Source organism: Nilaparvata lugens, chromosome 8 (assembly GCF_014356525.2).
Source record: "Nilaparvata lugens isolate BPH chromosome 8, ASM1435652v1, whole genome shotgun sequence".
In the NCBI taxonomy this organism is placed as follows: Eukaryota; Metazoa; Arthropoda; class Insecta; order Hemiptera; family Delphacidae; genus Nilaparvata; species Nilaparvata lugens.
Genome location: NC_052511.1, coordinates 17,344,510 through 17,463,148, shown reverse-complemented (window position 1 = coordinate 17,463,148; position 118,639 = coordinate 17,344,510). Strand labels below are relative to the sequence as shown.

Below are 118,639 nucleotides of genomic sequence, written 5' to 3'. Positions count from 1 at the left end.
AAAATATAAAAGTGTTATAAATTACATGAATAAATTCTCCCTGCCTGGATGATTTGTCCGTGTGCAGGGAGGAGTCGCAAATTATCAGACAGAGGGCAAATACTAGCAATAATAAAATAAATTACAAACTATGAATAATAAATAAATTTGAAAGAATAATAAGAGAGTTTATTTTAATAATAAATTTTTAAACTAAAGATACAAAAAAACAATAAATAAATAAAATAAAAGTGTCAGCTCGACGGCGGTTAAAGGGCTGAGTTGGGAGTAATATAGCTTTATTAGCGTGGTACTGTGTGTAATATTTGAATGTTATTCTGTGTTCAGAACTAGAAATATTCATCTATATGGAGAATGTAGAAGAGCCTCCGCAGCATCTGAACCGATGCAGAGCAGCCACCCGGTCACTCTCCGCTTGTAGACGGCAACGCTAAACCCCTCATCAGTAGTTGAAATCTCGGCCGGTACATTACGGTAAAGCCAATGGGCTAAATGAAAACAGTTTCCAAGTCAAATTGAATTACTTAAACGTGGAAATTGAATATTTATATGCAATCTGTTTCTAGTGGGATAATAATGTTGAATTTCATTGAAGACAAAGTTACTTTTTTTTAAGACAAGTAAATTTTTCATAAATAATTGTTTTATATTTAAAACAGGGAATTCTTGGAAAATTAAATGTGTTGTATATCTATGATTTTTGGCCAATAGTGTTTTAATAAGTGCTCTCTGTGAGACCGCAACAGGACGCAGGACACCCAAGGAGGCACCGCCCCACGCCAAGATGCCATACTCAAGCAATGTCTGCACATATGCATAGTAGACAGAACGACAGTGTCCAGGACTCAGGAACCTTCCCAGCTGTGCAAAAGCATAATTCATTTTACGCAACCTCTGCCTGAGGTAGTGCACATGGGCCACCCAACTCAACTTGTGGTCGAATATTATGCCAAGATATTTGTGAGTTAAGACTTGTTCTATCTCAGGACAGTTACAGTCATTGGAGAATGGGTCACCACATGAATGCATCCTGAGCACCCTGGGCCCGGGGCTATTACGAAGGAATATAGGTAGACACTAGGATTTCGAAATATTAATTGACAACACATTGTTGTCAAACCAATTTTTCAGTTTAACGAGATCAGAGGAAGCATTATTGAATGTTTCAGTCCATGTGCAGCCTGTAGACACAAGTGCCGTGTCATCGGCAAAGAGGAATGTTTAATAAAAATAAATTTTCAAGTCCTATATGACTTGAGTGTTGTTATTGGTCCTAATACCGTAAATATTGGACCGTTATTAATTTGATTCTAATATTTGTAAAATTTTATGTTCTAATAATGATTACGGTACCTATTTGATATAATCCAACAAACATGAAACATCCGGATGATTTTGGACTTTGGGATGAAGTGTTTGGAATCAATTAAATTACAGTACAACAGCAAACTTTACCAACAGCAATTTTTAGTTTAATTCACAATGCAACAATACAAACAGTACCGGTACAATACATTGGCGGCTCTTTATTCAATGGTCCCAGCTTTTAAATACATTTATCACAATAACAAATATTCCACAGTTACAATAATACATTATTCTTATGACTCAATTTATTGAATCGTGAGTTTCAGTAGCATCTATGAATGATTCTAGATAAAAATGTATAAAATTCCAATTTGTATAAAAATAATATTATATGCACTCAATATTATTTTATAAAACAGCAAGTACATTATTATAGATTGGAAATTCACAGTTATCCATTTACAGCATTTTACAATAAATACAATAGTTGTTGATTTTATTGGAAAACATGCTTTGGAAGGCTAAAAATATTTTAGGAAGCAAAAAATAGTTGACTGAAGCAGACATCTTTGTATGGAGAACTAATCAACGTTTTCAAAGTCTATGGGATACCTAATTCAACACTACTTTGAAAAAATATGAAAATTAAGATTTCTACAAAAAATTATCTTCATCAAGCTAAAGAAGAATACTCGTATCTTTTCTGCTTATATTTTAAGAGAGGGTTTTGTCGTACATTACAATAATTATTATTGATCTAAAAAGGCACTGGAAGGCCATGGAATATCGTCTATAACAATTGGGGTAGGTACTGAATCAATTTTATGGCAAAAAAATTCATTAGAAAAGAGCTAAAAAATGTAAACTACATTATTTCAATTCGATATGAAGATATTTGTTCAATTAATTAATGATACTGTGATCATCTGAAGCGAATAATCTAGTGTTATTTCGAATTAATTCATTGTTATTTGTGTGATGTTTATGGCATTGAACCGTCCTCAGACTTTATTGACTTGGATGCTAGATTATAAACAAATCAAACAATAGATTATAATCAAGTAGGTATAATAATAAAATCATTACAAATTTGTGATGTGTACACCATTGTTTGTAATTTTTCATGCAATAAAAATAATTTGAATTTGAATTTGAATCTTCATAAATAAAAAAGTAACTCCTATAGATGAATATGAGAATTGTTTCTCAAAATACTGAGATAGTGAAAGCAATGGATGGAGAATGAATAAGCCCAGTTACCATGATGGTAATTTTGTTAGTTTTTTTATACCTAATAGAACTCTCGTCCCATTTATTGGTTTAAGTGAGTTGAGGTAATGTAGCCTATACCTATGTATCAACTAAGGCGGTTTATCTCTCAGGAGATTAAATTAATTATATAATATTGGAAATACTGAATTAAGCTATGGTATCTCCGTGTATTGTATTACGGTTGGTACTACAAAAATAATTTCTATTATGTATAGGGCCTTATGAATGATACAAGAAACAAAATTCTCAATTTCATTAAAAGTGATCAATGGGAATGGAGACTTTTCATTTGAATTTCCCTGTTTCTTTCTTGATCTAGAGCAAAAGCAACTACTGACTAGTTATGAATGAATCCACATTCACTTGAATGAAACCAACTTAATTCTGGGGAATGAATCGGTTATAGAAAAGAGTAAACCCAACCCCTTTACAATAAAGTAAATGATAAGAAAATTATAATTATTCATCTTTCAATTTGCATAAGCAAAACGGGTATCCATCTACTATATGTAATTTAAGACACCATTTAGACAATTAAGGTAGTAGACGTTGAAAGATTATATTAATGACTAGACTCAACCAAATATATTTTGAGTTTCTTCTGAGACCATAGATAGGATCTGGACTTCTTAAATTGTCTTAAACCTCCACCTCTATTTTTTATCTTAATACAATAATATTAATATGAAGGTTGTGTATGAGGGATGTATGCAGAATAAATTTGTCATGTATTTTGTGGTAAAAATGAAAGGAAATAGTTGATAGTCGACAATGAAAACTCATCGGGAAAAAAGGTATAAATGCATTATACATCACCATTCTATCATGAGGTAAGATACCTAATATCTGAACTCTGATAATATTTTTACATATTTTGTTATTTAGCCTTCAATTCAATATGATAGTACTCCAGAAGATATTTAGGCTATTGTTGAAACAGTATCTTTGAATAAAGGAAAGTACTTCACAATACGTGTAAACATTTCTTTAAAATGTCGCCTACATTACACAATTATTATTATCATTATACTCTATCAACCTTACTATTGATTATGAAAAACCATATACAGAATGAAAAACTTATAGCCTACTAAGTTACATTGAAAATAGAGCTCACAGAAAAGAAATAGGCTAATATGGTACTTTCACATATCTAATTTAAAAATCATATCATGTACTCCCTTCTCTAGAGCCCTTTCACAGAGGTAAATTTGATAGCAAACTATAACATTCAATAAATCACAATTAAGTATTTCTACTAAACATTTAGTAATTATACCATACTACTGTAAATAATAAATATTAAACTTAACAATATTAACAAACAATAGATGGATTTGTTTTAGAACAACTTCCGTGTGAAATAGTTTGAAAAAATTATAATCAACTTATAACTTCAAATAATAATATTAGCTAGTAAATAATGTGGGTTCTATAAATCGATACGGTTTGCTACTTAGAAGAAAATAAGATAATGAGACCTACAGTGACTAATTTGACTCTTGTTAATTTACCACTATTTTCTCTGGAATTATTTTCCACAAAATGAACTATGGTTTATTGATAAATATTATAATATGAGAATATCAATTTTATGAATTTGGTACTTAAATTGAGTTATTTCTGTATCATCAAAATATATTTTGTTGCTTTTCTTGCTATACAGACATCTTAATTTTTCAGGCATAGACTGAAGAATATACATTTTTTGACAGACCAGCACACATTATAAACAAAAACATATTCCACGTATAATCGTAGAGTTAGCTCTAAACTCCTTTAGACAGAATTTTTTTGACAGACCAGCGCATATTATGAACAGAAACATATTCCACGTATAATCGTAGAATTAGCTCTAAACTCTTTTAAGTTGGACAGAATTTTTTTGACAGACCAGCACACATTATAAACAAAAACATATTCCACGTATAATCATAGAATTAGCTCTAAACTCTTTTAGACAGATTTTTGACTGACCAGCGCACATTATAAACAGAAACATATTCCACGTATAATCGTAGAATTAGCTCTAAACTCTTTGGCTAAGCAGTTGGCTTGATCACCGTAACGGTTTATCCTGAACACCTCACCATTGGTTCTATACACCATTTCACCCAACTTATTATACCCATCAACAGTGGCTTCGAACACACCATTACCCGGTTCTGTCCTGAACCTTACCCGAACTTTGAAGTTTTGCTCATTCTTCTTGATGATAACAGCTCGCTCCACTGACTGCAGCTTTTGCTCCGCGCACTGGGATTTATGTTTGGCGAGTAGAACATTGTTGAAATGATCGACCATGGTCTGAGCCGCCGCAATACCTCGGGGGTCCTCGTTGCTGACTTTCTGTTCATTTTTCTCGCAGACACAGAAGTACTCGGGCACACCTACGTCATCACAGTCACGTGTTTTCGGAACGGGTTCGAACAGCGAGACACCTCTCCTGCTGCCGTTGAAGTGTCGCCTGTTATACTCACTCATCTTCTCAAATCCCAGATTCCTTGGCACCGTTTTGGAGCTCTCCAGTGTGGACAGGACATGTTCGAATGTGGCGTGTAGATCGAAGGTGCTAGTGAAGCGGCGCATGTTTTCTCTGAGGGCTGGTCGCCATTTTGGATAGACGGTGTCCACCCAGGGTGGGAGAATTATGCTGACCATTGGCATCATATCTTCTATGCGTCCCACATCTGTGCGCCGGATGCCGTCTATTCTGTTGCCGTGGTCTCCCAGGACCAGGGTCACTGTTCGGTTGAACAGGTTCTCTCTGTAGCAACGTTCTAGAAATGTGTAGAAGTCGTCGTCGATTGCCTGAAATAGTATAAATTTCATGAAAATGAATAGGTACTAGAAATATCATGATAAGTATTTTTATACTTGAGATATTCAACTTGCCTATATATTTTTTACTGTATTGTGTTGAATGAATAAAAATATTATTATTATGTATTCATCTGGAATTTCAATAATTACTGTATAATGGTTATTTGAACTCTTCTCTATTTAGGGCCACTTGTGATATAAATAGAAATACAAAAATCTCAGTTTACCCTTTTTTGAATCATTTTATCACAACATTTTTCAAAATTCATGCCATTTTCAAGTCATTAGTTATTTGAAATAATTATTATTTCAGTCAATAATTATAATCACAGTTGCTTAACTGCAATTTCTAATGAAATATTCCATCATACAAAATAATAATTAAAAGAAAATCAAAATCATAATAATATTATATTATATTCAAATCAAAACATATATTCATTAGAATTTTAACAAAACAATCTCTCACTTCTTTTATCTGTTGTACGGAATTATTAAATTGAATTTGTCGTTTGCTTTCTTATAGTGCTGACTGTAAAGCAGAGAGGAACATTTACATTATAAGAAAGCAATATGAAATTTTAAATGTGAATTATTTGATCAATCAAGAGTTGAGATGTACGGCTTTGAAATCTCAGTAGACTACAATCTGTAAAACTACAATAGTTTATTCATTGTATTTTCAATAGTTTATTTTGATCATTGTAGCTCAATCTTGAAAGCTATTATAAAAGTTTTATATTCTGCAAATTTTCATTTACAGCTATAAGAATGAGAACTGATTCAATTTAAATCAAAAATCAGTTTTATTGTTTCATTTCCATAGAATATACAACATGATATTAATTAATAATATATATGAACATTTACTATATTGGAAATGTAAATTTAATTTTGATAAACTTTTGATTAATACTTAGACTGTGATGAGGAAAGTATTCAATAGGAAATAGTATGCACAGTAGCAAAAGTTTTGATAACGTTATTGGTCAGAAATCATTCATACTGTACTGTTTTTTGTGAACAAGGTTTGTAGAAGGGAAGGATACAAATAAGAGACAGGAAAGGACTGGCAGAGAAGACATTCGCGCTGATATCACATTCTTTATTAAATGTTTTATTTTAGTTTTGGAAAGGAGAGGAACCAAAAAGAAGTTATGAGTGGAGATGGAGGAAAAATCAATATAAAATGAATAGTTCCATTCGAGAATAAACTCTTTACTCACACCAACAGTGTTGACGTAATCATGACTAACTTCGTTGAACAGAGAGAATAGGAACACTGGTGAGTCCTTGTAGACTTCAAGGAACGACTTGAGGTATTCGAAGAAAATGAGGTGCTTCGGCTGAGGTCCAAGACAGAAGGAAGAGCTAGTTTTGTAAAGTATGGAGTTCTCGACTGCCAGCCAGTAAGTACGCATGTAGTGGAGAGTTGGCTGGCTCAGGATACCCGTGTAGAGGTAGTCGAACATGTTGAACTCTGGAAGATCCTCGGAGTACATCGTGGCCGCCCCTGCTTCCTTGAAGAGGTCCCAGATGAAGGGCCAACCCTGTGTGTCAAATAACGTATATCCCTCAATTTTTTGACAGGATTGGGAAAGTTTACTTCCAAATAACGTTTCTCTTTACTTTTTTACAGGATTGAAAGTTTAATTCAGGCTAGGAGAAATGAAGGATAAACACCTGGATTTTATCAACAGTTCGGATTATTTCACAACAGGTTTAGGTGCAGTGCAGGTTTCAGGAGTGATGAGTGGAGGAACAACATATTATGGAAGTTGAGAATGAAGAAGGAGAGAGAAACAAGGAGGGTGAAACACAACAGATGAAGTCAAAAGTAAATGGAAGACCAATGAGCAAATCTATTAGAAAAAATAATTTGGAAGGAGGTATTTAATATAATGTCGGAAAATTGAGCAGAAGAATTGGAATAGTCAATATTGGAGTCATGCATATTTGTTGACATTTCACTGAAGTTTGTTAGCTATCTATGTAAGTTCTTCAGTTCATATCTCGATATTTTCGTATCTATATTAAATAACTGAGGGCAGATTTGATTAGGCATATAATAGAATAAAAATGATGAAAAAATATAATATCATATTTATTATAATTCATAAAGTTATCCAGTTCATCTTGCTATTTTTTCATCCTTATTGAATAACTAAGAACAGATTCGGTTGTAATAGAGTTGATGATGCAAAAAAATAAATACCGTATTTTATCTAAAATATTCTATTTTAATTCTCATATCCATACTAGGATTTTCCCTTTCTAATACTCCCAAAAGTAGGTATTGCTGAAGATTTTGAATCTTCATTATTCTAAAATCAAAATATTCTCATAATATTGTATTAATTTTCTCAATTTTAAAACTCTTTGAACATCACGCTAATGTCACTTCCAACCACTCCCAACGACTTGCTTGAGAAAATTAAAAAATGTTCGAGAAAAATTAATTTATCTTTGTAAATAAACTATTATTGTGTAATTATTTTTGAAAGTTTGTTTTACACTCTGTCATTTGTGATTTTCCTCTCAACCTTGATTAAAGATTCTTGAATTCACTCTGAATCTTATTTCTCTATATCTGATATTATTATCAATAGAATAAAATTGTATTCTATACTATAAATCTGAATATTGTAGAATATAGAGTAGTGCAATAATTGTTATCAGTAATATTCTCTACCCTATACTATTAAACGAGAAATTTCTGTTTATATGTTTTTATATCTGTATGTGACCGGATCTCGAAAACGGCTCTAACGATTCTAACGAAATTTGGAACAAAGTAGGTTTATTATATGAAAATTTGATTGCACTAGGTCTCACCCTGGGATAACTCGCTGAAGGACATTAAAAGGATGAATACGTCCTTGGAAAAACAGCTGGAAATTTTGTCGTTTGTCGATACCATAATGGAATTAAGTGAACAAGTGCAAGTGTGGGATCATTCACGAAAAGAAAAATATTCAGCAAGGAAAACTTATTTTTGTTTATTCATCTTTTTTAGAAAACATGTTTACTTCAGAAAGTCCAAAATATTATATCATTCTAAATCGAATTCACAGTATTTCTATTTGTATTGAATCAGTATTTCACTGTATTGATGATGTGTTTGTTTTTTGAAGTGTGAATAAATTGTTATTTTGATGAGTGATAATAGCTTAACCTGGATTTTGATTTGGACTGTAGTATAAATTTCAAAAGGGACAGTTTTGGGCATAAGCCTGTTGTGCTTCCTCATATAACTGTAGAAATAATTGTACGACTGAGAAAATGAATAAATAAATATAAACTATAAATTGAATCCCTCGTTACATATTATTTTCTATGCTTTTACACTCCAGAGTGAAGCTCGGTCCCCCGATATTATTATATTAGATAAGCTGAATTAATATTGAATTGAGCTGATAGTCATAATATTCACTGTATTGAAATGTAAAAATTTTCAATATCTGGATAATGGAGTGTGCTTTTCAAATCGATAGTGTGGAGTGTGCACAGTAAATTATTTTAAAATTAGGTAAAAAATTATGATATTTCGGCAGTAGTTCTACCTTGAAATTATCGAAATGCGATGGTGGCGCCGGGTAGCCGGTGAGCATAGGAATTACATTCGGAAATGTATTTTCTCCAACCTTGTTGAACCCGAGCAGTACATTTCCTCCGACAGTCTCAGTGATGAACTTATAGGAAATTGAAAGTTGTCGCATAAAATTCAGTCTTGACATGGAATCTAATCCAATCACAGCGACTCCCAGTTCTTTGTCATTCTGAAATTAGAAACATCACATGAACTGTTGAAAGCATGTGTCATCAACATCTTTATTTATTTATTCGTGGACAGAATCACAAATTATATAAATATGATTAGGAAGGAACAGCAGGCTTGGCCCAAATCTATTCCATTCCCAAATTTTGATAAATTAATAAAATGTCCAAAAAATAGGTTATGTTTCTACTGTAAAACGTTCAAGTTCAATTTTCGTCCAAAAATATATATAAGCTAAACATTTTGAATTTAGAGAAATTAAAACACCAAATATTTAAATATAACACTTAATTATTACTTCATATTGAATCAATCAAATTATTTTATAAAATTTTGAGCTCAAAATTTAGGGTATAGTCTTTGAATAAGTAAATAAAGTAAATGCATTTATCCACTGATATGACATTTTAACGTTGGAGATAGAGTTATAGAAGGTTGATAGCGAGCTGAAATCTTATACCTAACCGTTCTGTTCATACCCCAAGTGCCGGTCGCACAAAAGCCTGTTGAAATTTAACCGGGGTTAAATGCCACTAGAACCAATCAGGAAGGTCTTCTTTTCAAAAAAGCTCTCTGATTGGTACTCATGGCATTCAATCTTGATTCAAATTCAACGGGCTTTTGTGCAACCGGGCAACAGACTTTCAAGTAGAATTACATAATGATGTAGGCCTACTATAGTATTATTACATCAAATTTAAATGTCCATATGTATTTGATACTCTATCTCGGTTATAACCCGGAATAAAACACGTTACCTATTAATGCGATCATGTCTACATGTGATTGTAGATTAGGGTTAAACGTAAATTGTGCATATGACATTGAGGACGGACCATAATTCACCATCTATGTTCAACGCTAAACCACGTTTACTTGTAGAAATGGTTGCATTCATAATAATGGGTTTCATTCCAGATTTAAATTAACAGCTGAGAGATTACTCCGTTTGAAATGAGATGGTACATATGAGTCTAAGTAGAATAGTCTCTCAACCAACATTCCAAGACATAGGCAAGACAATTCGGACCAAGCCATCCAGGCTTTTCTGCACTAGTGGTGGACGAGCCGGCAGGGCAGAAAGCTCTCCGATTGGTTGATTATCAGCTGATTGTGTTGGAATTCGGGAGTCAGCTGATCGTCACCTGTCATCTGCGCTTCCTCTCCATATACCACGTTAAAGTCGTCGTCTGGGGCGCGAGTGATCGCCTGGTAGACGCATTGCAAACTGGATGCATTGACATCGTATCCGGCCTCCACGAGGGCTGTCCTGTTGTACAACAGGTGACCTCGCTTGTCAACCAGTGTCAGCACAAGGGTGCGAGAGAAACATCTGCAAAAACATCAGTTATAACACTAAATTATTTGGGTACGCGACTAGTTGCCACCCTGACTACTTGACACCCCAACTACTTGTCCCCTTATAAAACCGGTTTTTAGGGTACAAGTAGACGTGAGCCATACCAGTCTACTTGTCTCCTTTCTGAGGAGGTGACAACTAGTCGGGGGGACACCCTGTCGCGAGGGTGTGAGGTGTCAAGTTGTCGTTTACGGTCATGACTAGTTGGCACCTCCGGTCCAGTAGGTGTCAAGTAGTCGGGGTGACAATTTGACGGCAATGGTATATTTTCACGAGGGTACAAGTAGTCGCCTATGGCCAAAATGACCAGGTGTCAAGTAGTCGGGGTGACAACTAGACGGCTACCCAATTATTTGTATTGTCCAAAAGCAGAAAAAATAATTAATTTATAACACACTATAAACCAAGGTACATAGAATACCAATGTATTCTAGGTAGGCCTACATTGCTATAAACTGCAAGGCTGTGCAAAGGCTCAAAAATAAACTTTCTACTTGTGAAATTTTTCAAAGTTTCTCGATTTGTATATCATCAAGCTATAAAAATGAAAAAGTTTTCTCAGGAAAACATTTTTTCCGATCATTACTTTTTGAGATATGAGTGCCTAAAGTTTAAATATAGTTGGGACAGAACATTTCAATTTCGGTAAGAGATAAATCCATAAGAATTAGAGGATAAACTTTTCATGGTATTGTTAATTGAATAAAACAAACATTATTTTTTGAAACTATCAATTTTTGAGAAAGTTATTTAATTTTCCAAAAATAACTTTTAGTTGAGTTACTTTTGGTAATTTAAATAACTTTCTCAAAAATTGATATTTTCAAAAAAAATGTTTTATTCAATCAACAATACCATGAAGTATAAATACCATTCATCCTCTGAATCTCATAGATTTATCTCTTACCGAATTTGAAAAGTTCTGTCCCAAAGATATAAACTTTAGGCGCTCATATCTCAAAAAGTAATATCGGAAAAAAATGTTTTCCTGAGAAAACTTTTTCATTTTGATAGCTTGATGATATACAAATCGAAAAACTTTGAAAAATATCACCAGTACAAAAGCCTGTTAAATTTTAATCACGTTTAAATGTCACTAGAACCAATCAACAATACCACCACATCTATAATCAATTTGATATTATGATATTCCACTGTTTTACTTCTGAGTGTGATCAAGTTTGTGACGTCCATAGAAAAAAAATTCATCATGATGTGTAAAATGGATTGAAATTGCAATAAAACATCAACACCATTCTCAGCACCGAAGTTGCCTATATTTTCAAAGAACAGTAAAACAATAATAATATTATCATATTTACAATTCTTAGGCATGAGTTAATGCAAGTGTAGTATTTTTATCGGTTTGATTGACAACTCTTTTACTGCAGTTTCTTATCGGAATTGCGATAAAGCAGGCACCGGTTATTACAGCCTACTGCACTTAGAAGTTGATTGCAGTACTGTTAGCTAAAAATCCACATATTACGAACAATATCGGAAGACTGAGCTATTATTCTCCACTATTGAGAAGCCAGTTTCAAATGCCAAGACTAATATTCTGAAGCTTATAAGTTATTGATCTAAGATTCAATTCAATTTTTTATTTTACTGCCATTTTATAAAATTAATACCGTACTAGATTACTAGACCCATATGAATTTTGTTTAGTATATCTCAGAATAAGAATATGTACATTTTCACTGTTTTCTCTACTTTTGAGAAATACACCTCATATAAACAAGAATATTAAGAAATAAATAAAATGAAATACACAATTTTTCAAATTACTTGTGCTAATTTTTAGTCTAAAATAATGCTTTTCTTGCCTTGGATTGAAATTTTTCAAGAGTACCTATAATATACCATTTTTCAAGTCATTGTGTCTATCAAATGTTAAAGTGTTCTATATTATTATTGAAGGAAAATCCAAATTAAATGCTATGATTCACCCCGAAGCCTTCTGCTACTGCAAATATTGACACAGTTTAAGGCGTTTAAGCTTAGCTGTTTACCCTGTTGTCATTATTTGCAGTAGCAGAAGTATTCGGAGTGATTTACAGCATTCAATTTGGATTTTTGTTTAATAGTAATAATTAAACCATTGACATTTTAATAATTGCAATATCTCAGTAATTTCAATCTTTTCTATATTCACTTCATAGTCTACTTTTATCTTCTAAGAGAAATCGTGTTAAACCAGCTACGTACATAATATAATCTGGCGTATGCAGTAGTAATGTATTGCAAAGAATAGAATCAACGCAACAATTGAAGCCTCGGATTTGCGTCATTCATATTCAATTGTTTCAACCAAAGTTATCTAGGTGAATCAGAGGCTGTACGCTGTACCCCACACAATGGATATAGAGAAGAACTTTTGTCTCGTTCTTATTGAAATTGTAAATTCACCGTTCAGTTCAAACACCTGCATTTGCATAATATGCAGACGTTGTGACGTTTTTCTGAATCTGTGTGTATGTCAGGACTATGTACATATAAGATGTCTAGAACGAGCTGTATGGAACTTCATTCTGTACTAGGAAAATTATTATCTCTTTTCTGTATAGGGCTACTTGTAATATAAATAGAAAGGGTATACAAAGGGTACTGAGATTTTTACTTTCTTTATATTTAGGAAAATTATATATGAATATGTTCGAAACATTGAGCTGAACCTTCAATTCATTCATAGAACTCAAAGTAAAACTAAGAATATAAGAATCACTCTTAAAATGTATGTATTCAGGGCTACTTATTTTATTTAATTCATAAAATAACATCATAGTACTCATAGGCTTTGAACATGAAGATGGTGTGAAACATCGAAGCTAGTTATTTCAATTTGTGTTATTAATCTGTTATTTTATATTAAAAACTTCAAAAAGGGTACTAGTTATGATGCTATTTTAAAAATATGTTTATGATGCTTATTGTATAAATAAATAATAATAATAATAAATAAATAAATAGATTTTATTGTCGTAGACCAATATAGGTAATTGACAAAGTCATAGTAATACAATATTACAAAATAATAGAGTCAAGCAATAGTTTAAAGTCACAAAGTATAATAAATTACATCAAGTAGAATCGAAGAACTCTGTCAAACAATAGAAAGGTCTTAAAACCAGCCACTCAAAAAGTAATTTTTTAAAAATAACAATATTTTCACAACATTTCATATCCAATGGCAACTTATTGTACATTCTCAAGCCTATGCTGTCATAGTGTTTCATGCTTATGACAAGAAGTTGATATGGAATATCAATGAGGTCTTTTTTCCTGGTGTTATAAGCATGAATATTGGATCTTTTATTCAAGCTATGGAGATTCTTTCTAGTGTGCATGATTACTTGAAATATATAGAGGTTTATGACAGTCAATATTTTTGTTTTTTTGAAAAGAGGTCGACAGTGATCTAGATACCCTGCACCGGTCAATATTCTAATAGCCTTTTTCTGCAAAAGCAAGACCTTATTGATGTGACAGCTGTTTCCATATACTAAAATTCCGTATGAAATTATGCTTTGGAAAAAAACAAAATATGAGTTTCTGAGGTATTTTTCCGGTACAAGATTCTTCAACTGCCTTAACAGATAGATAACCCTAGATAACCTAGCAGAAACGAAATTCATGTGGGGTTCCCAGGTCAACCTGTAATCAAACATTAAGCCCAAAAACTTAAAACTATTGTTATTGTTGTGTGTATAGTCCCTGAGACCAAATGTCATAAGCTGAGTTTTATCCTCGTTTAGTTTAAAGCCATTCGCTGTGAACCACTTGGAAGCCTCCGCCAAGGTATCGGCTGTCATGTTATGTAAAGTGTGTACATCTGAATGAGAATTAAGAAAAGTGGTGTCATCAGCATACAACACAGTCTTGCTGTTGATTGTGAGAGGAAGATCATTTATCATCAATACAAAGAGGAGTGGTCCCAATATTGATCCTTGGGGGACACCGTACTTTACTTTAGCAAGATCGGATCTCTCATTACCTACACAAACAACTTGCTGGCGATCGCCAAGGTACGATCTAAAAAGACTAAGGCTCCTTCCACTGACTCCATAATAAGCTAATTTTTCAAGCAAAATATCATGATTCACGCAGTCAAATGCCTTGCTCAGGTCACAGAAGGCAGCCTGAGCAAAGCACCTGTTTTCAAAAGACTCAATTACAAATTTTATTAGTGCATCAAAGGCGTCAGAAGTCGATCTTCCTTCACAAAACCAAATTGATGCTCAGACAGTACCCCAAGATTTAATTTACTAAGTATTCATACACCTGTATATACATGACAATCTCTAGAACCTTGGAGAAGACAGGTACTATTGGATGGGTCTATAACTGGAAGGTTCCTCTTTTGAGCCCTTCTTATGAACGGGAACAACTTTGGAGACTTTTAATACATCGGGGAAAACACCCTGTGTAATACACCTGTTTATACAAATGGTCAGTACTGGCACTACAGAGTGAGCAATAGTTTTGAGAAGACAGCTTGATAGACCATAAAAATCTTCACTCTTCGAAACTTTAAGATTATGAACCACTTTAAAAATCATCTCTTGACTCACCTCATGAAAAAAGAATAAGCTATTTTGCACTTTATTTACATTATCATTGAGCAATGCACTGGCTGTAATTGATGGCTTGTCTATCTTCTCGTGCACATCATCTACTAACTGAATGAAATAATTATTAAGTTTGTTTGGTTCAGGAGTAGATAAGTTTACAACATTCTTGTTGAAGGATAAAGTTTTGATAATTTGCCATGCTTTCTTACATTTGTTATTAGAAGATTCAATGATTGATGCAACAGAATCCCTCTTGGCTTCATCCAATGAATTTCTGTACAGTGCTCTGCATCTAAGATAAAGTGTTTTCGAATGTTCGGTTTTTTGTTTTTTGAAGTTTTCATGTAAGAGAGTGAGCAGAATCTTAATCTTACTAAGTTCAGGTGTGTACCAGTCAGCCTTACATTTGAAATTCTTTCTATTATTAACTTGGGAAACTTTTTTTCTACAGGTCTTTCTAGGGATAGTTAGATTGAAATAATATAAAACTGTATTGAGGAAGGATTCGAATATATCACTTGCATCTGACTTTTCCATGACAGCACTCCAATTCACCAATTTATTTATTTATTTATTTATTTATTTATTTATTTATTTATTTATTTATTTATTTATTTATTTATTTATTTATTTTTATTTATTTATTTATTTATTTATTATTTATTTATTTATTTATTTATTTATTATTTATTATTATTTATTTATTTATTTATTTATTTATTTATTTATTTATTTATTTATTTATTTATTTATTTATTTATTTATTTATTTATTTATTTATTTATTTATTTATTTATTATTATGTTCACGCGCATCTCGTCTACTATTCAAAGATCTGAGCTAGCTGGTGACAGGACAATAACGCTGGAGACACACGAGGTTTGTTATCTCTTCAGAGTGAATGATTTGATAGAATCGACAGTTGCCAATAGTTTGCAATTGAAAAATCAGATTTTCTCCAATTTCGAACTTATTTTCAATTTTAGGTGAAAATGTTACTGACATTAATTGTGTGATACACACAAATGAATTAAGTCAGTAAAAATATGAATAAAGAATCACTCTATAGGCCTGAATATGACTCATATAGCAAATCATCAAATAGTTTTTTTTTCATTGAAATTTAACAGATACGGTACTTTCATGTGCTCACTTCTACACCTAGTTCTGAAGAGGTGATGCCATTGAAATATATGAAACTATTCAGTTCAAAGTCCTTATACAGTGATGTACATGGTATCGATAAATGTTGAAATTATGTACGGTAGTTGATTTTATTTAAAATAATAAACTATATAGAGTGTACAATGTATTTTATCAATCTGTATTATTTTATGACAAATAAATTAATTTGAATTAAATGAATTTGAATTTGAAATGATGTTACCTGATCGGGTCTGCAACTTTGACATGTGGTAATATGGAAGGCTCGAAGGGTTGGAGAATTGGGTAGTGACAAGCAACCTCAGGATCTCTTGAATCAGCATAAATGTCCTTCTGGAAATTGAAAGAAAAATCATAAATATGGAGGCCAAGAGAGTTTTAAATTCAATTTGGATTAAATATTTGACAGTATATTCTTATGAGAGATTCCTTCACAGTAAATTCTTTAATAAGACTATATGTGACTGGAGAAATCAAGAAAGTTATAAACCATTATTCACAAGACGTGAATAGGAACAATCTATATTATTTACAATATTATAATAGCTGATGTAATACTTTCCAGGAGCCATGGAATTATTAGTACTTCTAGTCATGTACTATAATAGTAGTATTGTGCTTAGAGTATAATGTATACTCTATACACTATAGAGTATACCCTATAGAGTGTATATAGAGTGTATAGTGTATAGAGTATAGAGTGTATAGCATATACTCTATAGAGTATAGTGTAATAAAGTATTAATGCTTAATTAGCTTTTCAACAGGCATCAATTATTATCATTTTCTCAATAAATTTGTGGACTTACATGGTAATGAACCATAGACTCAAGTCTTGGCCGTAGTAAGTATTTCTGCCCATGGTGGATCGTCACAATTACTGTAAAAGAAAATTCAAATTATTATCCATTTCTGAAAAAAATTAAAGTTACTCAATAAGATATAAGTTAGGTAATATTATAGGTACCTACTAAAGTTTCAGAAATCCTCCAACTCTTCAAATGTAATTAATACTTGATTTCTATATAAAAATATTAATAAATCAACCTATCATTTGAAAGTACAATGTAAACATCGCAGGGTTCTGCTCAACCAATAGAGGTTTTGGACAGGTACACAGTACAGTAACGGTATAGTAAAAGAACGTAATCTCAGTATTATAAAAATAGTCTACATTTGCTTGAAAATAGTTCATTATAGAGTAGGGAATAAGAGAGAAAACTAATATACTACGAAATACGAGATGTGACGCTCCTATGTGTAATTTATTTAAATGGATACTACATTTTTTTCAATACCATGTTGTAGGCTACATTTTTTAATAATACAGAAATTTGGGGTCAACAGCATTAAGTGCTCTCCACATCCTTTGAAGACGTTAAAGACGCTTTTTAATTTCATTTATTCCACTGAACCTTATACTAACTTATTCTTTTTTATTATTTATTTTAAATCTCCAAAATTGTTACTATAATGCAGTTCACGGAACTCATTCCCCACACCCCGACTTGTTGTCTTTGTGGGAAATATTCACTAAGTATATATTGTCTCCGATGCTGTATTTACTTTTTTTGTGAATAAAAATTATTAGAATGAGCTAGTAGTTCTTTTAACAGTAGACCTCGCGCAGTTATAAAACGCAGCCTCCTCTTATACTATCAATCAGAGTAAATCCTGTCTGTATGTCGTGTCGGCGACATATATCGGTGTGGAAACGGCTAATGGCTGTTCGTGTTGGTGTTTCAAAAATGCTAACATCAAAAGCTAATCTTCTTCAAGACATACTGGCAACAGGACAGCCCGAGTTCAAAGCAGAGAAAGTTCGAGAGACAATACTATGTTATTTCAGTTATTAATTGCATGCGTTATTGCACGCAATCAATAGTTCATATTAATTTAATAGTGCATAAAAATTTCATTCAATGAGGCATGCAATAAATTAATAGTCTACACAGCTGCTGATTTTTCACCAAGTTACATTGAGATATTGAATTGCATGCTTCATGACATGCAATTTACAATCCACTCGACAGCTGATCTATGATGAATAATAATTCTATATTCTGATTTTTACTCTAATATTGGCGTATGAAGGAGCCTCCTTTTTCATTTTATATTATCCTTGAAATGCAAAATTTCAAAAGACCTTTTATATAAGTCGACGCACAATTAAAAAAGGAACATACCTGTCAAATTTCATGAAAATCTATTACCACGTTTCGCCGTAAATGCACAATATATACCGTAAACATTTAAACATATAAACATAAAGAGAAATGCCAAACAATCGACTTGAATCTTAGACCTCGCTTCGCTCGGTCAATATTATGTGTATTCTCTATTGAAACCGTAACGTGTACTTGAAACAAAATAGAAAGGAAAGATTCGTTTCTTGAGCTGAAAATCCTCATATATGGTGGTTTTTTTACCCAGTACACGCACGGTATGATTTAATTTATTCCTACTCCTTTCTTATCTGAAACGGTAACACCTCTTATGCTAAGTTTATATGGAAATGACTGATTGAAGAGAGGTAACTGAGAATTTATTACGGTACCTACCGTACTGTATTTTGAACCAAGTTTACAACTTGAAATAAGTCTGTGTAGTTATTTCCACGCAGTACTAACAAGCTGGAATGTTTAGAGCAATTCTAACAAGTAGAGCAGCGCACTGTTATGAAGCTTCGAGTTTAACCGAAGCAATAAAAGTGTTATTTGAAGGCGATCTGACGTAAGTAGAGCATAGATTTGCGGCTATTCCACAAATGAGCTCTCCACTAGTTTAGTGTCGTTATGAGAATTATTGTTCAGCTTTGAGTACGTGAAGTCAAGCCATAGAGCAGCAGATCAGAGCTCATCTTCCACTTTTGGGAAAAGTGGGGACTTTGAACAGATTCTAGCAAGTGCTATTTTGGATATAAATGAAAATAAAAATATGAGAACCCTTTAAAATTATTTCGTCATGACATGTTTCCCAGAGTTCTGTGAATTTCAATAGAGGTTATCAAAACACAGTACATATTAAACTTGAATTTTAAAAGATTCAAGATTAACACTTTTGAAGTGAAAATACACTTACTTTTGTAGTGACGATCGTTTCGACCTGTTGTTGGTCATCATCAGAGTCTGATGCAATCAGAGTCATCAGAGTCTGATGATGACCAACAACAGGTCGAAACGATCGTCACTACAAAAGTAAGTGTATTTTCACTTCAGAAAGGGTTTTTTAAAATTCAAGTTTAATTTTAATAGTGGAAAAGTATGGATATACAACAGAGTATAGTACATATGTTTACTTTAGTTTGTTGAATTTTTATTTTTACTTGAAAATGGCATTTGTAGTCGAAACAGAGAAATAATTTAAAAGGGTACTCAGATTTATAGTTTAATTTATATTAAAAGTAGCCCTAAAGAAAAAAGACAATAAAATGGCTATTTTGGATATAAGAAGAATGTAGAATGGTACAAATTTTCTTGAATATGGAAGAGATAATAAATAGAAGAAACATATTTCACATCTTAGATATTTCGACATGATCTTGAATTGTTTAGGTCCAATCTTGAATAGATACTGTACTATAATAGGCCTAATCATAATTTTCTATGATAACTATCTATTAGAGTTTTTCTTGACCCATTCATTGTCTCAATATTTCTACCATAATGAAATGAAAATCATATGGTGTATAGGCAACACCATACACTTATCATGTAAATTATTATTTCATCAGCAATAACTGGATATTCTCAACTTCCTCCAACGTTTTTTATCTGTAGATAATATATCTACAGGCTATAATAGCCTACCTAGTTTATTAGTTTATTTCTCTGAATGTTTGCTGAATTTCTAGTGAGCTATGTTACAATCTTATTATCACATGTATTCCAGAATATTTAGGGGGTTGCATAATTGGGCTTAATAGAGCCGGGTTAAGCAATTCGGCACCCCTAGGTCTAACATTTTTTCCGCCCAGACTCTAGTTAGAGCCACTTTCCTTAAAATTTAGAGTGCACTATTTTAAAATCTATAGCAGGCCTCTCCTGCCAACTCATTGAACACCATGTCACGATGCAACTCCATAATTATTATTTTTTCAATGTAAAGAATAACTGGTTTCCTCACTTTGAGAATTTTAGGGAAAATCAACTATTCCAGTGGAGAAATGCAGAACTCAAAACACCAAAAATATGGGAGTGGCTATGCTATTGTAAGCAACGCCCCGAATTCAACAAGCAATCTCATTGGACAATGCCTTGCATATTATGACTTTCTTAAGCTGCTTGCTTCCCATTGGTAGTGAGCTGATAAGGAAAATGGCGACTATTCAACCCATTGACCAATCAGACAGCCGAAACAGAGGCTGAATAATCCAAATGAGAGCTTATAGTGATAATAGTTTCAGGCCCAGTTGCACAGAAGCCTGTTAAATTTCAATCATGATTAAATTCTACGAAAACCAATCAGGGAAGGATTTCAAGATGAGAAGGCTTCTATGATTGTTCTTGTGCCATGATGCAAGTCATTGTCCAATGAGACTGCTTGTTGAATTTGGGGCGTGGCTTACAATAGCCTCTCCCATATTTTTCGGTGTCTTGATTTCTTATAATCATGATTAATATTTAACAGGCTGTGCAAATGAGCCTCAATAAATTAATAGTAATCGGAATTTTGACAAGGATTGAAGTTACCGAACAAGCTGAACAAGTAACTCCTGTATTTTTGAATTTCATTACATTTTATTGTATGGTTCACTCATGTGGTGAATCTATTCCATTGCCGTGTTGCCTTCTTACCGACAGCAGTGAGGAATATCAGCAAATAGCGGAGCTTGGTCCTGGGCATGTTCGCTGACGTGGGGATTGCATTTCCGTGCAATTTGATGTAGCCGATCTCAACACCATTGGCCTTCTGGGTCATATGACGAAACACCAGCTCGTCTGCAACACAACATTGGGCAAAAATGAATGAAAAACTATTGCTATGATAATTGAAATAATTTAATTTAACAAATCTACATAAAATTGTAAATTCTAATTGGTTATTTAATAGTTATAATAGCATTGTTGAGAGATAGAAAAGAAGTGTTGTCGATTTTCTGCCTTCTGTAGAGGATAGTGTCAGAGACAAACAAATAATTACGCTTATCCTTCCTCTATGATAGTGTTGATACCGGTATATTCGACATGATATTATTAGATCAATTAAAGCTAACAATTCCTTTTTCTAAGGCCCGGTTGCAAGAAAGCCGGTTGAATTTCAATCGTGATTAATTTCTCGAGAGCAAATCAGAGAAACCTTTTTTGAAAAGAATTGTAGGCCTAAAATTGCACTATACAACACAAATTTTCCCCAGTGCACAGCACAGATTACTCCTGCTATTCAACTATATTTTATACAACATTGGGAAGCAAGAAAAGGATAGCGCTATCTACTTTGTTGAATGATAGACAAGCATAGCAACACCAATGTTAATAAAAATTATAACTATAATTATAAGTATATTTCAGTTATAATTATAAGTATATAATTATATAAATATAATTATAAGTAAAATGCCATTATAGCTTGGATCCCACTACAATGGGTCATATGAAACTTTTCCTAAAAGTTTCCTACATGGAATTGGCTTGATATCGGATGTAGATATCCTGATGTAGTAGTCTATATGAAATATGAAAATATTTTCAATTTTATTCATCCATTAAAAAGAACACAGATCAGGTGAAAAAAACTATGGATCACGGTACCTTGTACTATTTCTCTCCCAAACTTAGGTAACATTAAAAAGTCAGGAATAGAATTATGTCTTCTAGGTTGTAACTACCTATATGGTGATACAGGAAATATTCTAATATATTGAGAAAGCGGTTGGAAACTCTAACCACTTCCTCCTTACATGCACGAGTTTATCACAAAAGTTTTGTAAGGAAATTCAGCAGATTTTTGTTGCAAACTTTGTCCACGTTTCGAGAAGCACATGGCATGTTTCAAAAGACACTCCTGCTCTCTCTCGCACCCTCACAACACACAAAGTGAGTACTTGACGTCCTGGATACAGTGAGCTTTACGTCGCCAAGTTGCTCTTCAAACAATAAGCGTGATGCTCAAGCTCACAATGAATAGACTCAAGCACCTTGCATCATCTCCCGCTTCTCCGGCAGTGGTAGGGTGGGGGGGGGTTAGTAAGCTAGCTGGAGTCCTGGATTAAAAAAACATCTGCCTTATGAGAATTCGGTGAGAGCCTTCATTTCTCAGTCAGAAATGGGAGGAAAAGTATAAAAATAGCGAAATTGTGTGAGAGTACATAAAACTTGAAAAAAGTGAGAACCCAATTTCTCGATTAGTCTTGGGGGAAGCTCTAAATTGAATCTTGTGGGGGGTCTCAATAAAATGTCAGCAATAAAATAATAACTGACATATTGTTTTTTTATAGAGGGGGGGGTGAATGTTCTCCAAATTTAGGGGTGGGGTGCGTCCTTGAGCTTGGGATGGGGGGAGGGTAGTGCCACCCCGTGATATATATACGACATTTTGTAAGAGTCTTATCCTTCATTCAAAAAAGTAACCTATATCAAAAATAAAAATCCTTCAGTGTGATATTCGAATGAGTTGCAAAGTGTTTAGTATCATTAGATAACAGTAATAGAGAAAAATATGAGGAATATCTAATATTTCAAATTTTAGTGTATGATCTCCACTTCAACTTGATTTTGTTAATTGATGACGCTGTAAGTGCTGTCATCTAATTTATACAATACTAACTACTACCGGTACATCAGACTTGTTTTGACCAATCACACGCGAGTACTCTCCAATACACTCCGACCCTACGCTGCTATTGGAACGTCAGAAATAGAAAAGGCGTCGTGAAAGTCGGTAAATCATCACAAGAAAGCATCTGATTCCAAACCAATTGTAGGACATTCTGGGTGGTGTGATGGCTTGGAACGATGGTCAGTAGCCAGCTTTATAGAACTCTAGATCAATGGAGTCATTTCGAGCTTTCCCATTGTTCAAAATCTCTCTTACATTGAAACAAGATTTTAAACCATTTGAGAACATCGTGTAATTTTGAGATCTTTCATTGGTCCAATCCAAATAAAATCTTTCATATCAAAAGGTTAATAGAATATTTTATATTCGGATCATTTGTACGACTTCACTTTAAAAACAAATTTGAATCTATTTGAAGAATAACATTTTCTGCTCAATATGTCATTTGTTTTCCTCTATGTGTTGTTGTGAAAGTGATATAAGTATACAAGAATAGCATTTTGTGTTACTATGAACACTCTTGTATTGACTGAGGAGGTGTGAGAAGATAAGCAATTACAATTGAAAAAAATCATGCTGTTTTCCAAATGAGAGGAGAGAGAAATTGGAAATTTTTCAAATAACGGTATTCACCTACGATTTTCGAGCACCTTCCTATAAAATATTGAGTGACCTGGCTGGCTATAAAAAATACAATAATATTCCGACTACTTACTTTTTTCAATAAAGTAATATTAAATTTGTGATTTGTTACTATGCAGCTCAGTATATTATATAAACTTGTTTATTTTTTTTGTTCTTGTTTTTGAAATGCATGTATTTTACATTTCCTTGTTTTGAGCTTGTTATATTGAGAATAAAACTTAATTCATTCATTCATTCACTACTACAAACTTTCCAGTACTACGAGAGTAGCATTTTGTGTTTTGAACACTCTTTTATTGTCTGAGAAGGCTTGAGAAGGAGAGTGATTGTAATAGAAAAATTCAAAAAATGTCATACTGTTTTTCAGATGAGAGAAACACAAACTAAAAGGGAATTCACCTACGGTTTCCTGTTACCTTCCCAAAAATGATATGAGTAGTACAAGAGAGATTGGGTTTTGAACACCCTTCTATTGTCTAAGAAATTCTATTGTTGCACTCTTTTTAAAAGAGCATTTTAATAGATGAGTAAAAAATTGCACTTTAGTTACAGGAGTAGTAGCCGATAGGTGAGCAGTGCTCATCAGTCTTCCATTCTTCGTCTCTTTCTTTGAGGTCATCAACTGCATTCTGTCTTCTTTCATCTTCTCATTTTTCACCTTCATTTTCTTCTTCTTCCCCCTTTGTATCTTCGTTTGTTCGTCCTCAATCAATGCAATCCTTCACATTGTACCTTCTCGCCTTTTGTAATGGTTCACTCAGGTTCATTGCCTCTTTTTAATTACCTTCGTGCAATTCTCTTTCTTCTTCTACTTGACTAGAATCAAGCTCATATAATAAGGTATGAGGTAGCAAGCTTCTTATAAATAGTGGAGCAAGCTTCATATAAATAGTGGAGCAAGTTTCATATAAACCTATGTACGTTGTATCAAGCTTCATATAATTTTTTAAACGATCATAATTATTAAGATTCAGTTCCAACGATCATAGCATAGTCATTGTTGTTCTGCAGAGATGATTCCGTAGAAAATTGAATCTTGTAATTTTCATCTTGTTCGTGTAAAAATATTGCAATCATCAAGAACAATATATTTTATAGAAACTTTAAATTAAACCATCACGGGTTGTATACCCGTTGCTTTTAGAATGATGATTTTATAAGCTTTTCAATACTCATTCATGGAATTTGCGAAGAGAGAAGCCCTTTATTACTCCTAGACTCAAAAATTAATATTCATTTTGATGAAGCACCATTCAATATTCAAAAGTACGTTATTCACTTCCAATTTGGTGAAAAAGAATATCACTTTTAAACAAGTAAATTGAAATTGACTTCTATTAAAGATCGTATTGAGCTTCTTCTCTGAATAAAAGCCAATTCAATGTATAAAATCATAAAAAATATTTATTTATTTATTTATTCATTTCATTGACAATTACAAATCATAATTATAATAGATATAATATGATTGGGAGAAGACAACAGGCATAGCCCAAAACTGTCTTCTCCCAAATTTTTACAAATAAATGTTTCAAAAAAGAATAACTTAAGGTTAAGATTTCACTTTCACTTCAAAAAGTCCAATTTCCACTTCAAAACTAATGACTAAACTAAAAATTTTGAATTTTGATATTTCAAAACAGATTAAAAAAAAAAATATTTTACTCAAATCTCTATAAATTGGAAATTTTTGAGTAATTTTGCAAAATTTTGAGCCAGAAAAGAAACACAACTTCACTATTAGCACAGCTGATTTTGTAACATTTAATGCTCGAACTTTTCATTCAATTTCACGTACTTTGCAAAATTAATTCGGCATTCGGCAGTCGTCAAGAAAACTATAGTTGATGTAGATCCTGTTCTTGAATAATCATTTGACTTGTGAATGTTATGATATGAGAAAATAGATGAAATAATACGGCTTGAGAAAGATTCTAATCACTACTATTAATCAATTATCATAGAATGCTTTCTCCATTAACTCGAAATAGTTCTAATATTGAAATTCTTTTGTTGGTTCTGGCAACGCCAACAATGTTTATCAGCCACGTTCTCCAAAGAGCATCACCATTTATTCTTATAGAGTTCTATTTTTGTGGTAGAAGCCACATGCGAAGATTTATTCAAGCTTATATCTCAACATTCCAGTGACGTTTCTGTATCGGTATGGTAGCCCGGAAGAATTCTTGTTGAAAATATTACGTTTGAATTATTTTTGAAAAGTTTGAAACTCAAATTTATACTTACATTAACTGAAATGACAAAGACTATGAACCTTTAATCTAAACTTGGACTTTGAAATTGCTTTGTATCATAGAAAAAATGAATTTGAAATTGAAATCATTTCGATTTTTATTTGAATATTTTTATAATAATATTCAAAATGGTAGATTTTTCAATGCTAGAGAATTAAATGAAGTCACAAAAATTCATTTTTTGCCTACTATTGATATTATTCTAATGAAAACAGCTTGATTCTGTCAAAATCACTGATCTATTAGAACAATTTCAGATACCTATTAGTTTCGGTTGCTACACTATTATGAATGAATATAGTGAACGGAAAACATTGAGCAGCAGAAAATATTATGGATGAAGCCTTACGATTGGCTATTAGCTGTTGAAATGTTGGCCAATGAGTGTTGAGCTCGATTGTGGTTGGTCGAGACTAGACACGCCCAAGTATCGGCCAATGAAAATCAAGCTCGACCTTCATAGCACAAACGAAACTAGTATCTCAAATTGTTTTTATAAATTAGTGATTTTGACAATGTGAAGTCGTTTTCGTTCAATATGAATATCTATCACAACATTACCTCCACAATAACACAGAAGGTTTAAACTATTTCATTGAAATAAGTAACTTTTGTGTCTGAATTCATGTTCCACGGTTCAATAGCGCTGCTAAAAACAGCAGCTGAGTTTATTCAGTGTGACTACAGAGAAAATAAAAATCTGGAATGTTCTGTAAGCTCTCCCTTTTCGTCTCTCATTCTCTCACCACACTTACTCGGTCCCTTTCTCTCTATCCCTTTGTCTTTCTCTCTGCTGTTGAAAAACTTCTCACAAAACAGCTTCGTTTATGCTGAACTGTTCACTATCATATTATTGAGGATGTGGATGAATTATCCATGATTACAATATTCTCTTATCATACTTGGGAAGTGGTTGACCAACTCCAAGATTGTATCACATTGGACATATCGTTCAAAAATTCTACTGCTAATAACCATAAATAATATGAACTAATTTCCTTGATCAATAAGAGAAAAAACTGATTTCAACATGTGATAGAACATTAATTCCTTTCAAATATCTCAGTAAATATTGTGGTTGAAGTTATATTTATAATGAATTCTCAAAATTGATTTCTTAGCTCATCTCAGAACAAACCTCACCAGGTTTGAGCATAAACAATGCCACTTGTAGATCCTGTGTGAGTATATTATAATGGAATATGAGAAAAAATGCTTTGTTTAATGTCTATATATATAATTTTTTAACGTTTATAAAATTTGCTAAATTTTTAAGTACATACACTCTATATATTGTATATTATATACGTTGATTGTTTAATGCATATTGTGAAACAATATCCTATTATAATAAGCGAGCAATTTCTGTATTTATATTTCTGGTTATTTTTATATCTGGTTATTTATGTTTAACGGATCTCGAAAACGATTTTCTCGAAATTTGGAACATAGTAGGTTTATGAAATAAAGATTCGATTGCACTAGGTCTCATCCTTGGGAAAACTCGCTGAACGACTTCGAAAGGATAATTCATCCTTTGCTGAAACAGCTGTGGATAGTAAAAAAGTGAGTGAGCGAGTGAGTATGTGAAAAATCAAAATAGCGCATCCCCTAAATTCATAAGATGACGTATAGCTAGCTGTGAAACACGATCATTTTAGAGAATTGTGTTCTGTTTATCAATAAATAAAAATAACGAGCGGGGCTCGGTTCCCCGAAATTAAAACCTTAATCCATACTTCAGAGATAAGTATTAATATAAGATAAGATTAGCTTACTTGTCATACTGCCATCTCCTACAAGTTTTACTGTATCTTGAAGATTTGCTACTGAGAAAGTGATTTTCAAATTGTTGTTAACAGAGTTAACAACAGTTAACAGTTGATATTGTTAACAGAGAGACTATTTGCGTCATATCATTGACTGAGTAAACATAGATCTGTTATCATACTCAAGGGTGATTCATCTGTCATCTCCCACATTGTAACTGTACCCTATCTTTGTGAGATACTACTGAGAAAGACCTTCTCAGATTGCTGTAGTCTATTTGTCTATTAAAATTTGCTGTAGTCTATTTGTTAATGAAATTGTTTAATGAGCTAATTGTATTGAAATAATATCACAAACATATGTAATTCAATCGATTAAATCTGCCTACTTATTGACATATTAGGCTTAATTCACACTTACGCGACTTAGGTCGAGAAGATACTACGACTTTAGTCTTTCTACGCAGCATGTGTTTTCAATAATGGTGACGTCGCGGAGACTAGAATCATAGAGAAGCAATAGCATAAACATAACTTACGCTATTGTTTCTCTAAGCTAGAATCGACTGGTTTGAGTGTCACTATTATTTGGAAACACATGCTGCGTCGAGAAGAGACTGCCACTCTAGTCGACTTGAGTCGCGTAAGTGTTAGTTGAGCCTTAACAGAGAGTCTATTTGTCAATAAAGGTTAATAAAATTGTTTGCTAATGGTATTTATTTATTTATTCAATCATTTAGAATTACACAGCTTACAGAAAAGTACCACAGGATTATAAGCCCAAAACGGTTCCAATTCTAATTCATACAACAGTCCAAATGTAGCTAGGTTAGTAATGTATTGAAATATTATTACAAACATTTGTACTTCGATCTGTCTACTGATCAGGCTTTAGATAAACCCTCTACATTAGTGTGAAATTAGACTCTGATGGAGGAAGGGAATGAATGACAAAGAGATGAATGGAAGACGGAGGCAGGGATAGAGTGTGGTAATACAAGAATTGGATAGCAGTCGAGAATGAATGGGAAAGCAGACGATTTCAAAATAAAGTTTGTTATTAAATTTCTCGCTAGACATGAGAGTACATGGAACGGAAAAGCTGTGGGAGGACTATTTTCATGTAACATGTCTGTCATATCCAATTATATGAGGGGCGAACGCTCTGTTTGTGGGGGGGGGGATTCGCGGAGGGGGGTGGATGAGAGTCTTATTTACCAAAACACCTCTCAAACGAAGGCAAGTGTCGGTTTGACAACAATGTTTTGTGATAGGGAAGATAGGGAACAGGGAGGAGAGAAAGAGGGTGGTGAGAGAGGGGAGGGGTAAATGTTTAAAGGGTTTTGGCGCCAGGAAAACTAGCAACTCTACAGGCTAGCTGTGTGAGAGAGAGAAAAAACAAACTCAGTCAACAGGCTGTGTGTGTGTGTGTGTGAGAGTGATTGAGAAAGTCAAACTCAGTCTACAGACTAGCTGTGTGTGTGTGTGTGTGTGAGAGAGGGAGAGAAACAAACTCAGTCTACAGGCTAGTTGCGAGAGAGAGAAAAACTAGGAGACTCTGACTAGTCTTTCCTTCATTTCACTCGTAAGTTTTCCTTCATGAAAAAGCTCCTATCTGATATTCCAGTCCTTTGTAAGCATTCTGGAAATACCAGTGTCATTGTATGTGTATATACCACTGAATATCCCACAAATGAAAAGTTATTCACTTCTTTATCATTTTATTGACCAAGGCTGTAATTTATTACAATAGACTACACACAACAACAGACTACCTAATATTATTCACATTTAATCAGCTTTTGATATCATTTATGTACCATATCGTCTGATTATCTAAGTATTTCACAAGGTCACCACAATAATGGTATTTCATCATAGCTTGAAAGTATTAGCTTATTGAATGTAGTGTGCGTTAGTGATGATACGGACAAGGTAATAAGTGTAATTTTATGACATTTCATGATTTACCTTACTCCTATTCACATTTGTTATGATAAGGGTTATCATTGTTTTTGGATTGATAAGACATCCAATGACGTGAAACTTCTATTCATGCTCACTCAGCCCAAAGTCAATGTTTTCCTTGTAGAGAGAACAGGACATGTTTTCCTTGTTCAGAGCTGTGTATAAAATGAACTGGAAGGAATGAATAAAGAGCAAAATCTTAGTTATCATCCAATAAAACTTCAAACATTATCAAACCTTCAAGATTCATAATTAATTTTCTATTTCTTCCGGATTATTCTTGGAGTGAAAAAACCTTTGGCACAAACAGAAATTTGGACATGACCAGAAAATTTGGACAAAGCCTGTTTTCTCTTTCACAACGTATTTTTGTCATTTTATGAAATGGATGAAGAAAGGTTTATGGAGGTAATTCATTTAAATGATATATTATTCTTATATTATGTATGAGAATATCAATAATTTATCAGATAATTGTCATTATTCATGATCGAATAACGTTTTAATATCGTTATAGATATGATTTGGTATTAATTGAATATGAAGATTTTTACGATTATCTATCGAATAATAAAGTGAGTGTAGCTCATTCTTCCGATGTCAGAGACACATAAACTGGAATTTTATCGCATTTTTATGGATTCCAGGCTCCAGACTCCCTCTACAAATGAATGAGATTTTGAAGCCGTCTTCCTGCTGAAAGCATTTCCTCGATCCGATAATTATCTTGAGACCCAACAAGAGAGAATAAATAATATGAAATTATATTAGTTTTTTAGGTATATAATATTTAGTTCTATATTCTCTGGAACCAACAGGCTCGCTCCACTCGCCTTGGCCGTTTATACAGAGAGCTCCATACTTTGGCCATTTACAGTATAAGAAGCCCGTAGAGTAGGCATGTTTTTTTATAATTTCTACTTTTCTACAGCAACATGACTCCAGTAACGCAAATAGAAGCTTCGAACTCAGCCTATTACTTAGCCTATGTCGTGATTCTGGAAGTCTAGGAGATAGTAGAACCTTTCCCACAAACCAAATTCCTAAATACCTGTGATTTAGTGCAAAATCGAAATTATGTGAGTTCAAAGATATTTGGCAAACGAGTCTACCAAACAAGAATTTACATAATAAGTAGAATTGAAATTGTATGAATTGGCAACCAGTAGTTCCTGCCCTCTATCGGTGGATTTCAGAAATACATTGCTGGCCAATCAGGAGAGAGTGGTAGGCGGAGCTGGTTTGTCTAGAGGCGTGGCCTCGTTGTCTCTTGTTCGTGATTGGTTCGTTGTTCTCATTCTTTCCCGAGTTAAAATATTGTATCTTCCATTCAACTATTGGTTATTTCATTAAGGTGCGTACAGATAAGCGTCGCGAACATGAGCAATTCACTTTTAATAAGCTGATTATATCTGTATTTTTACAGAAACGGTAAGATACAGATATAAAAAGCTTGGCATCAGCTGATTAAAAGTGAATTGCTCATGTTCGCAGCGCGTATGTCTGTACGCACCTTTAGGCAATCACTCTTCTTTCGCTCCTTTTTTACTCAATCGAATTTCTTTCACTAATCTGCACATCTATTTTTCTGTTTGACTTATAATTGGGATCTATTGTTTGAATTATTGACTTTTTTTGCCAAGTTCTCTCTATCTACACTTTGCGCTATGATTATTTCTACTTGATTGATTTTCTTTACAATTCCTCTCCATTGAATATAATGTATTGACGACTGTCATAATATGTCAATATTGTAAAATACTATACTGTATAATATGATGTCTCATCACAGTGTTAAGTTCAAATTGTGTTGATCTATTCAAGTACATTATAAAAGAGAGAAGTTCAAGTATAAAAATGAGGCTAATGAAGTCTTTTCATGAGGACTTCAATGCAGGAGATTCCTAAAACCCCCTTTCATTCCATAACAGTGAAAAATTGCAGCATATTTCCACAATCAGTAGAGATGAGCTCAAATCAGATTCATCCATTCACGTCAATTACAAAGAAAGAATTTCAAGTATAAAAAATGAGGCCATTGTAGTTTTCCAATGAAGTCTTTTCATAAGGACTTCAATGCAGGAGCTTCCACAAAAAACCTCTATCATTCCATATCAGTGAAAAATTTCAGCATATTTTCACAATCAGTAGAGATAAGCTCGAATCTGGTTCATCTATTCACGTCCATTACACAAGAAGTTCAAGTGTAATAAATGAGTCCATTGTAGTTTTCCAATGAAGTCTTTCTATGAGGATTTCAATACAGGAGCTTCCACAAAAAACACCCCCTATCATTCCATAACAGTAGAAAATCATAGCATATTTCCACAATAGATTAAATAATACAGATAGATAGGCTGTCAACCTAACATCCATCTTTGGATGAGCGATTTGTGAGGTTTTTCTATTTGCATCGCGTATTGTTTGACAACTCAATAGAGTCGAACTACCCGTGAAAGCCTTCCACATTCGTGCTCACTGCATATATATTATCGTAGCATGCTCTATTGACAACACTGTTGTCGCCGAAAATGGTACAACATTGATGGCTAGCTTCAGGAAGAAGTCGTGCATGTATTATGAACGACTGCTTCTATTTTCGATTGGGACATGTTTTTTATTTGTGCCGGCAAAACAAATAATCACCAAGGTGATGGGCCCGGAATCACACATCGTTCAGGTAAGCACACATTCGATAACCTGCTTATGGCCTGACGAAATTATGGCTCAGGGGGTGGTGGATTGAGTGATTTACTTACACAAAATAAGGTTTCTTTTTTGCACTGATTGGTTTTCAGCGTTCACCAGTGCTTAAAACTTTCATTCAAACTACCTCAGACGTGAATCAGTCATTTCTGATCCGTAAATGTTCAAATCCTGCCATCAGTAGGTGCATAGAAACTTATACGCCACGAACAAGCGCATTTCACTTTTCATAAACTAATGCTATGTTTCTATGTTTATTATATCCATAGTTTTACAGAAACAGAAAGATACAGATGATATGATAAGCCTAGTATCAGCTGATGAAAAGTGAAATTCTTGTGTTCGTGGCACACAAGTATGTACGCCCCTTATGGCAAACTCTTCACTCCAATGTGAATGAAGTGTTCATGAACAAAGCTTGTTCATGAAATCATCGTATGGATTTGGTGACCGAGCTCCACCAGAATATATTGTACTATACTGTAGTCTGATTGGTGTTTCTTTCAACTCTCCACCTCCACGAATTCCACTGATGAGGATATTCAGCCAAGGGAGATGGTGGAAAAATTAGTGTTAGAATAGTTTGAATATTATTCCATTAGAAAGCTGGGAACATGTTTTCCCTGTACCTCCTACATTATTATCATAATCCGGTAGCATTATCACTATCAAACTACTAGTAGCTCTGTGAACAGTAGACCTCACGCAGTATTCTCATCCACAAGTACCTGATGTCACTTGTTTTAAATGTTAACAAACTCAGTTCACGTTTGAATTTGTATTCCATATATTACTAGCCGTCAGGCTCGCTTCGCTCGCCATATCCGTCTAGCCAGGGGGCTCCGCCCCCTGGACCCCCGGCTGGATCGTCCAAGAATGAGATCAGCAGGCTCGCTTCGCTCGCCTGCATTTTTCATTTGGGCATTTTTATCATATGTTAGGACAATCCAGTCGGGGGTCCAGACTAAACGGCTGGCTAAAAACGGATATGGCGAGCGAAGCGAGCCTGACTGCTAGTAATATAATATTCCCAGGATTGAAGTAGCAGTGCCCAATCAATTTCTCCGCGATAAATGCATTTGAATCTTCAACTTGGTGCCAACCTAACAAAGTCAACTCAACTTAATGCCAACTTGACAAAATTATTAATTTAGTTGCCAGTTAACAACTGTTACAACTGTTACTCTATCTAGATTATAGTTCTATAGTAACATATGATATGGAAATTTCAATTATAATTAAGAGATTGGGAGAAGAAGAATATACATGCTAAATGACGAACTTTAAACCCTTAAAAACAACCCTTAGAGTTAAAATATTGCCAAAAGATTTCTTAGTGCGCCTCTGAAGGGCCAACTGAACATACCTACCAAATTTGAGCGTTTTTGGTCTGGTAGATTTTTAGTTATGCGAGTGAGTGAGTGAGTGAATGAGTCAGTCAGTCAGTCAGTCAGTCAGTCAGTGAGTGAGTGCCATTTCGCTTTTATATAGATGATAAAATTCATCCAGTTCCGTGATAATCTTTCTATCTGATGAAAATTAATTTTTTACAATCTAAAATATTATAATTTCTCCAGCATCATTTAGTTCATTTGTTTATTTTTAACCACCTATAAAAAATTAGTTTTTTCGAATTTGAGAATATTGATACTAATGGGCACGCGACCTTGAAGCTGCGATTAGATCAGAGTTATTAACAAAATGTTAATAACTCAATCCTTATAGATTATATTAGATTGAACATAACTTATCATACACATGATGAAGATGTGTGTTTGTCAACTTCCGTTCAATCTAATGGAATCTATAAGGATTAAGTTATTAACATTTTGTTATAAAATATAACACTTTGGTGTAAACCCCAGCTTAAAGATGCATACCTCTTTAAGATCTTCGATTGAAACTATAGACCTTATACGAATACAGTAATAGACTTGCTTCTTCACACATCTGTGTAATCACTTGTCAGCTGATTTATGATGAATAATTCTATAGTCTGATTTTTACTCTACTATTGGCGTATGAAGGAGGCTACATTCTCCTTTTATATTGTCCTTGAGATGCAAAATTTCCAAAAACCTTGTATGTACGTCGACGCGCAATTAAAAAAGGAACATACCTGTCAAATTTTATGAAAATCTATTACTGCGTTTCACCGTAAATGCGCAACATATAAACATTTAAACATTAAGAGAAATTCCAAACCGTCGACTTGAATCTTAGACCTCACTTCGCTCGGTCAATTATTATTATTCAGGTATATTTTTTGTTCTCTGCATTTTCGTAACCAGGGCTCATAGAGGTTGTAAGAGGAGTATTTTTTTATCTTTCATATAATAATTCATCCTGCTAACATACGAGGTTTCCCTTATGTTGTATGTTGACAATGCAAAAGGAAAATTAATTTGATAGTTTCTATTATTCCTATTTTGTTTCTACAGTATTTTGTACATTTATGATTTTGTATCTCTTGATTCCTTAAATTCTTGTTATTTATAATGATTCAATTATACTAACTGTGAATTGTTTTCTTTTGCAATATATTCATTTCATCTCATCTATTGGCACGTCAGAGAGTCTGATGCTAAATCCAAACATTAGTTCAAACCACGACAAATATTCAATTGAAATTCAATCTGATGTGTCTCTAGCAGGCAATATTCAACAATGTGATCGCATTTGCATGAGCAAATAATAATTAATTGTAGCTGATTCAATCTCACTGGATTTGAGTTTCACTCAACTATCGAAACTCAAATTTTCGAGTAAAGCAGTATCAGGTATCACAATCCGAAACTAGTAGCCTATCTCAAATTGTTCTGATAGATTTGTGGTTTTGAAAATATCAAAACGTTTTCATTCCATAAATGAATATCAACCTCACATCAACACAGAGAGTTGATTAATGATCATTACATAATTATTATGCTAGCAAAGACCAAATACCAGTCTGGAATCTGTAGTGCTTGACTCTGGGGAAACTCCTTCCTTTCTTCTCAAACCATGATGATTTCTCAACATGTTTTAAATAAGATTGGCCACTTTCTTCATTTCTATTTCATGTGTATTTATTGATATTGTTATGGAATTCACCATACCAGATAAATATTAGAGACTGTGTTATAAGTGATTAACCTTTATATCGGCCATCTAAGGACTTATTAGTTGATAGAATTATTTCCTGAATTAGAGTTTATTATCTGTTATTCTAGTGAGTCAATTGTTTCATTTATTCAGCTAAGAGTACAATAAAGTGAAATTTTAAATCCAAGTGTTGTCAGCTCATTCTATAGCTTAGAAACCCACAAGAACTAGTTTTGTAGAGTTAAAATCCGCAACAATATTGTATCAGGGAAATATTTATTGTTATAATACTATTATATTAAGGGAGCAATTTCTACATATCTGTTTATATTTTTATATCTGGTTATCTGGTTATTTATGTTCAACGGATCTCGAAAACGGCTCTAACGATTTTCATGAAATTTGGAACATAGAAGGTTTATGATATAAAAATTCGATTGCACTAGGTCTTATCCTTGGGAAAACTCGCTGAACGACATTAAAAGGATAATAATTCATCCATGGCTGAAACAGCTGAGACTTTTGTCGTCTGTGGATAGTAAAAAGTGAGCGAGTGATTCTGTGAGGAAAATCAAAATATCGCATCCCCGAAATTCATAAGCTGACGTATAGCCAGCTGTAAAATATAAACACGATCATTTGAGAGAATTGTGTTCTGTCATGGCTTACTCTATCTATAGTAGGCTATGGTTCTGTCTATCAATAGATAGAAATAACGAGCGGAGCTCGGTGCCCCGATATTAATCACTTATCTGATGACACTAGGAATAGATTCTATCGTTGATGAAATAAACTCTTTATGTTCTCGAAGATGATATAATAGAAAATGTGAATAGTTCTCTAAATCGGTCTACACCTGCGTTGTCCTGTAAATACCCACAAAAAGCATGTCAATCAAGTATTCATTCACCTGTCTCTACCTGCATCGAATTCAGTGAAGACGTTCATAGTATTAACTGGTATCATTTTGAGACTGAAAGCGAAAACTTTTTAATTTTTGGCAACGGTTTGCAAATGAGAGGACGCAGCTGTTGTGAGACCCTAGACAGCCTCAATGGCGGTAAATGGACGTTGAAATTTTTCTGAATGCGTATTAGTGTTGTGGATTTGTTTGAGTGCCACTCCAACATCTATTTTGACTTCATTCACTGCTTGAATGTATAGTGGAGTTGAATTGGTCTAACATTTGGCACTAGACTTCATTTCTGGCTTATCTTGAACACAATTTTACTATTCATTCATATTTCATGATTTACTACTAGTATAATAATACAGTAGAGATAAATTTGTTAAATATTTGGCACTGGACTTCATCTCTGGCTTATCCTCTATTTTAATAGGAAAATATAATTCATTCATGTTACATTACTTAGATATTCTATCTATCTATTCTCGATGTTTACGATATCACACTTAAATTCATTTATACATTCAAATACAAATCATAAATAACTATTCTTCTTCTTCTTCTTCTTCTTCTTCTTCTTCTTCTTCTGCTTATTCTTCTTCACCTTTTTTTCTTCTTCTTCTTCTGCTTCTTGTCTTAGACTAACAACAGAGTAGTTATCATTGTCAGCTGTTATTGCATATTATGATCTACCTAACACCATAAACACCTCGTTTATCGTTCTATTTTCATCATTTTTTCGTCTCATTCTTTCTTAACGATCTTCATTCCTTCAAGGATTATTTTTTCTTCAATTATCTGTTCCGGTACTCATCTCTTACTCGGCTTTTCTCCATCTCTTTTTCCTGTCGGTTTGAAAATTGAGCTTCTAGAGGAATTCTTTGCTTGTACTCAACAATTATCTGTAAAATTTACCACTTTCTTCGTCACATCATTCATGATTCAATATTGAACTCTTTCAAATTGATCTCGTTGAAAGAGTGCTTCAGATTCGGTTTAGAGAGAGAGTGAGAGAGATTGATTGATTGATTGATTATATGCCTCTATTAGGGCGGATTTAGGACTCCTGGTCCTCTCTGCCACACAACCCTTTACAAAAGAAGAGAGAAAAAATAGATTACATATTATGTAATAAGATTACATAAGATTAATATAAGTAAATAACACTTTTAATCAAACTACAATAACATATAATAAAAGAGAGTTTTAAACTATATTTATTTATACAATTGGAAACAATATTTCAAATTCCACTAGATAAATCTTATAGTAAAACCTATCAGAAATGAAGAAATGAAGATCTAATCAAGTTGCCATTCACTCACACATGCCAAAACAACCCTAACTAAACACAAAGATTTTACAAAGTATAATAATTATCATAAAACAATATAAGATGAAATATTTTTGTATTTGTAGTTGCATAAAAGGTAGAAATGAGTTGAATTCATGTAGATTGATACAATGTAAATAGACAATGAATATAAAGCTGAACCCGACCCAAGCCTAATCTGCGCCACCAGATCCCAGCCAATTCAATACTAGAGAGAAAGAGAGACAGAAAAAAAGAGGGAGAGAAAGAGAGAGAGAGAGTGTGTGAGAGATAGAGAGAGAGAGAGGTAGAGAGAGGAGAGAGTGTGGGAGAGAGAGAGAGTGAGAGACTTAACGACAATTGCATGACACCAACCTTGACGCAATTATTGTTTTCCAACGAACCGAATTGAAATGGGTTCAGTCAATAGACCCGAAACTAAACAACAGAACAATCGATTGTCGGCGGTGCAGCAACAGGTTGTTTTGCCGTCAGGTGATGTTGGAAAATGAAACACGGTGAAAGCCGAAAACCTCCGTTCGCCCCACGGAAACGTTTGTTGTTTTCCTCGCCGTGACGAATCGCGGAACGATAGTGAGGTCCATATTATAATGGCAATGAAGAAAGATAGGGGAACAGGGTTGCCGGCTCTTTGCCTTCACACTGCCTTCTATAATAATGATAGCTGATACAGGTATATCTGATGTAATATTCATTTATATCTGATGTTCATTCATTCTTGTTGAAAATGATCAATTAATATTATTCGATATAATTATATTCTCCAACTAGTAGGTAACCCGTCCTTAGCAAGGATTTAATTGAAAACCTGACGTAATGAAATCTTGAGAATTGAAAATAGGACTATAACCATCCTCGGTGAATTTGGAATCGTTATGCAAAATTTCAAAGTTGCTAGTCATGGATATATATCAGTTTGAGACTGATGTAGATATAACAATTTTTGTTGGTGGGGAGTCCCTTGCGGGAAGGTTCAACCTCACATGGATATACAATTTAAGTAATCTCTCTTCCCGTGCTCCGCAAGGGTTCAATTAAAAACCTGTCGTTATGAAATTTTGAAGAATTAAAAATAGGCCTATAACCATCCTCGGTGAATTTGGAATCTATAAGCAAAATTTCAAGTTAATCAGTCCTGTAGTTCAAACGTGATGCTGTGTCATTCGTGAATTTCCTATCCCCTACATTGCTGTATAAACAGATTCTTTGTTTATCATTATTATAGATTGATTAATAACACATTTAATGATTAAGATTATAACTTGTTCAATTAATTATATTTCCACATTGCTAAAAACATATCTATAGTAAGGTCCACGTTATAATGACAGTATCTGATCAACTTCGGTTTTGCTATCCTTGTCTATCATTCGACAAAGCAGGTGGTACTATCCTTTTCTAGGTCCACAACGATGACAATTATGTTTTCGACAGTGTAGAAATATAATTAATTAATGCAAAAAACCGCATATACCCTCTTTTGAGCATTCATTGCCTGGACTCCCGCGCACTCCTGAAAGCTTGAAAAGGATAGCGCGATCTGCTTTGTCGAATAATAGACTAGGATAGCACAACACCAATGTTGATAAAATACTGCCATTATAACGTGGACCTCTCTAAAGAAACTTTTATCGCGCGCGTTGAGAGAGAAAGAGGAACAGAGAGAGAGTGAGTGTGTGAAGAGAGCTTGAGAGGGAGAGTCAGTAGATAGTGTGAGAAAGAGCAAGAGAAGTAATTGAGAAAGAGGAAGAGAAATTGAGGAAGAGAAAGGAAGGAGGGGGAAAGAGTGACGGAGGACTGAAGATAAATGACGGAGAAAATAGAATAGAGACCGTTTTCCTTTCCAGTAGCAGTGCACGAACGAGCCGGGAGTCGGAGTACAGAAAGCATTCGTGGCGGCGTCTGGGAAAGAATGTGCCGATCTATAAATTTTTAGAGCACGCCTGAAAATATTGAAACGCGCCACTTCGCACGACCGAACTTGTGGCCTAGTTGGCGGTGATTAAATCAGAATCAGAGAAAATCAGAGATTGTTTATTTTATGATCAGAATCTGTGTTGCGCGTCAACTTGATTGAACAGACTCTGATTGTTCCTACATATTATTAACTGTTAGTTATTATTTATTAGTTACTCACGAATAGAACAGAAGTGGTAATTTGGTGGAGTTCTATATTGAGTTGCTGTTTGTTTGCTGATGAGCACTGAAACGCTAGTTTAGAGAAGTTTTTCCAGTTATACAGAGTGATTTTATCAATTATACTGTATGTATGGGAACCCTTCAATAAGTTGGAGACTGATGTAGATATAACAATTTTTGTTGGTGGGGAGTCTCTTGCGAGATGGTTCAACCTCACATGGATATGTACAATTTGAGCCATCAATGGGCCTCACGACTTCCATACTTCAGCCGGGACCGACTTTATAACGTGTCCATCCGTTAACACGGGAGCGACCTGGTTAATAACATTTGGTGATATGTAGGCTTAAACCCGGGGATTTCTAGGCTGCTAAACGAGCACTCTATCCACTAGGATAGGAAATACAGTATTATCTACCGCAGTAGTAAGGTAGTAGTGAATCAAAAATTGAATTGCTTTAATTATTAAACTGTAATCAATTGATTAATTTAAATTAAAATAGGCTTATAACCATCCTTGGTAACTTCAGAATCATTTGGAAAATTTCATGTTAATTAAATCAGTAGTTCAGGTCTGATGAGTCAAACTCAAATATTATTAATATATTATGTATTTCCTATCCCGTAGGCTACATGTTCATTTGAATACTTCGTTTTATGAATAGTATAGAAGAAGCCCAGTTGCACAAAAGCTTGTTGAATTTTAATCATGATTAAATGGTACAATAACCAATCAGAGAAGATTTTTTTGGAAAGAAGGCTTCTCTGATTGGTTCTCGTGGCATTCAATAACGATTGAAATTTAACAGGTTTTTGTGCAACTGAGCTATAAAAATAAGTGATAAAATCAGTAATAGTGATGAGTAAATCAATAGTAGATGATGAATAATAGTGAAGAAGACAGAATAGTATAGGTGATGGTAAAATCAAGGTTACAGTGGGAATCATTCCCTTGATCTAGTATACCGCAACACATCACTTAAACTACATCATATTTTTTATTTATTACAACATGGCTAATTGATAGTTTTCTGCGTAGGAATATAGAGATTCTTAAAAATCTACACAATATATTGTATTTCCTACATGCCTCAAGACTAAATGTAAATCATTGCGTATTGAATTCTGCAGGGCCACAAAGTGGCCGGGCCACTTCATAGTCTCTTTTATTAAAATAGAGAGTACCACAGATTTAAAAAAACAACACAATTTATTGTCTTTTTTGTGTAGTTGAGAAGTTGATATTGTGGTAATTATTCATATTGAATGAAAAAGACTAAGAAATTGTCAAAAAACCACTGATTTATTGATAAATAGAAAGACCGGTTTCGGTTATTACACCATTGTCAATCTCTCAGTTTATCAGAGATTGACAATGGTGTAATAACCGAAACCGGTCTTTCTATTTATCAATAAATCAGTGGTTTTTTGACAATTTCTTAGTCTTTTTCATTCAACAATTTATTGTATTCCCTTGATACATGCCTCAAGACCAAACCCAAATCATTGCTTATTAATCTCTGCAGGGCTAGTTTTCTTCATAGAAATTGAGGGTACCAGTGATCCTTTAAAAAACTATACATAATTTTATTTCATAAAAACACTTCACTTGAATGGGCTACTTTTTTACAAATTAATAAAAGCAATATGAAAACGTACCCTTTATTATTAAAATAATAATTCATATTGTTTTTATTTATCGTTGTATTTCTACATGCCTTGCACTCAAGAACAATCCGACTGTCAAAAGCAATCTATGATGAGCTACAAGATGGCAATAAACAAGTCTATCACTATTAGCCGCAGTTTGATTAAATTCTCATCTCCTTCAAACGATGAGGAGCCAACAACTACCCATCGACATGATTCAATTGACTCGTAAACCGCTGGACATTTCTCGAGGGGACATTTTACAACTATGTCTCCAGCGGTGATTGGATTGATAGAGTGTCCCTCGGCTAAAGATAGGCTTTCTCTTAGAAGCCTTTCTGGTGCTTTGTGAGTGAGTGTGCGTGTGAATGAGAGTGCGTGAGTGCACTGATGTATCATCCATCACCAGCTGACACAGAATGTCTTCTCCGCACACAATCCGGGTGGTTCTGGGTTGTCGGCCACCTTGGACTGATTCTCAGGACAACAGTTGACGCCTCTCTTATTGATTGTTCTGTACAGCACTTTTAGCAACAATTATCATTTATACAGTGTCCCACGAAAGGTGTTACAGTCGAATACCATAGATTCTACATGGAAATTGCAACAAGAAATGATCAGTAAAATTTTCTTTTATCGACATTAGTTTACGAGATATATAGTTTTTTTTATATTTTAAAGAAAACTCCCATAACTGGATAACTATTAGTCAAAATCTAATTTTAAGAATATGGTAATAATAATAATATCGAGTGACCTGGCTGGCTCAGGTCTGGTGTCAGAGTTTTCAGGTCGCAACTGATCAATTTCAGGGCCTCTGACATGACCTAACGACTGCTTTTTAGGCAGCCGGGACCGACGGCTTAACGTGTCCATCCGAAACACGGGAGTGGCCCGAGATAAATATCTTGCCCGGGCCGGGATTTGAACCCGGGCCTCTGAATCATGAAGCCAGCATCTGATTCACTCGACTACGGCCACTCCTTAGAATATGGTTAGGAATTGGAAGAAAAATCCAATAATATCCTATCTTTTATTATACAATAATCAACTTCATATTATAAATTATATTTTCGAACACTTCATACGCTAAATTCAAGTTTATATATTACATCCCAGATTAAGCTGATTTACGACTCACACTGGCGCACAAGGAATCTTCCTTTTGCCGGTGTTTTTGCCTCACCTACTGTACTTATGCATGTGAACATAAATTAAATCTTCATTTTATAACTATTATTTATAATATAAAGGATATCATTTCGTTATTATAACTAATTAAATAAATTTATGTAACTTATCTTGGTTTAAGTGCAGTAGCATATACTATATTTATTTTTTGTAAAGCTTTTTTGTATTTTTTTTGCAAATAAAATTCATTCATTCATTTATTCAATAAGATTCATATAATTTGTTCCTTTCTTTGACGTTTTTGAAAATTCATGAGAACATTGATTTTTGAGATTCATGAAATTTGGCTTTGAACTCGAAAAATTTACTTTTTTTTATTTTGAGCGGTCATAAAAAGTAAAAAAAATGAACAAATTATATGAATTCCATTGAAAATTTTCTTCCTCTTTTCAACTATATCCTTAAAATTAGATTTTGACTGAGGAATGTCCCATATTTGTATCTCATATATGAAGAACCATCGTCAAGAGAAGATAGCTTTTCATAGAAATACTTGAACACTATGAAATGAAAATTCCTTTTTGGAAACATCTATCAATTTATTACTACAGATTCAATCAGTGTGTGGATGTTTTGAATATTTATATTCAATTCAATGCATCATATTCGTCATAAACAACTATCATATTCACGTGTCATCTGAAGAGCATCTAAAGTGATTAAGGATGACATTTAAGTTATAATTGTTGCTGAATTGTGGTGTTCACATTCCTGAATGATAGTGTTAATAATTATCATCTTGAATGATTACAATAACTGTCATCATTCTCATGACACAAACATTGATGATAAATTATGTAGGTGTGGAAATTACTGCTGGGTATACTTACTTTTTTCGTTCTTCCATTGAATATTGATCTTGATAATAGAACCGATAGTAATAGTATCAACAGTGGTTTCCTCAATATATAGTTGATTAACAGTGTAATTTATTCTCAAATGTTCAAATTATCACCTCTTCACTTGGAGAAGCACACTATAAATTTTTGAAATTTCATCTGTTATGAGACTGATTTGAATAATGATTATCACTCACTACTCACTACCAATCAACCATAGTAGTTGTTACATCTATGTGATTTCAGTACTGTGTAATTGTAATCAAGGTACTTGTAGACTTATCAAAGTCCATAAAAAGTAACGTGATAGTAATTTTCTCAGTCAAATGTATTATTTCAAACTTTGAAATATAATGAATAGAATATTCCAACGATCTCTAACAAAGTTCATGGATAAATTCGTCTTTGTCAGTCAAAATGACTGTAATTTATACATCCAGATTCTCCTGCTGCATTGCGCCTGAAATCCAGAAAGCCAATCTGGCTTTACCCTTATAAAGCAGGATTTGCAAACTCCAAAGCACAGAAGTGGTCTGGTATGTGGGAGTTTCAGGAGGTGAAAAATGAAGAGCTTGTGTCTGATCCAGGCAACAGAGTCCCTGGCTTTGAGTTGACCCGACAGCAGTGGGTTCGCCTAAACAGGTTCACAACTGGCCAGGGAACATGCTATAACAGCATGCATATTTGGGGACTTGCAGAGTCCCCCAATTGCGAGTGTGGAGAGACTCAAACCATGGACCACATTGTCTCATCATGTCCATTGTATCATTTTCCTGGAGGGTTGCCTAGATTGCACCTGGCGAATGAGGAGGCTGTGCTATGGCTAAGGGAGCTGAACGGCATTTGATGTTAATCCAAAAAAAAACTGATTGTTAGTTGTTAGTTTCATGTTTAATAATTAATATTTTATATTATGACAAATCCAAATTGCTAGGTTCTATTTTTTTATACTTGACTTTTGTTGCCCTAACCACTGCGACACCATACGCTTATATATAGTCAAAATGACATGACACAAACAACAAAATAACATGATTGCTAATAATAAATCTATGGAATATGGTGAAAGAAAGACTTTAAGTACATTAGTACCGAATAAATATGAAAGAAAGTCATAAATAGAAAAGATACACATTGTAGAGGTTTGTTGCTAAATTGTGTGACCGTTCAAAAATTAGCATCTTCATGTGTGACGTTGTGAAAGTCTCTTTCAGTTTCATTGGAATTTCATTCATTGGATTTGAAGCTGGTCCAATATTCTCAGCCAATCTCATTAATTAGAATAAAATAACATCTGTGCTTATTTTGAGGAAATGAAGGAAGAAGCTTCAGTAGCAAAGAAAGCTATAAATCAGAAAATAATTTTTCTTGGCAAACAGAGCCGACTGAATGAAGTCGACAGTTTCTGATAGTAATGACGATTGCCAAAATTATATTAGTTTGAGAAGAATTCGTTCAGAGTTTTTTCTAAATAAAAAAAAATTATATTAGTTTGAGAAAAATTCTTTCAGCATTTTTTTCTAGATGAAAAAAATGAGGTCCCTTTTTAGCCTGTCGTTTCCTATAAACGAACTATGTTGACAAGGCTGGAAATTTAGTTGAACACACACGTCAGACTTTGCCAGATTTTTCGGATGCTTGCCAAAAAATAAAAAGTTCCTTGATATTCTACAGTCTATTAATTCTGTAGCGTGAAACATCTTCTTCATAGTATTTTAACTCTGTATCTTTTTCATAGCATTATCCACTCACCGTATCCAAATCAATCAATATCCTGTTTCAATTCATTATTTGAAACAAAAAATTACACTCCAATCGAATTGATAGTCAAAAACTATACCATTATTAGAGACAGTGGCGTAACGTTCCCAAACCGGGCCACCCCGCAAAAAAAAAAAATTCCGGGCCACTCTTCTAAAATCGTACCACCTTTCTCCAGTGCTTTTGACAATAAAAAGTTGTTTCCATTCAATATAATATGGATATCTATAACAATATCACCATCACAACAACACAGATACTTTTCAATTAAGAGGAAATGTACAACTTCAAAAAATTCTCAAGTAATACTGGTATATTTATCCAATCAATAGGTGAGTTATCCTTAATTGATCTTTGTTATACAATAGGTAAACAGAATCCTACTCGAAAATAAAACACTTGTATCCTCTTTGGTTAAACTCGGTCCAAGTATTGAAATATTGAGTATCAGCAATAATAATTAATTAGTCTCAAGATTCGGTTTGACTTTCATGATACAATAGTACATAGATCCAATTCAACCTAATCTGATTTTAAACGTACTCAACCAGAGAATTCTATGATTCAACTTAAATTCATACAGGAAAAAATTATGTTTGAAACCCAAACTATATTATAATAATATGGAAATTTATTCCTTGAGCAACTACCATTCATTAAGTCACGTAATAACAATAATTTCTTTCTAGACGTTTTGTTTTAGGTCGTTAAATACGATACGATACGGAACATGAACTGTATTCTATAGTGGAACACATCACGAGACTCAGGCTAAACCAGGCGAAAATGTAAAAATGTTCCGTAATAATTTTTGTTGCTCAATAAACAGCGCTTTGCATGTTTCTCACAGATGTGGGTCGATTCCCGGGTCTTGGAACTGGAGCAAAGGCCAAGGTCGACTTCAGTTCTCAGCTCTAATGAGTTATTAAGTCCTAAAGAAATGACACCATGCACTTGACGAGTAGAGAAGACAAGTGACAGGGTGGAGTAGCTTGTGTGGGAAGTTCCACTTGTCAATTTGTCAAGAAAATTTGCAGTAGGTAGCTGGCTGCTCTATGACAATGTGCTAATAACTAGATTTGTCAAGAAAATTTGCAATTTACAGTAGGCAGCAGGCAACACTAAAAATATGCTAATAACTAGTTTTTTTTAATTCATCCTCGAATATATATTAATGGACACAATGTTAATTAATTTCAGAACTTTTATAATTGAAATAATCATTGTATATGGCGTGGGATTCTGGTGATGGAAATAAGTCTGCTCTGAAAAGTATACAATAATTAGTTCGATTGCGTTGTGAGCATTAGAAAGTTATTATGAAAATCTTGAACGTTCTATGCTACTAACTTATGTTTAATCATGCTGCATTATTTTTGAAATCATGACTTTCGAAATAGACAGTTTTAAACGTTTTTCAATTCAAAGCTATTCTTTTATTATTTCATTGCTCATTGAACACTTCCTCAGAAAAAAGTTGTATTTTGTATTTCAGTAAGTTTTTTTGAGATTGCAAGAAATGTATTGGTGATGCACGAAAATTGGAGCAGAGAGACTCTGAATTGGAGAATTTTTAGTGCCTTACATGAAAAAGGCAATACCAAGGCTGAACTATAATAGGCTTTGAAACTAAGAAGCTGTCTGATTGGTCAATGCGTTGACTTCACAGCTGCAATGCCATTTTACCTTCATAGCTCACAACCAATAGGAAGCAAGCAGTTTGAAAACGTCACATTCAAGTCATTGTCCAATCAAACTGTTCGTTAGTTAGGTCAGTATGCCCCTTTACACGTTTTCTTCATTAAGGCTGTGCAAAGGCTAAAAATAAACTTTCTACTGGTGATATTTTTCAAAGTTTTTCGATTTGTATATCATCAAAATATTTAAATGGAAAAGTTTTCTCAGGAAAACATTTTTCCCCGATCATTACTTTTTGAGATATGAGCGCCTAAAGTTTCAATTTCTGGGACAGAACATTTCAAATTCGGTAAGAGATAAATTCATGAGATTTGGAGGATAGTAGTAACAAAAGGCGGGTTCTGGGGCACAAGTGCCCCAGAACCCGCCTTCACCTCAAGGTCACCCAAGGTGACCAAACCTAACCTCAGGTCACCCAAGGTGACCAAACCTAACCTCAAGGTCATCCAGGTCAACCAAACCTAACCTCAAGGTCACCCAAATCAATCAAACCTAACCCCAGAAACCGCCTTCACCTCAAGGTCACCCAAGGTGACCAAACCTAACCTCAAGGTCATCCAGATCAACCAAACCTAACCTCAAGGTCACCCAAATCAATCAAACCTAACCTTAAAAAAAAAAAATTAAAAACACATAAAATTGGGAATAAATGGGAAAAAATCACTGGGATCTTGAACTGGGGCTATAAAAGGAGTTGTTCTGCAAGGAGTCGGACATTGTGTCTTGTGCAGTCGTGCCGCCAGTACGTGTGTGTGTGTGATTTTCGTGTATTTGTTTTAGATTACTTTCATCTTTATCATCATCAAGAGTAAGTACCAGTGCATTTTATAGCTATATATATATTTATATTATATTCCTGATTTGACAATTAAATTTAAAAGAGTTGAATTTTGAAGTAGGTGGTTTGAGACTGTCAATTAAATTCTAAAATGACTTGAATTCAAAAATGACTAGTGTAATTATGAATTAGGTTCCAATACATACAAGTGGAGAGTTTAATTGTGAATTAGGTTCTTTGAGTTGGTGGTTGTAATTCATACTAACTTAAAAAAACGTATAACAAGTCTTTGCCATAGAATTAGGCTGTACCCACAGTATGTTTGACATTGATAGTGATGAAGGTGTGTATGTCGTTTCAGACATGAGCGGCAATGGTTCTAATGATCAGGAGCACCCATCCCACCTACCCCCCTATCACGAAGTAGATCCTAGACCCCATTCACATTCCCCACCTCCACCATACAGCTCCCGACCATCATCCCCTAGAACATTTAATATAAACATCTATGAACCTCCATCCCCGACACACCCACACATCCAACCCTCGATCCTAGATATTGATACTGATTCACCGCCTTCATCTCCAATATCCAAAAGAAGTAGACCTCAATCCTCAACTCCAGCCCAATCCTCAGCCCCTGCCAATCAAGATCAGTTAGGTAGCTATGAAGAGAGGAGGATGATGTCATTTCTCAGGAGCAATGTCCACATCCGGAGACTCGGCATGCAGAACATAAGCTTACAAGTTGATGACGATGATGACAGTGATGAAGAGCCAGATCATCGTCATCATCTCGTGAGTGTATGCACTGTGTGCAGGGAAGTGGATAACTTCTGCCTTCTCCTGCCATACATGCACCTAGCATGTAGAATATGCATGCTAGGAGCAAGAAAATGCAGGTTCTGCCATAGACGGATCGATGGCTGGCTCAATATCAAGCAAACTCCTTATTAGTTCCCATTCCTACTATACCTAGCCTAACCAAACCAAACCTAATCCCACCTAACCTTTTCCAACCGAACCTAACCAAACCCAACCTAACCTATCCTAACCATTCCTTAACCTATCATACCATTTCAGAACCTAACCAATCATTGCTTTGTTGAAGATGGCTGAGAGCAATATCTAATGGAGTCATCACAGTCCAATGGGGTCATCACAGTGATGATGGGTCCTGCTTCAGCCATTATGAGCCGCCTCACACAAATAATCCAGGGGTCGGCTCATTTGTCAGCCAGCTCCTCATCTCGCCGCCACCACCAGTCACCCCACCACCACCACCATTCACCCCACCACCGCCACCAATCACCCCACCACCACCACCAGTCACCCCACCACCGCCGCCAGTCATCCAACCACCACCACCAGTCATCCAACTGCCGCCACCAGTCACCCCACCACCGCCACCAGTCACCCCACCACCGCCGCCAGTCATCTAACCACCACCACCAGTCACCCCACCACCGCCGCCAGCCATCCAACCACCGCCACCAGTCACCCCACCACCCCCGCCAGCCATCCAACCACCGCCAATCATCCAACCGCCACCACCAATCATCCAACCACAGCCAGTCACCCCACCACCACCACCAGTCATCCAACTGCCACCAGTCACCCCACTACTACCACCAGTCATCCAGCCGCCACCAATCATCCCACCAGCCGAGGCCAAGACGGCTTCAATTTGGTAGTAGCCCCTCATCACACCAATCAGCCTCACCACAGGATCCAATAATACAAACTTCCACAAGGAACTGGGTGATCCCTAGAGTTCCCACGCCTCCCACGCCTCTCGAGAACTGGGAGCTAGCAAACTCAGAGGAGAACCTTAGGAATTGGGGATTGCTGAATTCTGGTCAAAACCAGACTCCAACACCAGCTTCCCCTTCACAAGAATTGGAGTCTCTACCCCGGATTGAGCTGTGGGAGAATGAGGAGGAGATAGTTGATCCTCAGGTTTACAATGCAGTTGAACCTGAGAATGATCCACCTCCTCCTTACAACCCTGACTGGGGAGTTGCCTTCAGAGACAGACAACAGCAAGCAGGCAGTCCTTCACCTGCCGAGGAGATTTTAGACTATGGAATGGATGAAGAGGATCGGTTGGATGAAGCAGCTGGGACAAGTGTGGAAACTCCTTGTCCACCACCAGAAGAGATCTCTTAAAGGGATAAGTATGGTGGTGGTGTGCCATTTGCAAACTATTCCCCAACCATTGCTCCCAATATGTTACTCCCTAACCAACTGTATGATGGTTTGACACACTATCAACAACAGTGATGGTTATCTATTCTAGTCAGTATTATTTATATATATATATATTATGTATAATAAAATAACATTTGAATTCAATTTTTACAGAATGCCAGGCCCTCCCAGCCTCTACAAATTGGCGCAGTGTGCAACTGTTGAAGCTCTTTACTATGGTGCAGACATTGATCAGCTACCAAACTGCATAAAATGTGATCTATATCGAATCCCAACTAATAATACCTTTCCCACACAAACTCGAGATTTGATGTCAACAGTCAACAAACGTTTCAACATGAGAGATCTGATAATAATGATGGAGAAGATTGGCTACAATGAAGAGGAATACTTGGCTGCAGCTGATGTCCTGGCAGAATATAGATTCGCGCATAGAAAAACTATTTACCCAAGTCATCATCTACCCTATTGTATGAGTATACATCTCCTCCAAACATTTAATTGCCTGGATGATGCACCCTGCCGGTGTTCTGACCTGCAAGAAATTTTACATTACATGTCATACTCAATATTAACAAGGGACCCCTTCTTGCTGGACTACTTAGGTTTAGAAGATAACTTTGAGGTGGAGGAGGTATTAAACCGCTATATAACTATGAATGATCATTATTTTATAGACTATATGGACTATTTGGAGGAAAGAATCTCCCCTGAAGATTATGACTATCAACTATTACTACTATAATTACAATTGTGATTGCTGATTACAGAATGGAGGAGTATAGAGAATGTGTCTACCTTGAGGATCTTAGACAAATAGTGGAAGGACTCATCAGACTGGTTGAAGCCATGAATCTACCTCGTCAATCATATGCTCGAGCATATCAAAATGCTATAACAATGTCTAACACTATAGGTCATTTATCCTTGAGAATTCTACATGTACCCCCTTGTCACCTCAGTAGAGAGCCAGTAAGACTAGGAGATGTATGGTATTGCAGATGTCTGAATCTCACCTTCATGCTGAAACGACTGTACCAAGACATAAACCTCAATCTTGATAGGGATGCAGATCTGCTAACAAGCTATGGCTGGTGGACATCATTGATACCAGATGGTGATAAAGAATCACCAGTAAGTTTGCTGCATGATATTGGAAAGTATTATTGTAATAACTGATTTCTGAAACAATGAATATTTTGAATTGCAGATGTCAAACATTGAGGGTGCTAACAGCTCTGTCAGTGGTCCAGCCAATACCTCTGCCAGTGGTCCAGCCATTAGCTCTACCAGTGGGTCAGCAACCGCAAATCGAATCTTTGTTGATGGAGAGGACATAAAACCATTAATATTTGGCAACATGAAGGACCTGCAGCAGGGACAGCTGTACGACATGAAGGCGGTGCAGAGACTTACAACTAGATATGGAGAGAAAATCACAATTGACCTTGAAAAAGAGCATGAAATACTACGAGTCTTTGCACCAACTCAATACACCAACACAATGTTCAAGAGTGTCACTACTGCTGAGCCGGTAAACATGACTGGGTACAAAATTGCTGTGTACTCAACAGGAAATACTCATAGACTAAGACTTTTCAAGAATTAAAATTAATATTGAATGTATTACCATTTGTAATATATGATAATAAAGAAATAAACCATCATTGGCTGATCCACTGTCAGCCAAATATTGCAATCAACCTGTGAATGATGTTTTAAGTTTGAACACTATTAATAATAGATATTTTAAAGACTCATGTAGTTTGAAAATAATACATCAAAATATTGATGGAATAATTAGCAAGGTGACCCTGTTAGATATTCTAGTGGAGGATGAACAGCCTGATATTTTGATATTAACCGAGCACGGGCTGAAAGAACATGAAATTAATTCCCTTCGTATTAATAACATGTCTTTAGTATGTAGCTATAGCAGAGTTGATATGAGGAAGGGAGGAGTAGTCATATATGTTAGTCTTGAATTGTTGAATATTATTAATTATAAATTTACTGTTCTAAATACTTCTGATCTTTGTAAGGTGAAAGATATCGAGATATGTGGCTTTAGTTTCAAGGTTAATGGAAGTTCTTATTTCATTTTAGGTCTGTATCGGTCGCCTAGCGGTGATTCTAGTGTATTTTTTGAAAAGCTTGAAATCTTGTGTGGTCGTTTTTGCAGTCATTTAACTGATAAGGTGATTATTGCTGGTGATTATAATATTAATGTTTAAAAAAGTTCCTCTGAACATAGAAATCTTGTCAGTATTCTTAACCTATTTGATTTGCACTATGTCATTAAAGAACCTACAAGAATATCTAGAATAAGTACAACAGCCATTGACAACATTGTTACTAATATTGATATAGGTTTTTATTCAGTACAAATTCTTCATACACTTTTGTCTGATCATACTGCACAGGTATTTCAAACACATGATTCCATAAAAAGATTCAAGACTAAGAAATTACCCCTTGGCCCTCCAATGTATAATTGCTCAACTGATAATATAATGAAACTGAAAACTTCTTTGGGTGGTGAATCATGGGTTTCAGTTTATAATGCAACAGATGTAAATGACCAGTTTGCGCAATTCCATGAAGTTTTACTATCTCACCTTAATATAAATTGCCCTTTAAAGCGTAGAAGTGATAAGAATCAAAGCAAAAAGAAATTTAGAGGTGAATGGATTACTGATGAAATTATACAAATGAGAAACCTTTTGGAAGTGGCTAAACTCAGAATGAATGATGGTATGAGAATTGATATTGAGCTATTGACAAATATTAAGAAAATGTATGATTATAAAGTTGTTGAAGCAAAAAAGAAATGTTTAAGTGATAGGATTTTAAGAGCAACAAATAAATCAAAGACTACCTGGAAAATCATTAACGAATTCAGAGGTAAAATAAAACAAATACAGCCTAATATAGAGTTAGAAGAAAATGGGAAAACTCTAAATAACTCCAAGCAGATAGCAGATACTTTCAATAGATTTTTCATATCAATGGCTCCCAAAATCAATGCTCCAAAATCAAATCTACAAGTTATTGATGCTCCATCCTTAGACAAATCCAATAATTGTAGCAACAGTATTTTCTTGTTTCCAACTAATAGTGTAGAAATTCTCACATTATAAAAAGTATCAAAACAAAAAAGTGTTGGATTTGATAATATTCCAGTTCATGTGATAAAGGAATGTTGTAATGAAATAGCTCTTCCTCTAGTCTTCATAATGAATAATGCTTTTGAAACTGGTATATTTCCAGATCTTCTCAAAGTTGCTAAGGTGAAACCATTGTTCAAGCAAGGTATAAGAACTGACATACATAATTACAGACCCATTTCTATTCTTTGTTCTCTCTCAAAAGTATTTGAGAAGCTAATTTATAACAGGATCTCGAGCAATTCAATTTAATTTCGTCCTGTCAAAATGGTTTTGTGAGGGGCAAATCGACAATAACTGCAGCAGTAACCTTTATTGAAAGTATTATTGATCAGGTTGATGAGGGTAACTTTGCTGTAGGTACATTTATGGATCTCTCCAAAGCTTTTGACAGTGTTGATAAAGAAATACTCCTTAGTAGGCTGAAAGTGTTGGAATTAGAGGTGTATGTGGTAGTCTGATCAAGTCTTATTTGACAAATAGAGTTCAGTTTGTTACAGTTGACTCTCATTCTCAGCTGGCTGAATCAGTGCGATTGAGTGTTACAAGAGGCGTGCCCAAGGCTCTATTTTGGGGCCCCTGCTCTTTGTTCTGTACACTAACAATGTGCAGTCCTCAGTCCCAGTGGGTTCAAACATAACACTTATGCCGATGATACGACATTGATGTTTAACAACAAAAATTTAGCTGATCTTGAAGTGGATGCTAATATAAAAACAAATATGGTAGCAAAATATTACAATGAGTCACTTCTGTCAGTAAACCCCCAAAAAAGTAAATATATTATGTTTGGTTCTAAGCATCAAATGTTCCAGCCTGTGATTAGCATTGGCGAGTCCACTGTTGAAAATGTAAAAGAGGCAAATTTTTTGGGATTGATTGTTGATAAGGATCTGTCCTGGAATGCACACACTGACGGTCTGGCAACTAGAATTAGTAGGAATCTATTTATATTGAGAAATATTGTCAGGTATGTGCCCAATGACACAGCGAAATTATTATAAAAATTATGCTTTAATATATTCCCATATTGTGTATGGAATAGAAATTTGGGGTAGCTCTTCATTGAAAAACATTAATAAAATATTTATTTTACAAAAAAAGGCAATAAGATACCTGGCAGGATTAGGCTACAACCACACATGCCGAGAAGCATTCAGAGTTCTTACGGTTCCTTGTATTTTTATTTATAGAGTAATTTTGTTTGTAGTTAAGAATATTAATAATTTTAATACTAATTCAGACATGCACCATTATAATACGAGGTATAGGGGCAATCTTAGTGTTCAAGCTTTCTCTTTTTGAGAAAAAACCTAGTTATGTAGGAGTGAAATTATTAAATGGTCTTCCAACTTATTTAAACCATACATCGGCTACTTTCAAAACAGATTTATATAGGTTTTTGGTTGAGAAGAGGTATTATAGTCTTCAAGAATTCTTTAATGATACATGATGTAGCCTATTCTTATAGACTAGTAATTTGTAATTAGATGTAAAATTCTATTTTATAGAAACTCTCATATGACTATTGTATTGATTGATTTATGAATTGTTTTGACTTTGATAATTGACGTTGTTCAACTATATGGATGTTTTGTTCTATATTATGTTGAATAAAAATATATTCTATTCTATTCTATTCTATTCTGTCTAAAACTTCTGTTCAAGAAAGTAAAATACTATTGAATGTATAACCCTTTGTAATAAATAATAAAGAATAAACCCTCATTGGCTGATCACTGTCTAAAACTAACTCTCATGTAATGATGTAAACATGTATGAAATAAACCTCATTTTGTGTGTTAACCATTGATTGAGAGTTTCATTAATTCATATAGGTAAAAAATCACCTTACTTTACTTTCAGCGTTGCAATTTCAGCAACCCCACTCCACCTCCCTCTGTCACATGACCAATGGCCACGCCCACCAGCATTAAGGGACTCTAGCTCAAGATGGTCATGCAGGACCTGTCACTCTACATGGTCATGGAGACCTATCACTCCAGATCAATATGTTCATGGTAGACCTACTGGATCAAGATGTTCATGAGAGACTCTAGATCAACATGGCAATGCTGCTCTAGAGATCAAAATGGCATTGAAGATAGATATCTTCAACGATTCCCACTCCACCTTCGCCATGTTTAGACATGACATATTTAATATGGACATTTTCAATGACCCTCACTCCTCCTGTCACATGTCTGTATGGGCATGTTTGGGGTCATCCACTCAGTGGTCAGTCAGTCAGTCAGTTCAATTACTGATCAGTCACTGTTCAGTCACTGTTCAGTCAGTCAGTTCAATTACTGATCAGTCAATCAGTTCAATTACTGATCAGTCAGTCAGTTCAATTACTGTTTAACTGTTCAGTCACTGTTCAGTCACTGTTCAGTTACTGTTCAGTCACTGTTCAGTCACTGTTCAGTCACTGTTCAGTCACTGTTCAGTCACTCATCACTCACTGTTCACTCTCTTTCTCTCTCACTATCTGTCACTCTCTCCCTCTCAGCCCTACAGTGGGAACATTATTGAGATGTATAGGCATAGTTGAGAGATGACATCATACAGACTTGTTGGAACAGGAAGTGGATGCTGATAATGACTGCTGGGCGTGGCTATTGGTCATGTGACTGGGGAGGTGGAGTGGGGTCGCTGAAATTGCATCGCTGAAAGTAAAGTAAGGTGATTTCTTACCTATATGAATCATGTAGAAGTAAGAGTACAAGGCATGATACATCTCACATTCTGCACTATCGAAAATTGTCATCAACTCCTATAGTAAATTTCTCTTGGAAACATGTATGGATAGTCATATAGTGCAGGGTGTGAGATGCATCTTGAGACTAGTGCTTGGTTTGAGCTGTTTCTTATATATACTAAATCAACAGGTGGTGAAATAAAAACAAATGTTGGATAATAATAAATATATAATTGGATATGAAACATGGAATATAGAAATATAGAATAAAATACAGAAATACAGAATAAAATACAGTGCAAATATGGAATGATATAAACATACAGAAAAATATACAAATAGAATATAGAATAATGATATTATTATAGGAATATACACATCATACCTGTATGGAGGTATTTTTCGATTTTTGGAACTGTGAGAAAAATACTCTCCATACAGGTATGTCGCACCCGAAGTCTCTGGTGCCGTTCCTGCTGTATGATCAGCATAGCCAGCTCTAGATCAATGAATGGATAGTGGATTTCCAGATCTCCAATCCTTTGATATAGAGCTGGCCGTCTATCTACATGCAGGAGTAGTAGGGTGATAAGCTCGTGTTGATCTGCCACTCTTATCAGGCCCACTAATCTCCCAAAAACGCCCAGAGACCTCCGATGCTCTGGAGTAGGGGGCTCATAATTGAGCAGGTCCTGCTCAATTATCATGAGTGTTATCAAGAATATTAATCTTGTCTGATTAAATATTCTGGATAAGATCTCCTGACACCCCATGTACCAAGCAGGAGTTGGGGGGAAGGGGGCTATAATCTGCAGTCTGCGGACGACCCTCCTACGTTGTCTGTTCAACAATGCGTGAGAGGGTCATCCTCGGCCATAGCCCCTCTCCCTCTCAAGCCTCCTCTGGATGGGCGAACCTGCTCTATAAAACTCCCCCACTCCGAATCGCGCCTCCTCACCCCCCTCCCCCTCCAGCAGCAGCAGTGGTGGGGATGCGGCCGGTGGGGATGCTGCTGGTGGGGATGCTGCCGGTGGGGATGCTGGTGGTGAAGATGCTGCCGGTGGGGATGCTGGTGGTGGAGATGCTGCTGGTGGGGATGCTGGTGGTGGAGATGCTGGTGGTGGGGATGCTGCTGGTGGGGATGCTGGTGGTGGAGATGCTGCCGGTGGGGATGCTGGTGGTGGAGATGCTGGTGGTGGGGATGCTGTTGGTGAGGATGCTGCTGGTGGGGATGCTGGTGGTGGAGATGCTGCTGGTGGGGATGCTGGTGGTTGGGATGCTGGTGGTGGAGATGCTGCCGGTGGGGTGCTGGTGGTGGAGATGCTGGTGGTGGGGATGCTGCTGGTGGGGATGCTGGCAGTGGAGAAGTGACCGGTGCATCCAGTCACCTCAACCACTCCTCCAAGCCAATATTATTAGTCTCATCTAGCTGTAAAGAAAGAAAAATACTATGGATTGAACAGTAATAGAATACATTCCAATTTTACATTTCAAAGTATGCAAAAATGAATTGAACCTTGTAGAGCTGGTAAGACAAATTAATATTCAGTACTAGCATATGGTTTCAAAATGGTGGGGTGGGCTTGAATATATAGACCGGAACTGCATTCGTCCTTGTAAGGTCTCTGAAGTGAAATTTTGAAACATGTTAATCATCAGCTAAGAGGAGAATTGGTGCGTAATGATAAAGTCTAAGGTTGTCTCACGGTAAGCTCGTATATGATTGTAATTAGTATATCCTTATCTATAAACGTTGCTACATTGTGCTATGAGATGAGTGAAAACTGCAACAAGAAATGACAAACTTTGATATGCCAATTTTCAATGAACTTTCATTGGAGATATATTCCATTAAAGCATTACATAATGTTTTTCAGTTTGATTGGTTCTATGTTAAGAATGTAAGATTTGGCGAGAATGATTTAATTTATATCAATATAGATTCAGAAGACAACTTTGAAATCACTATTATTCTTCCAAAAGAATATTCAACTGTGTTGAATACATACACATACACACACAACATAAAGATTTTTAAAAGGAAAAGATGAGATTTGAATGTAACTGCTGGACATGTATTGAAAGAATGGTAAAATCTCATCCTAGTTGTCAAGTACATCTAGAATTTATGACAGTAAGAAGTTCGTTTCATTTAAATCTGTCAGAAGTTCGTTTCACTTTAATCTGTCACTAGATTGCCTCTCTCTCTCACACATATATCTCTCTCTGCTATGAATATATAGACCGGAACCGCATTCGTCCTTGTAAGGTCTCTGAAGTGAAATTTTGAAACATGTTAATCATCAGCCAAGAGGAGAATTGGTGCGTAATGATACCGTCTAAGGTTGTCTCACGGTACGCTTGTATATGATTGTAATTAGTATATCCTCATCTATAAACGTTGCTACATTGTGCTATGAGATGAGTGAAAACTGCAACAAGAAATGACAAACTTTGATATGCCAATTTTCAATGAACTTTCATTGGAGATATATCCCATTAAAGCATTACATAATGTTTTTCAGTTTGATTGGTTCTATGTTAAGAATGTAAGATTTGGCGAGAATGATTTAATCTATATCAATATAGATTCAGAAGACAACTTTGAATTCACTATTATTCTTCCAAAAGAATATTCAACTGTGTTGAATACATACACACACACAACATAAAGATTTTTAAAAGGAAAAGATGGGATTTGAATGTTACTGCTGGACATGTATTGAAAGAATGGTAAAATCTCATCCTAGTTGTCAAGTACATCTAGAATTTATGACAGTAAGAAGTTCGTTTCACTTGAATCTGGCAGAAGTTCGTTTTACTTAAATCTGTCACTAGATTGCCTCTCTCTCTCACACATATCTCTCTCTCTGCTATAAATCAACATCAAATAGACCGTGACTAAATGTAATTGAGCATGACTGAATGTAATTAGGTATGACTATATTAACTGGAGCATGACTAGAGAGAGAGTATCAAATCCATACTTCTCATCTACTAATAATGAAGTATGTATAAATAAATATGAATATTTATACATAAATAATGAATACTTATAATGAAGTGAATATAGATGAGGAAAGGTTCTCATAGAGTACATACCATGTCATCATCGATGTTAACTGCCTCCACCACCAGCATCTCCATCGGAGCCTCCAGTGTAGGCGGGGGTGGATAAGCCGGGGGCGGAGAAGCCTGGGACGGAGATGCCGGGGGCGGAGATGCGTCCATGAAGGAGGGCTCTGTTGGATATAGGGTTTGCTCCATATCCAGGAGTTCTTCCAACTCTGTGTAAAGTGACATTGTAATGTAATGAAGCAATGGAGATTTACCACATTTTATTGAAATTTTTTATCTCCCCACCATGTAAGAAAACAGGATTGTGTAGGATATTTCCTTATGGATAAGCCAACTTTATCGTTAGGAGACCACTATCAATTCCCTTCTCGAATATATCAAGCATCGTTATAGGAATTCGTTGTCCGATTATAATAATATTTCTATCAAAATAACCAACAGTCGTGATAGTATGGCTGCAGGACATCCTGTTTAGAGATATGTAGCAGTAAAAAAGTTGAATTATCCATCCTTTTGCCTCTGATATAAAATGTATCCTGTTTAGAGATATGTAACAGGAAAAAAGTTGTAATCTACATCCTTTTGCCTCTGTGATAGTATACAAGTAATTAAAGCTAGTGACCTTGATGGTTTCCTTCAGTATGGATAAGTCTGCAATAGCAAGAGAGCTGCACAAGCCAGCTCGTAGGAACTTTCCTACAAGGAAAGTCACTGTGAAAGGCCTTGATGATCTGTATCAGATCGACCTTGTTGAGATATTGTCATATGCAAGACAGAGCAAAGGCTATAGATATATTATCACAATAATCAATTGTCTTAGTAAGTTTGCTTTTGCTATACCAATTAAAAGCAAGTCAGCTGATGAAGTGGTCAAGGCAATGCAGTCTGTATTTAAAAAACATCTAATGATTTTTTTTTTTTTTATTATACAAACATCAAGGCATTTATTATGGCAAACATCTATGTCAATCAGATACAGAAAATAACTCTTTCCTTATTTCTACTGGTGTATATTTCAACACATCTAGCTTGATTCTAATTTCATAATTCAAATCTATGTTGGGGTTCTCAAATTCTTCCTCTATCCAATAGTTTGACACATACAATGCTTCCAGGTTTTCAAACTGTAAAATATATCAACTATTGTTCCTACAGTATACCTGTTTGATTGCAATAATGACCAATTCTGGCCCTTCTTGTAACTCCTATACTATGTATACTTTAACAACTATGTCCAAGCTCATTGCAGCTTGCTGTGAGTAAACAGTGACTGAACAGTGACTGAACAGTGACTGAACAGTGACTAAACAGTTAAACAGTAATTGAACTGACTGACTGATCAGTAATTGAACTAACTGACTGATCAGTAATTGAACTGACTGACTGAACAGTGACTGAACAGTGACTGATCAGTAATTGAACTGACTGACTGACCACTGAGTGGACAACCCCAACCATGCCCATACAGACATGTGACAGGAGGAGTGAGGGTCATTGAAAATGTCCATATTAAATATTCGTTAATATAAATTAGACGTTATCATTACACTAATAAGGTATTATTAGTTGGGATTCGATATAGATCATATTTTATGCAGTTTGGTAGCTGATCAATGTCTGCACCATAGTAAAAGAGCTTCAACAGTTGCACACTGTACCAATTTGTAGAGGCTGGGAGGGCCTGGCATTCTGTAAAAATTGAATTCAAATGTTATTTTATTATACATAATATATATGTATATAATACTGACTAGAATGGATAACCATCACTGTTGTTGATAGTGTGTCAAACCATCATACAGTTGGTTAGGGAGTAACATATTGGGAGCAATGGTTGGGGAATAGTTTGCAAATGGCACACCACCACCATACTTATCCCTTCTTTCTTCTGGTGGTGGACAAGGAGTTTCCACACTTGTCCCAGCTGCTTCATCCAACCGATCCTCTTTATCCATTTCATAGTCTAAAATCTCCTCGGCAGGTGAAGGACTGCCTGCTTGCTGTTGTCTGTCTCTGAAGGCAACTCCCCACTCAGGGTTGTAAGGAGGAGGTGGATCATTCTCAGGTTCAACTGCATTGTAAACCTGAGGATCAACTATCTCCCCCTCATTCTCCCACAGCTCAATCCGGGCTAGAGACTCCAATTCGTGTGAAGGGGAAGCTGGCATTAGAGTCTGGTTTTGACCAGAATTCAGCAATCCCCATATCCTAAGGTTCTCCTCCGAGTTTGCTAGCTCCCAGTTCTTGAGAGGTGTGGGAGGCATGGGAACTCTAGGGATCACCCAGTTCCTTGAGGAAGTTTGTATTATTGGATCCTGTGGTGAGGCTAATTGGTGTGATGAGGGGCTACTACCAAATTGAAGCCGTCTTGGCCTCGGCCGGTGGGATGATTGGCGGCAGCTGGATGACTGGTGGTAGTAGTGGGGTGACTGGCGGCGGTTGGATGACTGGTGGTGGTGGTGGGGTGTCTGGCGGCGGTTGGATGACTGGTGGTGGCGGTTGGATGATTGGTGGTGGTTGGATGGCTGGCGGCGGTGGTGGGGTGACTGGTGGCGGTGGTTGGATGGCTGGCAGCGGTGGTGGGGTGACTGGTGGCGGTGGTTGGATGACTGGCAGTGGTGGTGGGGTGACTGGTGGCGGTGGTGGGGTGACTGGTGGCAGCAGTTGGATGACTGGTGGTGGTGGTTGGATGACTGGCAGCGGTGGTGGGGTGACTGGTGGCGGTGGTGGGGTGACTGGTGGCGGTGGTGGGGTGACTGGTGGTGATGGTTGGGTGACTGGTGGCAGCGGCGAGATGAGGAGCTGGCTGACAAATGAGCTGACCCCTGGATTATTTGTGTGAGGCGGCTCATAATGGCTGAAGCAGGACCCATCATCACTGTGATGACCCCATTGGACTGTGATGACTCCATTAGATATTGCTCTCAGCCATCTTCAACAAAGCAATGATTGGTTAGGTTCTGAAATGGTATGATAGGTTAAGGAATGGTTAGGATAGGTTAGGTTGGGTTTGGTTAGGTTCGGTTAGAAAAGGTTAGGTGGGATTAGGTTTGGTTTGGTTAGGCTAGGTATAGTAGGAATGGGAACTAATAAGGAGTTTGCTTGATATTGAGCCATCCATCGATCCGTCTATGGCAGAACCTGCATTTTCTTGCTCCTAGCATGCATATTTTACATGCTAGGTGCATGCATGGCAGGAGAAGGCAGGAGTTATCCACTTCCCTGCACACAGAGCATACACTCACGAGATGATGATGATGATCTGGCTCTTCATCACTGTCATCATCGTCATCAACTTGTAAGCTTATGTTCTGCATGCTGAGTCTCCGGATGTGGACATTGCTCCTGAGAAATGACATCATCCTCCTCTCTTCATAGCTACCTAACTGATCTTGATTGGCAGGGGCTGAGGATTGGGCTGGGGTTGAGGATTGAGGTCTACTTCTTTCGGATGTTGAAGATGAAGGCGGTGAATCAGTATCAATATCTAGGATTGAGGGTCGGATGTGTGGGTGTGTCGGGGATGGAGGTTCATAGATGTTTATATTAAATGTTCTAGGGCATGATGGTCGGGAGCTGTATGGTGGGGGTGGGGAATGTGAATGGGGTCTAGGATCTACTTCGTGATAGGGGGGAAGGTGGGATGGGTGCTCCTGATCATTAGAACCATTGCCGCTCATGTCTGAAATGACATACACACCTTCATCACTATCAATGTCAAACATACTGTGGGTACAGCCTAATTCTATGGCAAAGACTTGTTATACGTTTTTTAAGTTAGGATGAATTACAACCACCAACTCAAAGAACCTAATTCACAATTAAACTTTCAACTTGTATGTATTGGAACCCAATTCATAATTACACTAGTCATTTTTGACTATGTCATTTACTCTATGAATTGGAACCTGATTCACAATTACACTAGTCACTTTTGAATTTAAGTCATTTTAGAATTTGTCACATTATTTTTTATAATTAAATAACGATTAGCCTCCTGCTTGGCATCAGTCGGTAGAGCATGAAAATATTTTTAATAATTATAAAAATCAGGTCGTGGTTTTCTATAGGATACAGTCTCATAAAAATCTTGATAGGCCCAAATATGAGCTTCCACAATAATTCTGATAATTCATTAAGAAAAATATATATAATACTTATCCTATAGTATTGAGGAATAAAAATAAATCGTACACCATAAACAATTTGATATATATATTAACAAATATCTCAAAAAATAAATCAGAGCAAAAATATATAGAGCGACAAAAAATATATAATATAAGATAAAACAATAATCGAAATCAATAAAATATCACAGGCTAAATACTATTCTTTAAATTTTATAGCACGAAACGTTACCATGTGCTTCCATTTTTATGATCATATGCATTTATTTGCATGTAGCTGCGATATCAGCTTGCTAATACCTGTCGACTTGGACAATTCTATTTAAAATAGATTCTTAAAATCAGCATGATAAATTGACAAACTATTAATCCCAATATATATATTAAATTCTATAGTTTCTAATAGATTTCTTTGTAATAAATGTATATTTTATCTCAGGGTGTGAGATTCGGCACCTGAAGGAATAATAGAGCAATTCATCTAGTGAATCAGAGCTACACTAAACTATTGCAAATTATATTGCAGAAATTAATGATCATATGAATATTGTATTAACAGCCTAGATCTTAGACTTCTTTGATTGATAGATCTTCTGATATATGAATTGATTCGTTACTTTCTAATAAAATACCTTTTATACTACATTTACTTGCGCAAGTATTTTTACCAAATTCTTAATTTATAAGAAACCCTTTCGACGAGCTAGCTTTGATTCTTATGTAATTTCGAAGCACTGAGGGCGCCCTATCACTATTTCAATATTTTTCACTCATGTGCCGGAATTTTCTTATGAGTTGCTGATGTCGATCCAACTCCTGGTGGTCCTGGATTATTTTAGCCGGAGTCGTCTCTTCCAAGGGGTTACAAAATTATTTAAAAATGACTTTTGCTTTATATGAGCATCACAAAGTCTTATAAGAAATTTAGTAATTCAATTTGACTTTAAATTATTACAAGGTACAGTAAGGTATTGAGCTCTATAATTTTTGGTGACCTCTCATGGTGGTAGTTGGCAGGCGAGTGTGGTTCTCGTTTCTCATTTTTACAATTTTCATTTCCGACTTCTAAATTTGCATAAAATTTGAATATTCTATTCCTCCGCCATTCAAGGCTCAAATAGACCGTACCAAAATATTAAATTATTACTTATGTTATATATTTAATAATTTCTTTGCCTTCGGGCCATATCCAAAACATATACTATACAACAATTTTTTATAAATTCTTATTATTTGTAGGAATATATACAAATATATTTGAACCAGCTCACTATTGCCGCCTATCAATTGCCACTATTTGATTGGTGCATGCAAATTATTACAGTATTCATGCGCCCAGTAACCTCCTACTTCCTTAATACATTTAATTATTTTTGTTGGGGTTTTTAAATATGCTTTTTACATGCCAAGTAATTTTTTATAGATTATTAGTTGTTTCGTATCTTACAATAATTAGCCACGTGAGACTTTTAGTTCTTCAAGTTGCATACTGTTTTGCCACAATAAATTTCTGCCAAGGTGTTTGGTCAGATTCTATGTTGTATGGCTCGGTCGATCGTTAGGTCGCCGATCAGTAAATGTTTTATGCCTAACCTCAATTTTCAATATTTTATATAATATTATATAGTAGCAGAAATTATTTCCATTCCTCTTCATCTGTTGTACAATTTAGCCAGGACGTCTGATATTATCTAATCTTTAACATTATCATCTTTGGCGATATTAGCCAGTTACTTCACTTAGACCTATAAATATTTCAACTAGAGATTTTTATTTCTCTATCCAAATTAAAATATGTTACAAATTTAATTGACAGTCTCAAACCACCTACTTCAAAATTCAACTCTTTTAAATTTAATTGTCAAATCAGGAATATAATACAAATATATATATAGCTATAAAATGCACTGGTACTTACTCTTGATGATGATAAAGATGAAAGTAATCCAAAACAAATACACAAAAATCACACACACACGTACTGGCGGCACGACTGCACAAGACACAATGTCTCACTCCTTGCAGAACAACTCCTTTTATAGCCCCAGTTCAAGATCCCAGTGATTTTTTCCCATTTATTCCCGATTTTATGTGTTTTTAATTTTTTTTTTATTTTTTTTTAAGGTTAGGTTTGATTGATTTGGGTGACCTTGAGGTTAGGTTTGGTTGACCTGGATGACCTTGAGGTTAGGTTTGGTCACCTTGGGTGACCTTGAGGTGAAGGCGGGTTCTGGGGCACTTGTGCCCCAGAACCCGCCTTTTGTTACTACTGAGGATAAATTCTTCATAGTATTGTTGATTGAATAAAACAATTTTTTGAAAATATCAGTTTTTGATAAAGTTATTTAATTCACTAAAAATGACAAAGAGTTATTTCTCAAAACTTTCTCGAAAATTTATATTTTCAAAAAATTCTTAGTTTATTCAATCAACAATACCATGAAGAATTTATTCTCTAAATCTCATAAATTTATCTCTTACCCAATTTGAAATGTTCTGTCCCATAAATTTAATCTTTATTATCTCAAACAGTATAGTAATGATTGGGAAAAAATGTTTTCCTGAGAGAACTTTTTCATTTCAATAGCTTGATGATATACAAATCGAAAAACTTTGAAAAATATCACCAGTAGAAAGTTTATTTTTAGCCTTTCCACAGCATTGTTTTCCTCATGTTTCAAAATTGAAGGAACTATCAAGAATATTCCATTTCAAAAATATTTGTGAAATATTTCACAAATACTTTAACTTAGGTGCATCAAAACTCATTAGTTGGTGGGTGAATAATAATAATTATTGTGTAGCGTACGATGCATTCTTGCTTTCCAATACAACTCTGTTCTCCTGTGATTTATCTGTTATGTTTGATGATATGCCCTCTAATCGAATGTTTTTTTTTTTCAGTAGAGCACAGAAATAGAAGAACGGTGAGAGACAATCGTCACGCAATTCTATTCGCGTCTCGAAGATGGACATATTGATAGGAGGTTCGCGTGAGCGGCTGATACGCTTTCAGGATGGCTCCTGGCTCCTGACTGCCGCTAATTTCGAAAAGATCTATCACCGTAAATTGTCCATCCGCCACACAAACCAATTTCATGCGTCATCAAGTGCACAATCTGATCGCAAATAATGGTGCACTAATCAGAGGAATCTAATTTGCACGAATTGTTTCAAATTTCTTCACAATTGTTGTTACTGGAAATGGATAATTGCCTGGTTATTTCCATGTGAAATAAGCTAGCAGACTTTGGAGAATTGCACACATGAAAAATTAATCTCATCAAATTAATTCTTCAAGCACTCAAAAACCTTTTTTGGACTATTATACAGAGTGTTTACGAACTCCCTACCAGAACGCTAGGGCATTGTTTCTGGGTAAGAAACATATCTAAATTATCGTCGTCGTCGTCTTCTTACAGTGGTAGGCATTAATACCTGTTCCGCCTTCAAACATTCTCCCACCTTTTCCTTGGTCTGCCAATACTTCTCCTCCCTTCTGGCTTGTAAGCAATGGCAGCTTTCGGGATTCTTCCGTTTCCCATTCTCTCAACGTGTTCTCTCCACTGTTTTCGATTCTCGTCAACTCGTTGAGGTATAGAGATCACATTGAGCTCTCTACGGATATCAATATTATAAAGCCTGTCCTCTCTGGTGCATCCCTTCACTGACCTTAAAAATCTCATTTCGGCCGCCTGTAACCTGCTCCACTCCCTTCTCTTTGGTACCCAGGTTTCAGAGCCATACAAAAGTGTAGGGACGGCCATTACTTTATAAAATTTGAGCTTCGTCTCTTTTCGGGCTTTATTTTTGAGAGTTCTGTTGATAGTTCCGCATATGTACTGGGATCTGTTAATTTTTGCATTCAAGTCATGGTCTTCCTCGTATGTAATATCACATCCCAAATATTTGAAATGTGATACCTGTTCCAGTATTCTGTTGTTGAGAACTATTTTAGAACGTATCGGAGACTTCCCCAGAAATGCCATCACTTTTGTCATGTGCAAGGAAATCTTCATATTATATTCTGAGCTCAGGAGATGGAGTTGGTATATTGCTCTTTGCAGATCGTCCTCTGATTCCTGCAATATCACTTGATCATCTGCAAACCATAATGAATTGACAGCAATATTGTGTGTTAGCTGTATACCTGGGTGAATTTTTTGCTTCCACTTCCTACAAAGGTCGTCCGCATAAATATTGAAGAGAGTTGGTGAGAGAGGACAACCCTGTCTCAATACAACATTGATAACAATCTCCTCTGACTGGGAGCCTGAGCAGTCTAGGATTATTTTCGTCTCGCTGTACAAACTCTTGACAACTTCGACTAAATGAATTGGGAAACCTCGTTGGATCAACTTATCTAACAATAATTGACGATTGACTTTATCAAACTTTATCTAAATTATCATATTTAAATTGTCCGGAAGTCTTCAGTTACTCATATAGCGGCCATTTTGCTTTTTTCACTTATTATTTTTTCTCTAAATAATGGTTAAACATACGAAATTGTAACTTTGCACATTCATTTACAACTAGTCAAAGCTACACAAAAATGCTAATTTTTCAAGTTCATAAAACAAAATGGCGGCAATTTAAAATTTCGTTTCTTGATTAACTCAGAAACTGTTGGTTTTACAAAAAAATTACAAAAATAATTTTTTAGTGAATTTAATCACCTATTGATTGGTACTTAATTTTATTATATTGAACGAATATTAACTGATAGGTAACCACTGAAAGTCTGTTGCAGTGCACACCAAGGCATGCTGATAAGAGTCGCCTCAATGATGCAAAAATCTCTATTTGCATTGCATGTTAATAGTAAGCGATTTTAGGTTATTTCAAACAATGAAAAACGTTACATAACCCTCTAAAGGTGTGTCACCAACCACGAAATCTGCCATATCTCAGTCAATATTGGTCCAATCTTAAAAAATCAAGAACCTAACCATTCGTTAGGTAATTGAATCTACTGAAAAAAAGTTATTTCTGTATTTTTTTTGTAAAACCAACGGTTTCTAAGTTATTAAAAAGGAAAATTTAAATGGCCGCCATTTTGTTTCATGAATTTTAAAAATTATCATAATTTTCTGGAAGCTTTGTCTAGTTGTTATAAATGATTATGCAAAGTTTCAATTTCGTATGTTTAACCATTATTTAGAAAAAAATAATAAGTGAAAAAAGCTATGTGAGTAACTGAAGACTTCCGGACAATTTAAATATGATATTTAGATATGTTTCTTACCCAGGAACAATGCCCTAGAGCATTGGTAGAGAGTTCGTAAACACTCTGTATATGAGTTTCAAAATTTGGGAGAGGAACATTTTGCGGTGATCCTGTTGAATCTCTCCCAATCATTGACTTGATTTTGTTCAGAAATAAATTGAAAAAGTCACATACTAGGATACTAGAGAAGAAAGCTTCAAGAGTTTTTCTCCTAGACTTGCTTAGTGGAATGACTAAATAACAATAAAGATTGGAAATTCATTCAATAAAACAATATATCATTGTCTGACATTTCATTGCATGATCATTTTTATGTGAGGAATTTTATATGCATTATACACCATCTGACCTTGGAGAGTAGAACAACACTGAGATAAATTTAACTCTTACGAATTTTCCTTGAGGAAACCTATCGAAGATTGAGATATAAAAATTTGCATCAACGTATCTTAGCAATCCAGTGGATGGATGAAGCTCTCAATTTTATAGAAGATCTAATTGGATGTTATTGCACTTATTTGAAGAACAGAGCGTGAACTATGTTTACCTATTTGAAAAATTCATCTATCTGATTCTTTCCCTGCTTAAATAGATTATAAGTGAGCACCTTAGTAATCAAAAAGCAGACCAAACAAGAGGCCTACATTACACTCATTCCAACATCATAAAAGAAAAAACTCAAGATATGCAAGAGTTCATGATAAGTCTTTCAAATCTTGATATTCCAATAATATAAATCTGTGTACAAGTGGAAGATTAAATACTATTTCCTATTTGATTCAAGATTTGTCAAGCTTGTACTCTTTTCATGGAACAATATCGTTCTGTATTCTTTGTATTTATTTCAATACTCTTATCCAGTTCATATATTCAGATATGTAATAAATCTGATTTCTCAAGAATAGTGCCAGCGGAGAAATAATAAATCTGATGAAACACCTGTCTGTTTTCTCCCTATATGAATTTGAATAAATAAGAAGTGATTAAAACAGTGCACACTCGATTTTTCATGTGTGCTTTGTTCATTGAATTGTTGAATGCTTCCAACTGCATTTGTTGCTGAACATCAGCACTGAGTATCGAACCAAGTTGGTTCTGAAACGCAGTTAATGACGATTTGCAGCTACTCAAATAGGCAAGTCTATTTCAGGCACGCCCACATGATAACTGAACATTAACCATGCACTGAGAATGTGAACAAAAGATGTATGTGGAAACACAGTGTATAGACTACTGCAGAGTTATTGGAAAATACGACTCCATGCACAGGGATGCTAATAATTATACGGAGTTACAGAAACTGTTAAATGAGTTGAGTAAAATGCAAGAAAATAATTAAAGAAGCCATAAAATAGTTTCACAATACGTTTAACAAACGTAAAAACGTTCAACAAACGTAAAAAATGTTTAACAACATAAAAACGTTTTACAAGCAGAACTCAAGGAAAAGAAGTTGAAAGAAGAGTAACCTGATTTGTGTAATGCAACGAATAGAGAACCTATGTAAAGAACTATAGTGAGGTCCACGTTATGATGGCAGTGGAGAAAGATGGGAGAACAGCATTGCCGATTCTCTGCCTTGCCACTGCCTTCTATTGTGTATAGCTGATACCGGTATATCTGATGTAATATTAGTTGTTCATACTTGTTTAATATAATCAATCAGGAAAATATATTTTCCAGTGTTTGAATGATGAATTCCCTTGATTCAGATTACATAATTAAAAAAAAGATCTGGCAACATTTCGGAGCTAGAAAAAGATAGCGCTATCTGCTTTGTTGAATGATAGACAAGGATAGCAACACTAATGTTGAACAAATACTCCCAATATAACGTGGACCTTTTTTTATCTTGATACTCATGTTTTCTCTGTGGTAATGCCAACAGGAAATATCAACAGAATGTTTGAGTAATGCTTACGCACAAGGGAATTGAAAAAAAAACACATCACCCGCAATAAAAAAATAAGCGGATTTTGAGATCAAACTTAGTTTGAAAAAAATTGATTGAAGTAAACTTAGTAAAAATAAGATTTAGTTTGGAGTAAACTTGATGAAAAGTAAATTTAGTTTGAAGTAAACTTCTTTCAAAGTAAACTCAGTTTGAAGTAAACTGAATCGGAAGCATACTAGCGTACTAATGGTGGAAAACACCCATTAAATTTTCGAATGTTGGATAAGTTACGGTGGTAAACTGGGGCACACCTATCAAATAATGCCCCACCTATAACGACCGGAAGTGTATGTTGACAGAACAAACTCCACTCATCCTATATTGTCAAATATCATATTCCAGCTTGAAAATTGAACTTGGATAATTTCTAAATAATAAGATAAAGTACCCAAGAACTTGTGGAAAATTAAAATTCCCACATATTATTGTATAACCAGCATTATACATTTTAAGCACAAAGTAATGATCAGCGTCTTTTTTTCTGTTCTCTAGAGGATTTTGATCTCTATCTTGCTCTATTTTTGGAAAAAGTAGAGTGAAGCACGTTAAACATCTCCTTCTCTTTGTTCAACTTCAACTCAGCTGCTTGAAAAATCGTACAAAATTTGTCAATCAATTCAATTAAATTGTTATAAGATTAGTGCGATTCACTTAATTTTTCATTGTTATAATAAGTACAATACAAGTTATATTATGTAGACATGTAAACTAATTAAAAATAAATTACAAGTATACTGGATCATCAGTTTTTGAAGAAAGCTTCTAGCTTAGATTGAACCATAGAGAAAGAAATAATGCTGAGAGAATGGAGAAGATTGAAATAAAAATGTCTCATCATTCGTTTATGACAACACTGAACAAATCAATTTTCAAGAATGTCATATATTTTGTCAGTTTTTCTTTCTATTACTGTATTTCATAATGTTTTTCCTTGTTAATTTTTTCGTCTATCTGATCACACTACTGGAAACCATAGAGAAACAATAGCGTAAACAAACTTACGCTATTGTTTCTCTATGTGGAAACGTGATCGGTAAAATTTCCAAAATACTATTTAAACAAATTATATATGTTATGTAGAATTAGTCCATAGTTATGCAATACTTCAGAGACTATGCAAAATCATACGACAAATTCAGAGCTGTTAATTGTTTCATTGATTGCGTAATAATTTTCTCAAAGCAGTCTACGAATTTTCTTACCATGTAAGGCATAATGGGTCAGCAGTAGCTACAGTTGGAATTAATACATTCCTACATGCTTTGGAGCTTGTTTCATATTTAATCTAAAATACTTAATTGTAACCACATATATTACATAATTTGGTAGGAAATAAATTCATTTATTCATTTGTGATTCTAGTTCAATGAATATTGAATATCCATTCATATATTATATTCAAATTCTCAATCTATATATGTAAAAGCGAAATGGCACTTACTGACTGACTGTCTGACTCACTCACTCACTCACTCGCAGAACTAAAAATCTACCGGACCAAAAACGTTCAAATTTGGTAGGTATGTTTAAGAGGCGCACTAAGAAATCTTTTGTCAATAGTTTAACTCTAAGGGTGGTTTTCAAGGGTTTGAAGTTCGTCTTTTAGCATGTATATTCTTCGTTTAGTCTGGACCCCCGACTGGATCGTCCTACAAATGAAAAATGCAGGCGAACGAAGCGAGCCACCTTGCTAGACGGATATGGCGAGCGAAACGAGCCTGACGGCTAGTATTGAATATTTCAACATTGTTCTGGCTTACTCTTACTATTAAAAGACTTCATTGAGAGAATACAAAAAGCTTTCAATTGAATATCATGGATTATTGAATCTATACAGCCCATTCCCTCAAGTTTAAAAATTGGTATTATACTCATATTTGAAATTAATGATGAGTCTGAGAAATATAATTGGCTGAATAAGATGACTATTTGATCAGCTTGTTCCTTCCAACAAATAAGTATTCTCAGTTGAAATCAGAAATACATGACCACCATTTCACCTCAATAAAATCGAAATCCATTTGAACTGATTTCAGAATATTTCCAGTAATAATTCAGACATAAGCTGAATATTAAGAATCTTATCAGCTTCTTTTTCAGCTATTAAGAATCTATTCCAAGTTGGGGATTATAAAATATAAGATATTGGTCTTTAGTGTTAATTTATAAAAAATAAATGAAAAATATTATTTCCTTATAACTAACTATTGTACTACGTTGAAGCGGTTTTAACAGTGTACTACAAAGAGCACAGGAAACAGTTGTTGGTCTTATCATGGCTTTCATGTTTTTTCATGGCTTATCAAAGTATTTCACTGTTGGTTCCTTTGAGTATTTAATTTCCTATATTATAAATTTCCTCATTTTCAACTTTCTAATACAACATTGCAACGATAAGCACTGCAATATTCTTTCATAAGCCAATTGCAAATCAACTAGAACGTTTTCCTCTTCCTTATCCTTCTCCTCCTTTCCTCCTCCTTATCCTTCTCCTCCTTTTCTTCTTCTTCTTCTTCTCCTTCTTCTTCTTCTTCTTCTTCTTCTTCTTCTTCTTCTTCTTCTTCTCTTCTTCTTCTTCTTCTTCTTCTTCTTCTTCTTCTTCTTCTTCTTCTTCTTCTTCTTCTCTCTTCTTCTTCTTCTTCTTCTTCTTCTTCTTCTTCTTCTCTTCTTCTTCTTCTTCTTCTTCTTCTCTTCTTCTTCTCTTCTTCTTCTCCTTCTCCTTACTTCCTTTTATTATGCTTTTACTCCTTATTTCAGTTCTCCTACTCCTGCTCCCCCCAATCACTCGTCCATCGTTCCCTCTGCACCTCCACTTATCCACTCACCCCTATCCTCTCACTCCTCCTCCTCCTTCTCCTTCTCCTTCTTCTCCTCATCCTCTACATTTTTTTTTCAAAGTTTTGCCGTCAGAATGAACATTGACTGACAGGATGATAAAGGAACAGCGGAAATAGTCGATAAGATAACAATATTTCTGTCAATACTGTTGATTACTCAACTATCTACGTACCCCTTGATAATTACGAAGAAGTTGAAAAACAGTATTTAAAACTATGTCATGATATATGATATTACATGTTCAGTGTGAGAAAAGCGTTGGATAGTGAGGTATATGATTACAAAAAGGTAGATGACACTAATTTCCAGAAATGATATTTCATTTAAAAGTTCTGAAAGTCAGAAAAGAAAACTTAAGTAGATTATGCAAATGACATGAAGCACATAAATTTAACCTCTTTACCGAATTAACTCTGTATACAAGAAAACTCAATCTAACTTCATGAAACATATTACACTCAATTGATAATATTTCAGACAGTAATTTTATTTATTTTTCATTTATGTTTTGGTTTTATGATCCCAAAGAGGTACCATATCATTAGATATTAAACAATGTGGTTGTGAAGGAGATATTGTGGTATAGATATCCATATTGGCTGAAAACGACTTGATTTATGGTCCAGCACAGATTTATTAAAACAATTTAAATTTTTTATTTTGGTTGCTACACAATTATTATTAATTACTAGTTAACTTGAAGCTTAGACATTGAGAAGCAGTATATGAAAACGTAGTGTGACTGATATCCTGTGATAGGTCATTAGCTGTTGACCAATGAAGGTTGAGATCTACTGCCATTGGCTGAGACTAGACATAATATGTGGCAATGACAGTAGAGCTCAACCTTCATTGGTCAACAGCTAATAACCAATAGTGCTCCACACACACACACACCGTATGCCCACACCGCACTGCTGCTCAATTTTCAAGCTTTCATTTCACTTTCGAGATTGAAAATGCATAATGGTGAAACAACCGAGACTAGTATCTCAAATTCTTTCATTAAATCAGTGTTTTTGACAATATCAAGTTGTTTTCATTCACCATTAACTTTGTTGGCCAATTGGATATTATGTGTTTGGATTATTCTAGGTTCATGTAGATACTGTATTTAACTATAGTATTTTTTCTAATGATTCGGAAATTCTGGTTTAGGAGGCTGGTTTCGGAGATAACAGGCGATTAATTACTGGAAACTATAGTAACAGTATAGATTCGTAATATTCAAATAAAATTTTATTAAACAAAAAAACATGATATGAGTAAATTTAAAATATTAAAAAGGGAAGTGACTGAAATATATCACAAAATACTGAAACGTGATATAGAACAAAAAATATCCTCCATCATAGTCTGCACTGTTTAATTTCATTTAATCAATTTTTCATCTCTCAAACTAATCAGCAGCAGACAAAACATGAACCGTTGTCTCCTATCGCGCGGTTACTTGCTCATTGTTTGCGAAATTCGTGCGATGAAGCAGTGAGTTGAAACTTCGCTGAATAAATAAATAGAGCACGAGTGATTCGAAGACAATGTATCTTACAAGACAATGTCGCATGGCAGACAATGCTGCAGCTCCTAGATCAATCAGAACCTAATTACAAACTCCAGTCTCCATCATTAGTCAGTGGGATACTTATCAAAATTCAATTCAAATATATACTGTAAGAATATGAATGATAATGATAAATGAACAATTATTATCATCAATTGAAAAGAAAATCATATCCTAGTCACAACACTGCTTCAGGCATTGAAGAATACAGGTACAGGAATAGGCTACATGCACGGAAACACAGTAAGAGGAGAATGAGTTTTATAAAGTTCTAATATTAATCAATTCATGGATAAAGAATAATGTAAACAGCAATGAATAATGTGATGTAATTATTACAATGATGAATAATGTTATTCATCAATAATTAATAATGTAAACTAAATTGACATTTTGATGAGGAATGATCTGATTTGAAATGATCTGATAAGAAATGATGAAAGTATTTCAAATATGAATTGATTTTACTTCATCAAAGAAGACCTCCGTACCAAGCTTTGATAACAGAAGTTGAAATTATCATCAACGTATTTCCTCAACCTCCATCGTAGGGTGTTTTTCAGATAACACGTCGGCTTTACCAGCATTATTTTGATGAGAGCTCAAGAGTTGAGTTTGAGAGCTAAGCACTCAAGATATACAGGAAATTTACCCATCTTGAGTGGATAAATAATAAAAATGACTATAAACTCACTATAATTCGCATCCTGAACGAAACTCTCAATGACGCATAGAGGATATAAGTAGATTCATAATGATATTTGTTTATAGTTTCATTATATCTGGAGAATACTTTGAATTATTGTGAAAAGAGTTATCAGCGATGCTATTTCTAGAGAAGAGTAAAATTGATATCCAAAGCAAAAATCTGTTCAACTGAATACGAAGATGAAATATTTCTAAAAAAACCACCCATTGAGCAGTCTTATTTTTCTATCCAATTATACATAATTAGATCATGCATAATGAGATCATGTAATGATTTACTGTATAATGAGATCATGTTGGAATTGCTTTTCTCAAACACAGCTCCTACTCAATTCACCAGTTGAGTTCACAGGAGTGTTTTTCCCAACAGTTTCAATACATTGATCAATTTCCTAATGTTTTACTGTATGATGGGATAATGTTGGAATTGTTTTTCTCAAGCACAGCTCCTACTCAATTCGTCAGTTCAGTTCACAGGAGTGTTTTTTTACTACAGTTTCAATACAGAAATATTGATCACTCTTATTTTGTAAAATAACGTTCTCGAGAAAATTGGTAGTACAGTATTAGGAAACCGCAGTCTCAGAATATTTCAGATCTATGTGGAAAACATAATATTTGAAGCAGATAGTAAATAAATCTCTATTTTGTTCCCAACAAATGATTTCCCGATGGTAGTTTTCCAAGCGTTCTTGGAAATAAGTAGGATAAAAAGAAAATGCTCCGTTTAATTTCTTGAAAACCACAACTCCTAAGCTTCGTTTGTCTCTCGCATTGTGAACTACTGAAGCCATAGTACCGAATCTCTGATGGGAGTTTTGCAAGCATTCGTGGAAATAAGGAGAATAATTAGTAGATACGATTATTTTCTTGAAAGCCATAACTTCACGTTTGCTTCTCGTACTGTAAACTACTATAACCATAGAGTACCGGATAGATATAGTACTAAGAGTTCGATTTCATGCGAATTTTGGCACTAGGTTGTGAAGAACGAAGATATAGTACGAAGTTAAATAATGGGTAAGTAAGCTTTTGATGCACTCTAGTTTGAATCTTCCAAGCCCCATTAACTTCCCATTGCTTTGTTTTATGAGTTTCCAACTCTTCATTTGGTTCTAGGTCAGGAGCATTGTATTACGATTTGCATTGGTTAATCGTAGATTATTTTAAAGTTCGGTTAAGTTTATTTTATTCAGTAAAGTTTATTCAGTTGTAAACTCTGGGATATTTCTTAAGTAGACTTCTTGAAGAAATTGAAGGGTCACGTCAAACTTAGAAACTTTATATAATTCGATTGAAGAAGGAGATTTGAATTATTGTAGTGTAACGTTTTGCGTTCTGGTTGGCTATCATCTCAAATTTGAATGATTGTCCCACTTTTGTACTAGGAATTTCAATGTATCCATTGTGGAGTACGGTACTTAAATGATATTTCAATGTAAAGAAAGAGGTACGGTACCTTTTTCTATTGTCGTAATTATTGATCAGTAAGTTTCCAATTATTCTACTTTTTCTGCTCCGTTTTGTCTTCCCCTTCCACACTTTCTCACTCCTTCCCCCCTTAGTATTTCTCTCTTCCTTATCACACTTCTCCTCCTTATGTTTCTCTCTTTTCATAATAGGAGTGTTACTATTTTGTTAATTATTACCAGTGTTTGCTAAAGGTCTTGTCAGACTTGGCAATGTAAGGTGTATTAAATAAGTGTCCAATATAGAATATCTCTCTTTCTTTCTCTCTCATGCTACTTTATTACTTCTTCTTCAACTTATCTGCTCGTTTTCTTTTGTGATTCTCATAAGTTCTTCTTCTTATCATTGTATTACTCTTCCATCATTCCGTGGAATGTTTCATCATGTTAAGAACGGTAGGCCTAATTTTCTAGCTAGAACGTTTCCAAAACCATCCAATATTGGAGAACGTTTCTCTGATACTACAGTAGGTTATCATGAAAGACAATAGAAATAGATAGAAGTAATAGAGGGATTACACATGTATTACCTTTGGTATCGTATTATCAGTCGTTAATGTAATAGCAGAGAAAATGCAAACGTACTTAGTTTTATCAAATCAAAATAGAAGAAGCTGAATAGAAGAGTCGTCTAATTTTGTGGTAATAGTATCAAAATTCTGGGCGATCCCATATTTGAAACTCAATTCATTGACGGAGCAGACAAATTTGGAAAGTATTCACAGGAGAGAGGAAACGCAAAGCCTATCAATAATTATTGTTGTTGCCTCTATTGAACTTTGCTATTATTTATAAGCAAATCCAACCTATCACGCGATTCGATGGCTTCAACAAGTGTTGTCCGAGAAGCATAAAGAATATGCGTCTGATTACAAGACAGTTGCTGTGATTGAGGTGAGCTGTTTTTATTGTTGTTGTGAGTAGTGTGTGTGTATGTGTTATGTGTATGTACTATCTATTGCAGTATTGTTGTTCCCAACCTTTGTATGCTTGTTGACCCATCTTAGGATGTATTTTCATCTCCTCTTAACTGTAATATATTTTGATGAACACGTTCATCATATAGATATGGGAAATTCATTCAAACTCCTGGAAATCCTCAATGTTATTTTTCCCAATTTCTAATAGTTTCTGAATATCATTACTATTCAGTCCGGAGAGTTTGGAATCTTCTTCAATTTTTTTGGTTTGGTAGATTTCCAGTTCTGTTGATGAATTAATGAGTTAAATGATTTCATCTCAATGAAATTATGAATCAGTTCAATCAATGAGTTACACATGTTCAGTATCATATTGTAACTTATATATTTTTCATATTTAGGTTAGAATTTTTTGAGTAGTTATGAAGGTAGTTATCCATACTGAATGAAAATACTAGATAATTTCCAACCACAGATTTATTAAGAAACGAGATACTGGTGTCAGTTGTTACATCATTATTAATCTCTCGTAAACTAAAACTACAAGTGGGCCTATGGAGCAGCAGTATCCTATACTAAACGAGCAATTTCTGTTTATATGTTTAGATGTTTATATATCTGTATGTGACCGGATCTCGGAAACGGCTCTAACGATTCTCACGAAATTTGGAACAAAGTAGGTTTATTGTTTATGAAAATTCGATTGCACTAGGTCTCAACCCTGGGATAACTCGCTGAAGGACATTAACAGGATAAATACTTCCTTGGAAAAACAGCTGGAAATTTTGTCGTCTGTCGACACCGTAATGGAAGTGAGTGGAAGAGTGCATGTGTGGGATCATTCAGCTGATCTCACGAGAAGAAAAATTCAGCAAGAGAAACTTATTTTCGTTTATTTCTCTTTTTTTTAGAAAACATGTTTACTTCAGAAAGTCCAAAACAGTAACTAGATGCTGTTAGTGTAGAATGGTACATAGTATATTAACAAATATTGTAGCAAACATAGTATATCACCAATAGCAGTGCTCGATCGTTAGTAGGAATACTGCTGCTCTATAGGCCTACCTGTAGTTGTAGTTTTCCAGAGATTGATAATGGTGTAACAACCGAAACCAGTAACTAATTTTTTAAATTAATCTATGGTTGGTCAATATCTTGTATTTTTATTTAACGCTATCTCTTTCTCGCTTTGCTCTGTTTCCAGATCGTCTTTCAACAATGTAGAATTAATAATCAATTAACCAAATATTTCATCTTAATTATGTAAATTCATTATGAAATTATTGAAATATATGATTTATTGCTTGATAAAATATAATAGATTATTTTAAACGAGAATGAACAGTTAATATTACATTCATAAACTTTTATCAGCTACCGTTCATAGAAGGCATTGACAAGACAGAGGTTCGGCAACGTTGTTATTCTATCTTTCTCCACTGCCGTTATAACGTGGACCTCACTATAACAATGTTTCATCCTCACTAGACACAATTCTATACATCTAACAATTTCATCCTATTTTTTATAAATCTGTAGTCGAACTATATACAATCTAGTCTTTTTATTTGAGAATGAAATTGTTAGAGTTCTGTCATAGAGAAACAATAGCGTAAGTTATGCTATTGTTTGTGTTATCCTTATCCTTAAGTTATCCTTATGCTATTGTTTCCTTATGGTTTTGTCTAGTGAGGTTGAGATTGACAGAATCCTGTCTAGTGAGGATGAAATTGCGTTTTCGCCCCACTTGGATGTAATGAGCTGGTTTTCGTGCGTCATATGGAGGCCGAAAATGACTGTTTTCTGACCAGGCCGGTAAAAGTTTTACGGCCCTAGGGCTGTAAAATAACCTTGAAGTCAGCTGATTCTGATTTGATGTGAACGTGTTTACAAAATGGTTTATGAAACGGAATCAGTTTATGCTTCTAGAGTTGAATAAGTATTCAGCAATAGGATAATATCATTTTATTTGGATGAATAGATTTATATATTATAAATTATTCAAATTCGATTTTCAGAGTAGGATAGAACTTCTAACCTAAACTTCCGAAGTCAACGACAACAAGCATTGTTGACGTTGACATTCAGATTCGCCAAATTTCAGTGCTAAAACAGCTGATCAAAAAATTTTTCATTATTTGTGTTTATTATTCAAGAATCAAAACATTTATAATAAAATCATCTTATTGTGAATTGGAAGAATAAAAAGTTTAAACTCAACCTCTTACATAATTGAACATGATCTTTTAGGTTATTTAGACAAATCAGAATAAAAAATAAAAATACTTGGACAATTTCCTGATATTCAGATTACCTCAGATTTGCTAGAGCTATGACCTTCCTTTGCTTTCGGAAGTGCCTAATAAACAATAAATTATTCTCATATTTATATTGTTTATTTTTCTGTGTGGCGAAAAATAACGTTCTCACCATGGGCAAAAATGTGTTTCTGGCTCTCAATCTTTTCTAGTCCTCGGCCTACGGCCTCGGACTTGAAAACCGATTTCGAGCCAGAAAAGTCTCATTTTCGGCCCTAGGTGCGAAATATACTATTTCGCCCCACTTGGATGTAATGAGCTGGTTTACGTGCGTCATATGGAGACCGAAAGTGATTTTTTTCTGACCAGGCCGGTAAAATTTTTACGGCCCTAGGGCTGTAAAATAACCTTGAAGTCAGCTGATTCTGATTTGATGTGAACGTGTTTACAAAATAGTTTATGAAACGGAATCAGTTTATGCTTCTTGAATTGAATAAAGTTTTTGCAATAAGATACTATCATTTCATTTGGATGAATGAAATACAAATGAGATATTATAAACTATTCAAATTCAATTTTCAGAGTATAATAGAATCTAACCTCAAACCTCCTAGTAAAGAGTTTATCACGGAACATGGTGGATAAACGGAATCATTTTATGCTTCTAGAATTCAATAAAGTATTCTGTAATAATATCCTATCATTTTATTTGGATGAATAAAATACAGATAAGATATAAATAAACTATTCAAATAATTCGATTTTCAGAGTAGGATAGAACTTCTAACCTAAACTTCCGTTGACATTCAGATTGGCCAAATTTCAAGTGTGCTAAAACAGCTGATCAAAAACTTTTAATTATTTGTGTTTTAAAAATAAATTAAAAAAATTATAATAATATCATCTTATTGTCATTTGGAAGAATAAAAAGTATAAATTCAACCTCTTACATAATTCAACATAATCTTTTAGGTTATTTAGACAAATCAGAATAAAAAATAAAAATACTTGGACAATTTCTTGATATTCAGATTACCTCAGATTTGCTAGAGCTATGACCTTCCACTTTTGCTTTCGGAAGTGCTTATAATAGACAATTATTCTCATATATATTATATTGTTTATTTTTCTGTGTGGCGAAAAATAACGTTCTCACCATGGGCAAAAATGTTTTTCCGGCTCTCAATCTTTTCTAGTCCTCGGCCTACGGCCTCGGACTTGAAAACCGATTTCGAGCCAGAAAAGTCTCATTTTCGGCCCTAGGTGCGAAATATACTATTATAGTTTGAGACATCTTCCAATTCAATTCTAAACTGCTCAGAGAGAGAGGAATATGTTATATTCCAATAAAATTTGATAGAAGATCGGAGCTGATTCAAGGTCAATGAATGAATGACACTTGAAACAAGCTGCAGATGAATGGAAACAATTAAAGCGCGAATTGAAATGGCAAGTGAAAGTTAATACTCTTGATGGGTACTGTTACTATTCAACAGTAGAACTGAGGAATCGAAAGTTGTAATAATTTTCTCTTGCAGAAGCTCTACTGTTTCTCAAAGTAAATTATAAGTACTGTACGTTCAGTCAAGTAAGTTCAGTCATGAATCATGAATAAACATAATATTCATGAGCATGGTGGGCCTACAAATTACGAACAGCTTGTCAGCCAATCGGTCCACCCGTATCACCTTATCACTTACTAAGATATCGCTCGCTTCCTGTGACCTGTATTGAGCCAGCAAATATTCTCAATAAAATTACAGTATTTTGAATATTATCGCATATGTACTTGAAATAAGAATAACGAATGGTTACACGTTCCCTCTAAAACATGAATTCATGAATACAGTAGGTCTGACTGGAAAATTTAAAGAACCAATTGAATTGATTGATTCATTTGTCAAGTTTCGGATTTTTATGAATGAGTGGTTTCAAAATGTAGGCTACATACACATCAAAAACTATAAGCGCTCCGCTTCATAATATAACTTAAAGTCAAGCATACAATCATATCACACCACTAAATTTCTCACTTTCAAAACAAGTTAAGATTAGAAGAGATGGAAATACTCGTGTTTAGAATAATAAAAACAGTTGAACAATAAAAGCTATTTTGAGTTGAGTATGACTTTCAGATTTTAAGTATGAGCTGAGTCTTCAAAGATATTTTCGAGAGCTGATTGCTTTATTGAATGTAACAACTGTTATTGAGCGTTACTTTCAATACAATTATAATATACTTTCACATTTTGAAATTGTGTGTTCCTTTGTAATTCTAAACTCTTTTTCAAATGTGTGATTCGTTCACTCTTATCAAAACAGAGATTAACATACCGCTCAAAAATGACTCCTAAAACAGAACAAATTCTTGTTACTATAATATTCTCAATGTGTGGCCACCTCAGTTATAGTATTTTCATTTTAGATCTTCAGCTAGACATTATTTATCATTTCTATACTTGAAACAGATATTTTCACTGAAGATAAGACCAAAATGAATTATTATCGACTATGCTATCATAGTGGAATACAAAACTAAACCTTCTTTCGGTGATCAAATACTTAATTTATTATAGGAGTAACTGATAAAAATTAAAGAGTAACTGGTCGCATGAGAAAAATATAGATTTTGTCCAACCCAATAACATAATCATTTCATATTCAAAATCAATGCTCATAAAGCTGTGACCACACTAAACAAATGTTCGACAAACATGTTTGTTGAAAAAGTTTGGGCAAATTTTATTATGTTTGACAAACAATGTTTGCCCGTGGCCAGTGTAGACGCGTCACCAAGCAAAATATTTGTAAGTGGGAAGAACAGGTTTTATGTTTTACAGCTGAAAACGTCTGGAAAAACAGTAATTTTTGTCTCGCATACAACGACTGTCCAAACTTTTTTAAAATGTTTGTCCCTGAGCTCCTCAACAAACATGTTTGCCGAACATGTATGTCGAACATTTGTTCAGTGTGGACACGGCTTTACAGAGAAAAATTTTAGGTTTTCAATGTGTTAACGAATTTTGGTTTCAATTCAAGTTTCTATGCGGTAATACATTTTTGAATTGGAATAAGTTCATGATTATGGAATATCAAACCTGTAAGAATGAGAAAATAATTGTGTTCTACTCACTCTAAATAATAAACCTGTTGAACAATACAGTGCACCTTCTTTTTCACTTGACACAGCTGTTCAGCACATTTTCGATTGTACAACATTAGGCTACACCATTTTTACCGGCGCGTTTTCGCTTATTCAACGGAATCCTCAAAAAGTAAGGTGGATGTTCACAGTTCACCGTCTCTGTTCAGTTTATGTACTAATTCTACCACGTTGAATGGAGCGCAGCTCTGAGCTCGGAGTTGAAAGTGCGAAACGCGCGCCTTTTCAAACTGAAAATTTCCCTTCAGAAGTGAAAAATTACCTCTGCGACTCAGTTGCACAAGTATTAATCTTCCCTCTGGGAAATTTTCTTTCCACTCCTTGTAACTTGTTGTACCATGTGGAAGAGCAAGGCTTTATCGAGTCTTGGTGCCTATTTTTATCTGTTGACGTTAACTGATAACAATATTGTCAAACGTTGAATCTGAATCATCTGGGACTCATTTGAGATACTGCAGATATGCTGTACAGTAACATTTTGTTTTCAGCTTTCTGATGAAGAATAACATTTGTACACAGTAAAATATGATTGTATTGGAGATAATAGTTGTTGATAACTTTCATCATTATTTGAAAAATACCTAGTCTACAATACCAAAAACATGTATTGCACTTTCAAAGTTTCATCCACAAATACTGTGTGTAGGATTTGGGAAAAAGGAGTGCTGTAGGGACGTAAATACCTACTGTCACTAAAGAAATTATTTAGAATGGATGGCAACATAATTATATCCCATTATTAAACTGAAAGTAAAACTATTCTTCCTCTAATAAAATAATTGTTCCTGTGAGTGAAGTGACAAGAGCGGTCCATTCCTGAGAAGACATTAAAAATCTAGTCTTAAAAAGGACGTTTCAGAGTCCTTTATTCAGAATACTTTCGTTTGACAAGATAGAAGATTGAAAGTATACAAGTTATAGTATACGGCGTACCGGTGCATACTGTCAAAAACATGCACTGCTGATAATAATAGATTGGATTCGGATTTTTTACAATCTTAAATAAAGTGAGCTATAATAAATAATTTCATTTGATTCGATCACATATATAATACATTGTTGGTCTCTCATTGCTGTATTGAAATCCGAAGTTTACCTCGTAAACTTCATCCATCTTCCCCATATCATATTTTTCAATTCGTCACGTAATAAATTATATAATAATATATTAATAAATACTGTATCACAATACAATTTTTATAACTTTCAGTACCTATTTCGATTCCAAACTTATTAAAATTCAATGAGAAGCAAATGCGAGAGTAAATGTTTGCAGTAAAAAATGTTGAAATTCTCGATACCGTTCTACAAACATTAGAGTTAGGGCGGTATGCAGATGCTCGGATTTAACTGCGTCCAGAGTAAACGCGTTTAAACTTGAACGCCGTTTAAACCGGTATGCTGAATAGAACGAATTGATCGTTTAGTTGAAAATAAAGGGCTTTATTGAAGCACAACAACAATATGAGTTGGCTGACTTGATACCTCATATATCCAATCAGAATTCAGGACCAAAAAGTTTGGTAAACAATGATAATTTTGACATTGATCTGATTTGGTGAGTATTAAGAGTTCAAAGACGTATAGCAGAAATGAATATTTAGGCACAGAGGCCTGTTAAATTTTAAATGTGATTAGATTCCACGAGAGCCAATCGAACCCTCCTAAGAAAAAAAAACCCTCTCCCGATTGGTTCTCGGGGAATTCAATCATGATTAAACTTTAACATGTTTTTGTGCAACAGGGAAGCAATAACAAATTATTTTCCACGCTCTTTGAAATTTTATTTTTTGAGATTCATTGAAACAGTCAGCATTGGTTGAAAGGGAAGCATTGATGAAATTTATGAGGGATGCTGACAGTTTAAAAATTTGGGAACTCAATACATTTATAAAGCCTCTGAATACATTGAAGAATACAGTTATGTCTTGATTATTTTTGTCAACTGTCTACTATCAATTATTATTAAACGAAAATCCTAATCCTAATCCTGTAGACTATCTACTATTATCTTCAAAATAAACCCAAAATATAATATCTGTACTATTTTGTAGAATATTATTTCAAATAATTTGAAATACTGGTTCACTACTCATCCCGTTTACGCATATTGCTAGTTTAAACGCGTGAATTTGGGTGTTCACTTTTGAACCAGTTTAAACGGCCTTTACTGGCTTTATTGTTTTAACAACTGATGGACTAGATGCAGTTAAAATCGAGCATCTGCATACGGGCCTTAGTTATTCATAAAATGTGACCAATTAAATAAAACAATATAACAACTTTTAGTAGACCTACCCTTTTATTAAAAACTTTATAGATAAACTTAAGATATTTCAATGACTAGTTTCGACCATCGGTTATTTTCAAGTTAAAATGCAAAAAAAGACAAGTTGATAGTACTCAACTCATAAACAAGCTTCTCAAAAAATGTCACGTTTTTCAAAAAAATGTGAAGATAATACTCAACTTGTTTATTTTTTAGATTTTAACTTGAAAATGACCAATGATCGAAACTAGCCCTTGAAATATTTTTGAGTTTTTAATGGAAGGGTACTAAAAGTTGTTATATTGTTTTATTTGAATCAAGTAGTTCATATAAGTGAAGTGATTTAATGTGACCAATGTAGCCAAACGACCTGACAACTTCTAAAGCGACCCGTCTTGTTGTGAAATTTGTCGTAGATATTGAATAAAGTTGATTGATTGCTAAACGAGCGTTTTTTTCAACGCGCGAACGCATCATCAAGAAAAGAAATAATGAAACAACTACGAGTAGCTGTAGATAGCACAAGCGTGTTCTCCCGCTCTAGAGCGGCCGCGTCATCAAGATCAATACAAGGTCACCAGCTGGTAGCCACTACAGGCTGACTATTTTCGAAGCTTGTTTTCACGCTCAGTTCCATGCCAGCTGGGCGGCAGTTAACACGCGGTCTACTCTCTCGCCATTTTGTTTTTTGTCTCGCTCCTTGTTTTGCTGTGTTGTTTTGTCAGTTGCTGTAACAAAACTAACACTGTAGAGAAAGAGAGAGAAAGTGATAGAGTAAGATTAAGAGTAGAGTTAGAGGGATAGAGTAAGATAAAGAGTAGATTGCAGTTAGAGTAGGTGCGATAGAGTGAAACCCATCACTCTCTCTCTCTCTCTCTATTTGAGCTGAGTGAAGACAAAATGATGGACATGCTAGATAGTGAAATGATAATTTCGGAAGTTCAGCGTTACCCGTGTGTTTATGACTACGACGATCCGGATTACAGGAATCAGAAATTAAGGAGGAACGCGTGGATGAGTATAGCCATGAACGTGGTGGGGGAACAATGGGACGATATGGACAAAGAAACTAAAGAGAGTATTGGTAAGTCATAACTTGGTCATTAATTCATAATGAGAAGTCGAATACCGGTAGTTGTTTAAAAGCAAATTTAAAAATTTGAATAAGAAGATAAAGTAGCAATAAATTTTTTTGGCTAGTTGAGTAAACTACTCTCCTATGAGTCCTATCTCCAGAGTCAGAGTTCTGGCCTACTGGGTCTGGGGTACTGGCCTTCTGGGTTACTTGGTTACTTCCTGAGTTCCTGACCTGAGTTCTTAGTTCTTACTTTTCTGCCCCTTCCCTACCCATACACCATTGATGGGAACATCTCTGGCCGAACTACTCATGATACAGAATGACGTCACTGCTTTTTACAATATTCCATTATTTGTGGAATAGGTTTCTGCATAGAGGGAAGAATGCTATAATATTGTATATAGTAATATACTACATGTATTATCTAATCTGTCTTGCCTATAGACGGTACAGAGTCACCCAATACGATAAGATACGCGTGTCAAAACAGTGGTTTCTGATACCAAACGTATCGATGTGATCTCGGTTTGATTCAAATATCTAAACATCATCATCATATTCTTCTTCTTCTTCAGCACCTCCTCCTCCTACTACTCCCTACTCCTCCTCCTCCTCATCCTATTCCTCCTACTCCTCCTCCTACTCTTCCTACTTCTCCTTCTCCTACACCTACTCATCCACCTCCTACAATCCTCCTCCTCCTCCACCACCATCTGCTCCTCCTCTTCCTTTCTTCTTCTCCTCCACCTCCTCCTCCTTTCTTCTTCACCTGTCTTCCTCTTCGGGGTTTGCTTTCATCTATTTTTTCACACAATGAGGAGAGTTCGATCTCTTCTAAAATTATTTACCAAATCTTTCTATTATTCCACAAAGTATAGGCTGTTATAATTTTCTACGGTATGTATAAGTGTGTTTCAATAAGCTGAAGATTTTTTGGAAATAGTAGTTGAGAGTCCAAGTAGAACCTAAAAGAGAAGAGAGCGATATAATGGCGTTTTCAGTTTCCAAATACTTGAACAAATTAATCATCATTAGGCTACAACTGATTTTGACTGTAGGCCTCTAAAGAAAAGATTATAATTCAATACACTTTTAGATTTAGTTTTATATAACAATTTGTAGTATTTCGTTGAAATTAATGAAAAAACAATATAAAAACCTGTAGTACCCAACATTTCAACTTGAAAATCACCAATATGTTCAAAACTAGTCGTTTTTATAATTCAATACACTTTTAGATTTAGTTTTATATAACAATTTGTAGTATTTCGTTGAAATTAATAAAAACAATATAAAACTTGTAGTAGGTACCCAAAACCCAACATTTCAAATTGAAAATGACCAATTGTTGAAACTAGTCGTTTAAATATTTTAAAGTTTTTAATAAAAGGGAACTGAAAGTTGTTACCTATTTTTTCTTATTAATTTGAATAAAGTAGCCCATATAAGTGAAGTGATTTTATTTAGTTGAGTATTTGTGTTATAAATGTTGCAGCAAAGGATGTTCAAAAGCGATGGAAGAGTATGAAGGATAGTTATCAAAAGTCACTGAAGGAAGAAAGCAAAAACGCTGATGGAAATGCCAAGAAAAAACGTTACGTCCATCACAAACAACTGAGCTTTCTCTTACCAGTTTTTAATCAGAGAAAGTAAGTGATACAGTTGCTATTTTTAAGTTGATCGATGCATATTATGTAATATACAAGGGTATATTATTAATGTATACCCTCCTCCCCTTCTCAGCTAACCTTCTCAATTAACCCATTTAATTATTTGATTTGAATTATTTAATTAATTTATTTTTTATTCATGCATATACATAATATACAACCCAGGTAAAGACAACATGAATGGAAAGCCATTCGAAGTTATATACAATTATTATTATAACCAGATATATTAATGAAGACAAGCGTTATATCACATTTTCAAAACATTCACATTTATATCACATTATATTAGCGTTATATCAAAGTTTTAAAACATAAATAACCTAACCAGTATCTCCATCGACTCAAATGTTCACTTTAGCTCATTAACAAAAATAACATTTTTACGTTTATTAAGAAATTAAAGTTAATCAACCAAAAAAACTCACAACAAAACCATTTAAAGTAGAGCACAGTATACTTATCATGTACTTTACATGTGACAGGAGGAGGTGGAGTGGGAGTTGTTGAAAATGTCCATGTTGAATGAGTCATGTGACAGGAGGAGGCTCCATAAGAGTAACCTCCGCAAACGTACTACGGGATATTATATTGTAATGGTTATAATTTTCAATCTATTGTAGTCAGAGGCGCCATTTAGGGGTGGCAGAGGGGGGCCTAGCCCCCCCTCCTCCCAAGGATCAGATAAGTAATGAAAATGCGGGTCTATCTACACGAATCCTTAGAATCTGATTTAATACTTTATTACTTATTTAATACTTATATTACTCATACAGATTTAATACTTTTTTTAAACAGCATTAGTATAATTCCTTCTACAGTATCAACAATGTACCAAAATTGCCTTGAAAGTATGGCTCATATGGAATCATAAAGAATATATATTTCTCTGTGGTGTAGTTGAAGTTTAAATATAGAATGGGTACAATTATTGATGAGGGCACAATAAGTGAGTTATTGCATAAATTTCAATGTGAGAATTAACAAGTTGCAAAATGTCACAGTGAGAGCAAAATAAAGGGCACAATCAGACAATTAAAAATGTATGTACACAGAGTTGGTGAGAATTATGGGAACAGGTTAATGCTTCTTTAGCTTTTCAACTGAAAGTTATTTTCCAATTAGAATATGATCCCTAATGAAATTGTTGAAATTGTCATTGTAAAAGAAAAATTATATTTTTGTGTAGTTGAGAAGTTGATATTGTGGTAATTATTCATATTGAATGAAAAAGACTAAGAAATTGTCAAAAAAACCTCTGATTTATTGATAATAATTAGAAAGAGTTTATCAGAGATTGACAATGGTGTAATAAACGAAACCGGTCTTTCTAATTATCTATATATATATAAAAGCGAAATGGCACTCACTCACTGACTGACTGACTCACTCACTCACTCACTCACTCACTCACTCGCATAACTAAAAATCTACCGGACCAAAAACGTTCAAATTTGGTAGGTATGTTCAGTTGGCCCTTTAGAGGCGCACTAAGAAATCTTTTGGCAATATTTTAACTGTAAGGGTTGTTTTTAAGGGTTTGAAGTTCGTCTTTCAGCATGTATATTCTTCTTCTCCCAATCTCTTAATTATAATTGAAATTTCCGTATCATATGTTACTATAGAACTATAATCTAGATAGAGTACCTCTTCGAAACAGTTGTTAACTGCCAACTAAATTAATAATTTTGTCAAGTTGACATTAAGTTGAGTTGACTTTGTTAGGTTGGCACCAAGTTGAAGATTTAAATGCATTTATCGCGGAAAAATTGATTGGGCACTGTTACTTCAATCCTGGGAATATTATATTTTACTAGCAGTCAGGCTCGCTTCGCTCGCCATATCCGTTTAGCCAGCCGTTTAGTCTGGACCCCCGACTGGATTGTCCTAACATATGATAAAAATGCCCAAATGAAAAATGCAGGCGAGCGAAGCGAGCCTGCTGATCTCATCCTTGGACGATCCAGTCGGGGGTCCAGGGGGCGGAGCCCCCTGGCTAGACGGATATGGCGAGCGAAGCGAGCCTGACGGCTAGTTATCAATAAATCAGTGGTTTTTTGACAATTTCTTAGTCTTTTTCATTCAATACGAAAAATTATATGTTTCCATGATTTTTAAGAAATCTGTTTCAGTGTATTCCTACTTAAGGGTCTCTCTTTAGGCTTATATTTCTAATAAATATTTCATGATTTATTTAATAACTAATAATGTATATGTTTGTATTGATACTTCAACCACATTTGTATAAGACTGGAAAAATGAAGCATATAATAATATCTTCGAATCTAAAATTTATGGGGGAGAACGAAGGACCCTCTATCCTTTGGGGTATTCCTTCCCCCCCCCTCATAACACATGGTTTTCACCCCCCCCCCAACAGTTTGGTGAAATGGCGCTACTGATTGTAGTTTAGACACTGTGTTTTCAAGGTAATATTCAAAAGACAAATACTTTTTGATGGAAAATGAGAGATGCATTATTTCTATTCACTCCTAAGGGGGAGCTTCATCATTAGTCTGACACCAGGGGTCTGTTTTCCAATGGTTGGAATGTATGACCAAAATGTTCACGAAAATTGGGTTTGATTTGGTCATTTAATTAGATCCGTCTTTTTTGAGATGTTTGGAAATTTCATGTTTACTATTATTCTGTCATGACGAAATAATCAATTTATTTATTAATGGATTTTCATTATTTTTCAGGGCAGAAAATACGAGTGGACTCGACGAAGATCATTCTGAGTCTATGCTTGAAGGAGAAATGATTGTACTCGATAATAATTTAGAGCCAGCTGTTACTGTGGAAAATTCGCGTTTGTCAAGAAAACGAAAACATGATCAGTTAGAGAATGGAAGGACGAAAGATTCCTACATACCGGTACAGTCTGCTCCTCGACTTGAAAATGCTGATCCCGATGAGATGTTCTTGCTATCCCAACTACCCGCTGTGAAAAGGTTGAATCAAAATGACAAAATGCACTTTCAGATTAAGTTTCTGCAACTTCTGCAGTCCTACAGTAAACATTGATATTGTGTAGAAAGAACACCTAGTTGTAAATACGATCAGAAAACGGCCAAATTTTCTACGCATTCCAGATTTTAAGTATAAAGACTGTATTGTATAAGACTATTCAAAAATCGAAGAAGTAGTCAAGTAGTACAGTAATATAATAGAAAAAGCATTCATGGAGCTTATGCTTTCTCTATGGTAGTACAACTTGTTAATTTTTTAGTTTTTTGTATACCGTACTATTATTTTCTATGTTGTATCACATATTTTATTAAATAAAGCTTACCATTGCGTAACAGGGAGCGAGTTTATTTTTTAGAGTAATACAATAAATTATTTCTCATGTTTACGTTTTTTTCTTTATTCCATCTTTCAGATTAGATACCTATTTTTTAAGAAGATATGGACATTCTCCAAATTCTCAGAAATTCCTAATAAATTGAGTGGTCATGCATGATTCTGTGATTTCTGGTTTTGGAACTAGAAATTAAAAAAAAGTGGTATTTGTCAAGTGTTTTTTTAAAAATTCTGGAAACTCACTACTTTCCTTTCACTCTATACAACTTATATAACTTGGAGGATTATAGTAATGATGTAAAAGTACAAATAATTCTGAACAAGATTCCATAGAAATTTTGAAATTTAATAAAGGGAGGGGGGGAATACTAGTAAAAATAGAAAATCATTTCCTACAGCCAAAATATTTTATAACTTTTCATATAACTTCTCAAGGCTTCCCTAACCAATCAAATCAATATCAACTTCATTAATTTCCTAGTGGGGAGGCGCTTATAAGGACACCTCAAGGATAAAAATTTCAAACACTACTAACTTTTGACACTTGAAAAATCACCATTTGACTGGATTAGTACCACTACCTCCGTAAACAAGGGGGTAGTGCTAAAGTGAGGTCCACGTTATAATGACAGTATTTGCTCAACTTTGAAATTGCTATCCTTGTCTATTATTCGACAAAGCCGGTGGTACTATCCTTCTCTAGGTCCACAACGATGCCAATTATGTTTTTGACAGTGTAGAAATATAATTAATTTATGCAGAGAATCGGCATCGCTATTCTCCTATCTTTATCCACTGTCATTATAACGTGAGCCTCACTATAGTACCACTACCTCCGTAAACAAGGAGGTAGTGCTAGTACAAGCTTTGACTGCTAGGTGGTGTAAGCTTACAGCTGAGGCTTGGCTAGTACTAGAACTGCCCGCTAGATGGCAGGTCGATGGTCTCAGCTTTCTTGTTTTCGTTCAAGAACAGGAATTTCAGTCGAGTCGAGTCGTAATCGTTGTCGGCCATGTTGTGAGTCTGAATAGAGGTTCTTTATCGCCTTCGGATTCCAAGCCGTCAAGCGGTACTGAGTCATCTACATTTGTGATTTGCTGAGTCGATCAGTCTTTGATTGTCTATTTTGACTAAAGTCTGTAGAGTCAATTGCGGTTGATTCAAAATGGTAAACACGGTCTCAGATATCGATGTTGAACGGTTGATTCTGATAGTGCAAAATCATTATGAAATATTTGACGCACGCGATCCGAAGCATCGAGATCGTGAGCATATGGGACGTATTTGGAAGGGAATTGCCAATGAATTGAACTGTGAAGGTAAGTTGTAAGTTGAGTTCATCCCTCATGCGATCTCTGAAATTTATTAACAAGTTATTCATGACCTTGAAAAATAGCAATGATAACAATACAGTAAGTTTTGCCAAAGAGGCATCAGCTAGAGCTGGTGATGGTGAGTCATGGTTTCAATGGTATGGTGTAGTAGGAGTCACGGAACTGCTCACGAGTCCACGTGTAGTCATCACAGGTGTGAAATTTGTACTCTGGCTTTTTTAGCGCCAAAATGATTATTCTGATATTTTTTCACCTACAAGTTATGAAGTCATTAACCTTTTAATATTGGTTCAAATAAAGTTTAATGTCAGTAACCCTATGAATCACCCTAAGTTAATCATAAAAAAATGGGACATTAGTTACAATTATTTTTGTAAAAAAAAACAATACCGTATTGTTTTTCACTTGGCAACATTTTGAATAATAAATTGAAACATTAATTTCTTATCAAGGAATAAAAATAAAGAATAAATATATAAATGCCATTTTTTCAACTTTTTCACTCATATGTTTCAACAGTTATACTACGTCATTTTCAAGAATAAAACATGTTGGTATGAGTAAGAAATAAAAAAAGGGTATTTAGATTATTATTCTTCATTTTTATTTCTTGATAATTAAGAGTAGCCCTAACAAAAAAGGTATACATTTTTCCATGGAGATATATTTGAATTTCTATGACAAATTTTCAATGGAGTCTCGATTTCTATGACAATTTTTCAATGGAAAGTCTCTAGATTTTTTGTAATTTTGCACTTTTTGTAAAAAATAATCCAGTGACCCACTTTAAAAATTATTGTCAAATTCACGAATCAAGTAGAATAATATAATTATGTTAGTTGTTTATTGGAATATTATAATAATGAAAGAGAACACATTGATTGCGGGAATGAGAACACTTGGAGGATGATTGAAATAATATTATCGATATCCATTCATTTCCCATTGTAATCATTATTTATGCTGAAAGACTTTCCATACACATCACAAGAGCAATGCTCTAATGCCATGTGGTTTCATGTGATATTGTATTAAATGGTTAAATAAAGTATTGTTTTGAAAATCTTGGAATTATTCTGCTGAATCTCTATTAAATGATTGTGCTGTAGCACAGAAGAAGGGACCCTTCTCTGGTGAGATGCTCTCTCATCAAGATGCTCTTTACTCCGTCGTTGAACTAAAATGAACTTTAATTAAGATTTTGATATTAAATAGTACAATATTGATCTTATGAGTTAGCCTTGTATTATTCATCAGTTTTGAACATACTGTACCTTAAAAATGATGTGCTCATTGCTCTTCAAATTAAATTATAAAAATATTTTTATAAACTCAATTATTTTAATTTCTAGACTCATGACTCTCTCAATAATAATAATATTTTCGTCACTTTTTCATTGCAGAAGCGGTCGTTAAAAGCAAATGGCACAACCTGAGGAGTAATTATGCGCGGGAGAAGCGGAACTCAAAGCCATCAATCGCTGGAGATGGGTCGCCCAAACACATCAAGTGGCCCTACTTCGATTCTTTGCGGTTCCTGGACGGTTTCATGCGGCCCAGCGAATCGCAAACCAACACCACCGAAGCTGAATTCGATATCGCGCAGTTCGCGAGCGGCGAAGCGGCCGATCTAGTCAATTTCAAATCTCCCGCCGCGTCGCCATCTTCCGCCAAGCTAGCGAAAAAGCGGCCATCTATGAACGTTGAGAAAATCGACGCTCTATACATAAAACACCTCGAGAAACTAATCAACAATAACAACGACCCTGATCTTTTGTATTTGAAAAGTCTGCTACCCATGATGAAACAGTTGACTACTTTGAAAAGTCTGGAGTTCAAGGGGGAAGTTATCACGTTGTTGAAGAATAAACTGCAAAGTCAGGAGAATTATAGTAACACAAACTCTGCGGGTCCTGGTCCAGGGCCTTCCGAATATACTACCGCGTATTTGTGAAACTCTGTTTATCACCAACAATAGATTAAATCACAGACAAAGAATCCTTTTTCCTCTGTGATTATAATATTGAGAGCACTAAGTGCCGATTACACAAAAGCCGGTTACATTTTAATCGTGATTAATTCCACGAGAACCAATCAGAGAAGCCGTCTTTCCAAAAATGCCTTCTCTGATTGGTTCTCATGAAATTAATCAGGGTTAAAATTTAACCGGGTCTAAGTGTCTAGACAGAGCTTATCAATTATAGGTAATAGGTATCTACGTAGGTAATCCTTTTGATCGCGGATCGCTCACTTTGTGTTCAGGGCCTCCAGGCCCTTATAGTACGAGGATCTATAACCGATATTGGAACAAGACATTGTTAAATTCAATCAATGTTCAAAGTATTCTTCACTTACCGCAAAGAAATGTTAATAACCTCTTGGAATAGACTAAAATTTAATGTTTTGTGCCATTGTACATTCCTTCCAATGTTAATTAGTTCTCCTTATTTGTTTGATACCATGAATTACAGAATCGAGTTTATCGAGAGGATTGCTATGATGAATTATTTATATTCTGAAGTCACATTCTCACTAGCACTATCTCTTTCTGAAGAAGGTGGCTTTTAGATAATAGAAATAATATAATCAGTTTGCAAGGAAACATTTTTCAAACTCCTGTCATATTATGATGTTATAATTTGAATTTTTGTCTACTATCTACCTACCGGAAATGTAAATATAGTAAATAATCTTGTCATAGGTAGGAATAAATATTTCTTTATAGTATAGGCCAATATAATTTGAATATAGGCCAAATAAATATTTTGATAGGGAGCAAAAAGTTTCTACTCGTTTAATGATTTGTTGATGATGTAGGAAGCATAAATAATGTTTCCATATTCTTGATGTTGCCTGGTCTTTGAACTAGGAATAGCTATTTTACACCTTGTTTTCAAATAATAATTTTTTACATGAATGACTGATTAAGTTTTAATGAAAACGTTGTAGATGTTAGTATTATATAATCTATAAACGTCATTGTAAAAATAAATAGTTCATATTTATTGTTGTTAACTGGGAATCATTAATAACTCCTGAATCCACTAATATAGCATGTAAAACTTATATTTTCAATCTAAGTTTGAAAATTCTATTTCCATTAATTTTTATTCTTTTTGTCTATAGATTATTTGTCATGTTATAGATTGAAATATTTCAATCAGGTCCAAGATCACTTGAAATATAAATTATTTAACATGAAGTACATAATCACATAATGGTAATAAATCGATCCATATTTTTAGAAATTTACATCATAGCCTACGAGTAACTTATATAGGCTACTAAAGTATTTTTATATCTTTTATTTATTGGTATAAATAATATGTATTTTCATACCTATTATCTATTGGAATAAATATTGAAGGTCCCCTCCTTATAAATACTGAGGTATTTATTGGTAGGTATACATAATGAAGATTCTCTCCATCTTTTCTCTATGTTATCACATTATAGTGACGAAATAACTCAGTGAGTCATGTGCTTGTACATACTCTAGCTAGTTATAACAATCACCACTTGAGAGCAATGTACGTACAGTAACGAGATGTTGGTAGTCTGAAGAGTCATAGAGCCTTGAAAGGTTAAGAGAAGAGGATTCACGGTACAGTGGACAGGCTACAACAAAGCAAGGAAGGGTTCTACAGACTACAGCTACTTTCATGCAGTAAGAAATTTCATGCAAACTTGAACTTTGTTTATAAGGATTGCAGATGTTTCGAGTAGCCTATACTATTGTATGAGTTGTGTTATCATCCAACTATGGTTGAAAACATGGTGGAGCGATGCAGGTAGCTTTAAGCTTGAGAGTGTTGGATCAGAGACTAATCATTGGAAGGTATATCTACTGAATGGTTGAATGTAATGCATGTGTATTTTAATGGGTCGAAACATACGGTATTGCTCCACTATATTATTATGTGCGCCGCTATTAAAATACATGCATTACATTCAACACCCTCAAGCTTGAATCATAGAATAAAACAATATTGTATAAGTTTTGTTTGCTTAAAGCTAATACAGTACCTTCGCCGCTTCACCATGTTTTCATTATATGATTATAATTGTTTTTCCAAATCAAATATGCTAACGCTTTAAAACATTCGAAACACAAAGCAAACATTGTTGAGCGCTTCTCCAAATCAGCATGAGGTGTTAGAAGTTGAGAGATCGTCATTAGATGTGGTATTGGAAATTTATTTCATATTTGAAATTTTTTCATTGTTCTATAATTCCTCCCAAATATTATTCTTTAACTCAACACAAAATTATAACTTATAAATTTAGAATTCACATTCTACATCTGTTCTCAATAAAACTTTAATTTGAAAATGTTATTTTAAATTTTTATACATATATTCTATTTAAATAAACGATTTATTTAGTAATTGTTAACCCTACCTCGGTGACATTATGGAACAATGCAACAAACATTTACGATAATAAATTCTCCATCAAAAGGTTTATCCGTCTATTGATGACTCTGACATTTACTATAAAGTTCCATAGATCTCGAATTGAAGATTCGATTTAAATGTGAGAAGAAAAATGTAATATTACAAATACCCCCCTCTTGACATAAAAAAAATTTTACTGTTTGAAAAATTTAAAGAAAAAATTTACATTGACCCTAATGAAAATTGTTGAAATTTAAATTCGAGAACAGTAACAATTTTTTCTAGAAAAACATTACATGTCATCCAAAAATATTGAAAATTATTATAAAAATTCATCAATAGCGTTGTTATATGTTTCCAAACAATATCTCAAAATATAGATATCAATATTACTTTGATTTAGCTTTAATTTAAGAAAATATCTCAACAGAAAGTTTAATATGTAAAGAAAAGTTTTTTGAAATTGCACACAAATTTAATAGATAGAAAAATTAATTTTATTGCATAAAAAAAATTTAGTATGTTGAATAAAAAATTATTATTATTATATTATTATTTTTTTTTTAAATGAATTGATGAATTGTTACATTTAATTTTCACATAAAATTTCAATAAATCAAAAAATGTTCATTTCTTTCACTATTGACGCGGTGATTTTATTGATGCACATTTTGGAAAACAGTCCGTTAAGGCACTCAGTATGATTTTCAGTTTAGTGTGACTCCAGTGTGATGACGTTAGTGTTGGGCTGATCTGGATGCACGTAGTGTTGGGCTGATACTTGTAGTCGACTGCTGCATACCAAACTTGATACCGGTGACATCTCAGTTAGCATTGCTTCATGTTTGTAGTAGACGGCTGCATTCCAAATTCAATACAGAGTCACATAAATTTTGTATCATATTTGTAATTATACAATGTACATTTCAGGCTTGAAATGACAATGTAATTCGTTTTTTGGAAAAGAGATAGACGCTGCATACAGGATTAATTTAGGTGAGGATTAATTTAGGTAAGGTTTGGTTTTTGATATTTTCAGCTTTCAAGGTTTAGAGTTCTGCATACAGGAATAATTTAGGAGAGGATTTTTTGAATCAATTCTTTCATGATACTGTGACTGTTCTTCTGAATTCAAAGTTGTGAATGTGAACATGGATGGCAATTACCTCCAGGTAATGCAGTAGTGTTGAAGTCTGAGATACAGAGTCAGCAATAAGCATTGGCATTGCTATTGGTGTATGCTTTGGTGTCGGCTTTGGCATCGGCATTGATATTGGCATTGGTGTTGGCGTAGCTATTGGCATTGGTGCAGCATTGGCGCAGATTTTGGCATTGGTGCAGGCATTGACGTAGCTATTGGCATTGGCGCAGGCATTGATATCAGCACAGGCATCGGCGTTGATTTTGGTGTTGGCATCAGCATTGGCGCAGGCATTGGCGTAGCTATTGGCATTGGTGCAGCATTGGCACAGATTTTGGCATCAGCATTGACGCAGATATTGGCTTCGGCGCAGGCATCGGCATAGATATTGGCGTTGGCATCAGCACAGGCGCAGGCATTGGCGTAGCTATTGGCATAGTTATTAGTGTTGATATTGTTGTAGGTATTAGTGTAGGCATCAGCATTGGCACAGATTTTGGCATCAGCATTGGCGCAGATATTGGCTTCGGCGCAGGCATTGGCGTAGATTTTGGTGTAGTTATTGGTGTTGATATTGGTGTTGACATTGGCGTAGCTATTGGTGTAGGCCGCAGCGTAGATTTAGGCGTAGTTATTGGTGTTGATATTGGCGTAGTTATTAGTGTAGGCCGCAGCGTAGATTTAGGCGTAGATATTGGTGTTGATATTGGCGTAGTTATTAGTGTAGGCCGCAGCGTAGATTTAGGCGTAGATATTGGCGTAGTTATGTCACACTAGTTTGAAAATCACCCAAATGTTCTTAACACTCTTCATGGCGTTCACTTGTTACTGATTTCGAGATTCACATGATAACTATTTCAATGTTAATGTCTGTGCTGTACCTGTTATCTTAAAATGCTTATAAACTAAGAAGAAAAACTTGATCAGGCTATCAATACAATCTAATACACATAAAAATTATTTTAAGTATCTATGAAATTGAAATTTGTTAACATCTTATTATACAGTCAGCAATACATAAATGTGAAATATGGACATATCAATGATAAATTTAAAAAAAAATCATTCATTTTCAACTATTCACTGTTCAAATATCAAAATTTTAATCCATTCTTCAAAATAGAAATAGAATTTCATAACACCCTGTATCATTATCAAAATTGTAAAAAACAAACATCATAACAACACAACAAAAATTAATTTCAATACATATTTCAATAATTTCAGACATTTGGTCTTCTATTCAATCATTTCATAATATATTTGCATTTCATTATTATTTAATATAACATTTCATTTATAGCATGTTCATTTCACATTTATGATTTATCATTCAGGGTTTCAAAATTATTTAGTTTTAATTTTGTTCAATAATTGTATAAAAAGCAAATTATTTAATATTATTAATCATCGTTTGTTGGATACTATAGTTTATTTCGACTTTTCAATGTTCTAAACACAAACTACATTTCATGACAAAACTTTACTATCAAACATTAAACAAGAAACCATTCAAAACATCAATAATATTTTGCTTCAAAGGCAAACAATATTCATAAGTAATCATCATTTTGCATCTATGGCAATCAACATTATTAATCATTATTTTTGCATCTATGGCAATTAACATAAGTAATCATTATTTTGCATCTATGGCAATCAACATAAGTAATCAACACAAAAATTATTATCTCATTACTGCCTCTCTAAGTCATAACCTCTGTTATTCCTTCTTTAGGCAATAATGGGTTTCCATCTCAAAAAACAATCACATACCAGCAAAATTCTAATCAACAAACCCCACTAAAAATTCTACATACACTCCAGCATCCATTTCAAACGATAATCAATCATATCAAAATTTATAGAACAAACAGTTTTAAAATTTAAAAAAAAATATCAATTACAAAACACTTAGAAAAATTTTAGCCTTTAACTCATTTCAATTGATAATATAACACAACGTTTTAAATTGAATCAATTATTTTTTAAAATATTTAAAATTTAAAGACTGTATAATAAGTATAAACATTTCAAGATTATGATACAAAGATGATCAAGATGAAATACTGGGTAAATAAGTTCCCTAAAAAATACAAACAAGAGAAAAGAAAATTGGGTAAATAAATTCCCTAAAACAATACAAAGAAGAGAAAGATTAATTAGAGCCTATCCTACATGTCAGTACTGAACTTTCATGAGGAAGTATATTAATAAAATATACTACTATGGAATTTTGTAAATTCCAAGTATGACTCTAATTTGTTATAATTGTGAGCTATCACTCCCACAAAAACAACTGGTGAAGGAAAAAATATGTGTTGACTATTGTGACTGGGTGGAAAGTTCCTAGATGTCTGTAAGGCAATGTGATAGCAGACTCTAGTATCGGACCACAAAAACAAAAGTATGCAAAAGGTTTTACAAACATTTGTTGTTGCAGTCATAAGGTTTTTATATCGCAAACAAGTAGGTCAGATAATCGAGTCCAGCCGTATGTGGTTCACGCCCACACCTCTAAAAAAATCACACCTACTTGTCTACCAAAAATCCAAAGTATTGGACAGCAAAGAAAAAATAAAATGCAAAATGGGTTAAAAGCCCAGAAGAAAACTATAACCTAATTACATATGGCTTATGGCACAATATGCAATGAAAGATGAGAACATGGGACATAATTGCTCTGAAAAACCTAATTACCTAATATGATACCTGAAAAAAATAGACATAATTAAAATATGTAATACATGATGAAAAAATATACTGCAAGCAAACAATTATTTACACTACAATGGATAGATTTTAGAAAAGTTAAGTTTTATCAACAATTTAAAGATTAGGAAAATAAGCTACTATTTTAACTTCCAAAATTATTTCAGAAAAATACAAATTTAAATGACTATGGACAAGATTGGTTAAGATATGCATCATAGAAGAATTTTACTGAACATTACACAAAGACAGGAAAGAATCGAAATTTGAAAAGATTAAGGGCCAAGAAAAATAGGCTACAGGAAAGAAAAAAGACACAATTATGGACTCTTACCATACACTGCGTAGCGATTATGCTATTCTGAATCCCGGCATAACACAGGATTCCTAATCATTGTGTGTTGGGGAATACCCTTTCATCATGTGATTCACTGTCATAATCTTGTAAATAAGCAATTTGAAACAACCTTTGAATACTAATACATCAATGGAAACTTTGCGTTTTGTTTTCTTCAATAGCATGATTTTATTCATGGGTTCATTAGTTTCAACCAAGCAGTTTTGCCTACAAAAGTTCGTCATGTTCACTTGAGAATGCATAGCATACATCTTTTCAATTCTCAGTTGAAAGTTGAACTCATCAACTTGACTCAAAGCAACATTCATTTTGTTGACATTATTCCTAACCTCCACAGAAACCTGTCTCATGTAATCATTCATTTTATTTACTGTTTTCCTAACTTTCGATGTAGTAATCTGATCCATAGAAACATTCGATTTGTTTACTGTTTTCCTAACCTTCAATGTAGCAATAGTACTTTCTTGATAGTTGACTTTCAATGAAGACAACTCCCTACCTACTTCTTTACTCAACTCTACACTTTCACTATGGTGACTTTTTCAACAACAGTAACTAGGCCTACATTGTCAGAAACTTGAATGAGTTGATCTTGTAACTTAACACTACTATCATCCTGCTTCAATTTGTTTTCATCTTCATGATTATCTTTCACTGTTTCATTTGCATTTTTCAATAGAAGGTTTATACTAACCTGCTCTAGTCTAATGCTAGTACATTCTTGCTTCATATCATCAAACCTAGCATTTTGATTTTTAAACATTTGGTCTAACTTAGCATTTTGCTCATCAAACTTTTGTGTTAAGAATGCTATAAGATTCAGATCATTTTTAATGTTTGCCATTTTGTAATATGCACTGATTCATTAAAACTTGATCTCTCTTGAACCGACTTCCCACTCAGCAACAAACCATTCATAACCCATCAAGATATCTATCCTACCAATAATTTTTTATATAACCAGGGATATATTTTGTAGTTTGAGTCCCACACCAGGGCGTACCATTTGCCGTGCTACCAATTTTTCCTTAAACGGTTGGAATAGCATATAACACCTGTCACACTAAGGAAAGTTGTCGGCTCCAATAAAATAGATACTTGATAAACTGTGAATGGATCTATTGCCTATGAATGAGAAATCCAGTTTTCAGAGCAAATTAACTTATAATCTTCAGATGAAAATTTTGGCAAAAACACAGAATTATAAAACGAACAATAACTTATAAGCTTAATGATTTCAAGTAACTACGAACTAAAATACTTATCTAGTTTACAGTTGAAACACAGTGGCTATTGGCTTTACTACACTAATAGCGAATTTTGCACAAAAATTTATATAAACTTCAATTTAAAACATTAATAAATTCATTTAAACAGACAATAACTCAGAGCACAAAATTATACAAGCAACAGCCAGCCATTAGTTTCAGAAGAAGCTCGAACAGGAAAAGGACACAATTTGCCAGTCACGAAAGACAACGCCCTCTTCAATATCGATCTTTACAGACACGTCAACACAAAATTATAACTTATAAATTTAGAATTCACATTCTACATCTGTTCTCAATAAAACTTTAATTTGAAAAATGTTATTTTAAATTTTTATACATATATTCTATTTAAATAAACGATTTATTTAGTAATTTGTTAACCCTACCTCGGTGACATTATGGAACAATGCAACAAACATTTACGATAATAAATTCTCCATCAAAAGGTTTATCCGTCTATTGATGACTCTGACATTTACTATAAAGTTCCATAGATCTCGAATTGAAGATTCGATTTAAATGTGAGAAGAAAAATGTAATATTACAGTACGTACATAGTAACGAGATGTTGGTAGTCTGAAGAGTCATAGAGCCTTGAAAGGTTAAGAGGATTCATGGTACAGTGAACAGGCTACAACAAAGCAAGGAAGGGTTCTACAGACTACAGAGCTGTACAGAGCCAGCTACTTTCATGCAGTAAGAAATTTTATGCAAACTTGAACTTTGTTTATAAGGATTGCAGATGTTTCGAGTAGCCTATACTATTGTATGAGTTGTGTAATCATCCAACTATGGTTGAAAACATAGTGGAGCTGTGAAGGTAGCTGGAAGTGTTGAATCGTAGACAAATCATAAATGGTATATTTACTATATGATTGAATGAAATGCAACAAAAAATTTATGATGTGTATAATGTAAAGAAAATAAGAAAAATGCATGTATTCTAATGGGTCAAAACATATCATTAAAATACATGTATTACATTCAACACCCTCAAGCTTGAATCATAGAATAAAACAATATTTTATAAGTTTTGTTTGCTTGAAGCTAATACAGTACCTTCGCCGCTTCACATGTTTTCATTCTATGATTATTAATTATTTTTCTAAATGAAATAGGTTAATGATTCAAAACAATCGAAACACAAAGCAAACATTGTTGAGCGCTTCTCCAAATTAACATGAGTTGAGAGATCATTAGATGTGGTATTGGAAATTTATTTCATATTTGAAATTTTTTTCATTGTTCTATAATTCCTCCCAAATATTATTCTTTAACTCAATAGTATATTCATGTGTATTATCCCAATACAATCATCATTCAAACTTGCAATAAAATAAAAACCTCATCGTCCTTGAATATGATAATACGTATATATTTTCTTAAATGGGTGTAAGAAAATAGAACCAATGGTACATTGAAGACCAAGGAACTTGGAGTTATGATAATTCCATATCATAGCTTGATGAGAAACTTGAAGATAAGTATGAAGTGAAGTTCGAACATACAAACATAAAAATATTGAGAGCATCATCAACTCTGTTAACTGTTGATCAATTGGACAAAACGTGAATTCAAATAATGCAGTCACCTTTATGATTAACACAAATGAATATTTATAAAGCCAATAATATGGATCACATTTTTCTTGAAATGTAGATCACATATTCAATCCAATTAAAATGATTTTGAACAAATAAAGTTTTATTTTTGTCACCTCCACAGTTATTAGATTTGTACACATAAATGTGGAGAGTGGAGGTGACAAAAATAAAACTGTGTTTTTTCAATTATGAGAAATTCCTCAGTATTAATTACCCTATTTAACACATTTCTTTAACTAAGAACACTTTACAATAACATGAACAAAAATATAAATTGAAAAATCGTAGAAGAATTAGTTTAATAGATTGTTAGTGATTGAAAGGAAAAAAATGTGTTCATACTCTTCATTCAGCATACCGTGAGTCTATAGTCTTTGGAATAACCTACTCCCTGTGTGGTCCAGGAGAAGCAAGGAAAATTAATCATTAATCTTATAGAAGAAGAAGGCAAGACTACAGCACATTGTGAATAGTTGCTTCTTTGTATGGATGAATTGTAGCGTAATGATGGCGCATCAGGCCTAATTTGAAATAGCCAAACGGAGCCTTTGATTCATATTTTCATAATCCACTTGTAATATTCAACTGAACATATTCCAGTTAGGATAGAATAGAATGATTGCCTTTATTTTTCCTAGAGAGCGAAGTTAGGACGCAGTCGGCCCTCTCTTACACTCAACTCTCTATTATACATGATAACAATACAAAGAAGGGGTACGATAAAAAGTTCCAGTTTGACACTTCAATCATTTCATAGTTGTTTGCCATGAGTACCAACCAGAGAAGTAGTCTTCTATCCAAATCAGTTTCTCTGATTGGTTTTTGTGACATTTAATCATGATTAGAATTTAACATGCATTTTTACAATGGTGCCAAGCCTTTCAAAGCTCAGAATCACCTAGAATCTCTCATATATGCTGTAAACACAAGCCATGTTTTATAATTCTGTAAGCAGTATGCGTGATTCAAATCACGTCATCAACTGAATTCGACAAGAAACAAATTCCAATATTTATCAGGTAAAGATGTGTTAAGATTTGTAGTCATGAATGAATAAATCCGGTTGTAAATCAATAGCTCAACTCTTGACTCACTACTTTTTCGGCTAGTTTGGTTCCCAGATCTTCACTGAGCTTTTATTATTTGTTCCCCTTTTCCTCACTCTCTCACACTCTCTCCTTTTTCCAGTCATCCTCTCCTTCTCACTCCTGTTTGAGGTTTTAATCGTGCCGAATTTTATTTGGGAACTGAAAGATGCGACGATGACCCAAGAGAGATTCCACGAAATTTCCCACACTTTTGGCCAAGCAGCGTCTGTGCTCTTCTAACGAATTATGCGGTGAGAGTCGAAAATAAAAGTTTGTTGTAAATGCCACTGGGCTATCGCACCGATGCGTGTAGCTCATCCATCATTTTAATGGATTCATTTTTAACAATGCCATATTGCCCAATCGGTAACTTCTAGCACAGAAGAAAGAAGAATAATTTAATTATTCTTCCGTGTCCTCCCCTCCGTACTTCTAGGAAGCTTAGAGTGAGATATTGATGAATGAAATAGATAACGTTTCTTTACTAACTAAAGGCTTGGATCTGTGCTAACTCATGGAATTTGAAATGATTTGTTAAATTGGTTTCTAATTCCCTAATTGTACAACAATAAAGCCATATCTATTGTCAATGTAATCGGTCATAACAGAGTATAATAAAACAGCAAACTTTGAACAGCTGAAGGTGCGAACAGATCGAGTAAGTCGCGGTGAAGACAGAAGCCACTAAATAGCTGTGCAATGATAAAAACATTTGGAGTCATTGATACAGATATAATAGATATGGAAGGTCAATATCACACTATCAGATCGAAGTCTTTACACTTGATATAGAAAGAAAATAATAAATATGGAGGGTCGAGAGCGAGCTGAAATTCACAAATCGACATGATTGTTCTGTATGTATATACCCTCACAATTAAAATAATAATTGCATAATGCTACTTCAAGTGCAAATCGCAAGCCTACAAATTGATAATATTTTGAAGTTTTAAACTATATATCTTTCCATACTAATTTTCAAAATCGATTCAATAATCAATGGAATTTTTCAAGTTCAAAAACTACTGTCAATAGATTCAACAATATCTAATTCCAATTATTAATAAAAACCATCGACAGTACTATTTGAGCTTCAGAGATTTAGTCTATAGAAATCAAAAGCTCTCACTTCAATCCTTCACCCGTAATGCCCACTTCCAATGACAGGATTCGATTATATCTGGTAATTTTGGAGTCTTCATCCTAATGAGAGAGAATATCTGTCCATGGTCCGCTACAGTTGATCAGATAAAATATTAATGATGCTTTATTATGCTTCATCTCTTCCAACTATTGTGAGGTCCACGTTATAATGGTAGTATACGATTAACATTGGTGTTGCTGTCCTTGTCTATCTATCATTCGTCAAAGCAGATAGCGCTATCCTTTTCTAGCTCTGCAACGTTGCCAGATCGTTCTTAAGAATGTAGAAATTAACAAAATATACAATCTCAACCATGAAAATGTGTTATTAAAAATATATTTTCTTGACGATTATGATTGATTATTTTAAACAAGAATGAACCGTTAATATCACATCAGATAAACCGGTATTAGTCTAGCTATCCTCTATAATAGAGAATCGGCAACACTGTTCTCCCATATTTCTTCACTGCCATTAGAACGTGGACCTCACTATAGCCTATTCCATAATTCAATTCGAAATCAATCGTGAGGAATTGTTGATATTCTTCCCAGCTGTCCATTGCTTTTATGAAGGAGGTAGTCAAATTTTCCACAGTCTTCAGCTCAGCAGGAGGTTGGAGAGAGAACTCCAAAAGAGATCTAAGAAGGTCTTATCGACAGAGAACTCCGAATAATGAGGAAGGTGTAAAGAACGATGTATAATTTATACACTTCACATTTCATGCAATGCACAAATTGTAGAAAGGACCGGGAAACAGGCCTTGCTATGGCTTCCAGAACAATGAACAATGATAGAGAGAAGGAAGAGAAGATAGAGGATAAAAATAGTGAGGAAGGAAGGGAGGGAATGAGATAGTGTGAGAGATTCTCCACAAAGCTCTAGTATAATGTTAGTATAGTCATAGTCAACGCTGAGAAATGCAACAAAAGCTGTCCTGATTTTTATAGAGGGACAATAAGTCTTGAATTTTTTATCATTATATTCAACGCTCAACCATCAAGCTAATAGTTGTCTCAAATTTTTATACTCACTAATATTCTATGGCATTGATATCCTGTTAATTCCAATTAAGAACCTGACTTTGTGTATTCAGGACCCTTTCGTTGAGCCTGAAAATATATCTATCGTTACTTTCCTAATGTCAAACGTTTTATTTAATGAATAAAAATGTTTATTCTGAAGGAACCATTTGATATAATTTCAGAGTTCTAATAAAAAATGACTGCTGAAATATATTTATTCCAACTTTCTGTGTTTCTGTGAATGTGATGATGTGGTTGATAACCATAATGAAAACAAGTTGGTATTATCTAGACTACTAATTTATTAGAACAAATGATAAATCTCAAATTGTTTGATATACTAATTTCGGTTGTTACACCGACACCAATCTCTAAAGTCCGAGATAAATTACTTTTAACATGAAGAGGAGAAACCCATTTCTCCCTCCACAGTTTGTAGCATAGACACAGACGGACATCCTGCGCACAATTGGATGCGCCGTGTCATTTTGCTTCATGTTCTTGTGATAAAAACATCTCTGTAACATACACAAACCAATATACCTGCTGACCAGTACACTACTTGGAACATTGCCAGCAATAGATGGAGGGGAGTGTTGCCGCGTCGCGTTACAAAGCTCTCACTCAGCCACAAAAGAAGGAGAATGCTGCTAGGTAGTGGGAGTGATTAGTGGAGGATAGAGCATCGGACCTCTCCGTCTTCGAGAAAGAGCCGTGTTAAAAGTAATTTATCTTACACTTTAGTAAACTGAGAGCTCGAACATTGAGCAGCAGAATATGTTTCATGGTATGAGTGAAGCCCTACAATAATTCAATTGAACATTAGCTTTTGAACACTACTGTCATTGGCTGAGCGGCTAAACACGCCCAAGTATTCCAATTATGATCATGACAAGAACAACAGAAGAGAAACTCGATTAACAAATCCGAATAATAATATATGTGATAGATGAATTTTCAAATGGAGAATCAAATGAGTTTTGATAGTTACCAAGTTCATCTTCATTTTATGCAATTCAACGGTTCTCATGAACATATTTAGAGTATTTGGACATGTCTAGTCCCTCCGCCAATCACAGTTGAGCTAAACCTTCATAGGTCAAAAGTGAATGACTAATCGTGTAAGGCTTCACCCATATGATGGTCAATGTTCAAGCTTTCAGTTCAATAGATAATGATAATATTGTAACATGTAACAACCGGAACAAGTATCTCGAATTTGTTTTGATAAATATTAGGAAATTTGCAATATCAATTCATTCGTTTCCATTTGATATTTATTTTACTTGACAATAGATTGTATAGAACCGGAATTACAATTTTTTATTTAAATTTTGAACTTATTAGATATTTTCTGTTATTTAAACATTGAAGTTTTATTCAATCATATTTTTTATAGTGAGAAATTCTTTCACTCCTACTATAAACTGCAGCAGCAATGAAACATTTTCCAGCTACTTAATAGCTGTCAATAAACTTGTTATGGAAGTCCTATATATTTTCCCTACTTGAAGTTCAAAATAAGTTTACTAGTATGACAATGAGGCAATGACTATCTTATAAAATTGTTTCTGAACTGTTAAAAAACTGAAGCCGCTTATAGCTTTCAAAAGTTGAGCCATGTGAATGTTTGACTGAAAAATCCGGTCTACAAGAAAGGTGAAATGCCTGCAATTTCACCGAAGCGTGAAATGTATTCTTGAATTCTTCAACTCAGCTTGGTTCCTCTACGCTTACTTTTATGCCGAAATTAAAGCTCCTTAAAAGGTAACAGCTCTCATCTTCCCATTCAATAAACAGCCATCCAGTCTGCATTCCATCCCAAATTTATTTTGGAGTTTAAAAGGTCACTGAATACTACAAGAAACTAAGCCGAATAGACTTTTTATCCTTATGGGCTAAGAAATATTTCTGATATTCTATAGCACACTTTCTAGATAACAGAAACGGAGAATGTTCATGTTCATGTAGAAAGACCAAAGACTGTTGTGAGTCCAAGGCGTGGTAAGATTATTGATTTTGACGGGTATCGGAAAATCTCTTCAAAATAAGAAATTGTAAATTCATTTGTAAAGCTCAACTAATGAACATATATTTTTGATACAATTTGCCAATCCATCCTTATAATATTATTTCAAGAAGTTTCCATAGAAAAGTACAAAAATCAAAATAATCCTATTGTATGTACATTTTTCACATACAGTATTTCATTATTCTAGAAACTATACATATACAGAACGTACAAAATAGCGATTGTGTGTACTTAATATTAATTTTTCTCCTTAGTGAGCCATGGGACAGAGTCTTCAGATAGAGTCTCCTGGCAATGGATTAAACTTTTCATAGTATAATACTATTATATCCTAGTATTTTATAAAAAATGTTATAATGATAAGAGATTCAACCTGTTCTCAAATATGGTAGTCTTTTCTTGTCTTGTTTGGAAGAAATAGAATTTCAATATTCAATAACACACGATCCCAATATAATAATATTCACTACATAATCAAGTGTATTCATAAAAAAGTGTTTAATATTAAAAGATTTCATGAACGGTTCTTGAATAATATGATGTTTTCTCCTTGTCATATTCACTCCCTTTCTCCTTTATCAAGTTAGCTATCACGACACAAGCAAAAACATTCTGTTGATAGGAAGTTTGCGAGCTTCACAACATGAATAAGAAATGGAATGTCCCAATATCACTGTTTATGCTACTGATTTCTGGCACCAATCACAATATATGACCAATACTTTCAGATGATAGGAGTGCAATCTAATAGCTTGGGAAACGACCTATCGTGGGAATATCACGAATTGCGTGCTTCGTCACTCATAACATCATAGAATGAGGCCGCTATCAACTCACTATCTCTTTGGAGTGTCCTATTAAATAATTGATTGCTGCCTCGCGCAATTGTGCGTGTGAGAGTTGTGAATGTGAGTATGAGTTGCTTTGTTTGTGCAACTGATATGAGCACAAGCCTAGTTTTCCGGAAAGGTTTCTCTTGTTCCGAATTTTTTAGTTTCTTTACTGAGATAGCGCGCCTCAAACTAATCAATTAGCGTATACTTGGCAGTTTCAAGTTGAAGTGTGGATTGTCACAGAGTTTTCAACATTGGTGATAAAAGATTATTTGCAACTAGTACAGTCAAGGTAATCAGTTAGCCTACTTAGTGCTGTATGTTTGCGAAGAAATCTAGTGGGTAGTTATTTTCATGTCTCGTATTGGACACTGTTCAGGTCCGGATTTAACAATTTGGCGTCCCTAGACGCCCAATATTTTATCTGTCCCGACTCTACTTATAAAGGTGCGTACAGATATACGCGCCGCGAACATGAGCAATTCACTTTTAATCAGCTGACTTTATCTGTATTTTTACAGAAACGGTAAGATACAGATATAAAAAGCTTGACATCAGCTGATTAAAAGTGAATTGCTCATGTTCGCGGCGCGTAAATCTCTAAGCACTTTAAGAATAATTTTCCTAGAACAAATATTAAAATTTATACCAAGCCTATTACGTTTATTGCTTGAACATATTACCACAGTAAAACTTCCTAATTATTGTAATCTTTTTGAAAAATATGATGGTTTGTTCACTTCTAAAATTTGAGAGAAAAATAAGTTTAGCGTAAAAGTCAGATTCAATTCAATAGACCAAAAAAATATAAGAGTGACTATGCTAATGTGAGCCACGCTCCAAATTCAAGAAGTAGTCTCTTTGGACAAAGTCTGGTAAGAGGCAAGTGACATTCTCAAGCTGCTTGATTCCTATTGGTAAAATGGAAAGGTAAATTGGCGTCTAATCAACCCATTGACCAATCAGACAGCTCCTTTGTTTTCAAGGCGTGAATTCAGTCTTTACTACATCAATATTAATGTATTATAGTATTAATATATTAATGTTTTAATGTATTAATGTATGATTATTTTGTTTCAGTTCATGCTGCCCTGAGAAGTGTATTCAACAACATGAATGCAATAAAGTGTATTAGATGTGTGAATATAAAGTGTATTACACTAATGCAATTAGTGTATTAGTGTGTTTTGTGTAAATGAGAAGTGTATTCAACAACATGAATGCAATAAAAGAGTAATTCTTTTGTTGCAAGAACGACTGGACTAGAAAAGTTTAAATTTGATTGGCATGTTCAGCTGGCATTCGGGGCTGAGAGTTTACAGAGTTTCTTTCCATCAAAATCTTTGCGTTTCTAAAGAATTTTGTGAGATTTTTTCATCCATACATTCTATGAAAGGTTTCAACGATTGGATAAGAGTGTTTGTGAGAGTTTTCTACGTTACTGACTTTCTATTTCAATTAAAAAAAAACTAAAATACACTAGAACTAAATACTAAATACTGAAAGGCTCAAAAACAATAATTTTCATATTATCTCTATAATCTCCCATTGAAAAGGATATTTTCTAGATATTGACATTCATTTAACAATATTTGAACTTTGAACTTTGAACTTTATTCTCCAAAAAACATTACAAACAAAGAAAACGAAAAACAAGGGAACTTACTTATTGCATTAGCAATTTGATGCTATATGTAGCTATATCTTTATTGTTTATTAATAAGAAAGTAACATTGCTGCTAGAATAATTTAACATTGAGTAACGATGATATTTTTCCATTGATAATCATCAATAAATTGTTTAATAGAATTTTGATAACTAGCTGCCAAGATGAAAGATGCTCACATAATATTCTCATATTTTTCTACAAGATAATCACAAGACCCAAACATTACGTGAAAGAATTTATCAGACCTCCCGCAATTACAGATGAGAGTAGACTAGATTCGAGTTTTTTCACCCCTTTCTCTCTGAGCCTGCTTCCACCATGTTTCCCTCTTTGCTAATGTGCATCACTCACGCCAAATTCAATTTACTGCAACTATAACTACTACATTTGGATGGCTTTTCTGTGTCGAATCAATCCACAGGGGAAGCAGTCTCATCAAGAGCTCATGCTGATCACAATAGAGATACATTGTTTTCTTCTTTAGTGGAATTCACTTTAAACTGTCAGAATTTCTTATGAATAACGTCGATGTTTCAGATTCAACCAATGCTGAGCAATTAAGTGCTGCCTTACTGTTTCCTTCTATAGTGAGATTCACTTTAAACTGTCAGAATTGATTGAATGAGAAGTATTGATATTATTTATTGGGAATGCTGACAATAGTTAAAAATCTGGTGTGGTACACTCACACAACTTTCCTTGCTCATATTTGAAACTACGATCAGACTTCTGTATATGTGTATATATAATTGTTTTCAGAAAACTTTTTCTTTGTGTGAATTGTGAAATTCGATGATTTTTTTAGTCGTCATTTTTTAAAGTCGTAAAAACAGCTGTTCTACAGATGAAATATCTCCACTTTGTGTTATTTTTATGAACTGCGCTACCTACCTACCTCATGCACGAGAAGGAGGTTACTAAGTCCATTTCTCAAGGATGGGGTGAACCCCCCATTGGTTTCCCAGAAAGGAGACTCATGCCAGTTGATAGAGCTGATAAATAACTATACAGAGTATGAATTTGAAATAAATCAGTCGAGTACTTTACTTTACTCTCGAGAAAATCGTGAAAAACATGGTTTTTCAGTAATTATCCGCCATTTTTCTCGAGAATATTACGCAGCTCCTGCAATTTTTCCAGAAATGAGACTCATGTCAGTTGATAGAGCTTATAAATAGCTATCCATGGTATAAATTTGAAGAGAATCGTTAGAGCCGTTTTCGAGAAAACCGTGAAAAACATGGTTTTTTAGTAATTATCCGCCATTTTTCTCGAGAATATTACGCAGCTCCTGCAATTTTCCCAGAGATGAGACTCATGTCAATTGATAGGGCTTATGAATAGCTATCAATGATATAAATTTAAAGAAAATCGTTAGAGCCGTTTTTGAGAAAATCGTGAAAAACATGTTTTTTAGTAATTATCCGCCATTTTCTCCGCCATCTTGAATTGAATTTTATTGAATTTCTTATTGTCGGGTCCTCATGGTATAAGGACCTTAAGTTTAAAATTTCAAGTCAATCGGTTAATTAGGATAATTAGGAATGGAGTTATCGTATTCACAGACATACACACATGCACACATACACACATACACACATGCACACATACACACATACACACACACACACCACACACACACACACCACACACACACACACACACACAACACACACACACACACACACACACCACACACACACACACACACACACACACACACACACACACACAACACACACACACACACACACAACCACACACACACACACAACACACACACACACCACCACACACACACACACACACCACACACACACACACACACACACACACACACACCACACACACAACACACACACACACACACACACACACACACACCACCACACACACACACACACAACACCACACACACACACACACACCACACACACCACACACACACACCACACACACACACACACACACACACACACACACACACACACACACACACACACACACACAACACACACACAACACACACCACACACACACACACACACACAACACACACACACACACACACACACACACACACACACACACACACACACACACACACACACACCACCACACACACACACCACACACACACCACACACACACACACCACACACACACACACCACACACAACACACACACACACCACACACACACACACACAACACACACACACACACACAACCACACACCACACACACACACACCACACACACACACACACACACACACACACACATACACCACACACACACACACACACACACACACAGACCAACACCCAAAAATCATGTTTTTGGACTCAGGGGACCTTGAAACGTATAGAAAACTTTAAATTGGGGTACCTTAATTTTTTTTGGAAAGCAATACTTTCCTTACCTATGGTAGTAGGGCAAGGAAAGTAAAATGAATCTCACTAGTGAAAAACAATGAATCTGTCAGCATTGCATGAATGGGAAGTATCGATGCTATTTCATAAGAAATGCTGACAAATTGAAGTGAATCCTACTAAGGGAGAAAACAATGTAGCATCATTTGGTGTGTCAGCATTGGTTAAATGAGGAGCATCCATGCAATTCATAAGGAATACTGACAGTATAAAGTGAATCTCACTATAGTCATTGAGTGAGTGGGGCTTCTCACTTGACAAGTTCAGACCACTGAATGGGTTTCCGAAGCTTTCAATGATGTAATTTATGAATCTGTTGTGGCTCAAACGAGGTTCATAGACTCATTTCATAAATTGAAGGAGTGGCCGTAGTCGAGTGGATCAGATGCTGGCTTTATTATTCATAGTCCCAGACTCAAATCCCGGCTCGGGCAAGATATTTATCCCGCGCCTGATGTGCTAGGTGAAACTGTGGTTAACGTCGGCTCTGAGTTAATTTTAAATTTCAAATAGTTTAAAGTTAAATTAGATGGTGTTTTTGCTATGAGTGAAACTACAAGTTGTGTTGTGTTGTAGATGCAAAATAATTACAAATACTTTCATCTTATCTCTTTGTAGTGTGAAAAGTTTGTTACGACGGTGAGGTTAGGTTGAGTTTCTTGAGTGACTTATTGCTGCTGGGAAAAAGTTGGCGCCTTTTTTTCCCACCTGTGTATTGTGATAAGTACAGTTTTGTTATCGATTCATTGACTGACTGTGTAACGGTTTGGATTGCTACGAACATTTTTCACAACGGCGATAAAGGATAAGAGCTTATCAATGATAGTTATGGGAACGGTACACTACTGTACCGGTATATAGTAAGATGAAGCATTTACGGAATCCTATTATCTCATCTCCTGTTTTTGTTATCTGTCGTTCGAGTGTCAGCTGTGTTATTGACACTTGTTGATTCCACCCATTTCGTAACCATAGACTGCAAACTTTCAAATACAGATATGGATAATGAACGATTAATAAATAATATGAACTCAGAAATAAAATCATGTAAAACATCCAAGGGCAACCCAGCGATTCTGTATAAGGGATTCAAGTTCAGAAAGGCACCGTCAACTAGTAAGGGTGATGTTTGGCGATGTTTAGCAAAAGGGTGTTCTGTCTCGCTCATAACAAACAACGATTTGTCTATTGTGCGGGATGTTTCGGGGTCGCACTCGCATGACTCGGTGGAGGACAACGAAGATAATGTGTTACTGACTTCAGCACCAGACACACACGATCATTCCAAGCAGGCAGATCTTGAACGGGAGAACGAGCGATTGAGAGCTCGGATGGAAGTACTTGAGGAGCAGTGGAGCGCCGCTATAAATCGTTCAATGGAGCTGGACATCCGTCTCATGGAAATGTCATCGTCTGAGTCGCAAGTGCAGAAGAACGAGGAAAATGTTTCTCCAACGTCGCATGGCAGCGCCCTCATCGACCGATTAAGCGCCTTTCTCAGATCAGAGCTCCTTGCTGATGCTGATATAGATTGTTTTTGTAATTACCTTACTGAATCTTTCCCAGGCAATTACATAGTCTTACCGGCAGTTACAACAATGATTATTAACGATGAAGGAGCGGATTTATCGTTTCTGAATAGAATAGTTGATCAGAATAATGTTATTGTTTTTATCGTAAATGATAGTCTTCAAGCAGGATCTAATAACGGATGGTCAGGCTCACATTGGAGCATATTACTATATGACAATGCCCAAAAACGTTTTTATAGTCTAGACTCAATGGGTAGTTATAATGATAGGATTTCCACAGCATTGATTGGAAAATTGAGCTCTATATTCAATACTAATGAACTGATTAAACTGCCCTGTATTCAACAAACTAACAATTTTGACTGTGGGATATTCGCTTTGTATTTCATAGAAGAGGTATTTAAATTTCGTAGAATAAATAGGACAAAATGTTTTAAGGAGAGCCTATTGGGAAATTCACATTTTGATGCTTTTGGGTATAGATGGAGATTGCTTAGTAACGTATGTAAATTTCTAAAACCCAAGTCAGATACATACGTTGAGTCGCATGTATCATCACACAGATCAACGATTGATGTGGCTAATTGTTCCACTTCTGAGATTACCTCAAATCACGCAAATAATTATGAAATTGATCAGAGTAATGTGAGGGCGGATAGGAGAAAACGTACCAAGGGAGTAGTGAAAATTTTTGGGAGTAGCCATGGCCGTGACATTGTTAATTGCTTTGAATCTGATTTCAAGCATTCAGTCAGTGGATTAGTTAAACCAGGGGCGAAATTCAATTCGATTGCAACAACATCATGAGTGATAGTAAGGATCTCTCCAAAAGCGATCATGTAATTATTATGGGAGGGGCCAATGATGTATATTGCAATCAGTCTTCAGTCTTTCTAAAAGGTTTACTGCCTCTTCTTCTTGTGATGAATTTCACAAATGTCCTTGTTACCACCATACCTATCCGATATGATCTTCCTGACTGGTCCTGTGTGAACCGCGAGATACGAAAAATCAATGGTAAAATAAAAAGATTTTGTGACAAAATTAATCATGTACGAATTATTGATATCACTGACCTTGAGAGAGACAAGTTCACAAGGCATGGGCTGCATTTAAATAGAAAAGGGAAGATTGCAGTCGCAGAAAAAATAAAAAATGTTATTAACGGAACACATGATAATGACGCAGCCATAAGTTTAGGATTTCATAGCTTTATGGGAAACTAGATTACGGTCCTGCTTGTGGAAAGCAAGAAATTAAACGATTAGTTAGGCAGGACCAAAGAGCTCAATTAATAGAGAATAATATAAATAAAACAGTTAACATGAATTATAGGGATGATTATGCCATATCTTGTCAGACTGAAAAATATAATAATTCGGTCAGCTTTACAACTAATAGGCCTACGTATAACCTCTCTGATTTTCCAATTGGTAGTACTTGCAACAATCAATTTCGGTCTAAATCAAAGTCAGCTTCCCTGATAGTCAAGGTTGTCCACCAAAACATACGTTCGTTGAGCAATAAAATAGATAGATTGGAAATATTCATTGACTTGGAAAAACCAGACTTTCTCATACTGACTGAGCATGGCCTAAAAAATAATGAACTGGGTTGTATCAATATAGGGGATATGCATCTCATTGATTGTTATTGTAGAGTTAATAAGAGCATGGGTGGTGTTGCAATTTTTCACAAAATAATCTGCAATAAACAGCTCCGAAATATTTCTGAACTAAATGTGAGTGATCTCTGTGAGGAGGGTTGCATCGAACTAGCATGTTGTAAATTCAATATAAATAAGGAATCATACGTGCTCCTAGGTGTTTATCGGCCTCCTAATGGTAGCATACATTTGTTTTTTAACAATTTTATAAATGTTTTAGAATATCTGTCGAACAATATTGGAACTAAATTAATATGTGCAGGAGATTTTAATGTTGATTTTTTGGTTGACTCTTTGCAACGTAGAACTTTTTTGAATATTTTGGATCAATTCAATTTGCAATATAACGTCAGAGTTCCCACTAGGATAACAGTAACCAGTAAAACGGCTATAGATAATATAATCACCAGCTCTACATTAATGCATAAGAATATTAACGTCATAGATTCTTGGCTTTCTGATCATACAGCCCAGTCCATTGAATTGCATCTAACAAAGGGTTTTCGTATGGTCCAACCAAAGAATGTTACACGCACCACCTTCCGTAATTGTAGTGTTCATAATCTGGCCAATTTGAGAGCGGTTTTGTCTGGAATAAATTGGAATTTCATTACCGAGGAAAAGGACACAAACAGAAAATACGGGTTATTCCATTGCACCTTCCTCCACTACTACAATATTCATTGCCCTGTCATGACCAAAGCTCTACCCTCAGTTAGGAAGTCGCGTAGTGCTCATTGGATAACACAAGAAATTAAGCAAATTAGACTATTGCTTAAATTTGCAACGGGAAATGCGCATTCTATTCCCAATTTCAATTTATCCCTCATTAAAAACATAAAAATGTATTACGATCAGTTAGTAACTGAAGCTAAAAAACGTTACTATGGAGATATGATAAAAAATT

General features: G+C 34.6%; 4 protein-coding genes across 4 annotated transcripts; 3 read left to right on the top strand and 1 right to left on the bottom strand.

The window, feature by feature from the left end:
- Nucleotides 1-4,403: 4,403 nt before the first annotated feature.
- On the bottom strand, nucleotides 4,404-83,358 carry LOC111047583. Its single transcript, XM_039435080.1, has 8 exons — nucleotides 83,138-83,358; nucleotides 21,076-21,219; nucleotides 17,089-17,159; nucleotides 16,503-16,612; nucleotides 10,236-10,514; nucleotides 8,967-9,186; nucleotides 6,630-6,953; nucleotides 4,404-5,391 (listed from the first exon to the last, which is right to left on the bottom strand). The coding sequence occupies exons 2-8, from the start codon at nucleotides 21,197-21,199 to the stop codon at nucleotides 4,567-4,569; spliced, it is 1,953 nt and encodes a 650-aa protein (XP_039291014.1). The 5' UTR covers nucleotides 21,200-21,219; nucleotides 83,138-83,358; the 3' UTR covers nucleotides 4,404-4,566.
- LOC120352809 (LIM domain-containing protein A-like) lies at nucleotides 48,098-49,948 on the top strand. The gene is made up of 2 exons (XM_039435079.1): nucleotides 48,098-48,577; nucleotides 49,193-49,948. Exons 1-2 carry the CDS (start codon nucleotides 48,098-48,100, stop codon nucleotides 49,946-49,948), a joined length of 1,236 nt encoding a protein of 411 aa, XP_039291013.1.
- A 2,708-nt stretch (nucleotides 83,359-86,066) lies between the features above and the next one.
- LOC111047582 lies at nucleotides 86,067-91,491 on the top strand. Its single transcript, XM_022333370.2, has 3 exons — nucleotides 86,067-86,520; nucleotides 88,010-88,163; nucleotides 90,887-91,491. The coding sequence occupies exons 1-3, from the start codon at nucleotides 86,337-86,339 to the stop codon at nucleotides 91,209-91,211; spliced, it is 663 nt and encodes a 220-aa protein (XP_022189062.2). The 5' UTR covers nucleotides 86,067-86,336; the 3' UTR covers nucleotides 91,212-91,491.
- A 981-nt stretch (nucleotides 91,492-92,472) lies between these two features.
- On the top strand, nucleotides 92,473-95,839 carry LOC111047584. Its single transcript, XM_022333374.2, has 2 exons — nucleotides 92,473-92,809; nucleotides 94,228-95,839. The coding sequence occupies exons 1-2, from the start codon at nucleotides 92,656-92,658 to the stop codon at nucleotides 94,776-94,778; spliced, it is 705 nt and encodes a 234-aa protein (XP_022189066.2). The 5' UTR covers nucleotides 92,473-92,655; the 3' UTR covers nucleotides 94,779-95,839.
- Nucleotides 95,840-118,639: the final 22,800 nt, after the last annotated feature.

Bases quoted from the DNA above. Each gene is read 5' to 3' on its own strand.
- LOC111047583 (XM_039435080.1), bottom strand. From the start codon at position 21,199: ATGACCCAGAAGGCCAATGGTGTTGAGATCGGCTACATCAAATTGCAC. The intron at 16,613-17,088 runs GTAAGTCCACAA...TTCAATTTCCAG, and splicing joins AGTCTATGGTTCATTACCAT to AAGGACATTTATGCTGATTC. The intron at 10,515-16,502 runs GTAACATCATTT...ATGTTTTTGCAG, and splicing joins AAAGTTGCAGACCCGATCAG to ATGTTTCTCTCGCACCCTTG.
- LOC111047582 (XM_022333370.2), top strand. From the start codon at position 86,337: ATGATGGACATGCTAGATAGTGAAATGATAATTTCGGAAGTTCAGCGT. The intron at 86,521-88,009 runs GTAAGTCATAAC...TAAATGTTGCAG, and splicing joins AGAAACTAAAGAGAGTATTG to CAAAGGATGTTCAAAAGCGA. The intron at 88,164-90,886 runs GTAAGTGATACA...ATTATTTTTCAG, and splicing joins CCAGTTTTTAATCAGAGAAA to GGCAGAAAATACGAGTGGAC.
- LOC120352809 (XM_039435079.1), top strand. From the start codon at position 48,098: ATGTTTGACATTGATAGTGATGAAGGTGTGTATGTCGTTTCAGACATG. The intron at 48,578-49,192 runs GTGAGTGTATGC...CACCGCCACCAG, and splicing joins CAGATCATCGTCATCATCTC to TCACCCCACCACCGCCGCCA.
- LOC111047584 (XM_022333374.2), top strand. From the start codon at position 92,656: ATGGTAAACACGGTCTCAGATATCGATGTTGAACGGTTGATTCTGATA. The intron at 92,810-94,227 runs GTAAGTTGTAAG...TTTTCATTGCAG, and splicing joins CAATGAATTGAACTGTGAAG to AAGCGGTCGTTAAAAGCAAA.